The sequence below is a fragment of the Rosa rugosa genome, chromosome 1 (assembly GCF_958449725.1).
Source record: "Rosa rugosa chromosome 1, drRosRugo1.1, whole genome shotgun sequence".
NCBI classification, from domain to species: Eukaryota; Viridiplantae; Streptophyta; class Magnoliopsida; order Rosales; family Rosaceae; genus Rosa; species Rosa rugosa.
Genome location: NC_084820.1, coordinates 28,953,329 through 29,097,507, shown reverse-complemented (window position 1 = coordinate 29,097,507; position 144,179 = coordinate 28,953,329). Strand labels below are relative to the sequence as shown.

General features: G+C 38.1%; 10 protein-coding genes and 2 long non-coding RNA genes across 17 annotated transcripts; 5 read left to right on the top strand and 7 right to left on the bottom strand.

The window, feature by feature from the left end:
* Positions 1–11,798: 11,798 nt before the first annotated feature.
* Positions 11,799–12,628, top strand: LOC133734141 (cell wall / vacuolar inhibitor of fructosidase 2-like). The gene has a single exon (XM_062161777.1). The coding sequence runs from the start codon at positions 11,980–11,982 to the stop codon at positions 12,529–12,531; it is 552 nt and encodes a 183-aa protein (XP_062017761.1). The 5' UTR covers positions 11,799–11,979; the 3' UTR covers positions 12,532–12,628.
* A 17,763-nt stretch (positions 12,629–30,391) lies between these two features.
* LOC133734033 (cell wall / vacuolar inhibitor of fructosidase 2) lies at positions 30,392–31,221 on the top strand. The gene has a single exon (XM_062161697.1). The coding sequence runs from the start codon at positions 30,573–30,575 to the stop codon at positions 31,122–31,124; it is 552 nt and encodes a 183-aa protein (XP_062017681.1). The 5' UTR covers positions 30,392–30,572; the 3' UTR covers positions 31,125–31,221.
* Positions 31,222–61,405: 30,184 nt separating this feature from the next.
* LOC133724543 (chromatin assembly factor 1 subunit FAS2) lies at positions 61,406–66,947 on the top strand. 2 transcript variants are annotated; one of them, XM_062151301.1, is made up of 12 exons: positions 61,406–61,576; positions 61,968–62,070; positions 63,100–63,126; positions 63,264–63,336; positions 64,238–64,341; positions 64,436–64,647; positions 64,737–64,833; positions 65,238–65,310; positions 65,530–65,618; positions 65,719–65,857; positions 66,012–66,112; positions 66,217–66,947. In XM_062151301.1, exons 1-12 carry the CDS (start codon positions 61,463–61,465, stop codon positions 66,747–66,749), a joined length of 1,665 nt encoding a protein of 554 aa, XP_062007285.1. In that variant the 5' UTR covers positions 61,406–61,462; the 3' UTR covers positions 66,750–66,947. The 2 variants fall into 2 exon arrangements, with proteins under 2 accessions (XP_062007285.1, XP_062007284.1); XM_062151300.1 differs by having other exon boundaries at positions 66,214–66,947.
* A 659-nt stretch (positions 66,948–67,606) lies between these two features.
* On the bottom strand, positions 67,607–69,128 carry LOC133724544 (tRNA (guanine(9)-N1)-methyltransferase). The gene is made up of 3 exons (XM_062151302.1): positions 68,643–69,128; positions 68,202–68,561; positions 67,607–68,101 (listed from the first exon to the last, which is right to left on the bottom strand). The coding sequence occupies exons 1-3, from the start codon at positions 69,039–69,041 to the stop codon at positions 67,853–67,855; spliced, it is 1,008 nt and encodes a 335-aa protein (XP_062007286.1). The 5' UTR covers positions 69,042–69,128; the 3' UTR covers positions 67,607–67,852.
* An 8,030-nt stretch (positions 69,129–77,158) lies between these two features.
* On the bottom strand, positions 77,159–77,779 carry LOC133725692 (uncharacterized). Its single transcript, XM_062153047.1, has one exon. It carries the CDS (start codon positions 77,777–77,779, stop codon positions 77,159–77,161), a length of 621 nt encoding a protein of 206 aa, XP_062009031.1.
* Positions 77,780–87,744: 9,965 nt separating this feature from the next.
* Positions 87,745–88,176, top strand: LOC133725663 (serpin-Z1-like). The gene has a single exon (XM_062153003.1). It carries the CDS (start codon positions 87,745–87,747, stop codon positions 88,174–88,176), a length of 432 nt encoding a protein of 143 aa, XP_062008987.1.
* A 576-nt stretch (positions 88,177–88,752) lies between these two features.
* Positions 88,753–92,252, bottom strand: LOC133724542 (protein trichome berefringence-like 7). The gene is made up of 5 exons (XM_062151299.1): positions 92,109–92,252; positions 90,763–91,664; positions 90,320–90,478; positions 89,467–89,772; positions 88,753–89,195 (listed from the first exon to the last, which is right to left on the bottom strand). Exons 2-5 carry the CDS (start codon positions 91,638–91,640, stop codon positions 89,174–89,176), a joined length of 1,365 nt encoding a protein of 454 aa, XP_062007283.1. The 5' UTR covers positions 91,641–91,664; positions 92,109–92,252; the 3' UTR covers positions 88,753–89,173.
* Positions 92,253–95,361: 3,109 nt separating this feature from the next.
* Positions 95,362–96,686, bottom strand: LOC133736242 (uncharacterized). 3 transcript variants are annotated; one of them, XR_009859469.1, is made up of 4 exons: positions 96,566–96,683; positions 96,292–96,488; positions 96,074–96,186; positions 95,362–95,720 (listed from the first exon to the last, which is right to left on the bottom strand). It is a non-coding gene; the product is annotated as an uncharacterized LOC133736242 (long non-coding RNA). The 3 variants fall into 3 exon arrangements; XR_009859471.1 differs by having other exon boundaries at positions 95,362–95,717; XR_009859470.1 differs by lacking the exon at positions 96,292–96,488 and having other exon boundaries at positions 96,566–96,686.
* A 9,198-nt stretch (positions 96,687–105,884) lies between these two features.
* Positions 105,885–107,428, bottom strand: LOC133733775 (transcription factor HEC3-like). Its single transcript, XM_062161417.1, has one exon. It carries the CDS (start codon positions 107,032–107,034, stop codon positions 106,186–106,188), a length of 849 nt encoding a protein of 282 aa, XP_062017401.1. The 5' UTR covers positions 107,035–107,428; the 3' UTR covers positions 105,885–106,185.
* A 10,765-nt stretch (positions 107,429–118,193) lies between these two features.
* On the top strand, positions 118,194–121,242 carry LOC133733757 (uncharacterized). 3 transcript variants are annotated; one of them, XR_009857879.1, is made up of 3 exons: positions 118,194–118,579; positions 118,982–119,096; positions 119,329–121,242. It is a non-coding gene; the product is annotated as an uncharacterized LOC133733757 (long non-coding RNA). The 3 variants fall into 3 exon arrangements; XR_009857883.1 differs by having other exon boundaries at positions 118,942–121,242; XR_009857878.1 differs by having other exon boundaries at positions 118,194–119,096.
* An 869-nt stretch (positions 121,243–122,111) lies between these two features.
* On the bottom strand, positions 122,112–124,660 carry LOC133725652 (formin-like protein 18). Its single transcript, XM_062152994.1, has 4 exons — positions 124,649–124,660; positions 123,696–124,237; positions 123,043–123,204; positions 122,112–122,874 (listed from the first exon to the last, which is right to left on the bottom strand). Exons 1-4 carry the CDS (start codon positions 124,658–124,660, stop codon positions 122,841–122,843), a joined length of 750 nt encoding a protein of 249 aa, XP_062008978.1. The 3' UTR covers positions 122,112–122,840.
* Positions 124,661–132,286: 7,626 nt separating this feature from the next.
* Positions 132,287–141,929, bottom strand: LOC133724540 (zinc finger CCCH domain-containing protein 38-like). The gene is made up of 4 exons (XM_062151296.1): positions 141,696–141,929; positions 137,998–138,484; positions 135,109–137,593; positions 132,287–132,590 (listed from the first exon to the last, which is right to left on the bottom strand). Exons 2-4 carry the CDS (start codon positions 138,423–138,425, stop codon positions 132,561–132,563), a joined length of 2,943 nt encoding a protein of 980 aa, XP_062007280.1. The 5' UTR covers positions 138,426–138,484; positions 141,696–141,929; the 3' UTR covers positions 132,287–132,560.
* Between the last annotated feature and the right edge of the window lie 2,250 nt (positions 141,930–144,179).

The window sequence follows — 144,179 nt, the reverse complement described above, 5'->3', positions numbered from 1 at the left end:
GATGAACCATGCGTCACAAATTTCAACACTTCCAAGTAAATACTTTAAGGTAGTCGAGAGACGAGCAACTCGAACGTAACTGAACCAAATTCTCCGCACCATGCATCCACATGACCCTATGTAGTTAATTGTTCAAGAGCTGGACAATTAGACAAAAAGTGCTCATTTAGCCCAAAAAATTGGGGAGTGAAAATCTATACTCCCCATTTTATAATTTACACTCATTCTTTCTATTTTTATTACAATATTTATAAAAAGACAAAACTAAGTTATCAAAGAGAAAAAAATTGAAGTTACTAGAAAAGAAAACATAGTTAGGGAGTGTGAATTTCACTCCTAAAAAAAAAAAAAAAACAACAAGTACTCAAAAACTTTTTCAGTCACATCAACCTATATTAGGTTAAGAACTTTGAGGAACTTTTTTCATGCTCCTTGGGTTCGACTTATCATGCATTGTGTCCGATCAGTTTCTCTTTCAATCTTGGTTAATGGCAAGCCCTCGGCTTTCTTATTTCCCACTCGGGGTCTGAGGCAAGGGGATCCTCTATCCCCTTACCTATTTCTATTTGTAAGTGATGTTTTATCTTCCTTAGTTCGCAAGGCATGTCTGCTTCAGTGGTTGACTTCAGTCTGCATCTCTCAGAATGGCCCTGCAATTAGTCATCTTCTTTTTACGGATGACTCTCTATTTTTCTTTGAGGCAACTGTTTCTAATGCCTATCTTACTTTCCTTCTGAGAAGCTACAGTGATGCTTCTGGTCAACAGATAAGCTACCCTAAATCCTCTTTATTCTTCAGTCCAAATACTTCTCCTGACTTGAGCATTGTTATCTTGACTCAGTTTGGGATTAGATCAGTTGTTAATCTGGGCAAGTACTTGGGGATTCCTGTTCTCTGGGGGTGCGGCCTTAGCTTATGTTCGTGACTCTGTATCTTGTAAGCTTCAAGGTTGGAAACAACAAATTTTGACTCAGGCTGGAAAAGAGGTTTTGATTAAGTCAGTGGCGACTGCTATTCCGGCTTATCCAATGAATTGTTTCCGTTTTTCTAGATCGCTGTGTTCTCGATCAGATTACCCCTCACCCTTTCCGTTTCTAGTCCTAGTTCAGCCCTCTGGGTCCAGTTTCTCAAGGATTGCTATTTTCCCCAATCTTCTTTCTTGGAGGCTACAATTGGTTCTTCCCCTTCTTGGCTATAGGCTAGTCTTCTTCACGACCGTGATTTACTGAAATCTTAGTTGCTTTGGAGAATTGGAAATGGTATTCATGTTTCGGTCTGGAACTCAAATTGGATACCTCGGCTGTTGAACTCTCCGCTAATTCCATTAGTCAGTTCAGACCTTTCTCTCAAAGTTTCTTCCTTAATTGATTGGTCATCTCTATCATGGAACTTGTTACCTATTCAGCCAGAGTTATCACAGCTTCAGACTCAAGCTATCCGGGCAATCCCATTAATCAACTCACATGTTTCTGATAAGCTTGTTTGGATGATGACTAAATCGGGGATTTATCCAGTTAAATCGGGTTATTTTGCTGCTCATATATCCTCCTCTGCAGGGGTGCCTCATTCTCATAACTCCCATATTCCGAGCTCAGTCGTGTGGAAGCATCTCTGGTCACTACGATCCCTTCCTAAAATTAAAACCTTCATTTGGAGGGCCTTATCCAATGCATTGGCTACGAAAGCAAATCTGTTCTCCCGAAAGTTGGTTGCGGATCTTTTGTGTAACCTCCGTAATGAGTTTCCAGAGACAATTGAGCATATCCTATTTTCTTACCCATGGGCTCAAAGAGTCTGGGGAACCTAACAGATTGGGTATCGTCCTAATCTGCAGCAGCTCTCAAAGTTAGATGTATGGTTCCAACACATCACCTTTCCTCCCTCCACTGGGACACATATTCGGAATGAAGTTATGACACACATCAGTTTTATCCTATGGCATATTTGGAAGCACCGCTGTCGTTGCCTGTTTAATCACTTTGAGCCCAACTCTGTTTTGGTTGCTTCCTTAGCTTCTGATGCTGCTGTGGAGTTTATTATGTTGGGTCTTACAAACACACGGCCTATTGTTCAAACAAATTCTAATGTCAGACCTCCTCCAAAGCGAAAATGGTCCCTGCCCCTCCCTTTCAAATCAAAATGAATTGTGATGCGTCCTGGACCAATTCGACAGTGGAAATTGCTTCGGTTGCTCGAAATAGTAATGGAATTGTGATCAGGGGTTCACATATTTCTATTTTGGCTCCATCCCCTCTCTATGTTGAAGCTTTGGCGGCCAGCTTAAGTGTGTTTGTAACTCACCAATTGACTGCCCAATATCCTACAGGTGTTTTTTTTTTTTTTTTTTTCGAATCTGATTCACTCCAACTTGTCCATCTCATCAATCATTCCACTCAATCATCAGATTGGTTAGTATTGCCTCTGATAGTCATGTTAGAGATTTGACAGTTGCTTTACCCTCTTCAAGCTGGTCTTGGATCAGCAGAGTGGCAAACCAGGCTACACACCATATTGTCTGTTTGTCTCGCAGGGGGATGTGTCTGGATAATTGGATAAATCATCCACCTTCCACCTTATCTCAGTTCCTTGCCTTTGATGCTGTTTCTGCTTTCAGTTAGGTTGTTTTCTGTTTCTGGGCAGTTTCTCTGCTCTGTATTTTCTCTTGTTGTTGTTTGGTTGGTTCTTTAATGAATTTCGAATTTCATCTTGTCAAAAAAAAAAAAGAACTTTGAGGAACTTAAATCCAATAATATAATATCTACAAGAGTGTCTCAAAATCAATGACTTAAAAGGCGTGCCTTAGGCGCTCTTTGAGGCATAAAAGGTGTGAAGCACTGATCAAATTGAGTGTGTTTTGATGCCAAGGCGACTAGGCGATGAAGGCACAAAAGACAGGTCGGAAAGCGTCGAAAGCGAACACCCAGAAATATATATATTTTTTATTATAACACCATAACGATGTTGATTTGTTCTGTTTAAATGGATTTTGCATATTCACTCTGCCTTGAAATGTGTACGTTCCCCTGTTTGTTTATCAAAATGAATTTATGCTTTTGATGGGGAGGGTGCCTTTAATTATCTAGGGTACTGGTTTGGCAAAAATTGACACGCTCAAAGCAAGCGCATAATTTAACCCTGAAAAGATCGTTAGTAGTATAAGCAAATAGGGATCGTTCTATTCCGGGGATTGAGAGTACACCTGTCATTATCAAACAATTAAACAATTAAAATTAAAACAAAGTATAATATTCACACATATATACACTATTTACGAAAAAGGGGGGATAATTTTGATTTTGGTTTTCGAAAAATAAACTAAGTTAAGAAAACAATTAAATTGCAAAAACATAAAAATACGAATGGAATGAGAGAACAAAGATCAAAACCGAAACCATGATTAAAATCGATTTAAACCCTAATATTGTTCATCTAAGTCATGAGAAAGGAGTTGATCATGTGAAACATTCGAAAGCAAATGAATTCCCATTTTTTACTTTTCAATGCTAATTAATCTAAGCGAAAGCACCTAGATTAATCCTATCAAACATGTAATCAAACCCTAGAAAGCTAGTCAATCATGTCATGTTTAATGCATTACACATAAAGAAAGGCTATCAACTCAAGTGTACAACTTAGTATGGAAAAGTCCACCTAATTGCAATCCTCGTTAATTAAATTCGATCTTTGCTCAAAACCTTTACTACTTTGATTCAAGTTTACACAAAACGAAAAGTCGATTTCATGTTCTTAAACCTAGCACCAATTATATCGAAACCCTAAGTGTTTGCAACCACATAAGATTAAAATACAAAAGTTATCTATAACGCAAATTTAATTAAACAAACCCACATAAGCAACTCTCGAATTACAATAATAGAATCTGAAAATTCTCATTTAATCATAAAAATTCCAGAAATAATAACTTTGTTCAATCATGAATGTCAACTAAAGCAAACCAACGAAATTCAAACCAAGGTTACAAAGTAGAGGTCGAATTACACCGTGGATGGAAGATGAGGATGGATGATTTTCGTTGTGATCCTTGAAGCTTGAAAGCAAGTCTTCAATGGTGGATGGTGGATGAATAGTCACGGCTCCTTCTTCTCCCTTCGGCCTTGCTTGAACTCCGTGGCTTGCTTTAGAGGATGGAGAGAAAATGAGAGAAGCTCACGGCAACAATATAATTTTTCTGAATTTTTCTAAGGGATGTGGAACCCTTTTCAACGTCAAAGAGGTGGGTATATATAGGATCACGGCTAGGGTTCACAAAGCAATCAGAAATTTCCACATAGCTTCCACCAATGAGAATTCGCCAAGTAAGCTTTGTGATGTAGTCCAACCAATCATAGAATGCCAAGTAATCCGTGTGATGTGTTCCAACCAATCAAAATTCTCTAAAATACCTCCCTAATATTTAATTGCCAAATTTCCTTGGAATTATTCTGATTTTCTTCATGAATTTCGGCCAATATTCCTTTAGGGAATTTAGGGATGCACCTAGACACGTTTTCAGCTTTTCTTGGTCTCCACATTTTTCTCTTTCCTTTTATTTCTCCCTTGAATCTCTCTTGGCGTCATCTCCTTGATTATTTCTGATTTTCACATTGGCAATCACACCAAATTATTTCTCCAACAATATTTCCTTCCCATAAAAGTCTCCCAAGAAAATCTCTCCTTGAAATCCTCAATCAATCATCTTTAATTCCCATGTTGTCACCTTGTTTTTTCTCCTTAAGTATTACACGGCAAATTTAATCCCCAAGGAAAATATATTTTCCTTTTTAAAAACTCTTCCTTGATTTCCTCTTGCTTTGGACGGCAAAACTCTTAAGTCTTCACATTTTTCTCTTGACGTCACAAAATCCTAGTTTACATGGGCTTTATCCACTTTTGCCGAAAGTCCATCTTGCTTGATAATTCTTGGGCCTTCTTGCGTCCTCTTCAAGCCTTGATGTCTCCAACGTCATGTCCATCATAATTTCGATCACACATCTTAATGGGCTTCAGAGTTTTGCTTCACACAGTTTCCTTTTTCGAACAGGATTTCCTGGTTGGACCAGGAAAGCTTCATTTCTTCATTTCTGCTCAATTGTGTGGTCCTTTGCATCTCATTTTTGCTCCCCTTGGTGTTCGCAAGCTCCTCTTTCCATTTGTGAGTTCATTTCCACTTTTTAGCTCCGAGGTCCTGAAAATAGAAACTAGTAAGAAAAATAGAAACTTTCCTAAAATGAAAAATGGCAACTTTCCTAAACTGAAAATGGAAACTTTCCAAAAATAGGAACTTTCCCAATCAAAGAATGGAAACTTTCCTAAACAGAGTTTTAATAAGGAAATAACGCAAGAAATGTAGGGAAAAACAAGTAAAACGTCGCATTAAAATGCTCCTATCAGATTCAAATACACTTGAGAGAACACCCTTCAGTAACCTTTTTGATGTCACTTGGTTTTAATAAAACTGGATTTTATAATCAGGTTTTTGTCCATTTACCTCAATTCTAGGGATTTTTTTCCCACTTACCCAATGTTTAATTTCCTCTTACCCAAAATACTCTAAGGAGGTCTTCCCTAATACCCCATTAATTTTTTCTTTTGTTTATTTTTGAGACTATTTTACCCTCACTCCTTTGTTACAGAGAGAGAAAGAGAGAAAGAGAGAGAGAGAGAGAGAGAGAGAAAGCTATAGGAAACTTCGCGCGGAGTCCTGTCACCGGTCGCGGTCTACTGAACTTCTCTAAAAACCTTGCTAGAGGTCCCCAAAGAGGTCGTTGGAGATCTCATAGGTCGCTGGAAAGTTTTATTGCCCCCAAATAGACCTGTATTGCCCCCCAATAAAACTTTCGGTAGCCCGAATGGGAACAAATCTACCTAAAATTAGACAAATAAAACTTTGATTAAAAAAAAAGAGAAGATTGCATCAATTCAAGATGTCTATTGGCCCCTAATAGGCCTTCAACAGACCTCTCTTGCCTAAAAAAAAAAAAGAAACAAAGAAATTGATTTGGGCACCCAAAAAAAGCTCTGGGCCCCAAATCATCGTTCTCCTCCGCCATCGGCGCACCAGATCTTTGTTCAAATTGGCAATAGCCATGGAGGAGAGAGAGAGAGGACTGGAAACGAACTCGCCAGCGATGGCGTTGGCCCGGAGAATGGAGCGGGACTCAGCGTCGGAGATAAGGTGGCCGTTAATGGCTTTGAGGGGACGCTGAGGGACTGGAAACGAACTCGACCGATTGGGCCACAAACGGCAAAGGCCAGATTGCCGAAAGTGTAATTGCGCAGAGATGAGAGAGAGAGGAGAGAAAGAGATGGTGCGAAGGGGAGAGAGAGAGACAACAAAAAGGAGAGAGAGACGAGAGACGGCGCCATCGCGGTAGTCAAACTAGTGGCCGGAGAGAAGCAGGCGTTGATGACTTCGAAAGTGGCTGGAGAGAAGCGAGCTGTGAGGTCGAGGGAGGGCGGTATCGTCGTCTTCAGGCATGGATGCCATCACTGCATCAGATATGGAGATCAGAGATCAGAGAGAGAGATCTGCCAGAGGGATGAGAGAGATAGAGTGTGGCATTATGTAATTTCTTAATTAGATTAAGGGCAAAATGGTCATTTGCTGTTAAATTGTGTAGATGGGAACAAAAATCTGTTATTGGGGTATGTGGGATAATTTTAGCTCATTTTGGTGCTTTGGGTCAAAGACCCTTTATAATCAGTTCACTGTCATTAGTAGGGTTGGCATTATGGGTGTTTGAGCCCAAAAGTAATTTTGGCAAGATCCTTTAGTGGATTTAGCGTAGCGGGCCGATACCTGCGGCCCAAAAATAAGTCTACTTGGGTTTGGGTTATAGCTTCATCCATTCCGAAATCCATAAGGAAAACGAGACCTTATCGGAGTCAAGTAGCAGAGATTGAATAGGAAACTTCAATCAATAATCCTTCTACGGCAAGGAACAGTCGAAACCCTAGGTATAAATATCAGGTTTCAAGGACGAATTACAGACAACTCTCAACTCAACTAATCGCACAGATTATTAAGCCTCCCCGGAGCAAACCTTCAACCTCGTTGAAACCCGGCGACCGTACTTCCAATCCTAGTCGCCCCAGGAGCCGACTGCCAGTATCACTGCCACCACAACCCAGCGAAGCAAGGGTAACGCCCTCGCAACCCAGCAAAGCTAAAGATACGCTTTAGCAAACCTCATGCTTTCTCAGAACTTCCCAGTGATTGCTCTGCTCAACCTACAACGTTGAGTATCGATTCGGTGACGCGAAGAGACCACAACCAAAGCCCTTACCCGTAAGGCAAGAAGTCCTTTTCCGGAAGGCATAGAAAAGAACCTTGTGACGAGGTTGGTGCTCTCCTCGTCCACATCGTTTGAGAAGAAGTCAGGTCAAGAGATGCCCCGACGACTGCACCCCACGGTGCTGGCACGCCTGCGTACACGCTCAAAAGAGACAGTTTGCAAGCCGACTGGTTTTTGTGTCATACAATGGGTCAAACTAGCCGAGTTTCAAACTGGCCCAATCCGTGTTAGGCCGAAATCTCAGCTTGCCTACAATTCGGGTCGGCTGAGCCGTACCGATGGTTCGTATTCGGCTCGGCTACTGTTTGATCGAGATATTGCATACCGTTGGTATACTGTACCTACCATATACACGTATACATACCGAATAATATACAAAATCCCCTCACTTCTTACACACCAACCTAGCTCCCAACCACTAGAGCACAAGCTGCCCTCAATATATTATCTACAAACTTTATATTTATTGCTTCTTAGATGATAGATTAAACAAAACAATACTTCGTTCCTTATTTATCTCTCTCTCTCTCTCCAGTCTCTTCTATCTTCTTCTTCGATGTTCTTCATCTTCTTCTTCACAGACAGATGCTCAAGTTATGATTCATCTCTTCATCTTTTTTTCTTTTTTCTTCCTCCACAATCCCCATTAAATCAACATCAAATCATCATCATCCTCATTTAATTAGTAATTACCATATCTTCCATTATCAAATTAGCATCATATGATCATCCTCGTCTCTAACATCATGAATCTCCAGTGGAGGAGGAAGAATAATAGTCTCAAAATCATCAGATTTCAGACATGAATTTTCGGCTGCAAATCCTCAAAACTGAAGTATGCCAACTGAAATCTCAGCTTGCCCACAGTTGCTATACCGATTATTTGGATTGGTAATTGTTTGAGAATCTACTTACTAACAAGAATCGGTTCGGCAGCTGATTGAGGCAAAATTGCCTCGGTTTAGTACCGAATCCAGCCCTAGTCATTAGGGCAACTCCAACAATTAAGTTTCTCTCTTTTTTTTTTAATTAATTTATTTTTTTATTAAAAAAAAATCATTAGCCCACCACACTCTTACATATGCTAGTGAGAATATAACCTATGACCTTTACAATGTTGGAATTATAACTCACTAACAGATCACAGCTCACTGGCCAACAATAATCAAGTTTCATTTGGGGGTCCTATCCTCATTTAGCACCTCCTTATTGCACTATTCATATAGGACTCAATTCTCATCTCCAATCATAAGGTGCTATGGGTTCTATTTTCACTATTCTTGATTAAAATATAATGTGAGTATAATAATTTGTTCACTATTAATTCTTGCTATTTACACTAGTTCCAACGGGTATATTTTCTTTCCTCAATTTTCTGGTAATTTTTTTTTACTTTTTAGATAAAAATGGAATTAACAACCCTCAATTTAATAAGAGCAGTTGATCATTTTTTTTTCCTCAAATCTGAGCCCTTAGATTCAAAATATATCCGTGTAATATAAAAAAAAAGGGCAACATCAGACCCTTCCATATTCAAAATGGACGGATCATAGTCGTCCAAAAAATAACCGTTGTAAACTCATAGCGGTCAGTAGGGAACATGTATGTCAACGGGGCCCATCAAATTCCACCAAATTTTGGGACATCTTCTCCCTCCAGCGCGTGCACGTCAATTCTGCTTCCCACCCCAGCGTGTCCTCTGCACTTTCTCCTCTGGAGCGTTGAACTCCAAGTTGGGCCGACGTAGCCCAATTTAGTGGACCTGAGTCTTGGTTCTGGAAAAGTCTCATATATAGGACTTAATTTGGGTCCAAGTTCTATAATTCCAAGACCAAGTCCCCCTAAAACCTATTATTGGAGAACCCAAAACATGTATGGGTCTCAAATCTGATATGGCACCCCCATTGTTGGGGTTGCCCTTAGAGGCATTCTCCACTCAATATATTGAAATTCCTTTTTCAATACCAAGCGAACAAGTTTGATGGCAGCGTGACCAAGGCCTAATTGCTCTAAGAGTAATTGAATCAAAGAGCTAATGTTCTGCCTTCTGCGAGATGTTGGTTTGGTAATTGAATGTTAATTGAATGATTGAATGTTCTATATAGTTTTAATTGAATGGCAATCGAATCATTGAATGGTAATTGAATTATTGAATGTTATGATATTGAATCATATTAATGTTCTTAAATGGAAATACTGGTGCGGAGTTCTATGTAATGCAATTTAATCGTTTATACGTAAGGCGTAAGAAGGCGTAACGCCTTACGCCTCAAGGGCAAACGCCTTATTGAGACTCTTCCGAAAACGCCTCAGATTTTTAAAACATTGCTCAAAATACAAGTTCTTGAGCTTCAAAGTATTTTTTTTTTTTGGATAAATATTGATTACTACCCTGTAGTTTGGCTCCAAAATCAATTCAATCCTTGAACTTCTAATTTCATCGAAAACACCCATGCACTTTCAATTTTGATCTAATAGGTCCAATCTGTTAGTTTTCCATTAATTGAGTCCGTTAACTTGCTGACGTGGCTCATATGAGGCCTATGTTTTATGATGTGGTGTTGAGGTGGTATGCATAGTCAGTTTAGGAGTGGGTCTCACTATTAGAAATCTATCAAATAAAAAGATTTTAAACAAATAACTCAACTATAACTGGAACCCACAACAAAAAATTAACGAATTGGAGATTGTTAGTGCAATGTTTAATTGATTGGCATTTCCTAAGCGCAACAACCAAGAGTCATGTTTCTTGTAATAGCTTTCTACTCTTGGATCCTTAAAAGAATGGAATGCTTCAAGCTTGATGTACAACTCTCATCAATCAGGTATGTGTTGAATACATGTGCATGCTTGTCAAGTGGTTAAGACTGAACTTGTCTTTAAATCCTATTGTAGGATGCGAAAATCTTTTCAATCCTAATGTACTGATATGCGAATTTTTGGAAGGTTTTATCCAAAGCATTCAAATTTTCTTAAATTGGTTTATGGGCTTTTCCTTTCAAACGTCTGATTTTAATCCATGGATAAAAAACTCTTTTAAAAAGCCTTTTCCGTAGCAGAAACCCTAGGAGACCCTAGTTCATTCATATCTTATATATACGTGTTTTTCACGTTGTTAGGGTGGCGACACTAGAACAGAAAATATCTCACTGCTACGTTTTATAAAGAGCTTTCTGATCTTTCATCCTCAGAAAGTATTGAGCCAAAATTGTTGTTGAGAATTCTTCATGAGCTGTTCCTTGTTTAGCTCTTGAAGGACTATCAAATCCCAAAACTTTTTCTGTCAAAAAGTTTTCTGGTTTTATGCTTCATGTGTGTTGGTGGTTCATGCATGATTTGTGCCTTGAGGTGATTGACAACCGAAGTGAGAGTTGTGCCATCTCAAGATTGACAAAGGAAAACAAGTTCACTGATCTGGAAGTAGCAAAGACGAGGAGACACGCTGCCCACTAGATTGGTTCTAGTAGATGAGTTGTGTAAGATCTTTATGTACTTTCCTATTCATATAGTGGATTGTTCACCGGCATAGTGCCCGCAATTGTTTACTTCTTTGGAGGGTTTTACTGCGTCAACAGATCTTGTGTTATGTGTGATGAGTTTACTTTGAATGGTTTGGCTAATTGAGTAAAACATAACATCGTCAGACTTATTGAGATTGATCTGTAGTTTCAATTAGGATTCAAGTTGTGTTGCTATCCTGTGTTAGGATGCGAACTGGCCTGCACTCCTAAGACTGATTTCTAAGTTGTTGACATATTGATAAGTTCCGTTAGTTGGGGAACACATATCCATTCTGTAATTTCAAAGATTGAGTTGCATTGTTTTCAATTGATTAATTTGAGTGTGCGTGACAATTATGTTGTCCGAAAGCTTTTAAAACAACAGCTATTCTAATCCTTTTTTTTTGAGTAAAAAGGTCATCCCAATATTGTATTTCAGCAAGCAGTACCAACACGACACACCCCTAGGGGCCGTCAGAAAGAGCCGTATTACAGAGTATCCTAAGAACCTATTCTCAATACAGAATAAGAAACCAGTATACCCCCAGTACACCCACCTTTTAAGATTACGCACCTTTATTCTAATCCTTGACTAAGGTGAATTTCAAGCCCATACCCAAGGGATAAACCATCGTTATTTATGTATGAGCCACTTTGATTTTAGTGGATATCTTTTAATTAATCAAATAAATTGGAACCTTATGGGTGGGGGTAAAATTGGAGGGAGAATGTACACTACTCTCTGCTCAATCTAGACTCATGTTCAGATCGATATCAAGGCTTCCTATCCATAAACCAAAAGATTTCAAGAACTGAACGAAGAAGCCTATCCATAGACCAAAAGATTTCAAGAACTGAAAAAGAACCCCATTGGATTGAGTGAACTGCAAAAGAACCCATTGGATTTAGTGTCTAAACTGTTGTTTTGCGCAACCCGTGACCCTCATGTTTTGGCATTCACTTACAATATGCTTTGCTTCCAGCCAAATGCCTTATATACAATAAGGCAAGTGCAACAAGAAAACAGCTCATTTTGTACAGTAAATTAATGTCTTATAAAACCAGAACCATAGAAACTAAATGTCTATGTACACACTCTTTACAATCTCTTTATCTCTCTCTTCCTCCATATAACAATATCTAGAAGCTACAGATCCAAAAGAAATTAAAGAAACTAGAGCAGCATGGGATCTAGTACTACTTCTGCTACATTCTCCTTGGTTATTCTTCTACTACTACTTCTACAACATGATCATTTGGCGAGCGCAGACTCTAGCTTGATCCAGAAAACCTGCAAAGCCACCAAGTACTATGCCCTTTGCATGTCCTCCCTCAAGTCCGATCCCACCAGCCCAACCGCGGACGGCAAGGGCTTGGCGGCTATTATCGTCAGAATTGCGACCACCAATGCCACTGCAACCTCTTCTTACTTGTCCTCCCAAGTGCTCAGCTCTGCAAACGACGCCAACGCCAAGAAGGTGCTGAAGGAGTGTGCTGACAAGTATGGCTACGCTGGCGAGGCCCTGCAGGGTTCGCTGCAGGACCTGGCGGCGGAGTCTTATGACTACGCTTACATGCACATCACTGCAGCTGCCGACTACCCTAATGCTTGCCACAATGCGTTTAGAAGGTATCCGGCGTTGGCTTATCCACCGGAGCTTGCTAGAAGAGAGGATGCGTTGAAGCGGATTTGTGATGTGGTTTTGGGAATTCTTGATAGTCTTGGTTGGGATTAGTGTACTGATTGCATAGCTACCTCGCTTACTCCTACTGCTAGCTATTCAATAATGTAAACTTTCTGAAGAAACATATTAAAATTATTTTCTTGCTCAATTATTTTGTCAATATACTTTTGCTATTGTCCTTTTGACTCTAAAGTAAAAGCAAGTAGATAGGGATAATGAGTTCAGTACTCACGCACTAGTGACAGTTTTATTTTGGTCTCTATTCTTCTTTTCTTTTGGTCTCTATTCTTCTCCATTGCAATGTAACCATATTTAATTGTGTTGGAAATTTACATGAGAAAGTAGGTTTCTTCAAGAAAAAAGAAGAGCTAGATCATCAAAACTGATTACTGGATCGAAGAAAAGATCTAATGCAACGAACACATACCATTTCCAAAACACGTTAAACACACTTTGCACTTTGCAAACATTTGACGAAGAAAAAGGGACTTACTAAGGCAAGTTAGGCAACTGCATACACAAGTCATTGATGTCATCACGTGCTAGTTTACCCTCCACCACCACCCACAAATCGGTCAAGTAACTTCACTGACCAGCTAGCCTGGTCAGGGTAGGCTGACCACAGCTACTAACAAATCGACATCTGTCCCTTTTTTTTTTTTTTTTCATTTTCTCAAAATGGATAACAGCTTCCTCACTTCTAGTTCTAGATCCCTCAATGTGAAGTCCAAGTGAGAGAACTCTGGTACAGATGAACTCAGAGTTTCATGTTTAAACAATTCAGCTCAACTAGCCCAGAAATAATCCACATCCATTCTCAGGACATTCAATTTCATGTTTTTCCTCCCCAGCAACCAAATAAGGGTCCAATGAGAATCAATCAAAAAACAAACCCATTCTGATCGAGACGTAGTATAATCAAAATCCTCACAATTAATACAATCCAGAAGAAACCAATACTTCCAATTTTCAAGATCCACAAAACCCAAATTTTCTCGATTTAAACAAAAAATAAAATAGATCCAAACCGGTCATCTGAAGTTTTTGAAGTTCATCTCTCATGGATTACAATTGAGGAATGCAGAATTCTCTCAAGGTTGGAAGATAAGATGAGGACGACATGGTTTTGGTTAGATTTTCCCAAAAACAGAAAATAGATGGCTTTGGTCTTAGTTAAGAGCAGATGAAGCCATCATTTACTATGGTTTATCTAAACTAACTACAAAAAGTATGAAAAGAAGATATTTAAAATAAGGGAGTTTCTATTCATACCTTAAAAATTAGTATTTGGACCTCTTTCTTTTTCCAAGTTATAGTTGACTTTGTCAACTCATGTCAAATTACCAATAAAGACACAAAAGAGGGGAAATATATATATATATATATATATATATATATATATATATATATATATATATATATATATATATATACAGATCCTATCCAGAGCGATGCCTCGCTCTGAAATTTCAGAGCGAGGTTAGGGTTTAGGGTCACTTTTCGGTCGCATTTCCACATCTCGACTGTTCAGTTTTTAGCTACTAATGTATAGATCATCTCTGCAAAATTTCAACCAAATTGATGGTAGTTAAGGCATTGATAACTGCCTTAAAGTTAGTACGGTTTAGGTTGGACAGATTCAATTCGTCCACTGGTTTAAGTGAGTTAAATACCTTAAAGATCATCAATTTGGCTGAAATTTTGCATAGATGATCTATACATTAGTACCTAAAAACTGAACGGTCGAGATGTGGATATGTGACCAAAAAGTGACCCTAAACCCTAACCTCGCTCTGAAATTTCAAAGCGAGACCTCGCTCTGGATAAAATCTGTATATATATATATATATATATATATATATATATATATATATATATATATATATATATATTTTTTTTTTAACCCCACCCCATCCCTCCCCTTCCATAATGTCAGTGAGGTTTGAAACTGTGACATCCACGATATCGGTTATCCTAGATAACCAACAGGTCACAGCTCACTAACAAAAAAAAAAAAGTCTCTTCTTGCCTTTACAAACAGTATGTTTCGATGAGGCAATTCGCAAAATTCTTAGTTGTGCATTGCCTATTATATTGCTGCTTGCGCTTTTTTTCCAACTCGAACCAATTAATAAATATGTGTCTCTCTCCAAGCTAAGGAGCATTATGTTGGACTAGCTTTGGAACACCATGACCACTTTCAATACGGGCATCTGTACGTAAATCATAATTAAGTGATGAAAATTTTGTATTTAAAAACTCAGTTTAATTAAAAAATTTGAGAATTGGGAGTAATATCTAAACATCTCAGGTAGCAGTATACCAACGTGCTTCTATATTCAATTGATTTAATGAAATATATTGTATTGACTACCAACGGGAGAATTTTTTTTTTTTGTGCAGCTTAATTGTATGAAGGGTAAGATAGGATTGTGAAATCTTCAAAAATTGAATGAGTTTCGACTACTGATTTTGGAGGTATGAATAGAACGTAAAAAAAAGAACTTTTTATTTGTTAAAGAAAAAACGCATTATGTGCCTTCGTCAAAGTGATTGACGGAGAGGGAATCAAGCAATTAGCAATTACCATCAATCAGCATGGATTACGGACCAATCAGTAGTTAATGTCATCATTGTAATTGTTCTTTCCATTGTAATTCTCTCCCTATATAAAGGGGTTATGAAATGAAATGAGTAGACCAATTCCAATTGTCATTTTACTTAGGCCTCATCAAAAAGCCCGCGGATCAAGTGGGCCGATGGAGGCCCGCCGGCCCTGAGGGCTAAAAGCCCGGCCCGGCCCGTTAAAAAGCCCTCAAAGCCCGCCTCGGGTGGGTAGTGGGCCGGCCCGCAAAAGCCCGGCCCGGCCCATAGGCCCGGCCCGCCAAAGGCCCGCTAGGCCCGGCCCGTAAAAGCCCGTAAAATATTTTATATATATATATATATATATGTGTGTGTGTGTGTGTGTGTTTATAAATATATATATACACACATATAGATATATATTTGTGTGTGTTTATATATATATATATATATATATATATATATATATATGTGTGTGTGTGTGTGTGTGTGTGTGTGTGTGTGTGTGTGTGTGTGTGTTATATATAGATATATCTATATATGTGTGTGTGTTTATAAATATATATATATATATATATATATATATATATATATATATATATATTTGTGTGTGTGTTTATATAGATATATATATATATATATATATATATATATATATATATATCAATATATCATGTAGGTGTGTGTGTTTATATATATATAGAGATATATATATATATGTGTGTGTGTGGAAGTTCTTATACTTCTATATAAAATATGTGCATATATATATATATATATATATATATTCTAAATATCGGTTGACCAATTCGATCGGATTCGAAAATATGGTGAAATTGGCTAAATTTTTTACCACACTCATAATTTATTGTAATAAACTCATCCAACGGTCGGTTTTTCCATTGTCTTTGAATTGATAGGGGTTGCTCTTAGGAGTGTATGATATATAAATATAGGTTTATAAGAGTAACTACGTTTGACCTAGTTGATCGAATTCGAAACGATAACCAAATTTGCTAGATTTTTTACAACCACCATAAAATATTACAATCTCTCAATCGAGCGGTTGGTTTCTCCAAATTCATCTTCCACTTCATGGTTGTTTTAGAATGGACCTCAACAATTTAAATGCAATGTATAAGTCATACAACTTTAGGAGACAAATTAGTAGAGGCCAACGTATTTGTAATTAAAAATTGAAATTTTTATCTTATGTCCACACACATCCATCGATGAATTATTTACAAGCGTGATGTAAAAAAATAAACAAGTTTTGTGTTCATCACGCCATCGGTCAACCAAGAAAACATGCAAGTGACTACAGTTGACCAATCCGATCGAGTTCGAAACTATGGTGAAATTGACTAAATTTTTAACCACACTCATAATTTATTGTAATAATCACATCCAATGGTCGGTTTTCCCATTTTCTTTGAATTGATAGGGGTTGCTCTTTGGAGCGTGTGATATATAAATATAGGTTTAGAAGAGTAACTAGGTTTGACCTAGTTGATCGAATTCGAAACGAAAACCAAATTGGCTGTATTTTTTACAACCACCATAAAATATTGCAATCTCTCAATCGAGCGGTTGGTTTCTCCAAATTCATCTTCCACTTCATGGTTGTTTTAGAATGGACCTCAACAATTTAAATGCAATGTATAAGTCATACAACTTTAGGAAGAAAATTGGTATAGGCCAATGTGTTTGTAATTAAAATTATTTTTTTTTTCTTATGTCCATGCACATCCATCGATGGAATATATACAAACGTGATGTGAAAAAATAAGCATGTTTCGCGATTGTCACGCCATCGGTCAACCAAGAAAACATATAAGTGACTACGGTTGACCAATCCGATCGAATTCGAAAATATGGTGAAATTGGCTAAATTTTTTATCACACTCATAATTTATTGTAATAAACTCATCAAACGGTCGGTTTTTTCATTTTCTTTGAATTGATAGGGGTTGCTCTTTGGAGTGTATGATATATAAATATAGGTTTATAAGAGTAACTACGTTTGACCTAGGGGTCATCATTTGGCCCGCGGGCCTAAAAGCCCATGGGCGCCCGCCCGGCCCAGTGGGCAAAAGCCCGGCCCGGCCCGCAGCAAAGCCCATCTCGGCCCGGCCCGCAGCAAAGCCCATCTCGGCCCTGCCCATTGGGCACGAGGCAGGGCTAGGGCGGAGGGTTCAAAGCCCAGGCCCGGCCCATTATATGCCCATTAAAGCCCCCCCGGCCCGGCCTTATAAGCCCACCCGAAAGCCCATTCAATTCTTGTATTAATATCTTTTTATGTAGTTATATTGAACTAATTATTGCATTAGGTCATATGTTTTTTTAATTTTGTATTTTATTTTGGTCAATCATTAACATATCAAATTTTTTCATAGCTTTTTGTATTTTTTTTTAACAAAATAATATGAGATATAAATATAATGGGCTCGGCCCTGCCCACCCAAAAAAGCCGGGCCCGGCCCGACCCTAAAAAGCCCGTAAGGCCCTGGGCCCATGGGCGGCTCTGGGCCTTGATTTTTAGGAGAAGCCCGGCCCGAAAAATAAAAAAAATATGTTTTGGCCCTGCCCGGCCCGGCCCGGCCCATTGACGACCCCTAGTTTGACCTAGTTGATCGAATTCGAAACGATAACCAAATTGGCTAGATTTTTTACAACCACCATAAAATATTACAATCTCTCAATCGAGCGGTTGGTTTCTCCAAATTCATCTTCCACTTCACGGTTGTTTTAGAATGGACCTCAACAATTTAAATGTAATGTATTATGTATAAGTCATACAACTTTAGGAGACAAATTAGTATAGGCCAACGTATTTGTAATTAAAAATTGAAATTTTTATCTTATGTCCACACACATCCATCGATGAAATATTTACAAACGTGATGTAAAAAAATAAGCAAGTTTTGCGTTCATCACGCCATCGGTCAACCAAGAAAACATGCAAGTGACTACAATTGACCAATCCGATCGGGTTTGAAACTATGGTGAAATTGACTAAATTTGTAACCACACTCTTATTTTATTGTAATAATCACATCCTACGGTCAGTTTTCTCATTTTATTTGAATTGCTATATGTTGCTCTTTGGAGTGTATGATGTATAAATATAGATTTATAAAAAATTAGTGCCTTTAAAAATTTATTTATCAATAAATTAGTATCTATATATAAATAAAGATTTTTTTTTGGTACAATATAGAATTATAGATATGTTATCTTTGATTGTATTTGATCATTATCCAATGAATTTCCAAAGCTTGATTAAAAAAAAATATATTTGTGTCTTTAAATATTTATTTATACATAAAGCCCGCAAGGCCCGGCCCAAAAAAGCCCGCAAGGCCAAGCCCGGCCCGGCCCGAAAAAGCCCGCAAAGCCAGCTTTATATGGACGGGCTTGGATCCGTCTATTTTTAATAAAGCCCGGCCCGGCCCGCTATTATTTAAAAATATAACAAGGCCCGGCCCGGCCCGTTGACGACCCCTAATTTTACTTTAACACGTTATCAGCACGCTCAGAGCCAATAGCCAAAGAAAAAAAAAAAACCTAATTTTCTAGTTTTCTTTCTATCGAAAAAAAACCTAGAAGAAATATTTTCTGCCGCCACCACACCGGCCTCACCCAGCCAAGAGCAATCTGCTCTCCGCACCCAACCAATTGATCTGGCCACCCGAGCCTTGCAGCAGCCTCAGCACCGCGCCTGCCCACCCACGTCTTGCAACAGATCTGCACCTGTTCTGCTCATCCCAGCGCGCTGCTGCACTTCAAGATCGACAAGCCCCACGGCGCCTCATCAGACCGGATTACTAAGGGCACCCAAATCATCCAACACAGCCCTTCTCACCGCCCAACGCCGGAATCAGCTCCACTGCCATATCCGTTCAGACCCAACAATTGGATTTGGGCACCAGAGAACAACTCCTCCGGATTGTGTTTCTCCGCCACACCGTCCGGTCATCTGCTCCAGTTTCCGGTTTTGATTCAGTCTCCGATCGTACCTAGACTCAGTCGTCCGGTTCGCGGCGTCGTCCAATTCGTGGCTTTGTCCCGACCCGTCGCGCGCACTCTGTCACCTAGCACTCCTGCTCCGTCGCTCAGCCCTGGTCGATTCATCCATCCAGTTCAGGCCATCAGTTTCTCCGGTCCAAACGTCAGGGCATCTGCACAAGTTTTTTTTTCTTTCTGCAACAGAAGGAAGAAGAACAGGAGGAGGAAGAAAAAAAAATAGAAGAAAGAAGAGAAAAGAAAAGAAAAAAAAAGAGAGAAAAGAGAAAAAAAGAGCAAAGAAAAAAAAGAAGGTGACTTGGCTCACAGTATAGAGCCGGCCCAAAGAATAATAATAAATAAATAAAAACAGAAAAAAAAAAAAAAAGAGGGCCAAAGAAAAGACCCTCGGCCCAGAAAAAAAAAAGGGAATCAGGCCATGTGGCCAAGACAAAGATAAAAAAAAAAAAAAAAACAAGGCTTTGTGGCCTATTGCTGAAAAAAAAAAACAACAAAAAGAGAAAGCGGCCCAGTTTTTCTCAAAGCCTAAAAACATCGCTACGCACGCCTGCATCAACACGCGCGTACGCTAGGATTGTTTTATTTTCTCCAAACCAAGTATGTTTTCTTTTATTTATTTAATTTCACACTATGGTATATTTAATTAGGATTTTTTAGCATGTTTAGTTAAATAATTTTGATTATTTTAAGCATGCCTTATTATTTATGTTTTATATGATTATATTTAAGCATGATTTATAATTATGTTTAAGCATGCTTTATATTTTATTGTTTATGGTTTATTCTGAAATTTTGAGCATGTTTTTATTTTATTTACGCTTATATAAATTATGTCGACGCCTGCTTTGTATCATGCTATTGTTTACATTTTATTTTATGCATGATATATTCTTGCTATTATTATGTGTAGTATATAATTTGTTGTATATTTATGAAATTTGAGCATGTCATGTAGTTTATTTCTTATATATGCTATGTTTAAATGTGCTATGCTTATTTTTAAAATGCAACATATAATCTGTTTTGCCATGATAATGAAAATTCATGCGCATTATACACACACACTTACTGTGATAAAGTATTTTCACATAGCATCGAAAAAATGTGACCATTACGAATCTTGGTCTTGAAATCTAATTCATACGTTTGGAAAATAATTCACATGGATGTATTTATGACTGCGTAATTTATTTCTTCTCTCTTGTTTATGTAGATGGCTGATCCAACTCGACCTGAGTTTGACATTTTGGACTCAGACGGACTTGAGTACCACCGTTGGGTTTCCGATGTAGAAACTGCCTTTGTGGCAAGAGACTACACTGCCACCATCAAAACTCTCACTGACCCCAAAGATGATGGACAGTCTGATAAGGTGAAAGCAAATGCCTTAATGTTTTTTAGGCGACATATTGATCCTGGCCTACGCTGGGAATACCTTTAGTTGAAGACACCCAAAGAACTGTGGGATGCCCTTAAGGGACGTTTTGGGAACATTCATGACACCTTGCTCCCAGAATTGACCGTTCAGTGGAATGAAATCCGCTTGCTTGACTACAAAAGGGTCAATGACTTCAACAAGGACATGTTGCGCCGCGCCTAAAGGCACGTCTAAATTTCTGTGGAAAGGAACTCACAGAAGATGATATGATCCAGAAGACTCTTTCCACTTTTCCTACTTCAGCAATTATACTAGCGAACCAGTATAGGCTAGAGTATGATAACAAAAGAATCACAACCTTCAACAAGCTGATCAACCTACTGCAAGTGAAACAGAGGCATAATGAGGTTCTGTTAAACAACAATGTCAGGCCTGTTGGAACAAAGAAAATTCCTGAGGCTAATTATGGGAAAGTGAAAGGTGGAAAGAACCCCAATGCAAAGGGGGTTGGACGTGTTGATCCCTACCCACGTGGCAACACTGCACCATGTGGCAAGGGACATGGGGGTCGTGATATGGGCCGTGGAGGCCCTCCCAATGTATGGCGCGGAGATGGTGGTGCTGGCCCTAGTGGTCATGGAAACAAGGTGCAAGGGGCACCTAAGCACCCTTTAGTCAAACAGAATAGAGTTGGCAATGAACCATGCTATAGGTGTGGAGTCATTGGGCATTGGTACAAGAACTGCCAAGCAAGCAACAGAGTAGCAGCCAATTACAAGAGGTATAGGGAGTCTAAAGAACAAGATGCTCACTATATGGAAGAATGAGGCCATGACCCAGACGTCAACCTCACAATTGCAGACTTTAATGGCAACAAGGAACTTGCTCAGTCAACCAATGCCCCAGATTTTGACTAATCTGCTTTATTTACTTTATTTTCCAAAAACAGTTGTGAAGGCATAATGCCTCATTTTTAATTAGACTATTACTTGGTCTTAAAGTTTATTTCAATAATGGTTTGATGAATTAGAACAAGACCTCTTAATTATCGTTGGCTTATTAATAAATTTCAAATTTTATTCTGAAGCACTGAATTTATTCAAATTTATTTACTACACATATTTACATGGTTCGAAATAGCACTATAAGGATGTAAAGCAATACATCTACAGAAAAAAAATTATTAGAATGAAAAGATTATCATTCTACTAAATAGAAATACTCTAAAGAATATGAGATATATTTAAAGTCAAAGACGCTCTGTATGCACCAAGAGCTAATCAAACCTTGTTAAGTATCAAAGATATTCGTGCCAACGGTTATCATGTAAAAAAAACATACTGTGAGAATGGAACTGAATACATTTATATTACCTCAAATAAATGTGGAAGGAAACGCATTTTAGAGAAACTTATAAGTTAATCTAGTGGACTGTACCTCACTACGATTCGGATCATTGAATCCTATGTTGTCACCATCAATGAAATGTGGGACACTGACTCATACAGGCTTTGGCATGACCGCCTAGGGCACCCCGGTCGTGACATAATGATCCGTATTTTAAAGAACTCATACAGACATCCCTTCTTTCGAGTGAAAAATAAAATGGGACAAAAATCCGTCACACTGTAGGGTGTCGGTCCTAGTACTGCTCAAATGCAATCATTGCTTTCTGAAGTACCAGAAGCACTACCTCTCATTATGCCTCATTGACTATTTCAAAGGCAAATGAGGCAAATGAGGCAAAAAAAAAAAAACAGGATCGAGACCTTCCTATGCTAAAGATACAAAACAAAACATTCCATTCTTACAAAGGATACAATGACATATCTGTGGACCTATCCATCCAGAATGCGGACCATTCAAGTACTTTATGGTTCTGGTGGATGCTTCGACACACTGGTCACATGTCGCTTTATTGTCCACAAGAAATGCTGCAAAACTCCTAGCACAAATTATACGTTTAAGGGCTCACCACCCTGATCACCCTATCAAGTCTATAAGGCTTGATAACGCTGGAGAGTTTACATCAAAAGCATTTGATGAATATTGCATGTCTATTGGGATCGATGTAGAGCATCCTGTACCCCATGTGCATACACAAAACGGTCTCGCAGAAGCCACCATCAAAAGGCTACATATGGTGGCTAGGGCATTGGTTATGCGCACCAACCTGCCTATATCTGCCTGGGGTTATGCAATATTGCACGCAGCTTTACTTATTCGTTTCAGACCCATAGCTAGACAACCATTTTCTGCGTACCAGTTGGTAACTGGATATGAGCCTGACATTTCACACTTACACATATTTGGTTGCGCAATATATGTGCCTATTGCACCCCCACAACGCACCAAAATGGGTCCTCAGAGACGATTAAGTATTTATGTTGGATACGAATCCCCAACAATCATCTGCTATTTGGAACCCTTGACAGGCGATCTCTTTACCGCTAGATGTGCGGATTGTCACTTTGATGAGACAGTCTTCCCGTCGTTAGGGGGAGATAGGAAAAAGGATTTTCCAAAGGAACGACAGGAATTGTCGTGGTTTGTCCCCACTCTGTCTCATTTTGATCCCCGCACTTCACAAAGTGAAAGTGAAGTGAAAAGAATAATCAATCTTCAGAACGTAGCAGATTCGATGCCTGATGCGTTTACTGATATCGGAAAAGTGACGAGATCACATATACAAGCTGCAAATGTGCCTGCAAGGTTCGAAGTCCCCAACAAGGGGCACGGTGCCACAGATAGAGGCACTGCAACCACACTCAGTGGAGGTGTGGTTGAGGCCGTGGCTCCCCAAGGAAGAGGGGGAGGCCACTTGGTTCGATTGACACTCACTCAAGGAAGAAGAGGGCGAGTAAGGCACAAACCAATCATCAATGTATAGAATCCCTCTCATGAGATTGTCTCTGATTATAGTTATGTCCATGAATCAATACTGGAGGACGCTCCGATGTTTAAAATGATTCCAGAGAACAAAGAAATCTCAAAGGATTATGAGAGTGCGTATGAGTTGATAGAAAGATCTTCCATACACATTGATGATATATACTGTTGCTCAAGGAATCATAGAGCACGATGATATCGAATCACGCTCTGTTGCAAAATGTCAACAAAGAGCAGATTGGCCTAAATGGAAGAAGCAATCCAGGTAGAATTAGATTCTCTAACAAAGAGTCAGGTATTTGGTCCGGTAGTGCTAACCCCACCAAGTGTAAAGCCTGTAGGACATAAATGGGTCTTTTTCAGGAAGCATAATGAGAAGAATGAAGTCCTGAGGTACAACGCTCGCCTTGTGGCGCAAGGTTTCTCATAACGCCCTGGAATTGACTACGAGGAGACATACTCTCCCGTAATGGATGTTATAACGTTCCGGTACTTAGTTAGCTTAATAATTTCTGAAGGACTGGAAATGCAGCTTATGGATGTGGTTACTGCATATCTTTATGGGGATCTAGATTCAGAGATATATATGAAAGTGCCTGATGGCCTTACATTACCCAAGTCAAGTGACTCTAAACCACGGAGTGCGTTTGCAATTAAGTTGAAACGCTCACTTTACGAATTGAAACAATCCGGGCGGATGTGGTATACCCGTCTAAAGTGACTACTTGATTGGGAAGGGATATAAGAACGATGAAGTATGCCCCTGCGTATTCATAAAGAAAACAAGTTCCGGATTTGCAATTGTAGCTGTATATGTCGATGATATGAACATAATAGGTACTCTTGATGAAATAAGAGAAACCGCGAGCTACTTGAAATCCGAATTTGAGATGAAGGATTTTGGGAAAACTCGATTCTGTCTAGGCCTTGAACTAGAACACCGAGTTTGTGGAATACTAATCCACCAGTCTGCATATGTCCAAAAGTCAGGCAATTTAACATGGACAAAGCGCATCCTGCTAGCACTCCCATGATCGGTCGAAGTTTGGATGCAAGGAAAGATCCATTTCGTCCAAAGGAAGATGACGAAGAGGTGTTGGGAGCTGAAATTCCCTATCTAAGTGCAATAGGCGCATTATTGTACTTAGCCCAATGTACTCGACCAGACATTGCATTCTCAGTAAATTTGTTAGCTAGATTTAGCTCAGCGCCAACGCAGCGTCACTGGAATGGTATCAAGAACATTTTCCGATACCTAAAAGGAACCATTGACTTGGGACTGTTCTTTCCCTACAGAGAGACAAAAGGGACCGCAGATGAAACTGCAATCCCTAAAGGAAATGTTGATGGCGAAAGTGCCACTCACTACACCAAAACTCCAAATGACGTTTTGGTTGGTTTTGCTGATGCTGGGTACCTCTCTGACCCACATAAAGATCGTTCCCAAAACTGGTTATGTATTTACCATTGGGAACACGACGATATCTTGGAGATCAACCAAGCAAACCCTTGTGGCTACCTCCTCGAACTACTCAGAGATCATTGGTCTACATGAGGCGGTTCGTGAGTGTGTATGGTTAAGAGCTATCATTACACATATTCGAGGGACTAGTGGTTTGAGTTCTACCACTGAAGAGCCTATTTGCATTTATGAAAATAATGCAGCTTGCATCGAACAGATGAAGCTAGGATATATCAAGGGTGATAATACAAAACACATATCGCCAAAGTTTTCCTACAATCAGCAACAACAAGGTCTCCTCATGATTCAAATGAATCAAGTAAGGTCTGAGGAGAATGTGGCAGATTTGTTCACCAAATCACTGCCTAAGGACACATTTGAGAAACATGTGACAAGCATAGGAATGCGAAGACTTTCCAAGCTCCCTTGATTAATGTAAGTATCAGGGGGAGGTGTAGACGTCAGGGGGGGGTCTAACACACACATGTCATACTCAAATGTAAAAGGTGCGTTGTGCTCTTTTCCTTTGACCAAGGTGTATTTTTTGTCCCACAGGGTTTTTATTGTTACTTGGCAAGGTTTTTAGTGAGGCAACAACTCATGCACCATTTCATCTTTGACTTGGCACAAGGGGGAGTGTTACAGGAAAAACACATTATGTGCCTTCGTCAAAGTGATTGACGGAGAGGGAATCAAGCAATTAGCAATTACCATCAATCAGCATGGATTACGGATCAATCAGTAGTTAATGTCATCATTGTAATTGTTCTTTCCATTGTAATTCTCTCCCTATATAAAGGGGTTATGAAATGAAATGATCGAGTAGACCAATTCCAATTGTCATTTTACTTTAACATTATTGATTTTATTGGACGATGGGCGTTGTGGGAAAATTAGAGAGGTCTAGATAGCAAATTGGTTATCTATAAAAGTAAGTTGGAGGTCTATTAAGTTGGGAGGTCCAAATACCAACTTTGGAGGGCTAGGTATGAATAGAAACTCCCTTAAAATAAATAACCAAACCTCTCGAATTTTTTTTTTTTTCGAGATTTGCCGTTTGGGCCGATCTTGTTCACCGGTGGACCATAGCCGTTTCAATGTTTCACTTATGCTAGATACACACACACACAGACACACACACACACACACACTCAATGCCAGAGAACCTCAATCAAAGGCTAAATTGAAGATGAGAAGATCATGAGAGTAGTCGAATTCTTCGATGAGTGCGTCGAGAGTTGAGAGCATAGCAGACAATGGAGATGGTGAAGAAGGAGGGAGAGAGTAAGTTGGATTCAAATTTGCTCACCACCTTATTAAAGGTGGTGATACCACCACTCCATACACAGTTGACACGTGTTGCATAATCTAATCATAGTTAAGTTTTTAGAATTAGTACTAATAAATTAATAATAATAATAATGTGGTTAATAAAGAGAGAAATAAAAAGAAGCAATAATGTCTCTCTTCCTTCTCCATTCAAACCCAGAAACATACCAGAGATGCAGAGATCTCAGTTTTGACATTTTGGGATTTGATTTTGAGCAATGCAAATTATTTCATTATTTCAAAAGTCTCAATATTATAGTCTTTACCCAGCCTCTTCCAACAAGACTTTCTCCATGAAAAACCAAACCAAAATTGCATTGAAACATTTCAAACAAAGAAAGGGAAAGCAATTTGGAGATTGAGGAGCTGACGTTCGTTTTTGCTTGGTAGCCAGTAACAGCTTACGGTGTCGTATCAACGGAACATAGTCAAGCTCATCCTAATCAGCAGCCAATTTGGGGAGGTCATCTTCCATTTTAATTCAGATAATCAAATGAATCAAGCCTGCAATTCAGATCACCAATTCTAAAAGGAAAAAGTTGTGGGAAATCAAGCTCTTTTGAATTTGAATGGTTGGGTTCGAAAACGTAGCAGAGTGGAAAATGGAGAGAGAGAGAGAGAGAGAGAGAGAGAGAGAGAGAGAGGATTCAAGCAAATTGAGTTTTAGCCTTTTCGGTAAGATGAGGGGGCTATAGTTGCAGACTTCAGTTTTTTGTGGGGGTGCAAGAGAGAGAAAGAGGGGAGAGACAATAATAACAGAAATTAAAAATTAAAAATTGTTTTAGAGAAATGGGAATTGTGAGAGAATTGAGTCGTGCTTTCATTAATAATAAATGCCTCTTTATATAGAGGATTACAAGACATAGAATCAGAGTTGTACAAGGAAAGATAATCGTACGATTAATCGGGATATCTATGAATATCTCCGAGAATATCTCTAATTCAAAACCTCATTACAACTAGGTCAAGTAACCTAGAGTTTGGGCCAGACACATATTCTGGATTTATTTAAACACTCCCCCTTGTGTCGCCCAAACGTGAGTATAATAATTTGTTCACTATTAATTCTTGCTATTTACACTAGTTCCAACGGGTATATTTTCTTTCCTCAATTTTCTGGTAATTTTTTTTTACTTTTTAGATAAAAATGGAATTAACAACCCTCAATTTAATAAGAGCAGTTGATCATTTTTTTTTCCTCAAATCTGAGCCCTTAGATTCAAAATATATCCGTGTAATATAAAAAAAAAGGGCAACATCAGACCCTTCCATATTCAAAATGGACGGATCATAGTCGTCCAAAAAATAACCGTTGTAAACTCATAGCGGTCAGTAGGGAACATGTATGTCAACGGGGCCCATCAAATTCCACCAAATTTTGGGACATCTTCTCCCTCCAGCGCGTGCACGTCAATTCTGCTTCCCACCCCAGCGTGTCCTCTGCACTTTCTCCTCTGGAGCGTTGAACTCCAAGTTGGGCCGACGTAGCCCAATTTAGTGGACCTGAGTCTTGGTTCTGGAAAAGTCTCATACATAGGACTTAATTTGGGTCCAAGTTCTATAATTCCAAGACCAAGTCCCCCTAAAACCTATTATTGGAGAACCCAAAACATGTATGGGTCTCAAATCTGATATGGCACCCCCATTGTTGGGGTTGCCCTTAGAGGCATTCTCCACTCAATATATTGAAATTCCTTTTTCAATACCAAGCGAACAAGTTTGATGGCAGCGTGACCAAGGCCTAATTGCTCTAAGAGTAATTGAATCAAAGAGCTAATGTTCTGCCTTCTGCGAGATGTTGGTTTGGTAATTGAATGTTAATTGAATGATTGAATGTTCTATATAGTTTTAATTGAATGGCAATCGAATCATTGAATGGTAATTGAATTATTGAATGTTATGATATTGAATCATATTAATGTTCTTAAATGGAAATACTGGTGCGGAGTTCTATGTAATGCAATTTAATCGTTTATACGTAAGGCGTAAGAAGGCGTAACGCCTTACGCCTCAAGGGCAAACGCCTTATTGAGACTCTTCCGAAAACGCCTCAGATTTTTAAAACATTGCTCAAAATACAAGTTCTTGAGCTTCAAAGTATTTTTTTTTTTTGGATAAATATTGATTACTACCCTGTAGTTTGGCTCCAAAATCAATTCAATCCTTGAACTTCTAATTTCATCGAAAACACCCATGCACTTTCAATTTTGATCTAATAGGTCCAATCTGTTAGTTTTCCATTAATTGAGTCCGTTAACTTGCTGACGTGGCTCATATGAGGCCTATGTTTTATGATGTGGTGTTGAGGTGGTATGCATAGTCAGTTTAGGAGTGGGTCTCACTATTAGAAATCTATCAAATAAAAAGATTTTAAACAAATAACTCAACTATAACTGGAACCCACAACAAAAAATTAACGAATTGGAGATTGTTAGTGCAATGTTTAATTGATTGGCATTTCCTAAGCGCAACAACCAAGAGTCATGTTTCTTGTAATAGCTTTCTACTCTTGGATCCTTAAAAGAATGGAATGCTTCAAGCTTGATGTACAACTCTCATCAATCAGGTATGTGTTGAATACATGTGCATGCTTGTCAAGTGGTTAAGACTGAACTTGTCTTTAAATCCTATTGTAGGATGCGAAAATCTTTTCAATCCTAATGTACTGATATGCGAATTTTTGGAAGGTTTTATCCAAAGCATTCAAATTTTCTTAAATTGGTTTATGGGCTTTTCCTTTCAAACGTCTGATTTTAATCCATGGATAAAAAACTCTTTTAAAAAGCCTTTTCCGTAGCAGAAACCCTAGGAGACCCTAGTTCATTCATATCTTATATATACGTGTTTTTCACGTTGTTAGGGTGGCGACACTAGAACAGAAAATATCTCACTGCTACGTTTTATAAAGAGCTTTCTGATCTTTCATCCTCAGAAAGTATTGAGCCAAAATTGTTGTTGAGAATTCTTCATGAGCTGTTCCTTGTTTAGCTCTTGAAGGACTATCAAATCCCAAAACTTTTTCTGTCAAAAAGTTTTCTGGTTTTATGCTTCATGTGTGTTGGTGGTTCATGCATGATTTGTGCCTTGAGGTGATTGACAACCGAAGTGAGAGTTGTGCCATCTCAAGATTGACAAAGGAAAACAAGTTCACTGATCTGGAAGTAGCAAAGACGAGGAGACACGCTGCCCACTAGATTGGTTCTAGTAGATGAGTTGTGTAAGATCTTTATGTACTTTCCTATTCATATAGTGGATTGTTCACCGGCATAGTGCCCGCAATTGTTTACTTCTTTGGAGGGTTTTACTGCGTCAACAGATCTTGTGTTATGTGTGATGAGTTTACTTTGAATGGTTTGGCTAATTGAGTAAAACATAACATCGTCAGACTTATTGAGATTGATCTGTAGTTTCAATTAGGATTCAAGTTGTGTTGCTATCCTGTGTTAGGATGCGAACTGGCCTGCACTCCTAAGACTGATTTCTAAGTTGTTGACATATTGATAAGTTCCGTTAGTTGGGGAACACATATCCATTCTGTAATTTCAAAGATTGAGTTGCATTGTTTTCAATTGATTAATTTGAGTGTGCGTGACAATTATGTTGTCCGAAAGCTTTTAAAACAACAGCTATTCTAATCCTTTTTTTTTGAGTAAAAAGGTCATCCCAATATTGTATTTCAGCAAGCAGTACCAACACGACACACCCCTAGGGGCCGTCAGAAAGAGCCGTATTACAGAGTATCCTAAGAACCTATTCTCAATACAGAATAAGAAACCAGTATACCCCCAGTACACCCACCTTTTAAGATTACGCACCTTTATTCTAATCCTTGACTAAGGTGAATTTCAAGCCCATACCCAAGGGATAAACCATCGTTATTTATGTATGAGCCACTTTGATTTTAGTGGATATCTTTTAATTAATCAAATAAATTGGAACCTTATGGGTGGGGGTAAAATTGGAGGGAGAATGTACACTACTCTCTGCTCAATCTAGACTCATGTTCAGATCGATATCAAGGCTTCCTATCCATAAACCAAAAGATTTCAAGAACTGAACGAAGAAGCCTATCCATAGACCAAAAGATTTCAAGAACTGAAAAAGAACCCCATTGGATTGAGTGAACTGCAAAAGAACCCATTGGATTTAGTGTCTAAACTGTTGTTTTGCGCAACCCGTGACCCTCATGTTTTGGCATTCACTTACAATATGCTTTGCTTCCAGCCAAATGCCTTATATACAATAAGGCAAGTGCAACAAGAAAACAGCTCATTTTGTACAGTAAATTAATGTCTTATAAAACCAGAACCATAGAAACTAAATGTCTATGTACACACTCTTTACAATCTCTTTATCTCTCTCTTCCTCCATATAACAATATCTAGAAGCTACAGATCCAAAAGAAATTAAAGAAACTAGAGCAGCATGGGATCTAGTACTACTTCTGCTACATTCTCCTTGGTTATTCTTCTACTACTACTTCTACAACATGATCATTTGGCGAGCGCAGACTCTAGCTTGATCCAGAAAACCTGCAAAGCCACCAAGTACTATGCCCTTTGCATGTCCTCCCTCAAGTCCGATCCCACCAGCCCAACCGCGGACGGCAAGGGCTTGGCGGCTATTATCGTCAGAATTGCGACCACCAATGCCACTGCAACCTCTTCTTACTTGTCCTCCCAAGTGCTCAGCTCTGCAAACGACGCCAACGCCAAGAAGGTGCTGAAGGAGTGTGCTGACAAGTATGGCTACGCTGGCGAGGCCCTGCAGGGTTCGCTGCAGGACCTGGCGGCGGAGTCTTATGACTACGCTTACATGCACATCACTGCAGCTGCCGACTACCCTAATGCTTGCCACAATGCGTTTAGAAGGTATCCGGCGTTGGCTTATCCACCGGAGCTTGCTAGAAGAGAGGATGCGTTGAAGCGGATTTGTGATGTGGTTTTGGGAATTCTTGATAGTCTTGGTTGGGATTAGTGTACTGATTGCATAGCTACCTCGCTTACTCCTACTGCTAGCTATTCAATAATGTAAACTTTCTGAAGAAACATATTAAAATTATTTTCTTGCTCAATTATTTTGTCAATATACTTTTGCTATTGTCCTTTTGACTCTAAAGTAAAAGCAAGTAGATAGGGATAATGAGTTCAGTACTCACGCACTAGTGACAGTTTTATTTTGGTCTCTATTCTTCTTTTCTTTTGGTCTCTATTCTTCTCCATTGCAATGTAACCATATTTAATTGTGTTGGAAATTTACATGAGAAAGTAGGTTTCTTCAAGAAAAAAGAAGAGCTAGATCATCAAAACTGATTACTGGATCGAAGAAAAGATCTAATGCAACGAACACATACCATTTCCAAAACACGTTAAACACACTTTGCACTTTGCAAACATTTGACGAAGAAAAAGGGACTTACTAAGGCAAGTTAGGCAACTGCATACACAAGTCATTGATGTCATCACGTGCTAGTTTACCCTCCACCACCACCCACAAATCGGTCAAGTAACTTCACTGACCAGCTAGCCTGGTCAGGGTAGGCTGACCACAGCTACTAACAAATCGACATCTGTCCCTTTTTTTTTTTTTTTTCATTTTCTCAAAATGGATAACAGCTTCCTCACTTCTAGTTCTAGATCCCTCAATGTGAAGTCCAAGTGAGAGAACTCTGGTACAGATGAACTCAGAGTTTCATGTTTAAACAATTCAGCTCAACTAGCCCAGAAATAATCCACATCCATTCTCAGGACATTCAATTTCATGTTTTTCCTCCCCAGCAACCAAATAAGGGTCCAATGAGAATCAATCAAAAAACAAACCCATTCTGATCGAGACGTAGTATAATCAAAATCCTCACAATTAATACAATCCAGAAGAAACCAATACTTCCAATTTTCAAGATCCACAAAACCCAAATTTTCTCGATTTAAACAAAAAATAAAATAGATCCAAACCGGTCATCTGAAGTTTTTGAAGTTCATCTCTCATGGATTACAATTGAGGAATGCAGAATTCTCTCAAGGTTGGAAGATAAGATGAGGACGACATGGTTTTGGTTAGATTTTCCCAAAAACAGAAAATAGATGGCTTTGGTCTTAGTTAAGAGCAGATGAAGCCATCATTTACTATGGTTTATCTAAACTAACTACAAAAAGTATGAAAAGAAGATATTTAAAATAAGGGAGTTTCTATTCATACCTTAAAAATTAGTATTTGGACCTCTTTCTTTTTCCAAGTTATAGTTGACTTTGTCAACTCATGTCAAATTACCAATAAAGACACAAAAGAGGGGAAATATATATATATATATATATATATATATATATATATATATATATATATATATATATATATATATACAGATCCTATCCAGAGCGATGCCTCGCTCTGAAATTTCAGAGCGAGGTTAGGGTTTAGGGTCACTTTTCGGTCGCATTTCCACATCTCGACTGTTCAGTTTTTAGCTACTAATGTATAGATCATCTCTGCAAAATTTCAACCAAATTGATGGTAGTTAAGGCATTGATAACTGCCTTAAAGTTAGTACGGTTTAGGTTGGACAGATTCAATTCGTCCACTGGTTTAAGTGAGTTAAATACCTTAAAGATCATCAATTTGGCTGAAATTTTGCATAGATGATCTATACATTAGTACCTAAAAACTGAACGGTCGAGATGTGGATATGTGACCAAAAAGTGACCCTAAACCCTAACCTCGCTCTGAAATTTCAAAGCGAGACCTCGCTCTGGATAAAATCTGTATATATATATATATATATATATATATATATATATATATATATATATATATATATATATTTTTTTTTTAACCCCACCCCATCCCTCCCCTTCCATAATGTCAGTGAGGTTTGAAACTGTGACATCCACGATATCGGTTATCCTAGATAACCAACAGGTCACAGCTCACTAACAAAAAAAAAAAAGTCTCTTCTTGCCTTTACAAACAGTATGTTTCGATGAGGCAATTCGCAAAATTCTTAGTTGTGCATTGCCTATTATATTGCTGCTTGCGCTTTTTTTCCAACTCGAACCAATTAATAAATATGTGTCTCTCTCCAAGCTAAGGAGCATTATGTTGGACTAGCTTTGGAACACCATGACCACTTTCAATACGGGCATCTGTACGTAAATCATAATTAAGTGATGAAAATTTTGTATTTAAAAACTCAGTTTAATTAAAAAATTTGAGAATTGGGAGTAATATCTAAACATCTCAGGTAGCAGTATACCAACGTGCTTCTATATTCAATTGATTTAATGAAATATATTGTATTGACTACCAACGGGAGAATTTTTTTTTTTTGTGCAGCTTAATTGTATGAAGGGTAAGATAGGATTGTGAAATCTTCAAAAATTGAATGAGTTTCGACTACTGATTTTGGAGGTATGAATAGAACGTAAAAAAAAGAACTTTTTATTTGTTAAAGAAAAAACGCATTATGTGCCTTCGTCAAAGTGATTGACGGAGAGGGAATCAAGCAATTAGCAATTACCATCAATCAGCATGGATTACGGACCAATCAGTAGTTAATGTCATCATTGTAATTGTTCTTTCCATTGTAATTCTCTCCCTATATAAAGGGGTTATGAAATGAAATGAGTAGACCAATTCCAATTGTCATTTTACTTAGGCCTCATCAAAAAGCCCGCGGATCAAGTGGGCCGATGGAGGCCCGCCGGCCCTGAGGGCTAAAAGCCCGGCCCGGCCCGTTAAAAAGCCCTCAAAGCCCGCCTCGGGTGGGTAGTGGGCCGGCCCGCAAAAGCCCGGCCCGGCCCATAGGCCCGGCCCGCCAAAGGCCCGCTAGGCCCGGCCCGTAAAAGCCCGTAAAATATTTTATATATATATATATATATATGTGTGTGTGTGTGTGTGTGTTTATAAATATATATATACACACATATAGATATATATTTGTGTGTGTTTATATATATATATATATATATATATATATATATATATGTGTGTGTGTGTGTGTGTGTGTGTGTGTGTGTGTGTGTGTGTGTGTGTTATATATAGATATATCTATATATGTGTGTGTGTTTATAAATATATATATATATATATATATATATATATATATATATATATATATTTGTGTGTGTGTTTATATAGATATATATATATATATATATATATATATATATATATATATCAATATATCATGTAGGTGTGTGTGTTTATATATATATAGAGATATATATATATATGTGTGTGTGTGGAAGTTCTTATACTTCTATATAAAATATGTGCATATATATATATATATATATATATATTCTAAATATCGGTTGACCAATTCGATCGGATTCGAAAATATGGTGAAATTGGCTAAATTTTTTACCACACTCATAATTTATTGTAATAAACTCATCCAACGGTCGGTTTTTCCATTGTCTTTGAATTGATAGGGGTTGCTCTTAGGAGTGTATGATATATAAATATAGGTTTATAAGAGTAACTACGTTTGACCTAGTTGATCGAATTCGAAACGATAACCAAATTTGCTAGATTTTTTACAACCACCATAAAATATTACAATCTCTCAATCGAGCGGTTGGTTTCTCCAAATTCATCTTCCACTTCATGGTTGTTTTAGAATGGACCTCAACAATTTAAATGCAATGTATAAGTCATACAACTTTAGGAGACAAATTAGTAGAGGCCAACGTATTTGTAATTAAAAATTGAAATTTTTATCTTATGTCCACACACATCCATCGATGAATTATTTACAAGCGTGATGTAAAAAAATAAACAAGTTTTGTGTTCATCACGCCATCGGTCAACCAAGAAAACATGCAAGTGACTACAGTTGACCAATCCGATCGAGTTCGAAACTATGGTGAAATTGACTAAATTTTTAACCACACTCATAATTTATTGTAATAATCACATCCAATGGTCGGTTTTCCCATTTTCTTTGAATTGATAGGGGTTGCTCTTTGGAGCGTGTGATATATAAATATAGGTTTAGAAGAGTAACTAGGTTTGACCTAGTTGATCGAATTCGAAACGAAAACCAAATTGGCTGTATTTTTTACAACCACCATAAAATATTGCAATCTCTCAATCGAGCGGTTGGTTTCTCCAAATTCATCTTCCACTTCATGGTTGTTTTAGAATGGACCTCAACAATTTAAATGCAATGTATAAGTCATACAACTTTAGGAAGAAAATTGGTATAGGCCAATGTGTTTGTAATTAAAATTATTTTTTTTTTCTTATGTCCATGCACATCCATCGATGGAATATATACAAACGTGATGTGAAAAAATAAGCATGTTTCGCGATTGTCACGCCATCGGTCAACCAAGAAAACATATAAGTGACTACGGTTGACCAATCCGATCGAATTCGAAAATATGGTGAAATTGGCTAAATTTTTTATCACACTCATAATTTATTGTAATAAACTCATCAAACGGTCGGTTTTTTCATTTTCTTTGAATTGATAGGGGTTGCTCTTTGGAGTGTATGATATATAAATATAGGTTTATAAGAGTAACTACGTTTGACCTAGGGGTCATCATTTGGCCCGCGGGCCTAAAAGCCCATGGGCGCCCGCCCGGCCCAGTGGGCAAAAGCCCGGCCCGGCCCGCAGCAAAGCCCATCTCGGCCCGGCCCGCAGCAAAGCCCATCTCGGCCCTGCCCATTGGGCACGAGGCAGGGCTAGGGCGGAGGGTTCAAAGCCCAGGCCCGGCCCATTATATGCCCATTAAAGCCCCCCCGGCCCGGCCTTATAAGCCCACCCGAAAGCCCATTCAATTCTTGTATTAATATCTTTTTATGTAGTTATATTGAACTAATTATTGCATTAGGTCATATGTTTTTTTAATTTTGTATTTTATTTTGGTCAATCATTAACATATCAAATTTTTTCATAGCTTTTTGTATTTTTTTTTAACAAAATAATATGAGATATAAATATAATGGGCTCGGCCCTGCCCACCCAAAAAAGCCGGGCCCGGCCCGACCCTAAAAAGCCCGTAAGGCCCTGGGCCCATGGGCGGCTCTGGGCCTTGATTTTTAGGAGAAGCCCGGCCCGAAAAATAAAAAAAATATGTTTTGGCCCTGCCCGGCCCGGCCCGGCCCATTGACGACCCCTAGTTTGACCTAGTTGATCGAATTCGAAACGATAACCAAATTGGCTAGATTTTTTACAACCACCATAAAATATTACAATCTCTCAATCGAGCGGTTGGTTTCTCCAAATTCATCTTCCACTTCACGGTTGTTTTAGAATGGACCTCAACAATTTAAATGTAATGTATTATGTATAAGTCATACAACTTTAGGAGACAAATTAGTATAGGCCAACGTATTTGTAATTAAAAATTGAAATTTTTATCTTATGTCCACACACATCCATCGATGAAATATTTACAAACGTGATGTAAAAAAATAAGCAAGTTTTGCGTTCATCACGCCATCGGTCAACCAAGAAAACATGCAAGTGACTACAATTGACCAATCCGATCGGGTTTGAAACTATGGTGAAATTGACTAAATTTGTAACCACACTCTTATTTTATTGTAATAATCACATCCTACGGTCAGTTTTCTCATTTTATTTGAATTGCTATATGTTGCTCTTTGGAGTGTATGATGTATAAATATAGATTTATAAAAAATTAGTGCCTTTAAAAATTTATTTATCAATAAATTAGTATCTATATATAAATAAAGATTTTTTTTTGGTACAATATAGAATTATAGATATGTTATCTTTGATTGTATTTGATCATTATCCAATGAATTTCCAAAGCTTGATTAAAAAAAAATATATTTGTGTCTTTAAATATTTATTTATACATAAAGCCCGCAAGGCCCGGCCCAAAAAAGCCCGCAAGGCCAAGCCCGGCCCGGCCCGAAAAAGCCCGCAAAGCCAGCTTTATATGGACGGGCTTGGATCCGTCTATTTTTAATAAAGCCCGGCCCGGCCCGCTATTATTTAAAAATATAACAAGGCCCGGCCCGGCCCGTTGACGACCCCTAATTTTACTTTAACACGTTATCAGCACGCTCAGAGCCAATAGCCAAAGAAAAAAAAAAAACCTAATTTTCTAGTTTTCTTTCTATCGAAAAAAAACCTAGAAGAAATATTTTCTGCCGCCACCACACCGGCCTCACCCAGCCAAGAGCAATCTGCTCTCCGCACCCAACCAATTGATCTGGCCACCCGAGCCTTGCAGCAGCCTCAGCACCGCGCCTGCCCACCCACGTCTTGCAACAGATCTGCACCTGTTCTGCTCATCCCAGCGCGCTGCTGCACTTCAAGATCGACAAGCCCCACGGCGCCTCATCAGACCGGATTACTAAGGGCACCCAAATCATCCAACACAGCCCTTCTCACCGCCCAACGCCGGAATCAGCTCCACTGCCATATCCGTTCAGACCCAACAATTGGATTTGGGCACCAGAGAACAACTCCTCCGGATTGTGTTTCTCCGCCACACCGTCCGGTCATCTGCTCCAGTTTCCGGTTTTGATTCAGTCTCCGATCGTACCTAGACTCAGTCGTCCGGTTCGCGGCGTCGTCCAATTCGTGGCTTTGTCCCGACCCGTCGCGCGCACTCTGTCACCTAGCACTCCTGCTCCGTCGCTCAGCCCTGGTCGATTCATCCATCCAGTTCAGGCCATCAGTTTCTCCGGTCCAAACGTCAGGGCATCTGCACAAGTTTTTTTTTCTTTCTGCAACAGAAGGAAGAAGAACAGGAGGAGGAAGAAAAAAAAATAGAAGAAAGAAGAGAAAAGAAAAGAAAAAAAAAGAGAGAAAAGAGAAAAAAAGAGCAAAGAAAAAAAAGAAGGTGACTTGGCTCACAGTATAGAGCCGGCCCAAAGAATAATAATAAATAAATAAAAACAGAAAAAAAAAAAAAAAGAGGGCCAAAGAAAAGACCCTCGGCCCAGAAAAAAAAAAGGGAATCAGGCCATGTGGCCAAGACAAAGATAAAAAAAAAAAAAAAAACAAGGCTTTGTGGCCTATTGCTGAAAAAAAAAAACAACAAAAAGAGAAAGCGGCCCAGTTTTTCTCAAAGCCTAAAAACATCGCTACGCACGCCTGCATCAACACGCGCGTACGCTAGGATTGTTTTATTTTCTCCAAACCAAGTATGTTTTCTTTTATTTATTTAATTTCACACTATGGTATATTTAATTAGGATTTTTTAGCATGTTTAGTTAAATAATTTTGATTATTTTAAGCATGCCTTATTATTTATGTTTTATATGATTATATTTAAGCATGATTTATAATTATGTTTAAGCATGCTTTATATTTTATTGTTTATGGTTTATTCTGAAATTTTGAGCATGTTTTTATTTTATTTACGCTTATATAAATTATGTCGACGCCTGCTTTGTATCATGCTATTGTTTACATTTTATTTTATGCATGATATATTCTTGCTATTATTATGTGTAGTATATAATTTGTTGTATATTTATGAAATTTGAGCATGTCATGTAGTTTATTTCTTATATATGCTATGTTTAAATGTGCTATGCTTATTTTTAAAATGCAACATATAATCTGTTTTGCCATGATAATGAAAATTCATGCGCATTATACACACACACTTACTGTGATAAAGTATTTTCACATAGCATCGAAAAAATGTGACCATTACGAATCTTGGTCTTGAAATCTAATTCATACGTTTGGAAAATAATTCACATGGATGTATTTATGACTGCGTAATTTATTTCTTCTCTCTTGTTTATGTAGATGGCTGATCCAACTCGACCTGAGTTTGACATTTTGGACTCAGACGGACTTGAGTACCACCGTTGGGTTTCCGATGTAGAAACTGCCTTTGTGGCAAGAGACTACACTGCCACCATCAAAACTCTCACTGACCCCAAAGATGATGGACAGTCTGATAAGGTGAAAGCAAATGCCTTAATGTTTTTTAGGCGACATATTGATCCTGGCCTACGCTGGGAATACCTTTAGTTGAAGACACCCAAAGAACTGTGGGATGCCCTTAAGGGACGTTTTGGGAACATTCATGACACCTTGCTCCCAGAATTGACCGTTCAGTGGAATGAAATCCGCTTGCTTGACTACAAAAGGGTCAATGACTTCAACAAGGACATGTTGCGCCGCGCCTAAAGGCACGTCTAAATTTCTGTGGAAAGGAACTCACAGAAGATGATATGATCCAGAAGACTCTTTCCACTTTTCCTACTTCAGCAATTATACTAGCGAACCAGTATAGGCTAGAGTATGATAACAAAAGAATCACAACCTTCAACAAGCTGATCAACCTACTGCAAGTGAAACAGAGGCATAATGAGGTTCTGTTAAACAACAATGTCAGGCCTGTTGGAACAAAGAAAATTCCTGAGGCTAATTATGGGAAAGTGAAAGGTGGAAAGAACCCCAATGCAAAGGGGGTTGGACGTGTTGATCCCTACCCACGTGGCAACACTGCACCATGTGGCAAGGGACATGGGGGTCGTGATATGGGCCGTGGAGGCCCTCCCAATGTATGGCGCGGAGATGGTGGTGCTGGCCCTAGTGGTCATGGAAACAAGGTGCAAGGGGCACCTAAGCACCCTTTAGTCAAACAGAATAGAGTTGGCAATGAACCATGCTATAGGTGTGGAGTCATTGGGCATTGGTACAAGAACTGCCAAGCAAGCAACAGAGTAGCAGCCAATTACAAGAGGTATAGGGAGTCTAAAGAACAAGATGCTCACTATATGGAAGAATGAGGCCATGACCCAGACGTCAACCTCACAATTGCAGACTTTAATGGCAACAAGGAACTTGCTCAGTCAACCAATGCCCCAGATTTTGACTAATCTGCTTTATTTACTTTATTTTCCAAAAACAGTTGTGAAGGCATAATGCCTCATTTTTAATTAGACTATTACTTGGTCTTAAAGTTTATTTCAATAATGGTTTGATGAATTAGAACAAGACCTCTTAATTATCGTTGGCTTATTAATAAATTTCAAATTTTATTCTGAAGCACTGAATTTATTCAAATTTATTTACTACACATATTTACATGGTTCGAAATAGCACTATAAGGATGTAAAGCAATACATCTACAGAAAAAAAATTATTAGAATGAAAAGATTATCATTCTACTAAATAGAAATACTCTAAAGAATATGAGATATATTTAAAGTCAAAGACGCTCTGTATGCACCAAGAGCTAATCAAACCTTGTTAAGTATCAAAGATATTCGTGCCAACGGTTATCATGTAAAAAAAACATACTGTGAGAATGGAACTGAATACATTTATATTACCTCAAATAAATGTGGAAGGAAACGCATTTTAGAGAAACTTATAAGTTAATCTAGTGGACTGTACCTCACTACGATTCGGATCATTGAATCCTATGTTGTCACCATCAATGAAATGTGGGACACTGACTCATACAGGCTTTGGCATGACCGCCTAGGGCACCCCGGTCGTGACATAATGATCCGTATTTTAAAGAACTCATACAGACATCCCTTCTTTCGAGTGAAAAATAAAATGGGACAAAAATCCGTCACACTGTAGGGTGTCGGTCCTAGTACTGCTCAAATGCAGTCATTGCTTTCTGAAGTACCAGAAGCACTACCTCTCATTATGCCTCATTGACTATTTCAAAGGCAAATGAGGCAAATGAGGCAAAAAAAAAAAACAGGATCGAGACCTTCCTATGCTAAAGATACAAAACAAAACATTCCATTCTTACAAAGGATACAATGACATATCTGTGGACCTATCCATCCAGAATGCGGACCATTCAAGTACTTTATGGTTCTGGTGGATGCTTCGACACACTGGTCACATGTCGCTTTATTGTCCACAAGAAATGCTGCAAAACTCCTAGCACAAATTATACGTTTAAGGGCTCACCACCCTGATCACCCTATCAAGTCTATAAGGCTTGATAACGCTGGAGAGTTTACATCAAAAGCATTTGATGAATATTGCATGTCTATTGGGATCGATGTAGAGCATCCTGTACCCCATGTGCATACACAAAACGGTCTCGCAGAAGCCACCATCAAAAGGCTACATATGGTGGCTAGGGCATTGGTTATGCGCACCAACCTGCCTATATCTGCCTGGGGTTATGCAATATTGCACGCAGCTTTACTTATTCGTTTCAGACCCATAGCTAGACAACCATTTTCTGCGTACCAGTTGGTAACTGGATATGAGCCTGACATTTCACACTTACGCATATTTGGTTGCGCAATATATGTGCCTATTGCACCCCCACAACGCACCAAAATGGGTCCTCAGAGACGATTAAGTATTTATGTTGGATACGAATCCCCAACAATCATCTGCTATTTGGAACCCTTGACAGGCGATCTCTTTACCGCTAGATGTGCGGATTGTCACTTTGATGAGACAGTCTTCCCGTCGTTAGGGGGAGATAGGAAAAAGGATTTTCCAAAGGAACGACAGGAATTGTCGTGGTTTGTCCCCACTCTGTCTCATTTTGATCCCCGCACTTCACAAAGTGAAAGTGAAGTGAAAAGAATAATCAATCTTCAGAACGTAGCAGATTCGATGCCTGATGCGTTTACTGATATCGGAAAAGTGACGAGATCACATATACAAGCTGCAAATGTGCCTGCAAGGTTCGAAGTCCCCAACAAGGGGCACGGTGCCACAGATAGAGGCACTGCAACCACACTCAGTGGAGGTGTGGTTGAGGCCGTGGCTCCCCAAGGAAGAGGGGGAGGCCACTTGGTTCGATTGACACTCACTCAAGGAAGAAGAGGGCGAGTAAGGCACAAACCAATCATCAATGTATAGAATCCCTCTCATGAGATTGTCTCTGATTATAGTTATGTCCATGAATCAATACTGGAGGACGCTCCGATGTTTAAAATGATTCCAGAGAACAAAGAAATCTCAAAGGATTATGAGAGTGCGTATGAGTTGATAGAAAGATCTTCCATACACATTGATGATATATACTGTTGCTCAAGGAATCATAGAGCACGATGATATCGAATCACGCTCTGTTGCAAAATGTCAACAAAGAGCAGATTGGCCTAAATGGAAGAAGCAATCCAGGTAGAATTAGATTCTCTAACAAAGAGTCAGGTATTTGGTCCGGTAGTGCTAACCCCACCAAGTGTAAAGCCTGTAGGACATAAATGGGTCTTTTTCAGGAAGCATAATGAGAAGAATGAAGTCCTGAGGTACAACGCTCGCCTTGTGGCGCAAGGTTTCTCATAACGCCCTGGAATTGACTACGAGGAGACATACTCTCCCGTAATGGATGTTATAACGTTCCGGTACTTAGTTAGCTTAATAATTTCTGAAGGACTGGAAATGCAGCTTATGGATGTGGTTACTGCATATCTTTATGGGGATCTAGATTCAGAGATATATATGAAAGTGCCTGATGGCCTTACATTACCCAAGTCAAGTGACTCTAAACCACGGAGTGCGTTTGCAATTAAGTTGAAACGCTCACTTTACGAATTGAAACAATCCGGGCGGATGTGGTATACCCGTCTAAAGTGACTACTTGATTGGGAAGGGATATAAGAACGATGAAGTATGCCCCTGCGTATTCATAAAGAAAACAAGTTCCGGATTTGCAATTGTAGCTGTATATGTCGATGATATGAACATAATAGGTACTCTTGATGAAATAAGAGAAACCGCGAGCTACTTGAAATCCGAATTTGAGATGAAGGATTTTGGGAAAACTCGATTCTGTCTAGGCCTTGAACTAGAACACCGAGTTTGTGGAATACTAATCCACCAGTCTGCATATGTCCAAAAGTCAGGCAATTTAACATGGACAAAGCGCATCCTGCTAGCACTCCCATGATCGGTCGAAGTTTGGATGCAAGGAAAGATCCATTTCGTCCAAAGGAAGATGACGAAGAGGTGTTGGGAGCTGAAATTCCCTATCTAAGTGCAATAGGCGCATTATTGTACTTAGCCCAATGTACTCGACCAGACATTGCATTCTCAGTAAATTTGTTAGCTAGATTTAGCTCAGCGCCAACGCAGCGTCACTGGAATGGTATCAAGAACATTTTCCGATACCTAAAAGGAACCATTGACTTGGGACTGTTCTTTCCCTACAGAGAGACAAAAGGGACCGCAGATGAAACTGCAATCCCTAAAGGAAATGTTGATGGCGAAAGTGCCACTCACTACACCAAAACTCCAAATGACGTTTTGGTTGGTTTTGCTGATGCTGGGTACCTCTCTGACCCACATAAAGATCGTTCCCAAAACTGGTTATGTATTTACCATTGGGAACACGACGATATCTTGGAGATCAACCAAGCAAACCCTTGTGGCTACCTCCTCGAACTACTCAGAGATCATTGGTCTACATGAGGCGGTTCGTGAGTGTGTATGGTTAAGAGCTATCATTACACATATTCGAGGGACTAGTGGTTTGAGTTCTACCACTGAAGAGCCTATTTGCATTTATGAAAATAATGCAGCTTGCATCGAACAGATGAAGCTAGGATATATCAAGGGTGATAATACAAAACACATATCGCCAAAGTTTTCCTACAATCAGCAACAACAAGGTCTCCTCATGATTCAAATGAATCAAGTAAGGTCTGAGGAGAATGTGGCAGATTTGTTCACCAAATCACTGCCTAAGGACACATTTGAGAAACATGTGACAAGCATAGGAATGCGAAGACTTTCCAAGCTCCCTTGATTAATGTAAGTATCAGGGGGAGGTGTAGACGTCAGGGGGGGGTCTAACACACACATGTCATACTCAAATGTAAAAGGTGCGTTGTGCTCTTTTCCTTTGACCAAGGTGTATTTTTTGTCCCACAGGGTTTTTATTGTTACTTGGCAAGGTTTTTAGTGAGGCAACAACTCATGCACCATTTCATCTTTGACTTGGCACAAGGGGGAGTGTTACAGGAAAAACACATTATGTGCCTTCGTCAAAGTGATTGACGGAGAGGGAATCAAGCAATTAGCAATTACCATCAATCAGCATGGATTACGGATCAATCAGTAGTTAATGTCATCATTGTAATTGTTCTTTCCATTGTAATTCTCTCCCTATATAAAGGGGTTATGAAATGAAATGATCGAGTAGACCAATTCCAATTGTCATTTTACTTTAACATTATTGATTTTATTGGACGATGGGCGTTGTGGGAAAATTAGGGAGGTCTAGATAGCAAATTGGTTATCTATAAAAGTAAGTTGGAGGTCTATTAAGTTGGGAGGTCCAAATACCAACTTTGGAGGGCTAGGTATGAATAGAAACTCCCTTAAAATAAATAACCAAACCTCTCGAATTTTTTTTTTTTTCGAGATTTGCCGTTTGGGCCGATCTTGTTCACCGGTGGACCATAGCCGTTTCAATGTTTCACTTATGCTAGATACACACACACACAGACACACACACACACACACACTCAATGCCAGAGAACCTCAATCAAAGGCTAAATTGAAGATGAGAAGATCATGAGAGTAGTCGAATTCTTCGATGAGTGCGTCGAGAGTTGAGAGCATAGCAGACAATGGAGATGGTGAAGAAGGAGGGAGAGAGTAAGTTGGATTCAAATTTGCTCACCACCTTATTAAAGGTGGTGATACCACCACTCCATACACAGTTGACACGTGTTGCATAATCTAATCATAGTTAAGTTTTTAGAATTAGTACTAATAAATTAATAATAATAATAATGTGGTTAATAAAGAGAGAAATAAAAAGAAGCAATAATGTCTCTCTTCCTTCTCCATTCAAACCCAGAAACATACCAGAGATGCAGAGATCTCAGTTTTGACATTTTGGGATTTGATTTTGAGCAATGCAAATTATTTCATTATTTCAAAAGTCTCAATATTATAGTCTTTACCCAGCCTCTTCCAACAAGACTTTCTCCATGAAAAACCAAACCAAAATTGCATTGAAACATTTCAAACAAAGAAAGGGAAAGCAATTTGGAGATTGAGGAGCTGACGTTCGTTTTTGCTTGGTAGCCAGTAACAGCTTACGGTGTCGTATCAACGGAACATAGTCAAGCTCATCCTAATCAGCAGCCAATTTGGGGAGGTCATCTTCCATTTTAATTCAGATAATCAAATGAATCAAGCCTGCAATTCAGATCACCAATTCTAAAAGGAAAAAGTTGTGGGAAATCAAGCTCTTTTGAATTTGAATGGTTGGGTTCGAAAACGTAGCAGAGTGGAAAATGGAGAGAGAGAGAGAGAGAGAGAGAGAGAGAGAGAGGATTCAAGCAAATTGAGTTTTAGCCTTTTCGGTAAGATGAGGGGGCTATAGTTGCAGACTTCAGTTTTTTGTGGGGGTGCAAGAGAGAGAAAGAGGGGAGAGACAATAATAACAGAAATTAAAAATTAAAAATTGTTTTAGAGAAATGGGAATTGTGAGAGAATTGAGTCGTGCTTTCATTAATAATAAATGCCTCTTTATATAGAGGATTACAAGACATAGAATCAGAGTTGTACAAGGAAAGATAATCGTACGATTAATCGGGATATCTATGAATATCTCCGAGAATATCTCTAATTCAAAACCTCATTACAACTAGGTCAAGTAACCTAGAGTTTGGGCCAGACACATATTCTGGATTTATTTAAACACTCCCCCTTGTGTCGCCCAAACGTGGTGCTCTTCTCGTTGCCTCATTAAAAACCTTGCCGAGTAACAAAAACCCTGTGGGACAAAAATAAGCTCGGTCGAAGGGAAAAAAGAGCACAACACACCCTTCACGTTTCGAGACCATACATGTAGGCATCTCCCCCTGATGACAATGGTCATGGGAGTTCAGATAACTTCCGCAAACGATGCTACCAACATGTTTCTTGAAAGTGGAATTTAGGCAATGACTTAGTGAGCAAGTCTGCCACACTGTCCTCAAATCGAACCTAGTTCACTTTGATCTTGAGGAGAGTCTGTTGTTGCTGATTATCCTTGGTGTTGTCGCTTTTGATGTAGCCTTACTTCACTTATTCAAAATAAGCAGCATTATCCTAAATGCTCGTAGGCTCATCTATGGTAAACTTCAAACCACAATTGTTCGAACATGCGTAGTTATGGATCCAATTTATAAACATTCACGAACTACTTCGTGAAGAGCAATAATCACTGCATGGTTCTAAGATATAGCGACTAGAGTTTGTTCTGTAGACCTCCAAGATATCACGGTCTTTATCCATGGTGAACACTTAACCAGTTTGGGAATGACCTTTGTATGAGTAAGAGAGATACCCAATATTAGCAAAACCTTCTAAAACACATGTCGTTTTGGGATGGGGATAGTGGACGCAGGCCTATGTTGGCGGCGTTCCTGGTGTGTGATGGGTCCGAATCCATCATCTCTCTATAGAGATAGAACAAACCCATATCAATCGTACATCTTAAATACCGAAAGATATTTTTACACCAATCCAATAGCGTCGCGTTGGCGTAAAGCTATGTCTAGCTAACAAGTTCGTGGCAAATGAGATGTCCAGTCTTGTGTATTGAGCTAAGTACAATAATGCGCCTATTATACTTATGTAGGGCACTTCCGCCTCTAGCACATCTTCGCCATCATCCTTCGAACGAAAAGGATCATTTTTAGGATCAAGACTATGGACGATCATGGGGGTGCTTGGAGGCTTGACCTTGTCAAAATACCAAAGTATCTATCAACACGATGCTTGATACGCTCAAAGCAAGCGCATAATTTAACCCTGAAAAGATCGTTAGTAGTATAAGCAAATAGGGATCGTTCTATTCCGGGGATTGAGGGTACACCTGTCATTGTCAAACAATTAAACAATTAAAATTAAAACAAAGTATAATATTCACAAATGTATTCACAAAATATAAACATTTTACACGAAAAGGGGGGATTTTGTTTTTGGTTTTTTCGAAAATGAAACTAAGTTAACAAAAACAATTAAAATGCAAAAACATAAAAATACGAATGGAATGAAGGAACAAAGATCAAAACCGAAACTTATGATTAAAATTGATTCAAACCCTAATATTGTTCATCTAAGTCATGAGAAAGGAGTTGATCATGTGAAACATTCGAAAGCAAATGAATTCCCATTTTTTTACTTTTCAATGCTAATTAACCTAAGCGAAAGCACCTAGATTAATCCTATCAAACATGCAATCAAACCCTAGAAAGCTAGTCAATCATGTCATGTTTAACGCATTACACATAGAGAAAGGCTATCAACTCAAGTGTACAACTTAGTATGGAAAAGTCCACCTAATTGCAATTCTCTTTAATTAAATTTGATCTTTGTACAAAACCTTTACTACTTTGATTCAAGTTTACACAAAACGAAAAGTCGATTTCATGTTCTTAAACCTAGCACCATTCATATCGAAACCCTAAGTGTTTGCAACCACATAAGATTAAAATACAAAAGTTATCTATAACGCAAATTTAATTAAACAAACCCACATAAGCAACTCTCGAATCACAATATATGAATCTGAAAATTCTCAATTAATCATAAAAATTCCAGAAATAATACTTTGTTCAAACATATATGTCAACTAGTTCATAACCAACGAAATTCAAAGCAAAGGTTACAAAGGAGAATCGAATTACACCGTGGATGAAGATGAGATGGATGATTCACGTTGTGGATTCTTGAAACTCGAAAGCAAGCTTCAAGGATGGCTATGGATGGAAGTGCTCACGGCTTCTCTTCTTCTTCTTTGGCCTTGCTTGAACTCGTGGAGATGACTAAACTTGAAACTAGAGGATGGAAAGGAAAATGGAAAGGAAATGGAGAGACAAAGAAGATGGAATGGATGAAGGAATGTTCTTTCTTCTTTGTTGTAGCCTCTATTTATAGGCTACCAAGCAAAACTATTTGGATTTAAACAAATGATGATATGTTAGGTTTGAGCATTTAAACATTAATGGAATTTATTAGGTTTGAATATTTAAACACTAATGGAATTTGTTAGGTTTGAATATTTAAACACTAATGGAATTTGTTAGGTTTGAGTCACTTTCTACTCATTTTTCCTTCAATTAATTCTCCACCAAGACTTCAGATTTTGCCCGTGACTTCTTCATATGAAATGATCCATCATGAGTGTAGATCATTCTGTAAAATTTTCAGAATTTATCTCCATGTGTTTGGGCCGGAATTTCTGCTGGACTCCTTACAGGTCCAGTTTTCCAGTTTTGCTTCTGCAGAAAATTGGGCTGACTGTTTGAAGGCCTTCCACTTCTTTTTGGCTCTTGCACTCTTCATAAGAAATGTTTCTTAGGATGTCTAGAATGGATCTGGAAGGTTTCAGCTCATTTGAAGTTCATTTGGTCAGGTGGTCGCTCCTTCTTCCTTGCTTGGCTTGGTTTCTCCTAGCCGGAGTAGGAAAATGTGTAAAGTTGACCTTTTTAGTGCATTTCCATTTTTCTCCATCATTTTATGGACCTAACACTTATTTCATCATCATCTACTCCAATGTACCTAAAAATAAAAATTGAATTAAAAATCGATTCGTTAAGGAATTAACTAAGCAAAATGTGAGGAATTAACTATTAAAATACCACATTAAAATGCTCCTATCAAATTCCCCCACACTTAGCTTTTGCTAGTCCCTTAGCAAAATCAAAAACTAACAAACCAAAAAGACTATGACACAAAACAAAGAAACCAACGAAAAAATTGACTAAGTATGGAAACAAAAACACAAAGACTCAAAGAAACCAAAAACGTAAAACACAAAGCAAAACACAAAGAAAAAAAAAAAAAAAAAAAAAAAAAAAAAAAAAAAAAAAAAAAAAAAAAAACGTCACACATAAAAGAGTAAATTCAAAGACAAAGACCATGATGTTGACATCACAAAGACCTCTATTGCCCTTTAACATATTGTCTCAGAAATCTCATACTTTCAAGACACCAAGATTAGCACTTAACCAAGAATCACATCATCAAGATATTCAAGAGGTAATTACAAAATATAATCCACATATAAGCATGTAAGACTTGGGAGTAAACAATGGTGGTGAGTGGAGCTCAACATATTTCAAACAAGTCATGATTCAAACCTCACATGGATATATCACTCTTTCTTCTCTAAGATTCAAGGCTCATGCTTAAAAGCTTATAATCACTCAATTATATGTGAGAGAAAATATTTTGAGGCAATCAAATAGCTCACATATATAAGAAACAAAAAGCACTTTGTGAATATAAATTTTTTTTTTTTTTTTTTTTTAAAAGATCTCATGAAAGATATCAACTACTTGCACGAATGGACCCAAGCCATATGTTCAACTCTTGTAACTCATCTCCACATCAAAGGCTGTCCCATCTTAAGGATCAAGAAGGTCTTCTCAAAGGTTGTAATGGGGCTAAGGCTCAAGGTTTTAAGAAATGAAAGGGTAAGGAATTTTAACAAAGTATCCTAAAAACCTAGCAGAGCTCATGTTGATGTAGAGAGACTTCTAGAAATCCACCAAGGCATAACGTCATACTCATGAGGCTTTATAAAAGGGCTTAATGTCTTCATCTTCATTCTAAACTCCCTTTGATTCTAGTGAATTGGACAAAGACCAAATTTTTCGATAGTGGGCCTTCAATTCAAAACAATCTCCAAACTCACCAAGTATGGGGGACTAAAATCCATAAACATTCTTTTTTTTTTTATATTTTTTTATTTTTATTTTTTTTAATTTTTTTATGGACAAGTCTACCCCCACACTTGAATTTTCACCTCTTCTTAATCCTTGTCACCATCATGTAGTAAGTCTCAAAAGATAGCTCCACTAAGTTTTTAGAACAAAGGGTAGGATTATAACTATACTAAGGTTCAGGGGTTAAAGATTTTTAGGGTGATGAAAGAAAAGGCTTAATGTAGGCTCAAAGGGGTTTATCTAAGGGGGTCCCACGACGGGCACAAATAGGGACACAGGCTTATTTGGCAATGGTGGTAGTTCCTAGGTGCCTCTATCCTTTCCAGAATCAGGGCCATGTATTGACAAAACGTCTTAACAAGCACAAGAGCGAATTCTAGCATTCTCTAGTCCATTAAACTTAATCTATGGCATGTAATCAATCAAGATGAAAGAATAATGAGATCAACAGAATCATCGCCAAGAAAATAAGAGTATAATTCATTTTTTTTTCCATTAATCACTCAACAAAGAAAGGGCACATGGCTCAAATTCTCACAAGGGTTATTATGAATCATAACTTATCATCCACATGTTCATATTCTGTACCAAAGTTACGCATGCACCATATCTACTACACATTCATATGCTTTTCATAAATCATAATTAACCAAAGAATATCATCAAATATTATCCCAATCTTGTGATCCTCTTTTAGCCTTAATTTCAGAGATATAAGCTCATCCTAGACAGTTAAAAGGGCATCCTATGACTCAAAAATAAAAACAAAGGACTAAGACTCAATAAATAAAATCAACGAAATTTTTTTAATTTTTTGACATTTTTCGATTTTTTTGTATTTTCCAATATATCTGACTCAAAATAAAAGACTCAAATATAAATCCCTTCCCCCACACTTAAATATTGCATTGTCCTCAATGTAATTAATCATAAGCATGCAATGAAACAAATAAGCATAGATAGAAGACATTTATGAAAATAAATCCTAAAATAAAAACAAAAGAGAAAAAAATAAAAAATAAAAAGAGATAGGGAAAGAGAAAGCAAATCTGTGTAGGTAGACTCCTTCACAGCTACTTCTGAATTGGGTTGCCTCCCAAGCAGCGCTTGAGTTTAACGTCTTTCAGCCAGACAGAATAGAAATTAGAAAGTTAGTAACTATAATTAACTAAGAAATACAAAATATACAATTTGGGAGATATTTTTTTTTTTATTTTTTTTATTATTATTTTTTTATTTATTTATTTTTGTTTTTTTTTTTTTGTAAAAAGCTGAATTTAATAAGACTGAATGAATGCATTTTATTTTTTTATTTTTTTATTTTTTATTTTTTATTTTTTTTTATTTTTTATTTTTTATTATTATTATTATTATTTTTTAAAATATAGGACTCAAAATGAAAGACAAAAATATTTATAGGATTCAAAATGAAAGACAAAAATATAAATCCCTTCCCCCACACTTAAATATTGCATTATCCTCAATGTAATCAATTAAAAGCATGCAATGAAATAAGTAAGCATATAGGGATGGAATTTACGAAAATAACTACTAAAACAAAAAGAAAATGGAGGAGTAAAAGGGGAAGAGAAAGCAAATCTGATTATATTCTGAATTGGGTTGCCTCCCAAGCAGCGCTTGTATTTTACGTCTTGCAGCCAGACGGTACCTACATTAAATAAAGTTAGTAACTTAATATTAACAAAGAAATACAAAAAAAAAAAAAAATAATAATAAACAAGTAACTATGAATTACAAACTACAAGTATAATTAACAAGTATTTTGTACATAAGACACAAGTTAAGTACACAAGTGAGTATAAAACGTAAAAAGTATTTTTACAAGTATAAAGTGTGAAACAACAAAATAATTTACACGTAAAGAGTATGCACAAGTATTTCTTTTGTTATAAACATTATTGATATCAAATCTAATTCCAAGCGGTAAATCAAGTGGACGTGCGGCCCAAGTATAGTCGTCTAGACACAAAGTCCCTCCTACATCCGTTGGGCAACCTTACTGAAATGGCCAGGTAGGGGAGGGTGAACACGAGAGGAAAAATCCATTTTGGCATGAGCTAAGCCCATTTATAAGCACTTCTGGATTCAAAAACCCGTCATGAACGTTGTCCCCTTCCTAGACACCATCTCACATAGGATATTCTTACTAGGATGTAAAAGGTCCTAAGTGTGTTAGACAGTTCAATGAATGTTAATAAAGGCCGCCCTCAACCTTAAGGGACCTGAACTAGGTACCAATAAGGGGTTTAGGCCAATATTAATAAACACGACTTCACCTATTCCTTCTTTAATTTACAACTCACAATTAAACTCGTATTCAACAATAAAAAAAAAAACAACCTAGTTGATTTAAACTAAGTATCAAACAGTTTATATACAACAATTATAAACAAAAACAAGTGATTTTTCAATTCCCCGGCAACGGCGCCAAAAATTGATACGCTCAAAGCAAGCGCATAATTTAACCCTGAAAAGATCGTTAGTAGTATAAGCAAATAGGGATCGTTCTATTCCGGGGATTGAGGGTACACCTGTCATTGTCAAACAATTAAACAATTAAAATTAAAACAAAGTATAATATTCACAAATGTATTCACAAAATATAAACATTTTACACGAAAAGGGGGGATTTTGTTTTTGGTTTTTTCGAAAATGAAACTAAGTTAACAAAAACAATTAAAATGCAAAAACATAAAAATACGAATGGAATGAAGGAACAAAGATCAAAACCGAAACTTATGATTAAAATTGATTCAAACCCTAATATTGTTCATCTAAGTCATGAGAAAGGAGTTGATCATGTGAAACATTCGAAAGCAAATGAATTCCCATTTTTTTACTTTTCAATGCTAATTAACCTAAGCGAAAGCACCTAGATTAATCCTATCAAACATGCAATCAAACCCTAGAAAGCTAGTCAATCATGTCATGTTTAACGCATTACACATAGAGAAAGGCTATCAACTCAAGTGTACAACTTAGTATGGAAAAGTCCACCTAATTGCAATTCTCTTTAATTAAATTCGATCTTTGTACAAAACCTTTACTACTTTGATTCAAGTTTACACAAAACGAAAAGTCGATTTCATGTTCTTAAACCTAGCACCATTCATATCGAAACCCTAAGTGTTTGCAACCACATAAGATTAAAATACAAAAGTTATCTATAACGCAAATTTAATTAAACAAACCCACATAAGCAACTCTCGAATCACAATATATGAATCTGAAAATTCTCAATTAATCATAAAAATTCCAGAAATAATACTTTGTTCAAACATATATGTCAACTAGTTCATAACCAACGAAATTCAAAGCAAAGGTTACAAAGGAGAATCGAATTACACCGTGGATGAAGATGAGATGGATGATTCACGTTGTGGATTCTTGAAACTCGAAAGCAAGCTTCAAGGATGGCTATGGATGGAAGTGCTCACGGCTTCTCTTCTTCTTCTTTGGCCTTGCTTGAACTCGTGGAGATGACTAAACTTGAAACTAGAGGATGGAAAGGAAAATGGAAAGGAAATGGAGAGACAAAGAAGATGGAATGGATGAAGGAATGTTCTTTCTTCTTTGTTGTAGCCTCTATTTATAGGCTACCAAGCAAAACTATTTGGATTTAAACAAATGATGATATGTTAGGTTTGAGCATTTAAACATTAATGGAATTTATTAGGTTTGAATATTTAAACACTAATGGAATTTGTTAGGTTTGAATATTTAAACACTAATGGAATTTGTTAGGTTTGAGTCACTTTCTACTCATTTTTCCTTCAATTAATTCTCCACCAAGACTTCAGATTTTGCCCGTGACTTCTTCATATGAAATGATCCATCATGAGTGTAGATCATTCTGTAAAATTTTCAGAATTTATCTCCATGTGTTTGGGCCGGAATTTCTGCTGGACTCCTTACAGGTCCAGTTTTCCAGTTTTGCTTCTGCAGAAAATTGGGCTGACTGTTTGAAGGCCTTCCACTTCTTTTTGGCTCTTGCACTCTTCATAAGAAATGTTTCTTAGGATGTCTAGAATGGATCTGGAAGGTTTCAGCTCATTTGAAGTTCATTTGGTCAGGTGGTCGCTCCTTCTTCCTTGCTTGGCTTGGTTTCTCCTAGCCGGAGTAGGAAAATGTGTAAAGTTGACCTTTTTAGTGCATTTCCATTTTTCTCCATCATTTTATGGACCTAACACTTATTTCATCATCATCTACTCCAATGTACCTAAAAATAAAAATTGAATTAAAAATCGATTCGTTAAGGAATTAACTAAGCAAAATGTGAGGAATTAACTATTAAAATACCACATTAAAATGCTCCTATCAATGCTCAAGTTCCAAACCGTGACATAATCGTGTTCTCCCAAAATCCTTCATCTCAAACTCGGATTTCAAGTGTTCAGCGGTTTTCCTTAACTCTTTAAGGGCTTTCAATGAAGATCATGTCCAACATGAATCGCAATAGAATTTGAAACTTGTTATGGAAACGCGTGGGCATATCCCTTCCCAATCAAGTAGTCACTTTAGTGAGTGTTTCAACCTCTTTGTAAAACGTGCTTCGTGGTCTAGAGCCACTTGACTTGGGTAAATGAAGTTCACCATGAACCTTCATGTATATTCCGTATCTAGATCCCTACAGAGATACGTAGTGACCACATTTGTAAGCTGCATGTTTATTTATTCGGAAACTACCAAACTGACAAGGTAGTAGAGTGCAATGACATCCATTACGAGAGAATATGTCTCATCGATCGTAGTCAATTCTAGGGGGTTTTGTGAGAAGCCTTGCGCCATAAGGCGAGATTGCCATCTCTTTTTCTCATTACGCTTTCTAACAAAGACTCATTAGTCAACAGGTTTTATGTTAGGAGGTGTTGGCATCACTGGCTCAAAAACCTTCCTCTTCTTTAGAGAATTCAACTTAACCTGGGTCGCATATTTCCATTTAGGCCAAATTTCTCTACGTTGGCATTCATTCATCAATGGAGCGTGGTTCGATATCATCAGACTCAACAAACTCATGCATGACTACATCATCAATTATGATGGAGTTTCTATCCCACGTCTCATGTACACTAGTGTAATTTTCAAAGAGCTCTATATTCTCAGGAATATGTTTTGATGTTGAGGCGTCCCCCAACGATAACCATAACTAGGAAGATTCTCATGAGATGGATTTTGAGTCTTGATGATCAAAGGATTGGAATGTGCCAAAGTATCCTTCGAACCCACGAGCCTCCCACGCATCCTAGCTGGGGCCATGGTCTATAATGCTAGAGTGCCACTCTCTTTGGCGTTGGCGCCATGTCTACCTCCGTGTAGGGTGGCGCTACGTCCTCTTGTAGGGACGTCCTTCATTGCAGACATGTTTGCAACATATTTGTGTGATCTCGTCACTTTAACGGGGATCGAGATGAGACATAGTGGGGACATGTCATGACAATTTCTGTCGTTCCTGCTGAACATCTGTGTTCTTATCTCCTCTTAACGACGGGAAGACTGTCTCATCAAAGTGACAACTAGCAAATCTAGCGGTAAGGAGATCGCCTTGCAAGGGCATGAAGTGGCGGACGATTGTTGGAGTCTCAAATCCAACGTAGTTGCCCATTCGTCTGTAAGGACCCATCATAGAGTGTTGTGGCGGCGCAATTGACACATAAATGGCACACTCAAATATGCGTAAGTACGATATTTGTACCCAGTCACTAGCTGTAACGCAGAGGTAGATTGAGTGGCAGTGGGTCGTAGACGAATTAGCATAACTGCATGCGATATTGCATCACCCCAAGCGGATATAAGGAGATTGGTGCTCATTACCAATGTCCAGACTACCATCGTAGTCGTTTCTGCGAGACCATTTGGGTGTGTTCATGGGAATATGATGTCCAACATCAGTCTCATTGCAATAACCATCGAAAGTCTTCGATGTAAACTCTCTAGCATCGTCAAGTCCAATTGATGGAATAGGAAGATCCGGGGAGTGAGCCCGTTGTCATATGATATTTGCTAGGAGTGTAGCATAAGCAGCATTACAAGTGGACAATGGCATAACATGTGACCAGCGTGTTTGCGTGTCAACCAATCATCATGAGATATTTAAAGGTTCGCAAGTCGGTTGAATCAGTCCACAGAATCCCCATGGATTCTATGTAAGAACAGAATGAGTATTATCATATCCTTTGCTTAGGACGGTCTCAGTCCTAATTTCCCTAAGGAACAGGCTTTGTAAACAAGCGAGAGGCTTTAGAAGCAACTAATAAGGATTGTGGTTGGGCCTGAGCGTCTGAAACGCTACTTGAAGCAAAGTTTGTGATTGTAGCATCACCTAGGGCGCCATCACCATGATGGACGCCATCCATGGCATCATGGATAGGGACTGTGCTAGCCCTAGGCTGGTGGTGGACGGTGGCGGTGCCAGAGGCAGCAGCGGCGGTCACACCTAGTCTAGGAATCAACTTTTGATTCATGCTTCGTTGCGCTCGAAAGAATAGATGTCCGTGTGAAGTCTTTAGTAGACGGATCGTCATACTAGGATGACCTATCCTGTCGTGACAAAGCCATTATGTGTCTAAATCCAAGAGATCTTCTCGCATAACTTTATTGGATTTAATAGCTTAAATAGTGACATAGAGTCCACTAGAGAGACACATAAACTTTTCTAAGATGCGCATTTGTTCGCAATCATTAGAGGTATTCTAAAGGAACTCATTTCCGTTCTTTACATGCGTTTTCGCATGGAATCCATTGGCTATTCATAGGTGTGATTTGCCCTAGGAGCGTAGAGAGTTTCTGTGACAATAATCAAGGTGCCATTTGGCAAGGGGAACTTGGGCTATTCCATGTCCTTGAATTAATATTGATGACCTAGCCATCGTAGTCACAAAAGTAATATGCTCAGAATCAAAATGGAGTCATAATGAAAAGAACTCAAAATTTTATTCATAAGCCAACGGAGTACATCATCGTCTCTTAACCATTAGGAGAATCTAATCCAAATGCTAGCTAATGCAAAGCAAAGGTAGTCTTTGACTTCTTTCAGTAACTCCAAAATAAATATGACTAGCTGAGTAAAGAGATGTCGGTGGAGCAAAGCTCGCTTAAGTACCACTTATCTCAAAACCTTCCTAGACATCATACTCATTTTGGATGAGCCTATGTGAAGAAAAACTAAACCAATGACATTTACTACAAAGTATATGGCAATTGCCTAGACATCTCTTGGAAAAATAAAGACTTAAACAGTATTGACTATCTATTGATCCTAGCCAGATTTGTAGTTTTCAACCCTTCACTCTAGATCATCTTCTTGATCTTCTTGTTCCACATAGTGAGCTTCTCTTGCTTCACAATATGCTTTGGAGGCGGTGACAATTTCTTCATGAGCTCTACAAATGTGTGCCCAATGACTGGATACTCCACATCGAGAACATACATCTCTGTGCTTAGACTCCATTGATTGAGGCGTTTTGAAAACGTCATTTAGATGGCTCTTAGTGTTGGTGGCGCCACCAAAATGGCCAGAGGCGTTGCCTCCCTCTCTCTTTCCACTTTGACCTCTTCGGTTTTGTGTTCGCCTATTTTGGCGGTTACCTTCCTAAGTAAAGCGATTATATGGACCAGAACGTCCAGAAATATCCCTAAGATTAGGGTTTCGCTCTTGGCGCCCTCTTTTAGGGGCGCGACTATAATTGGATTCCGGAATATGCTCTATTTCCACGGATCTCGAATTATAGTTATTCACAAGGATGTTGTCATGCTTTTTAGTGACATTCATAGCTGCAATGAGCTCATGAAACCTTGTGATCCGTCCTGCAGTAACATCGATTCGATAGTTTTTAGCAACCATCAATGCAGAGATGGGGAAGGTAGAGAGAGTCTTCTCAATCAACATCGCTTTTGTGATCTCTTTGCCACAGAATTCCATTAAGGATTTAATGCGAAGTGCTTCCGAGTTGTAGTCAAGAACTGACTTGAAATCACAGAAGCGGAGGCTATGCCATCTCACTTCTAGGTCAGGAAGCATGGAGTCACGGACATTGCCAAATTTTTCTTCGAGTGAGACCCACAACCTTCTGGGGCCTTCTTCATTCATACACTCGTACTTGAGCGAATCATCCATATAATAAGTTATTAGGATGATGGCTTTCGCCTTATTTGCCTCTAGGCTAGAGAATCATATCCAGGATTTCATTGGCCTTGAGATGCTGGGGGACATCACGAACCCACCTATGATATCCAGAGCCAGTTGTTCCCAATGGAGCAAAGTCCAATTTGTTCAGGTTACTCATCCTGAAAGAGAACAAGAAAAAGGGTTAGTTTCGGAGCGAAAAAGCTACCATGAAAACATATAAAATTCCTGAGCGTAATCGCTTCCAAGAGGTATTGGATTAGATCGAAACAATGACGTAAGTGGTTGATAATAAATTCTCCACAAACTCTAAGTTTGGAGATCTCAACAAGCTCCAAGCTTGGAGTGAGCACGAACCCCCATAGTTCGGCTTAATTAGGTCTCCCCTATGATGAAGACAGGGGGGTAGAAGAAGGGAGTTTGCAAGTCCCCGAGAAAAAGAAGAGAAAAGAAATAAAAACTTAAAAAACGGGAACTTTTAGTAAAAAAATACCTCGAAATAGGTCGCCGAAAATTTGACAGGAAAAAGTTGCCGAAAAAGTCACCGGAAAGTTGACCAGAAACGGTCAACCGATGTTGACCGGTGCTGACGTGGCAGTAGGGGTCCGGTGATGACGTGGCAGTGGGCCTGCATATATGGGCCTCTGGGCTACCTTTTTTTCCTTTTTTTTTTCCTTTCTTCTGCCGGTTTTTCTGCAGGCCGATTCAGCAACTTTTAGACTGGTTTTTGGAGTTTTGCTTTCGGTTCCTGGATCCTGGGATCGAGGCGCTGCTGGTGGCAAAATTTGGTAGCAATCGGAGGTTCGGAAGGTGGTGAACCGGTGCAGAGATCCTTTTTTTTTTTTTCTTCTTGGAGGGCTGGTTCGATACTTCCGGTGGCCGGTTTTGGTGGTTCTGCCACCGGTCCTGGAATTCTGAGATTGAGGGCTAGGGTTTAAAGGCTATGAATTTAGGGTTTCAGGGTTAGGGCTTCGTGCTGATAACGTACGTGTTTTAGAGAAACGGGAATTGAGAGAGAATTGAGTCGTGCTTTCATTGATAATAGCGGCCTCTTTATATAGAGAATTACAAGACATAGAATCAGAGTTGTACAAGGAAAGAAATTAATCGGATATCTATGAGTATCTTCGAGAATATCTCTAATTCAAAACTCCATTACAACTAGGTCAAGTAACCTAGAGTTTGGGCCAGACACATATTCTGGATTTACTTAAACAAAAATTTATTTTACTAACTATGATTAAGTTATAATACACGTGGCATGTATTTATTGAGTGGTGAAACCACCACCAATGTGTAGGTGCTTAGCAAATTTGAATCCGAGTAAGTGAGAGCGATCTGGGACTAGCTTTGGTCTCTGTTGTAATTTATTGGAATGAACACGTGTCAAATGATTATAGGTACACGTATGAAGCTGGTCAACACTGGCTAACCAGGGCTGGTCAGCCAAGTAATGTCCTACTTATGGGGGGGGGGGACATGGTCATCACAATTCCAACTCACAGTCCACTCCCAAACCCCGGCTAGCCGGTCACATTTTTCACTTATCCAGTGGAATGTTTTGTTTGTTGTATATATGACCATATATAGAAAGGATCGTGAAACGTAAATAAAGGACAACATGCCACTATTGAAGCGTTTAATTGATAGAAAAGCAAAAATGAGAGTGAATAACTGGTGATGCTACCTTACTTGCTAAAAGCGTCACGAAGATCGAGGAACAAATTTAACTAGTTTGCAATTTTGCACGACCATGCCATTAGCTGAGACTCCACAGAATGGAGAGAGGAAGAGATGATAATGGATTTGATATTAAAAGAGAAAGTGGTTAACTGAAAAACTATGAATCACTTGGGATACCTGAAATATACCAAGCCCGACACTTTTGTTCCTACTGCCAAAATAATAGCCCAAATTATAGACTTCGTTGGACAAAAGTGCTTAGAGTTTAAAAGTTGAAATGCAAAACATTTGTGTATAAGTTAATATGATTCGCCAAGAACGACTCATAAGGTAGGAACAATTTGGGCGTAAGGTTTTGTCTATTGGAACGCGCCTCACGCGCTAGGGTTGGTTTTCACAAAAATTGGATTTTGCTTGTCCGGCGGCCTCCCCGCATCAGCGACGGCGTTATGCCTTGCTGGTGTGTGGCAGGTGCAGCTGGACGGGCATCTAGATTGTCTGTTTTCTGGCTCTCTTGGGGTCATAGGTGCTATGGGCAGGTACCCTTTACCGGCATGCTTCGTCTCTCTTCTCTGAAGGCGGTGTGGGCTTTTCTGATGGCTGGATCGAGCGGGGCTTCTCTGAACTGGGGACCCAGGTTTGCAGTTTGGAGATGGGTTTGCGATCTGGTTGGGTTTGACATTCGATGTAGCGGTATTACATGGTGGAACCTCCGGGATCAGCAAGAAGATGGAGCAATACATCAGGGCAGATGGTGGTTGACTGTTTCGAGCCTATGGAGGCTATGCAAGTGTTTTTGGAAGATGGCGATGGCTGGAGACCTTGTGGGCTCGAGATCTGAAATTGGGTGATGGGGTTGAATTGATGTTTGGGGTCTTTGGATGGGTGATCATCGGTGGCTGGGTTGGCATCAAGTTGCTATGTCGAAGAGGGCGATGGTCGTGTTTCGTTAAACCCCAATGCTCTTGCAGCGGGATGACGGTGGCCATCGGGCAGATGGAGGCGGCGGTCTTGGAGAGGATAGTTGTTCGGGGTAGGTATTATTGGTCTTCTTTTAGGGTCTTATTTTTTGGTTTAGTTCTTTGGCTTAGTCTAATAAGTCCCTACTCTTTTGAGCTAGGGTTTTGGAGTCTTAGTATGGTGGTTGTGTCGTGTCATTCCCAGGAATTCAATTTATTTTTTTGTGGTGAAAGTAATGGGGAGAAGCTCTTGCACGTGGTCTGGCGGTTTTGGGTCATGGTGTTGAAAGGAGTATCTTTCCTCTTGAGGTTGGCTGTGAGAATGTATTTTGTCTCCTGGGTTAGTATGGATGAAGTGTCGTTGATATGGCGTTATGTCCGGGGACTACATGTTTTATTCTCGGTGTTTTCTTGTTGTCAATGTGGTAGTGACTTGCTCTTACACGTGGTCTGGTTGGATTGGGACACGGTGTTGATGAAGGGGAAGTGGCTGTGTGTAATGTTGGCTGCAGGGATTTATCGTGACTCTCGGAAGTTGTCTTATGCTGTAGCCCGAGTTGTTTGATAAAACATTTTTGATTTCAACAAAGAGGTGCCAAATTTTGTGACAATGCACATGCATGTGAGGTACTATTTTGGTCTAGTGGTGAAACAAAATTTGGTAAAAATTTCGAGTTCGATTGTTTTTTCACTAAACAAGATAGCTTGTCAATATTATTATGTATTGCATTCTTATAGGTAATGATTAATGAATTTCATGAGTAAAGAGGTAAATATCATCATGTAAAAAGTTGAGGAACTATTTTTATTTCCCGCCAAAAATCCAAGTGAACATATATACCTACCTCTCTTTCCCGATTAATAAACCCTAAATTGTCTTCTCGTCTCCCCCAAATCAAGAAACAAGAAAAATGAAAGGCGGGACGGTCCAGATCAACTGGCACGACACCAAGCCCGTCCTAACCCTAGATTTCCACCCTCATTCCGGCATTCTCGCCACCGGCGGCGCCGATTACGACATCAAGGTGCTCTCTTTTCCTCTCCTCCCTTCTCTTCTGGCTATTCAAGAATCTAAAGGGTTGGGCTTTTTTTTAAGGCTTCTTGGTTTCTTTCCCTTCAATTTCGTCTGGGCTCACCTCAACTCCGCATTATACCTTTTCTTTTTTTCGAAAAACGATTGCTTGGTTTTGGTTCTTGATCTCGTCTTCTTTAATTGCCTCTGTAAAAATTGATTGCCCAGAAAGCCCTCAAATTGAGGGCATTTTTCGTTATCTGTAATTGAGATTTGAGACTATTTCTTGTAAAGTAATGGATATGAAAAGAAGGGAAAATTGGAAAGGGGCGTATAGAGATTGGAGGTGTTTTTAAGCCTAGATTGAACTAACTGTTTCTTTCTTGTGTGTTTGATTTGACCAGCTTTGGTTGATAAATTCCGGCGAGAAGCTCCCTTCAGTGTCGTATCATAATAGCCTTTCTTACCATAGTTCTGCTATAAATGTCCTTCGCTTCTCCCCATCTGGTAAGTGTTTATTTATATTCCGATGATTTCTGTTCTGTTTGACGATTGTAATCGAACTACACAACTAGTTGCTATAGAAAGCTTACATTGTTACAAATTGCTGCAGTTTCAGTGATATTTGTATTAGCAATGCTTAGTCCTGGTTTTGCTAAATAGGGTTCGTATATGTAAGTGCTGAATTTTCTATTTATATGTAGATTAAGGTGGATAGGCGTTGTTACATGCAACACATGGAGTAAAGGTTTAATTGTTTATCTTACAATGTCCTTTCCGTCCATGCAAGAATTTGGAAATATATGAATTTGGTTTAAACATAAATGTAGTCTATGATTTACTATTAAAAATGCATTGTGAGATTCGATTAATTGTGTAATTGGATGAAGTTTTGAAATAAAGGATGTCTTTGTACCCGACTGATAGGCATTTTCTCTCTTGAGTTTACATTTTCAAGAAGAGAATTAAGTCAGTGACTAGATTTTACTTTTGTTTTCATGGTGGTTGTAGTCCTGATTTCTTGACACAAATGCTAAATTTGTTGAGAACAATGCTTACTGATCTTGATAACTAATATGACCATGAATATTCTTTTTCCTTTTGCGGATCTTGTGTTGTTGTGCATATTGTAATTACCATAGTTGCTCCCGAAATGCCATTGGATGGGGAGTTAGTAGTCGATGTTAAAAATATAGAAAAGTGTGGTCTCTTCTACAAAGATGATTATAAATTATAGAAAACTAGAAGAACCTTGATGTTGTAGTAGTTTAAATTTAATGTCTACTAGAGTCAACCACTTATGAAGTCCTCTCAATGAGGCTTTGTTAGTTTCCCAGTCCCTTCCACCATCTGAATTTGTCTTCACATGGAAAAAATTTCTTTGATGTGAGTGTACTGATGAGTAGCCTTATGGTTGCTTGTTTATAAAGATTGGTAGTTCTGTTTGATGGTTGGAAGTTCTATTATGCTAAGCTCTTCCCTACATCAATTTTCTATTTGATGGTTGGAAGTAATATTGGTCTATCATTGATGCAGGAGAACAAATTGCCTCCGGTGCAGATGGTATGATGAATCACTCACATAAGCTCAGTCAGTTTTATATGTTATTTAAACAATTATTATTATTCCTTTGATCACTGATTTAGCCAAGTAATGATGCGTTAAACTCCATTTTCCTATTTGTGTTTTCTGTTAATCAGGAGGCGAGCTGATTATATGGAAGTTGCATGCCACAGAAAATAATCAAACGTGGAAGGTTCTTAAGACATTGTCGTAAGAATTTTAATTTTAATTTTAATTGTTAACCTGCTGTATGCATTTCAGATTGGTTCAAAGTGCAGCTTGCAACACATTAGGTTTCGGCAGATTTAGGATCTCTGTTAGTGACCCAGGTTTAGATGTTCAAGTAGAATTTCGGGCATTCCAAACGTAAATATGGATTCAAAGGATTCAAAGATGCACGTATAGAAAAAACATGTATCCAAAAGATTTATTCATTATTACTATATTATACAAACAACCACATATGCTTTACTAGAGCTTTAAAAGCATTATGCTAACTACATTAATTATTAAAAAAAAAAAAACATAAAGAAGTCAAAAGATAGGCCTTAACAAGTAGACAGAAGATTGATCCGAATCAAGGATAGGCCTGTGATCTGATCCTCTTCATGTGTTCCCTGCAGTTTGAAGCCACTAAACAATCTTTTATTCTAAAAAGCTTGCAAATCACATGTCTGTAATGTCTACATGTATGAGTGTGTGTGTGTGTGTGTGTGTGTGTGTGTGTGAGAGAGAGAGAGAGAGAGAGAGAGGGTGCATGCATCTATGTGTGTGGACTGTGGACTGGCCTGTACTTGATCCTATTTTCACTTTTTGTAGCCAGCTTTAAAACCAGTATAAATCTTTTATGGAAATTTTAAATATCAGTAGTATTGTATAGATGTATGAAGAATTAAAATTCCAAGTGGTAGTACAGTTTATTATATTCAAGAGCTTGCTTAATTGAATTATATTCATCTATAGTTGTTCTCAACCTAGCATGCTGAATGTTATTTTATCGATCAAAATATCAGAATATATAGGACATGAGAGTTCTTTTTCGCTATTTGGAGTTTGTAAGAAATATTTTCTGGCATGAATCTCATGTGCTTACTCACTTTTTCTGCTATAGATTTCACCGGAAAGACGTGCTGGACCTTGAGTGGTCTGCTGATGGTTCATTTCTCATCTCCGGTTCAGTCGATAATTCATGCATCATATGGGATGCTAACAAAGGTAGATAAGACAATGCCTAAGCAGCATAACCATATAATGAGTATCTGAGAAATGTTTAAGAGATTCAACTCTGATTTTTCTTTTTTGTTCCCAGGTTCTGTCCATCAGATTTTGGATTCCCATTTCCATTATGTTCAAGGTGTGGCATGGGACCCATTGGCCAAGTATGTTGCCTCCCTTAGTTCAGATAGAACTTGTCGCATTTATCTTAAAAAAGCTCAAACAAAAACCAAGGGTGCCGATAAGACAAATTATGTTTGTCAACATGTTATTTCAAAGGCTGAAAACCCTTCAGATGAGTCTAAGGTTAGAAGATAATAGATTATCTACATATATCATATACCATCTTCATAGATGGACTTTTGACATGCTCTAGGTTTCATGTATGAATGCAGTCTGCGAAAAACCATCTCTTTCACGATGAGACACTACCATCTTTTTTCCGGAGGTTAGCGTGGTCACCTGATGGATCATTTCTACTTGTTCCAGCAGGTATTAGCTTAACAGAAGTATTATCTAATTGAAGTTGCATAAATATATTTGTGGTTCTATTAAACATTATGATTGTAGATAAGCAAAGTCCCTTTAATAGGATGCCAATAACTTTAATATTATGCTTTCACTGAATAACAAACACCAAGCAGAGGGAGGTCTCTGGTAATGAACTTCTGATTTTTATTTTAATGAGTTTGTTAATATATGTTACTATCTTTGGGTATATATTTGAAAGTTGTTGAAGGATAGTCTGATCATGTTCTCTCTCTCTCTCTCTCTCTCTTTTTTCTGTTTTTTTTTTTGCGTGAATCACATTTCCCTGAAGCCCGACTCCCTGCCATTGATTTACCACTAATGTTTTGTTTCATTGTCTTTGTTGACATAACAATCTTTCATTTCAGGTTCCTACAAAGTATCACCTGCAACAGAAACAATAAATACTGCTTATGTATTTTCAAGAAAGGACCTTTCAAGGCAAGGCACTTTCTAGTTCTATATATTTGTTGTCTTAATTTCTAAAACCGTTCCATCTGGTATATTTTCTATTAATTGTACAGCTTGACATTTCTCATTTTCTAGTTGTTTATCACATTGTGCTTCTCAATGTATCATAACAGTAGTGCCTACATAAATGAGCTAAGTTCAAAGGAATTTATCGTCTGTTTGGTATTTATATTCCCACATATATTGCAGGCCTGCTCTACATCTCCCTTGCGCCAGCAAACCAATAGTAGCAGTTCGATTCTGCCCTTTGGCTTTTAGACTGCGGGGAACCAATCCATGTAATCATGCTCGTTCTATTGTTATTTTGGAATAAAATGTGTTTACTTATCTGGTAAATGATAGTAATCACTAGTCTTTGCCTCTTTGATGAATCTGCAGCGGGGTTCTTTAAGCTTCCCCATCGTATAGTTTTTGCGGTGGCCACTTTAGATTCTCTGAACATTTATGACACAGAGAGTGTTACTCCAATTGCAGTTTTGGCTGGTCTTCATTATGCAGCCATAACAGACATCACATGGTAAAATTATAGTTTCCTATAATAAACTAATTATTTCTTTTGAGAGGCTGCAATAACAATTTGTTTGATGCCTTAGTTTTACTAATTTTGACTTTTGAAATTTTTTTCTCGCTCTCTGGGGTTTAATTTGCTACTATTATATGTTGCTCAACAGGTCACCTGATGCCCATTATCTAGCATTATCTTCCCAAGATGGTTACTGCACTTTAGTAGAATTTGAAAATGATGAACTGGGATCACCCATCCATTTGTCAGGTTTGTTGTCCTTTATTTTCTATTTTTTTCAATCACATTTTGTATATGGATCGTTTCTTCAACTGTTTGGTTCCTAATGTCTCTTGAATAATGTTCTCTAGAAGAGAAGAAAATCATTGGTGAAGAGGACGAAAGCTTGGTAAAGAAACCAGAGGGCATGTTAATCAAAGCTACTACAAAAAATAGTCTTGTTGCAACTGAAGCCATTAATGAAGAGAACAAAATCTCAGTTAAGAAGCCAGATGACATGGTAATTGACACTGCTCCAAATACAAGTCTTGTTGCAGCCAAAAATGAAATATCAGAAGCAGAAAGGACCAAGCAAACAGAAGCAGAAAAGAAAGTCATAGGTGATGACAGAAGCAGAGTTGAAAAGCCAGAGGACATGATAATTGACGCTGCCACAAATGATAGTCTTGCAGCCGATATTGAAATATCAGAAGCAGAAAGGAAAGAAAAGAAAGTCATGGGTGATGACAGTAGCACAGTTCAGAAGCCAGAGGACATGGTAACTGAAGCGTCAGCAAATTATAGTCTTGCAAACGATGGCAAAAAAGAATCACCGAGCACAGTGATGATTCCTACTGTAAATAAGCCTACTAAAAGGCGCATTACACCCATGGCAATTGACCCTTGATAGCTGCCATTCTCACCTCTGTAAATTTTGTTGTAGTCAATTTTGTACTGTTTCATTTACTGTATGCTGATTTCTCGGCTATTTTTTCTAGTGTATGATGCACAGTGGATTCAGTTGTGTGTTAGTTAGTGAAGCCAGAAGATTTCCGTGGAAATATTAAAGCAATCAATTGAGAATCAAACTTGGTGCTGCAGGCTATATTAGAGCTCCCCAAGAACATTACTCAACATAATCCCCTTGTTTAAGATCAACTGATTAAGATCATTCATGTTGCTTTGTCCTTGGTTCGGTGGTATGCACATTTACATTTCCACTGATTTGCCGATGATGAACATTGACACTTCACTTTGCGTTGCGCTTCCACATTCACAATTCCTTCACTAGTCTGCAGCTGCAATATGTGTGCGCGATATATCTGTAGATTATCACAAATCCTACAAGTCATTTCCCATAGCATCCCTGTCAGAACTAATAAGTACGGAACCCTTGACAGGAGAGAAGCTGCAACAAGATGAGGCTGAAAATTCTAAACCTGCTATTGATACATCAGTATTCAAATTTAAGGTATATTCCACAGCTGACAAGCCTGAAAAGTATTTGGAATAGATTTGCAGTATGCTCGGAGATAGAAGCGAGTCAGTTTGGTGTTTGATCAGTGTTGGGAAATAACTTGCAAGGTTTTTAAGCTCAGCAGCAGAAAGCTCACCCCAAATTTCCATTAAATAACCAAGATTACACTATAAAGACTAAATCAGTCTTCCACTCCAAAAGTCCCAAATCCCAAATTTCTAATGGTTAAACAACTTTCCTGCCCTGGTAAAAAGAACCTATCATTTGATTGATGTAGACAACAGATATAAGACAGTATTGCAAAAAGTATTGCAGATATGAATCAAGTTTCAACAGCAAAATCAAATTGGTCATTGTATTCATTATCTAGTTTTCCGATCAACAACTACATTGGGGATGGATCATTGAAGCAATGTGGATGTGACTGCTAATGGCCCTTCTTCCATCTTGATGCTAATGGCTCCTCCAGACTCCAGTCCATCTTGATGATTGATGAATCAAAATTAACAAGATAACTTTTTCGGTTCATTCTTTCAGGCAGCAGTCACATCTTCCAAAGAAGAAGGGCCATTAGCACACTGCTTTTTGCTTTCATATTGATCATCATCTTTCTCTTCACTTTTTTCACTTCCTTCTACTTTCTGTTGTTGAGGTTCCTCTGATGAATCATCAGCTGCTTGCAACCGTTTTCGCTGTGGAATCACTTGGAAGAAGGAAGCCTTCCAATCTTTGGTTTCCAAGTACTTGAGGAGAATCTCAACCACTTGATTCACAGTCAGGACCTGCAATCATCAACAGACAAAAGCGCACTGGAATGTTCACTCTAACAAAATCGGGCACATTTCAATCCGAAAAATGATCATCACGAAACCGAGTGAGTACCTGGGAACTGCACATGTTCAAGTACTTCCCGATGGGGAGCTTTGCAGTTTGGATTCCCTGCTCCTCTGCTTTCTTCATTGTGATTCCTTTCCACCTATTCCGATCCACCAATCCCCCAATAATATATATCTTGCTCCGATCAAGATCATCCACCACATTTTCCGAATCAGCCGTCAGATACACCAGATTCTGCTTCTCACTCTCCAAAGCCTCAATGTAGGACCCATCTTCCCTCTCAACACTCCACTTATCAAACCCCGGCAGCCTGCGCAACTGCGTACCCATCTCTCCTTTGCACCCAGTCAGCCACAGATGACACGGCTCACTACTCCTCCCATTCACCGCATAACAATACATAATCTGCAATTCCATTCACATTCACACCTCACAAAATTGGAGAAATTGAAACAAAACCAAAGCAAACCCACCTGAATCACTGACCTGTTGAACGAGGCTGTGGGTCTCAGAGGGCGTCATGAGGTGAGAGAACTCGAGATCAATCACAATCTTCTGTCCACACTCCTTGGCTCTGTTGAGCCGCTCCGTCTTTCGGTCTCGCTCCTCTGACCTCTTGTCCATTCTCTCCTTCCTCAAGCTCTTCCTGGACTCTATCATCTTCAACCTCTCGTCTTCGCTCAAGCTCGCCAGAGTCTCCTCCCATTCCTTCCGCTTCCGCTCTCCCTCTCTCTTCTTGTGCTCTTTTTCCTGGGCCTTCTTCTCCGCCTTCTTCGCCTCCCACCTCTGCTGCTTCAACACCTTCTTCTGGGCACTCTTCGAGAGCACCACTGCCGAGCAGTTTGGACATTGCGTGGCTTTTTCCCCATTTTCTACGCCTTCCATTAGAGAATCTGAGGGTTCTTCCCAAGCTTTGCTAGGGTTTTACAGTCTTGTTGTTTTTCCTTTGGGCCTTTCCTTTACTTCTCGCCTCTTTCAATTTGGGCTTTCAAGTGTTATCTCCCACAGTTTTGCCTAGGGGTGTGCAAAACACGGTACAAACCGGCCAAACCGACTGGTAAATATGATTTGGTTTTAACTTTAAAAATTGAAAGCCGGTTCAATACCGAACCAAACCATTTATGAATTAGGTTGGTTTGATTTCTCTTTTGCTTAAACCGCAGAACACGAACCGACCAGTATTTGAAATATAATAAGAAAAAGTGTTAAATATATATATATATATATATATATATATATATATATATATATATATATATATATATATATATATATTCATTTGTCCAGTCGTTCTAAGTAAGTTCTAAATATTCAATTATAACTTTATTCTCAAATGATATACTATCATATCGCTACGATTTATTTGATCCTCTCATATCACATATCTCAATCTCTCATTCTCTAACCTTTAATACTACCATATTAAGCTAGTATTTATAGCTAAGCCATCAAATAATTCAATCATTTTGAATCTATTCTAGATTTTGGTTTTTGAATATTATTTTTGGATTTGATTATTGTATTTTAAATTTAGATTATGTTTATTTAATATAATTTTTATTCTTTAGATTGAATTTTACTAGAATTTTTTTTTTCATAAATAGTATGTTAATATAATATATGTTAAAACCGCCTAACCGACCAAACCAAATCATCTTTAATTGGATTGGATTGGATCGGGTTAAGCTTATTCTTTTTAAGGGTCCTTGACCAAAAGCACCAAAATGAACAAAAATTATCCCACATACCCCAGCAACAGATTTTTAATCCCACTTACCCAATTTAAAATGAAAAGACAAAATTGCCCTCAGCCTAATTAATAAATTACTGACATGCCACACTGTCTCTCCTCTCAGGCACGATATTCTCTCTCTCTCTCTCGGCTTTCTCTCTCTCCCCCGGTCGCCCTTCATCGACGACGTTGTCACCGGCGGTCTCTGCAGGCACGATATTCTCTCTCTCTCTCTCTCGGCGTTCTCTCTCTCCCCCCGTCGCCCTTCATCGACGACGTTGTCACCGGCACGGCTTCCCGGAGATCTGGCATGGAGGCACCAAAACCAAACTGTGGCCTCGCTCGGCTACGGACCGTCACACCGGATCTTCAAGGCTTCGGCGACATCGACCTGTCCAGATGCACTTGCCTTCATGTGGTGGGAGATCTCATCGCCGGCGACCAGGAGAAGGTGTTCGTGGCCAGCTTCCACCTCCGCCGGACTATCTGCCGGACCCGGACCAGACTCGAGTGATTTGGTTCAGCTGCTGTGTGGGTGCCCAGAACATTTCTCTGGGTGCCGAAATCAACTTCTTCTTTTTTCTTTTTTTTTTCTTTTTGTAAACTTTGGGCATAAATCCGAGAAGGAAATAGAGAGAGACGTCTATTGGGGGCAGAATTCCGGCGATCGAAAGTTATATTGGGGAGCAATACAGGTTTATTCAGAGGGCAATAAACCTCTCCGACCCCATATGAGATCTACAACAACCTCTTTGGAGACTTCCGGCGAGGTTTCATAAACCTCTATTGCCCCTTAATAGATGTCTATTGGGGGGAAATACATGGTTGATAGTCGTCTATTGGGGGGCAATACATGGCTGATAGTCGTCTATTGGAGGGCAATAGATGTCTATTGGGGGCAAAAAAACATTTCCGGTGAGATTTTCAGCAAAATCCGGTGGGCGGCGGTAGGTGACCGGGCTCCGGCGAAGTCTCCTATGGTTTCTCTCTCTCTCTAAGTTTCAAAGGGGTGAGGGTAAAATGGTATTAAAATAAATTAAAAAAAAAAAAAAAATCTTAATGGGGTATTAGGGAAGACCTCCTTAGAGTGTTTTGGGTAAGAGAGAATTAAAAAAACTTAATGGGGTAAGTGGGAAAAAAATCTCTAAAAATGGGGTAAAGGGACAAAAACCCTAAATAATGACCGGTTGTCCAAAATGCTTAAACCGCTCACTTTAGTGTAGAGACGGTTTAGAGTCAAAACCGATCCAACCCAATCCGTGTGCAGCCCTAGTTTTGCCCAATTCACAAATGGAGTTGAGACAGTGGTGTTCACCTACTCAATAAGTAATTGAAAAAACCACGATCAGTCTTGGATTTAGATCCAACATTGTAAAATAAAACAACTCAAACTTAAAAATAATTGAATTTGCTGTCCCTCCTTCTCATGCTTTGTAGGTTTACTTGGAATATTTGGATTAAAACTGTGCATGATTCTGGTGCTTGCTAGTTGCGCTTGCTAGTTAATTTTTTTCTTTTTCCTTTTGCTGGCCTTTCAAGCCCCTTGTTTACCAAATAAAATAAAAAATAATTGTTTTACGGTGACTGAGCATAATTTTCTTGCTTAATTAGTTACCAAACAACACACTACTCAGAACCGAGAAGGAGTTGGAGATAGAAGAGATAAGCTGCGGTTTCAGTATGAATCATGTATATGGTTTGTTTTCCTGGTCAACTTTAATAAACACGCGATCGGAGATGAATATCGAACAACAATGTATGGGTAGGTTGCTTCAGTTCTAAGTATACCCTTGATAGCAGAGAAACTGCAACAAGATGAGGCTGAACATTCTAAACCTGTTGTTTATACATCAGGATATAGAGTTAAACTATATACCGTAACTGATGAGCCTGAAAAGTGTTTGGAAGAGATTTGTAGTATGCTCGGAAATAGAAGCGAGTCAGTCGGGTGTTTAATCAGTGTTGTGATTTCTGAATATTTTTTCCAAACGCAAGCATTGGTCTAAATTCATGGTAAAACCATGCAGTGAGCTAGAAGATGTGCAGCTCATCAAAATGACTGATTTTGTGACCAATGCTGGCTGATTAGACCAATATTTGTGAACTCCAATAATCATCTCATCTCATTGAAGTGGCTGATTTGACCGTCATCCTTCGCCTTTCTTACTGCTGTAGAACTCGCAGATTTGGTGACTTTGCTTTTGATGCTTCCCTTGGACACCTATATCATCATGATGCAACAACCCATCGATTAATATTGCAGCAATAAAAATATAATTCCAGTAGTATATAATCAAGCTTGCAATTTCCTTACTTCTGGGGGCAGAATGGATGCTCAAAATTTGGAACTGGCCTTGCATTGGGTACCAATGTCCTTTTCAGTTGTTCAATGCTTTCTAAAGAGATTTGGTAGTGTGAATAATATGTAATAACTTTAATACATTTAGAATGGTTTACAATGTTTTATATAACAAAGATGCTAATCCTATCCATAATTATAGGACTAACTATAGTAATACAAATCTCTTAATTAAGATCGCAATAACGAAGACTCCAGATCATATGAGATTCCTTTCCTCAATACTCCCCCTCAAGTTGGAGTGTATGTTAATTACACCCAACTTGCTCAATAGTGCTGAAAATTGCTTCGAACCCAGCGGCTTGGTGAACAAGTCAGCTGGTTGTTCCTTTGTTCGAATATGCATGGTTTTGACTAGCCCCCTCTGTACTTTTTCCCGCACAACATGGCAATCTATCTCAATATGCTTTGTGCGTTCGTGGAAGACGGGATTTGATGCTATATGAATGGCAGCCTGATTATCACAGAACAATTTAATTGCATGTGCATGTTCAACATTCAAATCTCTTAATAAACTTCGAAGCCACGTAATCTCACAGCATGTTGTTGCCATAGATCTGTACTCCGCTTCTGCACTAGAACGAGACACTGTTCCTTGCTTTTTTGTTTTCCATGAGATGGGTGTGTTGCCTAAGAAAATACAGTAGCCAGTAGTTGATCTTCTTGTGTCCTTGCAACGTGCCCAATCTGCATCACAATACGCCTTGATCTCCAATTGTCTGGTGGAAGGCAAAAGTATTCCTTGTCCTGGTGTCTGCTTAACATATCTCAACACCTTGTAAGCTGCATCTAGATGAGGTTGTCTAGGGTTATCCATAAATTGACTTAGGATATGTACAGCATACACGAGGTCTGGTCTCGTGACTGTGAGGTATATGAGCCTTCCAACTAATCTGCGATACTAAGAGGCATCCTTTAAAACGACCCCTTCACCTTGCGTTAGCACCAAGTTCTGATCAATTGGGAATCGAGATGGTTTAGCGCCTAGGAAGCCTGCATCTTCAAGGACCTCTAATGCATACTTTCGTTGGCATAAAACAATGCCTTGCTTGGACCTTGCCACCTCTATTCCAAGGAAGTACCTTAACTGACCCATATCTTTGAGCTTGAAATGACTTTCAAGGAAGTGCTTTGTCTCCATGATGTCTTGTAAGTTGTTTCCTACCAGTATAACATCGTCAACATAGACTAGCAAGGCTGTGAATCTACCTTGAGTGTGTCGGACGAAGAGTGAGTAATCAGACCAAGACTGATTGAATCCGGCAGCCTTGAGAGCACCAGAAAGTTTCAAAAACCACTGCCTCGATGCTTGCTTGAGGCCATACAATGATTTGTGTAACTTGCAAACTTTATTCTCCCCCTTTCGTCCGAAACCAGGAGGCAACTTCATGTACACATCTTCATAGAGGTCACCGTTAAGGAAAGCATTGTTAACATCTAGTTGATGAAGATGCCAACCTTGAAGAGCTGCAAGGCTGAGTAACACTCGAACTGTGGTTAGTTTGGCCACCGGAGCAAAAGTCTCGCGGTAATCAATCCCTGCAACTTGACTATAACCTTTTGCAACCAAACGAGCTTTATACCTCTCTACTGTGCCATCTGGGTTGTGTTTGATCTTGTAAACCCACTTGCAGCCGATTGGTGTCTTGTTAGGGGGGAGAGGCACCAAACTCCATGTCTTGTTTTCTTGAAGAGCTTGAATCTCTTTGTCCATAGCTTCTCTCCATCGTGGTTCAAGGACAGCCTGAGAGAAAGATCTAGGTTCCTTTTCAAGTGTAATGTTAACAGTGAAAGCTTTATGTGTAGGAGAGAGTCTATCATAGGATAAAACATGAGCAATAGAATGAGGGGTACCTGGATGAGTAACCTCGCTCGTGGAAGATGATGGTGCAGTACGTGAAGGAAGGGCTGCCTCAATATGAAAGTCTTGCAATGTGGTTGGAGTTCTAGTTGGCCGTGATGATCTTCGTGGTTGTGGCAATGAAGAATGAGGTATTGCATCTTGGGATACGGATAAGTCTGGTGGTGACGTATTTGGAAAATGAGATGGTAGAATATTTGAATCCGAGTGATTTGTGGGATTGATATCAGCGGAAGTTGTGGGATTAGAATCAATATTTGATTCCGAGTGATTTGTGGGATTAATATCAGCGGAAGTTGTGGGATTAGAATCAATATTTGATTCAGAGTGATTTGTGGGATTGATATCAGCGGAAGTTGTGGGATTAGAATCAAGATTTGATTCCGAGGGATTTGATGAGAAGATTTGATCGTCATCAATGTGAGGTGAGGTAGATAAAGAAGGAAAGAGTTGAGGAGGTGTTGGAGAACTGACAGAAGGCGAAGATGTGGAGAGTTTGGATTGATAAGGAAACTCAGTTTCAAAGAAGATGACATCTCGTGAGACTAACATTTTCTTATCTTTCAGGCTATAGACTTTATATCCCTTTTGACCATGAGGGTAACCAAGGAAGATACACTCAGTAGAGCGTGGATCAAACTTGCTGGGCCGAAGTGGATGAGTAGACACAAAACAACAACAACCAAAAACACGCAAATGAGAGTAGTTTGGTGATTTGTGAAATAACGTTTCAAAAGGTGTTTTACCTTGCAAAATTGGTGTCGGTGTCCTATTTATTAGATAGGCAGCGGTGAGTATGGCATCCCCCCAAAATGGTTTAGGCAAGTTTGATTGAAAGAGAAGTGCACGAGCAATGTTCAACAAGTGCCTGTGTTTGCGCTCAGCGACGCCATTCTGTTGGGGCGTGTTGATGCAACTGGTCTGATGTAAAATACCCTTGGAAGAGTAAAATTGTGTGCATTTAAATTCTGGACCATTGTCACTCCTAACAATTTTTACTCTTTTGCCAAATTGATTCTCAACTAAATTGACAAAGTGAATGAGTAGGGCTCGTGTTTCTGACTTGTGATGCATGAGATAAACCCAAGTGCTTCTAGAGTGATCATCAACTATGGTTAAGAAATATTATGCCCCAGAAAGAGATGGGACGTGGTAGCCACCCCATATGTCCACATGAATCAAATCAAAACAAGAATTACTAGAAGAAACACTCAACGGAAAAGGTCTTCTAGTTTGTTTAGCTAAAGGGCAAATGGAACAAGGACTTGCATTGCAAGATTTATTTTGCAAAAAGGGAAATAATAAAGACACTTTGCTAGATGGATGTCCGAGCCTTTGATGCCATAGGTCATGTGTTTTAGTGTTCACCACATTGCACGTTCCTTTCTTTGGCAGATTGAGACAGTAGAGTCCCTCACTTTCAGTTCCCGTCCCAATCATCCTCCCCGATTGAAGGTCCTGTATGAAACAAACTTGTTTAAGAAATATGGTGATATAAAAGGAATCAAATGCAAGTTTGCTGATGGAGATGAGATTTAGGTAAAACAATGGGACACATAGAACATTGTGAAGGACAAAGTGTGAAGAAAATGACACTGTCCCAATGTGAGAAACATGTAATGTGGTACCATCGGGCAACTTCACTGTACGATTGTGCACAGGTTGAAAAGATGTGAGGAAAGCAGAATTACAAACTATGTGGTCACTAGCTCCACTGTCAAGGATCCATGTGACATCTTTATTATCTTGTGAGAGGGCAAATGCTTTACCCGAGAGCTCCTCATAGTTAGGAATGTTACCAACAAGATTGGCTGAAGGCTGTTTGATCGAATTCAACTGCTCTAGTAGCAGGTGGCCATCATTGGAATTCTCCCATGGTTTTGAGGTCTTGGAAGAGCTCTTGTCTTTCTTGTGTTTAATGACCTGTTGTTCTTCGTCACCAGCCATGAGGTATTTTGTTTGTGTAGATTTCTAGGTTCTCAAGAGCGATTGCTCTGATACCATAAAGAGATTTGGTAGTGTGAATAATATGTAATAACTTTAATACATTCAGAATGGTTTACAACGTTTTATATAACAAAGATGCTAATCCTATCCATAATTATAGGACTAACTATAGTAATACAAATCTCTTAATTAAGATCGCAATAACGAAGACTCCAGATCATATGAGATTCCTTTCCTCAATATTTTCCTCTGACCGCAAACATTAGGAGTCAGTTTGTATATGCAAGCAAGGAACAAATAGACAAAATTTTGAAAAAGCATGCATACCATCCTTGTTGCTTCACTCTCTTCTCTAAATCTCTTATACATTATCTCTGTCCTTAACATGCAACATTTCACTTTGTTAGTAATTGGAAATAGAAAATCATATATGCTTTTGACAAAGAAGTAATGGATAATGACTTCCCTATTATGTGGATCACTTACCTTGTGATGATCAAATTCGGCTCTGTGCACTGCCCGAATATTAACATTCAGATTGAATTCTTGAACTTGTGGTAGAGGATTGCGAACTTTCTGTGGAACTGAAATTGGGTCCTTGCATTATTATGATATGAGTTGTTCACCTCCTTTTAACTTGGAAAACATTAAACGTATACTAAACCAGTTTGCTCACTCTTTCAAGATTGGTTATGCCTTGAAAACCCTTATCTGGCTTCTTCCATCTTTATCCTCCGTCTTTCTTCCAATTCCCTTTGCATTTCCACCTCATGTCTCAGTAAGCTCTCTTTTTTCTTTTTCTTTTTTTGGTTAATGAAAATCTTTCATTAGGGGACAAACCCCGTAAGCCCAGTAAAAACACTAGGGCCCCAAACATACAAATAACAGGAAAGAAAACCAGAGAAACCAAAATACAAAAGAAGGCTCCACCGCCTGCAGTTATAGCTCCGTTGAGGGGGGGGGGGGGGGGGGGGGAGGGCAAGGCAAACCATCGTTCCTCAAGACATGTGTCATGGATGGTGGTGGCTGGCTAGCCCATCGCAAAGGACCCACCGTCCGGATGGCAAGCGAATTAACCTGCAGCATGTGCAGCTTTGTTCGCTTCACGGGGAACCCAGTCCCAACCCCCAAGTGCAGTAATCAAACATCGAGCAACGTTTCCGGATTTGATCGATGATCAGAAACAATCTCCAGCTCCGAGCCCTTGGATTCTTCAGGTTAGTGATGACCTCCCTTGCATCTGATTCAAATTTTACCTTTTTCAAATTCAATGATGCTGCAAGATTTACCCCAGATAGTAATGCTTCAGATTCTGCAATTTCCACTGAAGAGCATATGGCCTGGGTAGCAGAACCCCCAAGGAAAGAGTCAGTATGATCCCTGATGACTACTCCGAGTCCGGCTGAATTTGGGGCTAGCCAAGACGCATCACAATTGACTTTGACATGCTCAACCGGGGGAGCACTCCAAGCTGGATGAGGTTCCGATTCATAAGTGTCATGGATCAGATTGACCAGGGAGTGGTTAGTTGCATCAAGAAACTCAGTTACTAGCTTGATGGTGGTACTGATGGTATAGCTTGGAGAGAGGGGCTTATGCTCATAAACAAAAGCACACCTCGCCTTCCAGATGTTCCAAACCAAGAAGCTAATAAAGGTAAGAATCCTTTCTTTCTCACTCTTACTGGGAAGATGTCTTGTTTGCCTAAGAAGCCATTGATCCATAGTGGTAACCTGCTGTTTGTTTATTTTAAAACCCAAAGGGGAGCCAAACCATACCAACTCCACCCAGGGACATAATAAAAGGATGTGCTCCATTGTTTCAATTTCACTTCCACAGATAGGACACATAGGAGTCTTGGCAGTTTTTCTTCGTAACAGGTTATACATAGTAGGTATGGCACTATTTAGGGCTCTCCAAAGAAAGAGTCTCAGTAAGCTCTCTAGTTGGAAAGGTTCCGGTTGTGTGCATTCCTTGGGCTTTAGCTTTGGTGGGATCTGCATCTAACAAATAAATCATAGTACCATCTCCATGGCAATTTCCAGTATTTAAAATGAGACAGAAATAAATAAAGATATGTACCACACGGTAGTCAGTTGTGTAAGGATATAGATTAGCTTTGGGAAACCTAGCGCTTTGTTCTTCCAATTGCTTCTACATAATTTAGGTAAAAAACTTGTGTGCTTTCTTAGCCCCTCTTTCTAGAGGACACAAAATTAAAAAAAGATGCTATGAATAAATTGTGTCCTGTATTCCAAACTTCTTTTGTACTACAGAAGGGATTTCATACCTCTGTATGGAGATTGAATGGATTTGGCATTGTGTTCTTGGAATTGGCCGGATTCTGTTGGGGCTCTGAGTTCAAAGACAATTGGAAAGACAACAAATTAGAAACCAAAGCCAGTCATGAGGATTCTTTTCTGTTTTACAAATTCAGAATGATCAAAAACCCTAATTCTAGAAAAAGTCAATCTATTGTAGAAGACTAGAATCCTTTATTTGTTTCTTGTATAAATAGAACCTAAAGTATTAATTTTCAATTATGCTCAACCACATTCTCTCGTGATTTTTTTGTGTCTATTTTTACTTAAGCCGCTATATTAGTAGAAAATGTCAAAAGTATTGATAATATAGAATGTGCATGGTTTACTCTTATATATCCATAACATGTAAGACATTAACTAGTTTTGTACCTATATATGTTTGCGTAAATTTATGTTTCTCAACCGAAAGGACCACGAATTATATATCTTGTTTCTTTTTCTCATTCAACCTTCTTTTTTTGTTATTTCAGCATTGAATTTTTCATTATTCTCTTGACAATACGATATATTTCCTTATATATTTATTTACAAATTAGCCCAAGGTACAAAGAACCTAGTACTTTGGCATAAGATCCACACAATAAACCTTAATTTCAAATAGAGAAAGTCAATTCATTTTAGAAGACTAGAACCCTCCTTTTTCTTGTATAAATAGGACCAAAACATGTGTTGATTATTTGTACTACTCAAATTACTGATCAGGTTTTTGATTTCATAGTTCTGGAGAATCATCAATGTTTCTTTGGCCTCAGAAGACCAAGAAGAGGTACATGGTGCTGGCATTGTAATGCCTGGCATAGGGGTCAGTAACATCGAATCAATGATCTACCAGACAAACGATGAGGTATTAATTTATAAAACCACTTCGTAGTTGTATTCAAGTTCACTTCTTAAACTAGAGTCTTACATATTCCTTCAGAGGTTATAGGTCCAGACCATGGATATGGTGAACATAGTCAGAATTGCTGGAGTTGGAGGAGATGTGAAGCCAACATTATCTCAATCTTCTGCCTTCCGTCTAATATGGTGAAGTTATTTTGAATCAACGTTATTCCTTCTATTGGGTGACTTCGCTAATAGTAATTAGGGTCCCCCCCCCCCCCCCCTCCTCTCCTTTGCTATCCTTATGTATTGATATTATCATATCATATTAGGTAACAAATTTATTGCCTTAAAGAAAATGCTCTGTACTAATGAAGAATAGAATTATTTCTTCTACTAATTTTAGTAATACTTAGAGGTCATGTAAGGATGCAAAACTCAGAGCCAATGAGAATAAGACATGCATGAACTTTAACTGTCATGTTAGAGAAATGGAGTCAGATGTTCAGAGGTCATGCCACTATGCCAAAAAGTTAATCAGACAACAGATAATCTATGTCGTCTGAAGCCTTCATTATTTGTCGTCTGATCCACTGTCGTCTGTTGTGCAATCAAACAACGCAAAACCTGTGTCGTCTGAAAAATCAAACGACATAAAGTTTTGGGTTCGCCTGTTGTCTATTTACATCATCACAAGTACATGTCTGTGTTATCATGAACTCAAACGACATAAATGTGTTAGCAAACTTGAAGACCGACAACAACATTTTTTAATTAAGGTCACCTTAGAGATACAGATAATAGAAAATTTTTGATGTGCTCAAGCTTTTTCCAATTAACCCAATCATGAGTCTTGGCCTTCAAAGTCACAGGGTTCTGGTAAATCTTAGAGAAAAGTGGGAAGTTCTCCCTTGGCATAAAAAATTTTCTTCACATAATCTCTCATAAACATACTACAGTTCAGGTTGTTCATTGGATTAATCGATCCAATTCCAAACACATAAAAAAGGCTAGAGCTGAAGCAGCCAAATACATAATACCACTCAACGCAAATACATACATGGTTGCTGCATTTCCTTACTCCCCACATTTCTTGGTAAGTATTAACACTTGCTCTATATCATTTTTGGTAAGAAGAAAAAAGCTCATGCCTGTAATACATGGATTCCACTTATGGTAATATACTACCTTCATCTCATACCCTAGCTCGCTTTATAATTCTGTAGTAGCATTAAATCAATTCCAAGTAGTTCTGGTGTTTAATATCAACTTCCAGAAATCGAAGAAGACAATGTTGTAGCTCTTGCTATAATTCAATATCAGATTGAGAAAATTTGTCAAATATGCATTGTGGAATTTAATGATCAACCATTTTACCTCGCAGCGACTGAGATTAGTAGAACTTCAAAATGGCAATGGTGCATTGAACCTCAGGAGAGATGCAAGATTTTGGTCAATTTTTGAAGAAAGCTTTAGCTTTTTTTCAGCAGAAGTGGCTGCTAAAATTCAGTTATATAAAATTCTGCTCTTGAGTGTCATTTTTCTTTCTAAATTTTGTGTAATAGTATATTAATATCTGAACGAAAATAATTTGGCCTTAAGTTTCTATTTGAATGGAGATCAAACTAATGATGTCCCTTGATACTAAGATCTACTTTAGCTCAATCAAGGCTTCAAATTCAGAAAACTAAATCCCGCAGCAAAGCGCGGACATAATTTCTAGTATTTATGAACTCCAACAATCATCTCATCTCATTGAAGTGGTTGATTTGACCATCATTCTTCGCCTTTCTTTCCGCTGTAAAACTCGCAGATTTGGTGACTTTGCTTTTGTTGCTTCCCTTGGACACTATATTATCATGATGCAACACCAATCGCTTAATACTGCAGCAATGAAAATATATTCCAGTGGTATATAATCAAACTTGCAATTTCATTGCTTCTGGCGGCAGAATGGATGCTCAAAATTAGAAATTGGCCTTGCATGGGGTACCAGCGTCCTTCTCAGTTGTTTCAATGCTTTCTTTTCCTCTGACTGCAAACATTAGCAGTCAGTTTGTATATGCAAGCAACAAAATAGACAAAATTTTGAAAAAGCATGCATACCATCCTTGCTGCTTCACTCTCTTCTCTATATCTCTTATACATTATCTCTTTCTCCTTAACCTTCAAAATTTAACTTTTTTTAGTAATTGGAAAACAAAAATCATGCTTTTGATGAAGAAGTAAAGTAATGGATAATGACTTCCCTATTATGTGGATCACTTACCTTGTGATCAAATTCTGCTCTGTGCACAACTACTTTAATTCCCCAAACTACTTTAATTCCCTTTCCTATTTGGTATATGAGCCATATGAAACTAAACCGATTAAAACCCTAGCAGATTCATTATATATACCGACCTTTACGCTTTTCTCCTTTCACCTTTATCCACAACGAAGTTGATCTCTAAATAAAGATCGAACAAGCAACCAACAATGGATTACAAAGATCTCGAAGCTGTCCGAAAACCCATCAGCAACTAAACCGATTTGGCACTGAAGATAACAAAGCAACTCCTTGAATCTGAATTCAAGGACAAGAACATAATCTAGCTACTCCCCTCTATCCATCCACGTTGTCCTGAGCTTAATTAATAGCCGCCCCGGACAAACAATCTCCAGTTTCTCTCTTTTCTCAAGTCCAAGTCTATCGACGACCTCAACTCCCTCGCCTTCAATCTCATCACTTCCGTTTTGGCCGACTCACCGAGCAGAGGCGGGCCACGTTTGAACTCCACAAACGGTCTCTGGGTCGACGGGTCTATTCCTCTGGAGGACTCCTACAAACAAGTCGTGTTGGATTCTTACGCCATGTCTCTAAATCAAGTCGATTTCAAAACCATTCCGGAACAAGTCAGAGTCCAAGTGAACTCATAGGTTGAGAAATTGACGAAAGGCCTTATCGCTGAGATTCTTCCTCCAGGCTCAGTCGATAGGGGCGTGTCTCATATTTGCAAATGCCTTGTACTTCAAAGCTACTTGGGACGACGATTACTTCTATGAACCACCAAACCCAAACGACCATAAGTTTCATCTTCTGAATGGGGACTCAGTTAAGGGAGTGCCTTTCATGACTAGTCGTCACTACCACTCAATCGCTGCCTTTAATTGACAGCTTTAAAGTCTTGAGTCTTCCTTACAGAGATTGTGCTATAGAGGATTTTGACAATGGCACATATGAAGACGACCCCCGATCTTGTTAAATATCCAGACCAAATTCAAAGAATGTTCATGAATGATCTATTGGTTCTAGAATAATGTATTCTAGTTTCCCACAAGGAATTTATGAGGGGTCAAACATCTCTGGGTTCTAGAGTTTGAAGTGCTTGGACCAAGATGAATGTGGAAGATTCATGAAGGAGCATTAATTGAAGGTGGTTGAATGGAGCATTAATGAAGTCATCTAGAGGGTTCCTCCTTGGTGTATATAAGGAGAGGTCATTTGCCCATTCCAATTAAGTCTCATCCGATCCAATCCAATCTCATCTTCATCCAAGTTGAGAGTGAAGAGTGTCCACTCCAAGTTGAGAGTGTTGTAGTTGTTAGGTAGCAAAACAAGTGTGAGAGAGAGAGAGTTTCCTTCAAGTAGTATTCTTGAAGTTGTGTATCTCTTGTACCCACCTTATCATAGTGGAAGTTCTTGTTGTTGCTGCCCCATAGACGTAGGCACCTTGCCGAACCACGTTATATCCGGTGTTCTCTTTCTTTTACCCCTTTATTTCTTTGCATATTATCCTTTTGTGGTTAGGGTTATTATTTCCATTCTATTAATTTTCCCAACAGTGGTATCAGAGCCCTTGGTTCGTGGGGGGCGTTAGAATGGAAGGTTCAAGGAGTACCATGATCCGACTCAACCACTCTAATTGGATTACATGGAAGCCGAGAATGGAGGATATTCTCTATTGCAAAGATTTACATGAGCCAATCGAAGGAGAGGAGGCCAAGCCGGAAGAGACCTCGGATGCGAATTGGACGAAGATGAACCGCAAAGCCATTGGTCATATTCGCGAATGGGTGGATGATAGTGTATTCCACCATGTGTCCAATGAAACCAACGCACATGAATTATGGTTGAAGTTGGAGTCCTTGTTTGAGAAGAAGACCGCTGCCAAGAAAGCATTTTTAATCAAGGAGCTTGTAAACATGAAGTACAAAGATGGTGTTAGAGTAACCGAGCATCTCAACAACTTCCAAAGTACAATCAATCAATTGGCCACGATGGACATGAAGATTGATGACGAGTTGCAAGCCTTATTGCTATTGGGATTGTTGCCGGACAATTGGGAAACCTTCGTTGTAACTATAAGTAATTCCGCTTCAAATGGTGTATTGTCTATGGATAATGTTAAGAGTAACATGTTGAATGAAGAAACTAGAAGAAAATCTTCAAGCTCCGACAATACCCAAGTCTTTGTGGCGGAGAATAGAGGAAGGAGCAAAAGTAGAGGTCCCAAAGGCCATGGAAGGAGTGTAAGCAGATCGAGGACAAGATTCAATGGAAAGTGTCATCATTGTGGTATTTTTGGCCACATGAAGAAGAATTGCAACAAGTTGAAGAAGGATCCAAAGGAGGGTCGAGATGGCAATACTCATCAACCCAAGGATGACACGAAAAACACTGCAGCTTCCGTGTATCATGATGAGTGTGAGTTCCTTTGTCTTGAAGGTGAATGTCTACATGTTGATGATTGTCCCGGTGTTGCATGGGTCGTTGATTCCGGAGCCTCTTTCCATGCCACTCCACACTTGGAGTACTTCACTACATACAAAGGTGGTGACTTTGGGATTGTGAAGATGGGCAACGATGGCTACTCCAAGATTTCAGGAATTGGAGATATTCGTTTTGAGACCGATTTGGGCAACAAGCTTATGTTGAAAGATGTTAGACATGTTCCAGGTCTACGTCTCAATTTGATGTCAACCGGTGTGCTTGATCGAGAAGGGTTTCATCATCATAGAGGTGATCAAAAATGGAGGCTTACCAAGGGATCACTAGTGGTTACTAGAGGGAAGATGTGTTGCACCCTCTACAAGACATATGGCAAGATATGCAAAGGAGAGCTGAATGTTGTGGATGATTCTTCTCCAAATCTATGGCACAAGCGGCTAGGCCATATGAGTGAGAAGGGATTGCAAGTTTTGGCAAAGAAGTCTCTAATTCCCTTTGCCAAAGGTACCTCACTTGACCCTTGTGATTATTGTTTATTTGGTAAGCAACATAAAGTTAGTTTCACAAGAACATTTACAAGGAAAGAAAATGTATTAGACCTAGTACACTCAGATGTATGTGGCCCCATGGAAGTTGAATCACTAGGTCATAATAAATATTTTGTCACTTATATTGATGATGCTTCACGAAAGGTTTGGGTTTATTTGTTGAAATCAAAAGACCAGGTGTTCCAAACTTTTAAGGAGTTCCATGCCATGGTGGAGAGGGAGACAGGAAGAACCCTCAAAAGTATCCGTAGTGACAATGGCGGAGAGTACACTTCGAACGAGTTCAGAGATTATTGTTCGAAGCATGGCATCAAACTCAAGAAGACAATTCCTGGCACCCCACAACATAATGGTGTAGCAGAGAGGGTGAACCGCACCATTCTAGAAAAAGTGAGAAGCATGCTGAAGACGGCCAACCTGGCAAAAGAGTTTTGGGGTGAAGCAGTGACAACCGCATGTTACCTTATCAACCGAACACCATGTGTACCGTTGGGCTTGGAGACTCCCGAAGGCGTGTGGACCGGTAAAAGTGCTTCATATTCCCACTTGAGGGTGTTTGGGTGCAAAGCATTTGTACATGTACCAAAGGAGCAAAGATCAAAGCTAGATGACAAGTCCATGCCATGCATTTTTCTTGGGTATGGCAATGAAGAGATGGGCTACCGGTTGTGGAATCCAAAGACCAAGAAGTTATTCAGAAGCAGAGATGTGGTGTTCCATAAAGGTCAAACCATTGCGGATTTTGACAAAAATGAAGTAGAACATGCAGACCGCCTCACCTACGATTCATCACCGCTTCTACAAGAACCTAGTGACAAAACTCAAGATATGGTAAATGAAGATGTTCCTGATATGGCGGAAGCAGAAGCAGAAGCAGAAGCAGCAGAACCTGAAGATAATGATCAGGAGGATCATGATCATGGGGAGACTAATCAGGGGGAGCAGCTAGAAAATGCCCAAGTACCAGTTCGAAGATCCAACAGAGTGCCAAAGCCAAGTATCAAGTATCCTTCTTCGCAATATATTTTGGTCACTAGTGATGGAGATGATCCATATTCCAAATACATTCTATTGACCAATGATGGGGAGCCTGAATGCTTTGAGGAGGCAAAAACTCATGCAGACAGTGATAAGTGGATGTTGGCGATGAAGTCTGAAATGGAGTCCTTATTGAAGAATGGCACCTATGAGTTGGTGGAGCTTCCTAAAGGAAGAAAAGCACTAAAAAATAAATGGGTGTTTAAGTTGAAGAGATATGAGAATGAACAGTTAACAAAGTTCAAGGCTCACTTGGTTGTGAAAGGTTTTGGGCAGAAGGAAGGAGTAGATTTTGACGAGATCTTCTCACCAGTTGTCAAGATGACTTCTATCAGAGTTATTTTGGGCATGGCTGCTAGCATGGATCTTATGGTGGAGCAATTAGATGTGAAAACGGCATTTCTTCATGGTGATTTGGAAGAAGAAATATACATGGAGCAACCGAAAGGTTTTGAGGTTGAGGGAAAAGAGCACATGGTTTGCAAGTTGAAGAAAAGTTTATATGGGCTTAAGCAAGCGCCGAGGCAATGGTACAAGAAATTTGACTCATTCATGGTGGGTCATGGGTTCAAGAGAACTGATGCAGATCCATGTGTTTATATCCAGCGGTTTACTGGAGGTTTCATAATTTTGTTGCTCTTTGTTGATGATATGTTGATTGTGGGCCAAGATGTTTCTATGATTCGCAAGTTGAAAGCAAATTTATCAAAGTCATTTGACATGAAAGACTTAGGGCCAGCTAAGCAGATTTTGGGCATGGAGATTGCTCGTGACAGGAAAGCGAAGAAATTATGGTTGTCACAAGAGAGGTATGTTGAACGGGTGCTTGAAAGGTTCAACATGAAAGAAGCTAAACCAGTAAGCTCACCTCTAGGAAATCATTTCAAGTTAAGCAGAAGTTTATGCCCAACTACACAATTGGAGAAAGACAAGATGGCAGGTATCCCTTATTCATCAGCTCTTGGTAGTCTTATGTATGCCATGGTATGCACCCGCCCTGATATTGCACATGCAGTTGGTGTTGTTAGTAGATATCTTTCTAATCCTGGCAGAGAGCATTGGGAAGCTGTCAAATGGATACTCAAATACTTGAGGGGCACCTCAAAGTTGTGTTTGTGTTTTGGTGGTTCAGGACCAGTCTTGGAAGGTTTCACATATGCAGATTTGGCAGGAGACCTTGATAATAGAAAGTCCACTTCTGGATACTTATTTACATTTTCTGGGGGAGCTGTGTCATGGCAGTCCAAGTTACAGAAGTGTGTTGCCTTATCCACCACAGAATCTGAGTATATAGCAGCAAATGAAGCTGGCAAGGAAATGATATGGCTGCAAAGGTTTGTTCAAGAATTGGGTGTGAAGCAAGAAAATTATGTGGTACATTGTGATAGTCAGTGTGCTATTCACTTGAGCAAAAATTCAATGTATCACCCTCGCACTAAGCACATTGATCATCGTTATCATTGGATTCGAGATGTAGTGTCAAAGAAGTTTTTCCAATTGAGGAAAATTCACACCAACAAAAATATTTCTGATATGTTGACTAAAGTGGTTCCACAAGCAGAAGTTGGAGTATTGCAGCAAGTCCGCTGGGATGGACTTCAAGTAGAAGTCTCACTTCGCATTTCCCCGGATTGGTCTGGAGGGGGAGATTGTTAAATATCCCGACCAAATTCAAAGAATGTTCATGAATGATCTATTGGTTCTAGAATAATGTATTCTAGTTTCCCACAAGGAATTTATGAGGGGTCAAACATCTCTTGGTTCTAGAGTTTGAAGTGCTTGGACCAAGATGAATGTGGAAGATTCATGAAGGAGCATTAATTGAAGGTGGTTGAATGGAGCATTAATGAAGTCATCTAGAGGGTTCCTCCTTGGTGTATATAAGGAGAGGTCATTTGCCCATTCCAATTAAGTCTCATCCGATCCAATCCAATCTCATCTTCATCCAAGTTGAGAGTGAAGAGTGTCCATTCCAAGTTGAGAGTGTTGTAGTTGTTAGGTAGCAAAACAAGTGTGAGAGAGAGAGAGTTTCCTTCAAGTAGTATTCTTGAAGTTGTGTATCTCTTGTACCTACCTTATCATAGTGGAAGTTCTTGTTGTTGCTGCCCCGTGGACGTAGGCACCTTGCCGAACCACGTTATATCCGGTGTTCTCTTTCTTTTACCCCTTTATTTCTTTGCATATTATCCTTTTGTGGTTGGGGTTATTATTTCCATTCTATTAATTTTCCCAACAGATCTTTCTCTATGTTGTGGTTACTTCCGGATGCAAGAGATGGGTTGCCGGCTCTGACTGAGAGAGTTTGTTCCGAGTCCGGGTTTCTAGACCTCCATCTTAATAGTTTTACGACTGTTAGAGTGAAGAAATTCTTGATTCCAAAGTTTAAGATTTCATCCGGGTTTGAAGCTTCGGGTGTTCTGAAGAAAATAGGGCTGGGGGATGGTTGTGATTTTATAGCGATATTTCACGAATCTGTAATAGACGTTGATGAAAATGGCACAACAGCTGCAGCTGCAGCTGCTACTTGTGCTCAAATATGGCTTAGCGATGGTAACTTCTCCAAACCTAAAGAGATAGAAGAATTTGTGGCTGACCACCCCTTCATGTTTCTCATAACAGAAAACAGAACCAGAACGGTGCTGTTCATGGGGCAGGTGTTCAATCCTCTTGCAGGCTGATTATTAGTGTAGGAAGAGATGCATATTCTTTACCAGCAAATCTGTAATCAGAAGTTTGAACATCTGATAGACATCAGTGCAATATATTAAATCTTTAATCATAGAAAGTCATTTCGAGCTGTTAAACTATTTTTGTTGATTCGTTACGCAAAAGTGAAAAAACCTCGAACTTACCATTTTATCATAATCATCTTGTGCAATTTTTTTCCAGACAATTGCTGCTCTATGTTTTTTCCTAGGAATTGCTCTTACTGCTATGGCCTCAATAAACTCAATGAAGTGGATGTTTCCAAGAGTTGAACAATTTGTTTCTACACGATCTAGTTGAACCATACGAACAACAAAACAGAATTCTCGAGTGTTTCAATAGCACTGATCAGCAACATCAAATTCAAATGCTGCAAGTACTTGATCATCTCTACCATCAACAATGCTTATAGGTCTTACATGTGATCTGAGGTTACAATGGTGTTAAACCCTACTGTAATGCTAGTGTTGAGCCGCCTCTGATATTCGTTTCTGGCTTACAACTGGAATCAAGGTAAGGAAAGCAAATAAGATGTAATCACATTGACATCTTCAAATGACGAAATCTTTGATTTCATTGCATATTTCCCCTACACTTCTGTGGAGAACAGATCGTATTTGAATCACAACAAACAAAACTGTTACATCTCAGAGACCCAGTTTAGTCCCTCAAAAAATACAAAAGAACCCAGAAAGAATGCAATTCATATAAAATAAAATAAAAATAAAACAAAAAATAGAAAAACACTAGTGTGAGATCTTGCTACAAAACTGTTGAGTAGGTGTAATTCTCTCCATATTGTTTAGAGAACCCAGTGACACTGTCTTTAGAGGATGAGACGAATGTAGAAGTATTGTAAGTCCTGTACGTTCAGATGAATAAAACTAAAAGTTTCAGCTTCAGAAAGACTCCATTTTTTCATCATCTTTGTTATTAAGCTGTGAACCTAGGTTTTATTCCAACCTCACCCTATCCACCAGAATGCCAAGGCCTGAAAATGGAACAAGTGTAATTAGAACAAGCAATGACTGAATTAGAACAATTCATGCTGAAGGTGCAAGACGCTGTAAGGAAGGCCAGAAATAATGTTGATTGAGATTGTTGGGGGAAAATAGCCGAGCTAGAACACAAGTGGTGAATACAGGGTAAAAAAGGTTCTGTACCATTTCAGTGCTTAAACATCATTTCGTGGATATGTATCACTAGAATAATAATCGAAGCAAATTGAACAAAAAAAACTTAAAAAGGTTACAAACACTTACTCGAATCCCTCTAGAAAAGGAAGCCCTTTGTCATTAAACAGGTAAAAGAGGATGATTTCATTCCATACATCAGGTAATCCTGGAAGACACCAGTGGCTACAATCAGGAACAGATGGTTTATCGCTCCAGTTACCGACATGTGCATCACTTCGGAAAGATGACATGGAAGTCACATGAAGAACGGCTACAGGAACTGTCATATTCTTGACCACCTCATGTACAGTGTCTGAAAATATGCTTCTGTCCCTACCTCTGGTGTCTAACATGGGGTGATCGGTCACATTGCAAAATCTACGAGTTGGATCACTGATGCAGAGGAAACACTATCATTAGTCATGCTGATTACTCCCACTTGTACCGGAAAAAGGAACAAAATATCGAAGGTAGATGTCATGGGAGAATACAAATTATTGTTCAAACTTCAAAACATGACTGGTTGCCACTGGTGATCAGTAGAAGGAAACATGTTCCGGAAACCTTTTCGGAGATGATTAGAATCAAAAACCTTCAAATGTGAATAAGAGAACTGGAAGCACATTGAGATGGACTTAAAAAGGTCTAATCTAGGTTTTTGAATTTAGTAATGTCTGTTTGTGCATCCAATTAGTGCAAGACTTCCACTGCTTCTTAGTCAGATCATAAAAGTCTTTAAATACTTCATGGGGAAATTTTCAATGTTTTGGTGAAAAGCCATTTTTGTTTTGCTTATCAAACCATCTTCCACATTAGCAACAACACCAGGAAGTGGTATAATGTTACAGAATAGAAAATAGTTTCAGAAGTCATATTGAGTTTAAAACCGAAAGAGATTAAGATTAGAAAACAGCATCATGTTACCATATCTAAGGAATACCTCCAGTGAGAGGGCTCAAAAGTCCGAAAAAAGACATGAGTTCTGTTAGTGGTGATCTTTTCCTCAACCCAAGCTGCCCAAGTATCCAGTGCTGTTCTAAATGCAGTAGGAATTGACAATCCAAGCTTTAGTGAGTTTCCAACCTGGAAATAGCAACCCCTGTCCAAAATCCATATAAGTAAATCCATGCAGGTATAAATATAAGAACATGTCTGTTTGATGCGAATTATTTAAAACAGAGATTCACTGGTTCCCTGATTCGATCCATACTGAACTTCAGATGGGCAAACAAAAATAAGTTTTGAATTTGTTGCACTTGAGTTCAGTGGAACCACACAATCAGAACACAGACAAAATAAGTCATGAGTCCATGTTCAAGTAGTAAAATCATTAGATAAACCAGCTATCATGATCAAATAGATATACAGATGAAGGAGACTTACGTGTCAAAGAGTTTTCCTGGAACCCACCACTGTCCCGTGTTGAATATCAGAATATCTGAATTAATCCACTGATTGCTAATGTCATCTAACTTGTCCAACTTTAGTATAGACTTGACCCTCTTTGGAGCATGTCTAGGCATCCAACCCTGTTGAACCAGGAAAACTGATCGAAAGAACTCGACAGTAAAATTGAAGGAACTGAAGCGAACACCCAAATATCTGATCTGTTTCGTAATCTTATTCCCGTTGACTTCATAGACACTCTTCTTATCCTCCACCCCAGTCATGAGCAAGCAAATTAGTGACTCCCACTGTGTTCTACTCATAGAATCCCCCACAAAAACAACTCTTTTTCCTCTAAGCTTGTCCAATATACCCTGCACATTAAATCTTGGTATATCACAATTATTGGGTTTCCACCTATATTTCAGATAATCCTCATCTCTTCGACCATTAGCCAAACAATTGAACCCCTGCTCCACAAAGGGACACTCTGTAGCATTGTACAATGGGTAATTATCATCAACAACCCAACTTCCATCAAACATATTGCAACTGCTTATCGACTGAGCAGGTTCCAAAACACCATAACCATGAAAAGTCAGGTTGAGACTTGGCATCACATATAGATAACCCCCATAAACGGCAATGAGAAACGAAATGAATGTGAAAATCACTATGAGTGTGTGAAACCAACGCGAGACCCAGCTAAATGGACTAACCCGCGACACCCAGCTAGGTTGACTGACGGTTGGGCTTGCTACAGTCGGGGTTCTTGATTTGAATGATGTACTTCTATTGAATGATGTGCTCCTATTGAATGATGTAGTCGGGCTGAACGACGTAGTCCTACTTGAATTGCTCATTGTCTCCATCATCCATACCACCAATGTTCATAATATCTGATCCCCATATCCAGATAATTATTGAATCAAGATCCACAGTAACAATACATTTATACTCAAAATAAGCTTCATAACTACCATGTCACTTGCTATCACATTAAAATCATTACAGTCAATTCCAAGATCTCACATAGCAAACCGGATCAGTATGAATCCCAAACACAACAATGTCCGGTAAAAGCATCTTGTCCAATCAAAATAGCAAAGCTAATATGAACTTATCAATGGTGGCTCAGAACCATCTTCTGATCAGAACCCATTGGAGCAATGATGAAAAAAAACCAAATGGGCATAACTCAAATCTCAAGAAAAACATATCCAGATGCTAAAACCAAAGAAAAGCAATAATCTTGGATGTACTGGCCATCAATATATATATATATATCGGCTACGTTCACAGAGAGAACCTATTTGGGTGGTAAAGAAATTGAGAAAACCTACCGGGAAAAGTTTCAAGAGTCTGAAGATAACCGGAGCTTGAGAGTTTGGTGTAGAGCAGTCGCAGGTGAAGAGAGATTTGGTTTACGTAGTGGGTTTTTGGACATAAAAGAGATCGGAGTTGGTTGAAGAGAATGAAAGAAAGAAACATTCTACCGATATTATTTCCACATCCCATTTCTAATAGGAAAATTACCGATATGTCTAAAATTTTTTTCTGTAAGAAATTTCCAGTAAAAATCTTCTTTATTATTGGTTGATCATAATATTAATAATATTAATATTGGACCCACTACCTAAGATCCTGGATTCGAGTCATCATAGGGTTAGGAGTGAAATCCTTTGATCATCTTAAATAAAAGAAAAAAAAAATATTGGACCCCTCTCAGTATGGAGAAATGATTAAGGGAAATAACTCATATATGACTAGCTAAATGTTAAATTTTGGCCACATCTAGTTTAATAGCTTTTGATACTCTGAATTGGGATTTCTTACGGCGGGTTTTGATTGCTTTTGGCGGGGTTTGATTGCTTTTGGCTTTCATGCTACTTTCGTTCAATGGGTGGCAGAATCCTTGCTTTAGCTAAGCTCTCTATTCTATTTAATGGCTTGCCGGTGGCTTTCTTCAGTTGTAGTTGAGGGGTTTGCCAGGGAGACCCATTATCTCCTCTTTTATTCTGTCTAGCGGAGGAAGCGCTCAGTAGAGGTATTGCTAATCTTGTCTCATCGGATAAGTTTTAGACTATTTCTTCTCTGTGAGGTATGAAAGCTCCTAGTCACATCTTATTTGCTGATGACATAATGATTTTTTGCAAGAGTGATAAGAAAGGCCTCCCGAATTTGCTAAATTTTATTGATGAATATGGCTTAAATTCGGGGCAGTTGGTAAACAAGGGGAAATCCCAGGTTTTTTTGGGTAAATCAGCTACTTCTCGGCGATCATTGATTTCTAAATGGTTAGATATTCCAATTGGTAAGCTTCCCTTTACTTATTTGGGCGTTCCCATTTTCACCGGTCGCCCAAAGAGGCTTTACTTTCAAGGGCTTGCTAATAGGGTAAAAAGTTGTTTCTCCCAATGGCGTGGAAGCTCTCTTTCTATGGCTGGTCGAGTAGTTCTTGTTAATTCAATGATTAACAGCATGCTCTCTCAAAGTTTTTTTATGGACTAAATACTGTTTAGTCCTTGAGCTTTTGACCATAAAACACTTCAGTCCCTGACCTTCTAATTTCACACGTTTAGTCCCTGTACTTCAAAATTTCAGACCAATAGGTCATTGCCGTCTAAAAGTCGCGGCGAAATGTCTATTATGCCCTCAGTTCTTTTTTTTAAAATAAATTTATTCCTTTCTCTGAGGGCATAATAGACATTTCGCCGCGACTTTTAGAAGGCAATGACCTATTGGTCTGAAATTTTGAAGTACAGGGACTAAACGTGTGAAATTAGAAGGTCAGGGACTAAAGTGTTTTGGTCAAAAGCTCAAGGACTAAACAGTATTTACTCCTTTTTTTATTTATGCTTGGCCTCAGATAGTGTTGTCAGATTTACGGAGGTGGGTAAAGAACCATGTTTGGACAGGGAATGTGCTTACTACTGGCTATTCTACTATTGCATGGGTGAAATGTTGTTCTCCGGTCAATGAAGGGCTTGGTCTCAAGAACTTCCCAGTTCTTAATAAAGCTTTTCTCTTGAAGAAATTTTGAGATGTTTTAACCTCTTCTTCCATGGCTTCGATATTTTTACACCATTGTTTTTTCAATAGATTGGGGCAATCATGCACTTACTATAAGCGTTCTTCCATCTGGCCTGGTTTTCTCCTCTATTTCATGATATTTTGAATGGTCCGCAGTGGATTATTGGTTCTTATACTAAGCTTGACTTCTGGCGTCATAATTGGTTGGGTTCTTTTATCATTGAACATTTGAACATTCCAACTACAGTAGCTAAAGCACTTCAAAAGAATTTTTTGGAGTTCATTGACAATGGTAGTTGGGTTTGTCCCACTAATTTACAATTATTTTGTGCACCTATTTGGGACGAAATTGTCAAGGTTGTTCTCCCCTGTAAGGATGGTATGGAGAGGTTGGTTTGGAAATCTACAAAGGATGGTAAAACTTACGGTTGCTCTTGCCTATGATTTGAAGAGCACACATCTGCATCGTGTTCCATGGGCTCGTTTGATTTGCCATTCTAGTTTTCTTCCAAGGAACTCAGTAATTTTATGGAAATACTTACATGGAAAGCTTCTTACTGATGATATTTGACAACGTCGTGGTCACGATTTGTCGTCAGTCTGCTCCCTCTGTCATAGTAGTGTTGAATGCTCTCCGTTTTCAGGATTCAATTCTCTTGCCGAGTTCCTTTCTTCATCCTTTGGAGATCAATTTGTTAAGTATGGGTACTATGAAGAATACGGTTACTAAGCTTTGCATCTTGCATCAGATTGGTATTAGTGGAAGACCTTCTAAAGCACCAAGAGTTGTTGAAATTATGTGGCATGTTCCCTTTATTCATCAAATCAAGATCAACACAGATGGTGCAGCTCGGGGCTCTCCTGATTTGGCAGGTTTTGGTGGCATTTTCCGAGATCATTTGGGTTGGGTTCTTGGCTGTTTTGCGGGTAATCTTGGTGTCAGTATTGCTTTGGAAGTTGAGCTGCTTGCAGTCATTCATGCCATTCAATTGGCCTCACAAAGAGTTTGGCATTCAATTTGGATTGAAAGTGATTCTACTTTAGTGATTCATTTTCTTTCATCACTTAAAGTGGATGTGCCATGGCGTTTAACCATTGACTGGTTTAATTGTCGAGCTACTCTTGCTTCTTTGAATGTAAAAGTTACACATTTTTCGGGAAGGTAATAGTGTTACTGACTGCTTGTGTATATCTTGGAAGGTAATATACTATTGTGTATATCAATGTTGAAGCTATTGTGTATATCTTCTGTCATAGTAGAGTAATTTGGTTTTTGGTTTTGTCATGTTTGTCTATTGTGTATATCTTTTTTCCTTTAGCTAAAATGAGACAATTGTAACAGCTGTACTGTTGTAGCTGCAGATCAATGATCAAAGTTTTATCCATCCCTTGTAAGTTTCTATCAGAAAGAAAAGAAAAGAAAAAGAGGCAAAAGTTCACTTTGCAATGCATTTGCTGATGTCGTTATTTGTACATTATTACAATGTACTGCATAGTGCTGACATTCATCGCACACCTGTTATATATCCCTGCATATGCTAGATATGCTTGGCTGCTTGCAAATGTTTGTAACTACATTCTCATAAGTTTCATAAATGCAATACGTACAATTGACAAATAGAAACGATCACATATACATTTCTCATAAGTTTTTAAAAATACACACACTTGTTCAGAACATTACTTTCCAATATCAACTACAGAGTATCATTTGATAATGAGCATTAACAGCCATCTTGAGACCAACAAGAGACTAGAATTGCATAATAAAGAAACATGAATTGTATTGATACAACAAATAGGAAAACTGATAGTGACAACATCAATGGTAAGGGGTGTTTGGCTGGCTTCTTCATCCTCTTGAGCACACATCCAACGGATCATAAGGCAATAATGAAAAGGATTTGCTAAAGTTTCACCTGCTTTAAGAATTCAATACAAAGTACCCAATTATTCCAAGGTATTGTAATTTTGGACTGCACTAAGAAAGCACAAACTTTACAATACCTTTCTCAAATTGTGGGCTGCAATTGAATGTAAATAGCTTTTATCTAAGGATTTCTGCTGCCCCACATAAACTTGCAGTTTAAAAAAAAAAAAAAAACACCAAATTCCCACCCACGAAACAATACTACAATTCCTGCAGCTTACTAATGTGTAGTAAAGAATACTAACTTCCAGTTCAGTAAATCAATAGCTAAAAATTCATGAAACAAAATACCAAGTACAAATTCAATGACGGAAATAGACAAGGGTGAAGAATCAAGAGCCTTACATTGCTTGGTTGGGCACCATTGGAGCTGGAAACTTTAGCAGCTTCTCAATCAAAGTACATAAACCCTTTTGTGAAAGTTTCAATCTGTACGCATTTTCTTTCTCCTGATCAAGCTGTTACAAGTAAACACTCAGATTAGACTAAACCAGAATGCAAGTATGTGAACTTCAATTTTCTATTCAATCATTAAGAAATAGATTGTAGCTATTGTTTTTTACCTTCAATTTGCATATATACTTTAGGAACAAACATCCACTAGGGGACAAACATAGGCTATGTTTATATGACAACTCGATAGCTAGTACTAGAAAAGCAAGAGTCTTCACGGAACCTATCCTTGCGGCTCCGAGAACATCTCTTCCAATCAATGGCGGTGGGATTGCTCTGGATTGATGGGCTATTTCAATGTAAAAAGCTGCAATTGAATTGAAATCTGAGGCAAGAGCTATTTCCCTCAACAAATCATATACTCACTACAAATAGAAAACCCACCTGATTTCTAGAGAAGTTGATGCAAGAGATGTGCTTGACATGCAAATCGAGTGAATTCTATGAGCGAGAGCGAGAGATAGAGAGAGAGAGGAAGAGAAATTGGGAATTTGAGAACGGCGGTACATCACGAATTGGGGTTGGAAAGGGTTAAATCACTCAACTTGATCTAGCCGTCGAGCCTCATTAAAACAGATCCAAGGGCTGGGAGCCTATCCCTCAAGTTGGCAAAAAATAGGGTTCCCTCATTGGAAGGGGGCTATATATATATATATATATATATATATATATATATATATATATATATATGGGATCACTTTTTTGGTAATTTTAAGGGATCCTTTATGGGTCCCACCTTTTGATCGCATTTCGGCATCTCGACCGTTCAGTTTTTAGGTTCTAATGTATAGATTATTTCTGCAAATTTTCAGCCAAATTGATAATCGTTAAGATATCAAACTAGATTAAATCAATAGACGAACCGAATCTGTCCAACCTGAACCATTCGTGTTCATAATTGTATATCGTACTTATGAATGCCTTAATGATTATCAGCTTGGCTAAAAATTTGCAGAGATGATCTACTCATATATACCTAAAAACTGAATGGTTAAGATGTGAATATGTGATCGAAAAGTGGGTTAATAAGCGATCCCCTAAAATGGCAAAAAAGAGGGATCCCTTACTAGAAGGGTCTTGTGTGTGTGTGTGTCTATATATATATATATATTTTTTTTTTTTCATTTGTCTATTGTTGGCAGATGTATATGTTTTTTTTTTATGGAAGGTATTTTCCAACTATACATTGCCCATATTTGTCTCCTATTTCTATCTTTTACCAATAATTAAGTCGTTAGCCAAAGTGTGTCTCTTTTATTTTACGTTTGAAGGAAGACTTTCATCAATATGAATGTTAGATCGACAAATGTGTTTCCCTTTCTATATATGTAAAATTCTTTGTAACTCATTGATTTGAGGGAATACGTTAGGCCCCGACTTAGTGATCAGCCTAGGCCTAGGATTGGCCCTAAGCTTATGTTGCATGGATACATGTAAGATGAATAAAATAAAATACTAAATAATAATAACTAAATAAAAATGGATTAAATTCTGTTTAGTCCCTATACTATGACCATTTTTTCGTTTCAGTCTCTAACATTCTCAGTTAATCTGAAAAGTCCCTAACGTCAAAATTTCAGTCTGATTGGTCCCTCCCGCGTCAAATTAGGAGTTGGCCTTAGGTGAAATGTCCAATATACCCCTCTATTATTTCTTTTTCCTTTTTAATTTCTTTTTCTCCTTTTTTTTTCTTTTTCCTTTTTAATTTCTTTTTTTTCTTTTTGTCTTTTTCCTTTTTAATTTCTTTTTTGGTTTTTTATTTTTTATTTTTCCTTTTTAATTTCTTTTTTTTTTTCCTTTTTTCTTTTTTCTTTTTCCTTTTTAATGACCATCGTATCCTGCTGCATCGGTAGCGCCACGTCGGCGAACCAATCCAGATCGACCCGAAACCCCAATTCTTGTTCTCCATGCCGGCGGCCCTTTTTTTTTTTTTCTTTTTTCTTTTTCCTTTTTAATTTCTTTTTTCCTTTTCCTTTTTTTGTTTTTCTTTTTTCCTTTTTAATTTCTTTTTTCCTTTTTCTTTTCATTTTTCTTTTTTCTTTTTCCTTTTTAATGACCATTGTATCATGCTGCATCGGTAGCGCCACGTCGGCGAACCAATCCAAATCGACCTGAAACCCCAATTATTATTCTCCACGTCGGCGGCCATTTTCCTTTTCCATCACTATTCTTCTCCTTCACTTCTGGTTTTGGTCAACTTGGCCATCAAAAACCATCATTTCAACCAGACCCAAAATCCAAATCACCATTTTGAGCAAGACCCAAAAACCTCAGGGTCTGAAAAAATGGTAGTTTTCAGTGAAAAGTTTCCAGATTGAGGCTTGATGTGGAGAGAGAAAGTGAGATTTGAGTGGGAGAGAGAGAAGTAGGTTGTGAAAACAAGAGGGGAGTGGTTTAGCGGCGAATTTCCGAGCTGATTGGGATCTGCTTGTGTTTGGGAAATGGCGTCGGCGATGATGGAGGCGAGGGCGGATCCCAACAGAGGGAGATGGCTTCAAAGAAGGTGAAGAAGTGATCGATCAGCTCCTAGCCTCTTGCTTTTGCTCGATGTCCATCTCTGCACCGCCAAGCTAGGTCTTTGCTGGGTTTGGTTTCAATTTGGGGAGAGAAACAGATGGGTTGTGGAGTTTGATCGGAATGGGATTGGTGGGTTGAAGAAGGAGAAAGTAGGCAAAACGAAAAGAAAAAAAAAAGGAAAAAAAGAAATTAAAAAGGAACAAGAAAAAAAGAAGAAAAAGCAAAAAAGAAATTAAAAAGGAAAAAAAGATTAAAAAGGAACAAGAAAAAAAGAAGAAAAAGCAAAAAAGATATTAAAAAGAAAAAAGGAAAAAAGGAAAAAAAGAAATTAAAAAGAAAAAAGAAAAAAAAAGGAGAAAAAGAAATTAAAAAGAAAAAATAAAAATAAAAGTAGAAAAAGAAATTTAAAAGGAAAAAGAAATAACAGAGGGGTATATTGGACATTTTACCTAAGGCCAACTCCTAATTTGTCGCGGGAGGGACCAATCAGACGGAAATTTTGACGTTAAGGACTTTTCAGATTAATTGAGAATGTCAGGGACTGAAACGAAAAAAGGGTCATAGTACAGTGACTAAACATAATTTAATCCAATAAAAATTTACTTTACAACGCACCTGGGCGCTCTAGGTTTTTAGAGAAAAATCTTCCCTCACTGACCGGCAATGCGTTTGCGGGACATTGAATGTCGTCAAATGGGCTATCTCCTTATGCGTTGTCCGAGGAAGTGGTGTCCTCAATCGGTGAGGGTTCGATCTGGACTATTGCGATTTGAGGGAGGTGGTGGAGGGAAACGCAATCACTGTCAGGTGGTGGCTCGATTCTTATTGGCAGGGTTGGAGGTTGAGAGTGCGATCGTCGGTTTTAGGTGATCTTCTAAATCTGATATGGGTTGTTGCCAATCTTCTGGATCCGATCTGGGTTGTTGTGAGTTTTCATAGATCTGCTCTGGGTAAGGTGGGTTTATGAGTTGGTGGGGAGCGGCTTGTGGAGCAAGGGCGATGGAGCGATCCGGCTGGTGGAACGCCGACGGTAGAGAGATTGTCTGGGGGTAACTGGCTTGGGGTCATGCATGCTCATGGAGATAACCTGTTGCAGGTGGTGGCGCGGTAGGGATCGTAGGAAGATGGTGGAAGTTGTGCAAGAGTTGGGCTAGGCCCTGCATATGGGCTACGTTTCCCTTGCTACATGGGCTAGGGTTTGGGCTCAATTCTTGGGTCGTGCCTTAGTTGTTTTTTTATTTGAAGTTGTTATTATTTATGTTATTTAGCTTGTTTGCACTTTTTGAGAGTAATAAGTACCTACACTTGTCGTGTAGGACAGTCGGGCTACATGTCTGTGAGTGCACTCCAAGTGCCTTGTTTAATCTAGGTAGGTAGCAAGTTCGTTGCTTTGTCAAATGGTTGCTACCACCTAGTGGCAGGGTGTAGATAAGTGTCGTCAGATTTATCCTCCGGCGGCAACATGGTAGGATAGCTGTGCTTATGGTAATTATGCTACGTTATAATCGAGTTACATATCGAGTTATCTTTCTATTATGTCACTGCTATGTCAAAGCAACTAGAGTAGCCAGTAGATCACTCTTTGCTAGTTGGTGCCTGGTTGGATTTTTTTTTTTTTTTTTTTTTTGGTAGAGACTTCTGATATCATTTTAGAACATTCTCCAGATGGTTATTGTAATTAGGGGTTTAAGCTCAATATCTCCCTCTGTATTCATCAACAGTTTCATTAATTAAGACTTGAGGACAGCCCCACCAGCCAGTGGTTAGAGTGGCCACTACCTAGGATCCAGGTCCTGGGTTCGAGTCACCATGGAGATAGGAGTGAAATCCTTTATTATCTTTAATAAAATAGAAAGAAAGAAAAGAAGAAAAAAAACTTGGGAGCAGCCGCACCAGCCTTTAAAAAAAAAACTAAATAAAATTTAGAAAAATAAAAAAGAGCAAATAATACTTTGAGAATATATAGAAAAACTTTATTTGCGGCTGCCCTCAAGCCTTGAAAATTTAACCACTTATAGGTGTTGAGTTTTAACTCAAAATGCCTCAATACTGTTGAGAATCATAAGCCATCCACTTATAAGTTATATTTTATTTTGTCGTTTTTCCATGATGTGTGATCTTCACTTTTCAACAACCCAACCACCAAGTTCTGAAAAAGGATGATTTGTGATTGATCAAAGAAGTCCAAGCTGATGACTTGATTGATCTTCTTTTTTTTTTAATTAAATACAAACTAAATATCAAAGCCTCTACAACAAGCTGGCCCAACTTGGTTGAAGAGAATAGCATTTCTAACTATTATGTTCCTCTCCATCTCCCAAAACTCTTATTGAATGTCCAATGTCCGCCACACATCAGCTGTGAAATTTGCTTCTCTAAAGCCATGTCCAAGTTTGGAGTCTCCCTCAACAATCATATATATTCTTGATGTTTTTATGTTTAAATTTGAAAAGTCTCTTTCTTAATGCAAAACCAATTGACAATGGATGGAGTGGCCCAAACCATTATAAACTCATAAGCAAGGTTCTTTTTTTTCCATGTGGGATCTATACTCTCAACACGTCCCCGCACGTATAGCAAATTTTCAAGCCATACACGTAGACAACTTATATTGAGTGACGTGGAGCCTATGTGGCCGCGAGGCATTCACATGTGGGATAACCTGACTAATCTGGGTTTCACATCCAAAACCAATTGGCAATGGATGAAGTAACTCAAACCCTTATAACTCATAAGCAAAGTCCCCATTTTCTCATGAGGGATCTATATACTCTCAACAAAAACAACATAAAATGGTAATTTTGGCAAACAAAAATTGTCACAGGGTTGTGATTTGATGGAGCTATAGTCAGATTGGACATATAAATAAGGACACTAAGCCTATCACTAGCTAGCAGATTGATGCATGGGGCGATACACATATGGGCTTTTTGCTCCAAGAGTTTGCATTCCTAGCAAGAACGATTTGTTCTTTGAGAAACCGGTCCTCCAGCGCTGCTGGATTTAATTAATGCTATTTGCCAACTACTGATATGTACTTTAATTGATTCTAACGTTTCACTGATGTAGTACTCTTCCTTAGATTGAAAGCATTTCCCACTGTTTAGTGCCCAAGCTTCTGTAATTATTTCTTTACAATTGCATAATGCATGTAATTATCCTTTTCAGCTAGCGAAACAAAAAGAAGAGATCAGTTAACTATTTTTGCCTTCGTAATTCTTTTGCATAATTCTGTGACACAAGAGTGTTAAACAGCGACAAGCGTGGCCCGTGGCCCACCATTGTACCGATACTATCCCAACTTAACCACCCATTAGGTGTTGGGTTTTAATCACAAAAGGACTCGGTACAATTGGGTAAGAGTCACCCACTTATAAGTTATATTTTATTTGTCACTTTTCCAATGTGAGATTTTTCCTCTCCAACACGCCCCCTCACGTGCAACCTAGCTCTAGGTCTGCACGTGAAATTAATTAATCCAATTCCCACATTGGAAATTGGGACACAAGCCTCATATCGGAGACTTGGTCAATACAATCCAAGGCCCACATCGGACACTTGGTAACAATCCAATCAGAATTTTCCGATGGCAATATAAGGAACCTAAATTTGGGCTCATAGAAATTGGAGACTCAATTGGAGAGAGACCCGCTCTAATACCATGTTAAACAGCGACAAGCGTAGCCCGTGGCCCACCATTGTACCGATACTGTCCTAACTTAACCACCCGATAGGTGTTGGGTTTAATTACAAAAGGTCTCGGTACAATTGGGTGTGATCCACTCACTTATAAGTTATATTTTATTCGTCACTTTTCCAATGTGAGATCTTTCCTCTCCAACAAAGAGGGCTCAGATCAATGGATTTAACGAATCACACTCGACTACAGAATAGCATTTGCTTTCGACACATGTTATAAAATCATATATAGCCATATAGGTTACCCATTATATGCCTCCATACTGATTCCATTTGTACGTTATCATGCCATTTGTTAGTCGTTGGAAATTTTGGATTCTGCAGATTGTTTTCGTTCCAAAACTCAGGCCAAACATGAAATTAAGAACTGAGCAATCTTAATGAATTAATTTGTAATTTTCAACACACAAACCATCAAACTACAAAATACCACCAAAGATTTGATGAGGCATATGGCTAGCTTTCAATTTCCTTCAATTAATCAATCAGCTTAGGCGCGCTCATGCTTTGTTACCCTCCTACTGAGCATTAGTTTATTCGACCAAAAGAAAAAGAAATACGATATATATATATATATATATATATTTTGTTGAGAGTCGGTCAATATGTGAAGTCGAAACCACAAATAAGCACAGCACACCAAGAGAAACAACCACAGAGATACGAGCACAAGAACACAGATTTAAGGTGGTTCAGCAAAACTTTTGCCTACGTCCACCAGGCAGAAAAATAGTCTTCCACTATATTTATAATGGGTACAACAAGAAAGAATAAGAAAACAATGACTCTCTCTTCTCTTCTTATCTCTCTCTTCTTTGCCCTCTCACTCTCTAACTTCGAGAATGGAATACACTTTGCTCTCTGTCTGACTGTCTCTGTGACGCAAAATCAAGAGCAAAACCCCTCCTTATATAGCCATAAGGATATAAGCTTTTCTTCACCGAATTAGGAAACCTATTAATCCTATTGGTGGTAGGCAATTATGTCTTTTCCTTCTCTGTAATCAACTAGGATTACAGGTAAATCCTACATCAATAAGGATCTTCCTTCCTTATTGGAACTCCATTAATTCATCAATAGGAATCCAAAACGTATTGGGTAAATAATTCTCACACTCTAAAAGACAGTTGTCTTAGGAAAGACTCATGGGCTGGAAACCCAATATATATATATATATATAGCGAGAGAGAGAGCATGCATAGACGTCCAAATACACCGTCAAAATGAGTTTTTCTTAGGGTTAACAGTGTATTAATCTATAAAAGATGCCTAGTTCGAATTATTTAGGTTTAATTATCTGTTGGGCTAAATATATCAGAAGATCATAACAATACATGAATAGTCATAAGACGTATTTAGGGTTTCTCCCTCTCTAACCAGCGGCAGCTAGGCAGGGAAAATATAATTTCATGCCACTATGAGCCTCTTCAAATTAAACAAAAAAAGAAACCCTCTAATCTGGTGAGAATTATAACTATATATGATCTTGCTTCAAGAATTATAACTAAGGGATTTTGTCCATTTAACCCAATTCTAGGGATTTTTTTCCCACTTACCCCATTAAGTTTTTTTAATTCCTCTTTACCCAAAACATTCTAAGGAGACCTTCCTTAATACCCCATAAAGTCTTCTTCTTTTTTTCTTTTTTTTTAGACTATTTTACCCTCACCCATTTCTAACATAGAGAGAAAGAGATAGAGAATGGAAGAGAGAGAAACCATAGGAGACTTCACCGGAGCCCGGTCACCTATCACCAGATTTCGGCCGTCTGTCGCCGGATTCCGATCACCGGCCGCCGCCCACCAGACTTTTCTGAAAACCTCGCCAGAGATCCTCAAAGAGGTCGTTGGAGATCTCATAAGTCGCCGGAAATGTTTATTGCACTCCAAATAGACGTCTATTGCCCCCAAATAGACCTCTATTACCCCAATAGAGGGATCTATTGAGGGGCAATAGAGGTTTATGAAACCTCGCCGGAAGTCCCTAAAGAGGTTGTCAAAGATCTCATATGGGGCTTGAGAGGTTTATTGCCCCCCTAAACAAACCTGTATTGCCCCCCAATAGACATTTCGGTCGTCAGAATGGGAACAAATCTCCATAAAATTAGACAAATAAAACTTTGATTAAGGAAAAAAATGAGGAAATTACATCAATTCAAAACATTTATTGCCCCCAATAGACATATATTGCCTCCCAATAGACCTTTAACAGACCATTATTGCCCCCCAATATAACCTTTTTTTTTTCCTTTTTCTTTCTTTCTGGACCTTCTGCCCCCGTTTTACCAACAACAACAAAAAATACCACAAATGATCTTTCCAACAAGAAAAACATCACAACCACCTTTATTTTTATTTATTTTTGTTGATCTCAAAACATTTTCAGAAGTAGTGTTTCAAGTAAATGAGCATAGTTTCCTAACCATTGTTTCAACAGTCAAGAAAAGAGAAAAACAGAGACATTGAACAATCTGAAAACATTTAAAGCCAAGCAAATGCTAGCAGCCTCGTTTTCTATACATTAAATCCCAAACTATAACCAATTCTATGCTTATACATTATTACTTGTCTCTGCTTTCATTTCAATTCCAAACCAAACACAGATTTACCATTTTTGGCCGTGAAAGTCACCTTGAAAACTCTCTTTTGGCAGTAATACTTTCATACATCATTACTGAAAGAGGCTGCCATGACACTGTTTGGTTTCCCGGAATTGGTGGCGAAATGCAAGAAATCTCCCTAGAAGATGTTCCGGACTCTCGATTTGTACCGGGCCATATCCGATTTGTGGCCGGAAATCGAGTCCATATTCTCGTTCGAATCAACCTCGGCAGTCCGATCTTTAGGCATTAACTCTCTCATTAAACTCGGCGAGGCCGTCCGGACGATGCTCGAGGATTTCGAAGACGCGGTTGCCGGAAGCCTACTTCGGCTGCTACGACGTCGACGAGTCGCCGATTTCAGTACGGATCGCTTGGCTGGTTCTTGTGCTACTCTGCAAACTAGACGGCAAGGCCGAGCTGTACAAGGATGGGGTCGGCGCTTTCTGGAGGAGAGAGAGAGAGAGAGAGGGTGCAGGTCGGCACTGGAGCAGAGAGAGTGAGAGAGAAGATCGAAGGGATAAGAGGGTGGCATGAAAGTAGTTGTTTAATTAGACTGAGGGTAAAAGTGTCATTTTACTCTAAACTGGATTAGTGGGAATAAAAATCTATTGCCGGGATAAGTGAGATAATTTTGGCTCATTTTGGTGCTTTGGGTCAAGAACCCTATAACTAAATTAATCATCATCACGTACACACAGGTCTTGCAAGTAATTAAATAAACTCATGGCCGTGATATACTCACTTATATATGCTCAAATGCATACATGATGTATCAATACCCGTATGTGTTAATTTATGTAGGTATACACATGCATGAGAGAGAGAGAGAGAGAGAGAGATCATATATTTAATAGCTATATACGTCACTGTTTTATTAATTCCCGGAACAGAGTCGGCCAAACAAACTCTCCGGCCAAGTTCCAGAGTACTAGGCAAGCTGATTAATTATATATTCTTTTATAATATGATAGTACGTAACCCAATTGAAAACAGTTATGATTATTCTCACCACCACAGTCAACAATATCGTAACAACCTTTTCAACAATCCACATGACTGACCTTCCATCAAAATATAATATCTCTTACACTTTTTAGTTTTTAGTTACACTCATACTCATGATCAATACATATTTCAATTCCTTATTAATAATAATTAATCAGCTTAGCTTCCACAGCCTAACTAATTAATCACTAAGTACCTCATGATTGAATCTCAAAGCTGCAATATCTCCCCGGCTACCTTCAAAGGCTGTGAATCCAAGAGCTGGTCTGGTTGTCGGAGTGTCCGTGGAAGAGGAGGTGGCAGAACCAGGAATAGGCGGTGGGAGCCAATCCAATGCCCCTCCACCACCAGCTAAGGCTGCAGCGGTACTTGCACTAGGTGTACCAAGTACTCCAGCGTTAACATTAATGCATTGCTGGTGAGGATGATGGTGACTCGATTGTTGTAGCAAGCGGATTTGCCTCTTCAAGAACTTGACATAGCGAATGGCTTCGTCTAACATGGAAGCAGTGTCCATTTTCGTTCCCCCGGGAACAAGTCTTTGCAGGATCCGGATCTTCTCGCTTATCCTCTCGCGCCGGTGACGCGCAGCCACGCTCTGCGGGTCGTCACTGATTCGGACGTTCCTCCTTTTCGGCTTTTGGATTGTGGCAGGATCAATGTCCACTGGTTGCATCGCGGCGATCTTGTACATCATTTCCTTCATAGCTCCCAGCTCCTCTTCCTCTTCCGGCTCCTCTTCATGTTGAATATCTTCTTGATCCATAAAGTTACTATAGTTCCCAGGTAGAACTAGTTGATCATGATGACCAAATTGATCATAATGAAGGTGAGTACTGGATGACGATGGCACTTGATGATGTAGTTGGAGAGGGAAGTTCGGCCAAACTGAATCGTACGAAATTTGGTGATGATGATGGTGGTGGAGCTGGATGGGATCTTCCATTCCCACATGATCGTCGTGATGATCTCCAGCGGCCGAGACGAGGTTGTTTCCCAGCTGATTGTTTAAGTAATTGGTGTGATCCATGCTGATGTATATACTATATCTGAGTTTTCCACTACTTCTTTTGATCAAGAAAGATTCCGATCTAACTAGCTAAAGTACTCCAACTACTGGATTCTTAATATGAACAGAAATAATTGTACCATCTATGTTGATTGATAGCTTTTTGCAAGAGCAAGCAAGCACATCGGTCGATCAGAGGTTATGAATTTTGGTGGTTGAAAAGAGAAGAAAGACAAAAAAACCCTCGAAAAGCTAGGGGCCGTTCCAGAGCAAGAGAAAGAGAGAAATGATTTGGGAGCAGATTTTTAATGGGGCATGATCGATGATGCAACCAAGTACTAAAGGAGAAGATGAATGTGTTGAAAATATAACAGTAGAGAGAGAAACAGAGATATTGGGTGGGACCCATGACGATGATCAAGTAAGGGTTTGAAATTAATTTTATATTTCTTTTTCTGGTAAAGCTCTCTCTCTCTCGGGTCAAGGATTGCACCCACTGATCAGATTTCAGGCTTTTACTAATTAGCTTTGCTAGCTAGCTAGGGTTCTCCATTCCATTTCTTTCTCTCTCTTTTTCTCTTAAATTAATTGATTATGGCTGACCCTGATCATGGTAGTACAAAGCAGCTAGCACTGAAATCCTAGCACTGCTGCCGCTGCAATTGCTTGCTTGCTTCTTTATGCTTTATGATTCTCTCTTCTGTTGTGATGTTGTTGTTGAGGTCGATAATGACTTTCCCTGCTCTTTTGGTCAATATCTGGTTTCTTTTGCTGCTTTCGTATTGGAGTGAGGTCGATCGGGTGGCTATAGGTTTTAGTCTTCCCACACACACGCACGCAAAGCTTTAACTTCTTATCATCTTATTCATATGAACGTACACAAGCTTAAAATTTTCGCTTTTGGTTTTACTTAACATTGGTTTCTAGGAAAAGATGATCAAATATATAACTACATATTTTGTGGAATGTGAATATTAACTGCAGATTAATTCTAAGATTCATTTTAATAGATAAACTTTCTATAAACCTATGACTATTATGTTCTCCTACTAATTGAATAAGAATTAATGTTGGATGTTTTAGAGTGTTGAAATGCTTTCTCAAAGTGAGAGAAAACCCTAACCGTCATTTTTTTTAAGCCAAAATTTTAAATTTTAATTCCTAAAAACCCAAATTCAAAAAAAAAAAATATATATATATATATATAACTGTTTCATTTTACAAGTTGCAACAGTCGTGTTACTACACAAATGAACTCTTTTACAACGCAACCCTACATTACCGTACAAACTACATCCAAATAATCTCTTTTGGTATTTAGAAGGTCGAGATGTGCAATTCTTCTTTTTCTTCTAATCATGTATTCGTGGTGAAACATGAGATGTTTGATCTTAATCACAACTTGCAATTGGCGTCGGAGCTAATTGCAAAAGGAAAACCCTACTGAACGACCTGCCCTAATGAACCCTATAGGTACAAAAATTTCGAGGGTTTGGGGCATCATTAGTTAATTGAAAATTTGAAAAACTAAGTACATCCTTCTCTCATGTTTTGAAATAGTTTACAAAATCTTATGAGATAATAGAAACTTATAGTGTAGAAGAATTAATAGGGATACACACTTTTAAATTTTTACCGAGGTCTTAAGTTTGTATCTCACAACCAATAACATTAATTATCAAAATTGTTTTAAAAAAAATCTTTTATATATATATTGCATATAGCAATCATAAATTTACCTGATATCAAAAACAATATACACAATATATATGCATATGTTTGAATTGCATCACCCTCTAATGTGCTGGATCAGACGGTGGGACAAGTGTCTTATGTCAGGTTTTTTGTTTTCAAGTGCAATACTTACACACGCAGGGTCACTTTCTTTGCATCTATGTTATAATTCTTGCTTCTCTACACTTGCGCATGCAAAACGCAATCATTCTAGGGTTTCAGTTGTGTTCCCAGAAACCCATGATGTAACGTTTCAATTTGCATGGATTTACATTAAATTTATCAGTGTAAAAACCAACAACATGTATATCCACCTATCCACATATACATGTATTCCAATATATTCATCAACCATCATGTCTATTTATGGATATACATACACATGCATACATCTTACATGGAGTAATCAGAGACTTCGATCATGAACTACTGAACTAGATAGTAGAATTGGCAAAATTTACCCCATTAATCAACAAAATTAGCTAACTTTTTCTCTACATATATTCCATTAAGTGATTCGTAAAGTATACGAAAATTGTAAAAGAGTAGAGAAAAAGTTGGATATATGTTATAAGCACACATTAATTGATTCGTAAAGTATACGAAAGTTGTTAGAAGTAGAGAAGAGTTAAATTTGGTTATTTGTTTTAATAGGTGCTCATGGGTAACCTATAAACTTTGTGTAGTAGTCCATTTTGTCATCATCCACCCGTTTGCTGGGTACTTATTATTATGGTAAGTTACTATTCACATGAGGAAATAATTCATAGAGGTAATCTCCTTTCCCCTAAAGATCTTTTGAAACCAAAGTAAGGATATCGGTTTGGTGTTCAAGGGGGTGAGGGAAAGTTATAAAAGACTTGTTGGTCACTCTAGATCACAAGTGCGACTACGGATTTCCTTAAGGTACATGCTGAACCTAACGCGCGCGCGCACAGTGGGAGATCGTGAGTTCGACTTACAATAGACTAGCTATTGTATATAAATTATTTATTATTTATTTGATCAAAACAAAAATGTTCCATAAGAGTTACTTAGCCTCAATTATCAAATTCATCTAATCGAAGAATAATATATGAGATAATTTTGTTCTTCTTGAGATTTTTTCTTTTAGTATTGAAATTTCAAAGCAAACCGGAGGAAAGGTACCCGTGCATGCTTTTTTTTTTTTTTATAATTCCGTGGACATGATTCTCTTTTTTAGTAGAAACGTGCAAAAATAACTGATTATATAATAATTTTAGAATATTCAACAATTAGTCTGTAAGTCGAATTGAGGACCTTGTACTCACTAAGTAAAAACTAATATGGAAGCGAGGTAAGAGCTAACTCATCGCCACTAACATTTGAATATGGTATAGTCTTTATTTTTATTTTTATATAGACATACGAGACACTTTCAAATGTGTCTTGATCTTCAATAGGATTGTTCTCCAACAGTTACATATACTACACTCAATAAGTTGAAGTTACTAATCATAACTTTTTAATGTATAATGCATGACTGTGGGAAAGAAGAAATTTTATTATATATATTAGAAAAGTATATATATATAAAAAAAAAAAGATGTTGTAATCTGAGTCGGATGTCGAACAATAGAAAGAACACAAATTTTGCTTTAAAAAATATATATATGATAATTCCTACAGCATTATGTCATGCGAAAGGAAAACCATAATCAGCACGTACTGTGTCAGGATTCTAGCTTAGGTAGTTCTGTACATAGGAAACCTAGCTATGCTAGTCAAGCTAGGAATTCAACTCAAAGAAAATGGTGATCGATAAATTGCATGCATCGATCTATTCTTCTCTTTTCGTAAAGTGGTCATTCCAATGGTGTTTAACCAGTTCGATTCAAACAAAGCAGTATTGTCAAGAAAACAAGACAACCCTAGATAGCTAGCCATCGATTCCCATAAGATGGTCCGGTCTCTATAGTAGAGTTGCAGCAGAAAAAATGATTAGGGAAGAACATTTTTAAGGATTGGGATATCGCAATTGGATGAGATCTGACCAGAAAACGACTGCATTTATTTAATTTCCATTAATTTTGGTTCCTTATAAAATGCCATACAAAAGAGAAAAGGGGACAGAAAAAGCAGCTATGGATTAAAGAAAAGGGTTGGGGGAGTGGACGTGAAATTCAAAGCTCTGCTTGGGAGTCTGCACTATTCTGCAGGATTCATAGTGACTGGCTTAGAGTGAAGAATTTCAAGTTTCCATTTTGGAAGAAAGGTCTCAAAAGCGATGTGTTCCATTGTTGGGTCTTTTTCCAGGCCTCAGAAAAGAAAGTAATTAAAAGCTATACTTCATTGGAATTGCATGTATCACGGTACTCTCTGTATTTTTAGCTCTGAAAAAGTGCCCAACCAAAGTGCACCTCCTATTAGTCATCATCATCATCTTCTTCTTCTTAATTAAGTCTAAGTCAGGACTTGATCGATCGAGCATATTGTTTATACATAACACATGCACAAACGAAGCTTTATCCTTTTATCATTGTAATCAATTGATCAACTAGCGCAGCCACGAAATGCAGATTATTATTAGCTAGCTGACTTAATTGTCATTTGGTACTGGGAAAAGCTAAACATGCTCATAGTTAGGTATCATGATAATGATAATGAACTATAACTTCAATAAGGCAGTGTAATTAGCTAGAGCTTAATTATATATGATTACACTAATTCAAACTGTATGTATAATGGCAATGGCTTCCTTAAGTTTAAAATAATTAAAGAAACATTTATTTTTTAATAGATTGACACCCACTATTGATCAAAAAAATGTTCTATAAAAAGAAGTTGAAAAGTATATGTTATAATTAGGACAATATAATTGACGTTGAAAAAGTATTGGTATATATTTTTAGCTCTAAATTGAATTTTGAAATTGTGCATGAATCCCATTAGAGCTACGTACACTTGAGAAAAGTTAACATGTACATGGTGGGAAATTTAATCCTCCCTTGTGTTAACTTTAGCTGGTGATGGAGAACTAAGATTTGAATTAAGATTACAACAAGTTAGTAGTTTCGATTATATCTAACATAGCAATCAAAAACAAATCAGGACACATGTCAAATACACACTACATGAAATTAAAGCACATGTGATTTGTTTAATTTATTCAATTTAACTAGTAGGGCATTTGAATTATTGTGCGTTTGATAATCTTTTCAGATAATTTGATCGTAGTGCACTTTTTATTTCTGATTCAAAACTTTGACAGTAGGCGTTTCTGAAGCTTGCGGCACCAGGCGATCGACTCATTTGGCTCCCCTTAAATCTAAGTACATATATACCACTAATCCTCTTTAGGGTTATAATTTGCTCCAAGTCGCCAAGGAAATGGCCAAAAGGTTGAAATCGACTTTTGTGAAGTATCTCATCAAGTGAGCATGCTGAACTTTCGTAGGATTTATATGATCTCTAGTTTGCTCGGATTGACCTTTTTCACCTAGTCTCCAAGTAGCTTATTTTTCTAATATCGGTTTTGTGGATCTTGAAAGTTTTGTACCCATATAAAATGGTGAGGTATTATTGGCAGTCTAAAGCTATGAGTGAACTCATAATTTGTATTCAAAAATAATTCTTTCAATCTTCCTTCACATCGATTGTCATATATGCATGAAACTGATGAAAGACCTTTTACTTTTCTTGCTTGCCAATATTTGTACCATTTTGAATTTTTTTTTTTTTTTTTTTTGTTATCACAACAACCGGTCGTCTATGAATTTTCTCACTTACTTACCAAGAGGTGACCCAAAGCACTAGATCAAATGGTCATCTACCATTTTGCCTATTTGAAATTTTGAAAAAGAAAAAAAAAATCACTACACGTGTATACAATGACATTTTACAGGGATTTTTTTTTTTCAATTGATTATTTTAGATTGTCCTTTCAAAAAAGCATACTAGCGAGGCTCTTAACGAAACTCACAGCCTTAGCTGTCCAAGCCTCTCCTTGATCACGAATTTGTCAAAACCATTAGAAGATAGCTAGGGCTTGGAAAGTTTCCACTCTAGCTAGATTTCAAGTTCGAACTCGATCGATCCACCTTAGCATCTAATATACCAATCGAAGTCGATAGAGATCTTAGCATAGACAACCCAAAAGCGTTCTTCTTCCTAGTTCCTACCTCATGTTATGTTAAGGTAAAGAGGTTAACGACCTAAACCCTAAATCGTTACAGGTCCTGGTGAGTAGTCAGAGTGTCCCATGACCCTTATGCTACTGTGCTATAGCATAGTTGTCAACAGCCACAAGATCAATAAACCCCTAAAATAGGAAGCTTTAGCTAGCCTATAACCTTACACGTGCGATTTATGGTGCCCTAAAAGCATTGAAGTGGACCCATTCCCCTACTCCTTGCTGCACGTGAGATCCGTACACGTACGTTTTGCCCCCATCTTGTTGTGTTTTTTTTTTTTTTTTTAGAAAATACTTGCATCCAAACTCTCTTTTATTTATATACAGTCGGCAATCTAAATTCATGATTGTATTATTTAAAAGTTTCATCAATCATTAAAGATCATATGTGCAAAAATTCATTGTAAACAAAAATCGTTTACTCATTCGATTGCTTCAAACCAATGGACGGTTATCATTAAACTGTTAACTTTCACCGTAGATTTGTTTGATGCAAACGAATGAGTAAACGATTATTGTTTATAATGAACTTTTGCAGAGATGATATTTAAATATTTAACTTTTGAATGGTTAAATTATGATATAGATGGGACAGCATGTAAATAAGAGAGTTTGGATGCTCACATACATACTGGTTTGGATACAAGTATTTTCCTTTTCTTTTTCGTTTTCGTTTCATTTAACATTACATCTAGAGTTTGCTGGAAAAAAAAAATTAAATAAACTTACATTCAAATTTTTGTACTTAATTAGCGATAAAAAAATTGTAATTCGCTCATGTTTTCCTTCAAAATCAGTGAAATGTTGGAGCAATGGCCCATATTAGAGACTCGAAGTATTTATAGAACTTCATTAACTCAAGTAAAAGGTTTACTAAGTACAGTAAAGACAATTTATCAATGATAAGTTGTATATCTATAACATAGGTAGATTGCGATCACGATACTTGTCCTTAAACTTAACGGAGCTTGACACTGTTAAGTCTATTTTTATCAGTTTTATCTTTTAATAAAAAAATATAAAACTTATTGATTACGAAGAACAAAAATACCTGTTGGACTCTACTTTTTCCTCTTCCCTATCTATCCGTATTCTTCTTCTCTTCTTCTTTCTCTAAACCTCTGCAAAAAAACCAGCATCCTCTGTTCCATTACTCCAACAACCTTGCTGCAGACTTTTAAGTTTTAATCTTGTTCGTCGCAGGGGCGTAACTAAGTCAAGGGCCCAAGTTTCGGTCGAAAATCTCCCAAGTATACCTATAGCCTAGTCCCATACCTAGCCAAATCAGGTTACTTCGAGAAAGGAAAAATTTCTGCGTGAATCATCCTTTGTCTTCCGTCTTTATCCTTCAGCCTTAGTCTTCCATTTTGGTCCTTCAGCCTTCAGTCGTCAGCCTTCAAATTTTCAATCGCTATAACACGGGACAGTGAGAATTGGAGGCTTCCCAAAGTGCCAAGTACCTACTTTTGCTACTTTCTGGATTTGGTTAGTATTCTTGGGTTTTCTTAGTTCTTTTATTTGGGTTTGTTTAGATAGAGCAAAAATGAGTAATTTGGTATGAAGTTTTAACGTATTGGTGGAAATGAATTATGGTTGAGAAGACAAAGTAACCCTATTCTTCTATCATTTCCACAATACACGCACAATAATCAACCCTACTCTTTCTACACCAGTTGTTGGGATTGTGGTTGCTATGCCCATTTCAATGATACACACTCAACTCCTACACTTGTGTATAGTTATACTGAAAAAAAAAAAAAAAAAAAAATTGGGCTTCGCCAAAAGAAAGAGATCTAAAAATGTAGCCCACCCCATTTTCGGATCCTAGATCCGCCACTGGTTCGTCGTCTTTGAGGATGATTCTGGTCACCATTTGAGTGATCGACTGACAGAAGTAGTGAAGACAATCCAAAGTAGCGGCAAGCATGGAGAAGGCCATTTGGTCGAGGCAAATGTCACTAATTTTCATCCATTTTGTACAACTTAAATTTATTTTCAATGGGTTATATTCTTATGGGATTAAAAATTATGAGATGAATTTTTCAAGACTGAGAATTCGATTGCATTGAAAGTATATAAATTCATGATTTTGATTTGCCTAATAAAAAGACCAAATGACCACCAGCTGGTTTCTCAAATGATTTTGTAGAGATCGACGATGAGTTCTCAGTATTTAGTATTTACTTCTCTTTGTAATGAGAAATTGAGAAGAGTTAGAGAAAAGAACAGTTTGCATGTTATCAATTGTAGCCAAGGAACTAATTGAAATAATAAGAATGAACCAAAGCCAAGGTACACCCAACTTATATCACATAGATATCGTCTCCAGCATTCTTTTCTCGAAATCGTAATGTGCACTTCAGTATCCCAACAATATATTCCAATCATAACATGTCAAAATCATGATTCTTAACACATAAACAACATGCCCCGTAGCTCACAACGCAATTGAACACAACAATTTCAATCCAATATGTAATAATTCATCTATATCAATACTCCTGACATTTGAACGAATGCCTCTATTGCAACGACTAGCCAGCCAATTCTATATTCTTTTGTTTGCCACAACACATCTCTGTAGTGCATCCACCTCTTCATCACATTAAATTACCTTTTCAGTTTGCTCCCATCGCAATCATATCCCTCCTTTAGTGAGGTCAAAAGAGACGACGAACACAAATTGGGATGGATTTTCCAAACTTGATTAAAACTTAATAGAACCACAACAAGATTGTTGGACTGATGGAACAAAGTGTGCTGGGTTTGGCGCAAACCCAGTCCTAAAATGATGGAACCAACCTAAATTGGGCTGCTGATCTTTTTTATTTTTAAGTTTGTTGCTTATTTTGATTTAGATTGGTTTTCTAGTTCAATAACATCCAATTTAACTGTGGAATCTCTTGTGGATATGTAATCGAAAAATGAGTCTAATAAGTGATTCATGTTGTAAATATTATTATCTATGTGGATGTCCATGTAAATACTCATTAGTTATGTACTTTGATGTAAACCCTACCTCTATATAAAGGAGGCTAATGAGACTGAATGATAACACTTCTACTTCCTCCCAACTATTCTCTCCTCATATTTTCTCTACTTTATAACACGTTATCAGCACGATGAGCTCCTCTATTTTTACTCAATGATGATCCTGATGTTTTATGGTGCAACGTCGTTGCCTTGGACTATAAAACGTGATCTATGAGTTCATTCTCTTTAGAATTCCCGTTTGTTTACTTTATTGGTGAACCAAGTTTTGCCAATATCTTTCACGTCATCGCCATACTGATGCCATGCAATCTTGATTCAATTGATCAACATATCTTCTGATAACCTATGTATCCTTGTATTCATTGATATATATGTTTGCTGTGATACATGTGCATGATTATCTCTATTGCATGCTTGTCTCAATGTTGTCACTATATATTTATAGTTTAATACAATCTCTGTTCTTCATTGATGGTGATATAAGGCACTGATGTTGGTCTGCCAATACGATATCAACACAGAACTTCTTATTTGTTTTTATTCTTAAGCTTTTGGTGAGCATTATATCACCATCAGTGCCAATTAAATAGGAATAGTTTCATAAAAGGATTTCTGGCACTACAAAAAAAAATTGCAACAGCCACGGCGGCCTGCCGTCGCAAAAAGCTGTTTTGCCGTCGCAAAAAAGCATTTGCGACGGCTCTGCTACGGCAAAGCTTCTGACGCCGTTGGTGGCGTCGCCAATATTTTTAGCCACGGCAAAATGCCGTCGCAGATTTGCCGTCGCAAGAATATTGCGACGGCACAATTGCCGTCGCCAATGCTATTAGCGACGCCACCAACGGCTACGGAAGCTTTTTGCCGTCGCCAAAAGTCACTTGCGACGGCAAAAATGCCGTCGCAAAAGTGTTGATTATAAATAAAAAAAAAATTTGGCATGCATATTTGCATGCCAATTTTTATTTATTTTTGGATAAAAGTTTTACAGAAAGAGAATGTTACACTAATTTCATACATCTCAGCAATGTTCAAAATTCACAAAATTAAAATACAAAAAGCTCATGTCTGATAGGCAAAATTTATATACTGAAGTGCAAACTATGAAATACTTGGTGATTGGAAAGCGTCTTTTCTCCATCTTCACTAGATTCTGGAAACTTCAGCAAACCTTTCAAACTCCAGCAAACAGAACCAAAACCAAAAATAGTTTCAGACACCTACCAATATCTTAGAGGATCCTACAGTCAAAACATCATTTAAAGTAAACATGACTTGCATTCGAAAAGAGCAAATGAAACTCTAATGAAATAGAACCTACTACTGAGAATTCAATGTCCTCATAGTTTATTCATAGTTTGAAGTAAGTTTCAAGAAAAAGGTCATGTCTAGTGTAGTACCTTTAATACATAATACCCTGGTAACAAGTGATTTGCGAAGCCAAAATCAGCTGCAAAGACAAGTCTTTTCACACCTGCAAGATCAAGACCAATTAATGAACAAAAGTAACAAAATACCATAATAACAATAATCAAATTCAATTATAGGTGAGAAGTAGAGCATAAAAAAATTTCTCATTTTCAACAATGGAACTTATCCAATTGTTGAAACGCAGTTCCAGTGATTATGCTCCCAAGAAATATGTTAATAAATCTGAGTTTTGTGATAATTAGTAGCAGATCTCCTCTCTAAGGCTAATATACTAGTAAATCCTTCAAATTTGGACATTATCACCAATATAGAAGGAAGAAATATCAGAAAAAAAAGCTTCAAAGAAATTCCAGGGAGGAAGCCTTGAATAAATGACTTTATGAATTTCCGAAAAATGGGATGCTGTTAGTATAGTCAAAACTTCCATCATTCTCTTTTCACAACTTCCATTCTTCTGCAGAAAACTTCCATCATAGTACACATGCATCGCATGAGTGGTGTTTCTAGTTGAATATAACAGCTAGTATAGATCCTACACTACTAAAAAAAACCTCAATTGCTTCGCCTTTTTACTTCGGCATCAATTGCCGTAGCAATTGAGACCCTATTGCTACGGAAAATATTCCGTCGCGATTAAGCTTTATCATTTGCGACGGCAAATGTTTACCGTAGTAAGTTTTTTATCAATTGCCACTCAATCTCGTCTTGCCGTAGTAAGAATTCTTTTTCCCTCGATTTTTTCTTTTGGTTTCTCTGCCTTATTTCCCACTAACATCGATCTGCAGCCCTAATAGCCCCGATTCTCTCTCTCTCTCTCTCTCTCTCGCCCAAGATCTGCAGCGCCTCGAATCTACCCCCCCCCCCCCCCATCGATCTGCAGCCCTAATCTACCCCCAACATCGAAGAGGTCTACACCGAAACTTACCGCCGAGATCGACAGCTCCTCCTTACCGCCAAGACTGACAGCTCCTCCTTCACCAAACTGTAACAACAGCTCTCTCACACCCAACCCAACCCCAGATACACAACAAACCTGATCGAGAAGATCGTACGGACGAAGATATACAACAGCACCTAATGGAAGGAGCAGTGCTTCGGTTTGCGGCGGAGACTCTGGTGGACAAGGCCATGGAGCTCGACCACATCGGCGGGACCTTTGGAGGTAATCGAAAACACACACCGTTCATTGATGAAGATGCTTCAGATGCAACAGAAGAAGGAAATTGTCATCGAATTCATTAAGAACGACGACTACGAGTGAGTTTTTATGTCTAATTTATTGGTTGACTATTGTAATTTGTGTATTTACTTGCTTATATGGTTTGCCAATTTGTTGGGTAGAAATTGAGTTGAGGAAAAGGATTGGAAATTTGGGATTATGTGGTTTTGCTGATAATAGTGTGGTCTAGAGGTCAGTATCTTGTATAGATAAAGCTCAGTGATTTAAGTAGAACATTACAGAAACAAGTTGAAATGAGAGGATTGGAAATGTTTGGATATAGTGGAGTACAAAAGCACTGGTCTTGCTTACTAATGTATAGCTTCTTATGCATTAGAAAGAGGAATTGGTGTGATTTTAGTTTAGGAAAGTTTTAATTAGGCTCTTACTTGCATTTCAGATATGTCCATGTGCTTGGTGCATTTACTTGTGTATTACAGGTAACGATACTGATGTTTACCAGTACCTAGAGCCTTTGTACAATGAGAAGTAAATTGGCTGATGGACCTGGAAAGTATTGCTTTCTTTGCTGTCCAAGAACACAACAAGCGACAGGTTCATACTCGTCCCTATTATAGTTGTTTGTTTGTGTTTTACCTGATTTTTGGTGATTTTTACTTTTACCTTTTGATGCAAAATGGTGTGCTTGAGTTTGTGAGGTTGTTGAATTCAAGGGAACAAGTGGTTGTTTAAATTTGAATTTAACTGCGCAAACCTTTGTTTTGGTTCTAATAGTTGGTTCTAATAGTTCAAAGCTATATTCTTTTAAATGTTGTGCTATGTTCAGCAAGATGGGTCGGAGTGCCAATTCATAGTCCCTGTAGAAGCTTTGCTGCTGTGAAGTTATCAAAGGATCAAGCACCAAAGAAGTGAGCTTTTATGCCCCTCATCAGAACCAATTGATTTACCCATTTCCGGCTAATGTTTAGTGTCTGTCTTAGAACTCTATTTATACATATTCAGTATTGTATTTAGCTAATGACATGTTTAGGAAGAAGAGGCTGGATGAAGTGTGCCTTGAAAGGTATGAACAATATAGCCAAACCTACGTACAGTCATGGTTCTTACAAGGATCGTATATACAATTGAATTACAGAACCCTCCTTCAAATGTGATACTCCCATACATTGTCTTGTACAAAAGCTATTATACAATGTAGACCGGTGATAGGAGTTAACTTAGTTATTCATGTTTGGTGGTGTAGGTGAAGTAGTAGTGGATGCAAAGGCGGTCAACAAAGCTGATACTCCAAATTTGATAAATCTTTTGTAAAGATTATGGCTGAAATCCCCAAATCTTACTAACATAATGGAGACAGATTTTATGCTTGCAGGGATCGTCAGATGGACCTGACCAGTATATTCTTTCCAATCTCTTGCATTGCTCATTTTCATTCCCATCAAAACTCTTACATCAGAGGTTTCTTTTAATGCCCCTTTCAGATATGTTGCAATTATGAATGCAATATTTTCTGCACAGCGTTCAATGGTATGCATTTGATCCCTTTATTATTACTTAGTAATCCTATTTAAAAAGTTTATTAGGTTGCAAAGCATATATAATTTTTATTGTTTTTTACCATATACCTTTTTTAGTGTTTTACAACTGACTTGGCTCTGACAGCCATTCTTATGAATTTTCTGAAAATGAAGCAAGTAATAACTTCTTTTTTATCCACTGATGTAAAGTAGTGACTTACTATAATGGATGATCTTTGAATTTACTTTTATATCAGTGAAATGAATTTAAACCCAAAGATGGTCATAATCGTCTGACCTTCCATCCCATGTGCCCGCCCCCATCTCTCTATCTCTGTCCCTCTCTGTGTGTTATCATTAGGTGTCTCACTTTGACGAAATGAAAATGTCAATTTTGTTCTACTTTTTCAGAAATCTAAACTTTGCCCTAAAGTTGTAATATGTTATTGCCTATATTTAACTACTTTATCTGTTACTAGCAACATTCGATTCTTGAATTTGCAGCTCCGGAGCAGTCTAATGTATCAGTCATTTGCTTCATTTGCAGGTTCCTGTAGACTCTTGCTATATAGGCTCTCATAACTCTGCCTTCCTACAGCAGGTAGAGAGGGTTTTTGTCTCTGTGATAGATTGTTGCAGATTTTGATATGCGGTTATGTCTATTCTTATGCTGGTTTTACTGAATGCTTCTGATTGATGAGTAACAGGCTTCATACATTACTGGTGGTGTATATCTGAAGCCCCAACAACCAGATGGACTGCTTCAATATCTTACGGTAGTTTAAGAACTTAATTGGGTGATGTGCAATATGTTATTTTAACATACTTTGCTTCATACCTTCTGTTGAGTGAGGCCAAACAAAATTTGCCGAAGCTGAGTAAGAATTTTAACAAGTTTGATTAACGAGGTTCATCTGCTCAGTTAAGCCTCCAAATAGTAAGCTTTAGGTTCTTATAACATCCTCTCGTTATTGTTTTACAGAGATCTCAGCTTCAACAAATTGGAAGGAAGTATTCCTGATCTTAAAGATCTTAAATGTGCAACTAATTTAGAAGATATACATAAGTTGATGCTTATATATCATGTAATAGAGGACTCAGTTCTAGTGTCCTTAAATCCATTTTTTCTAGTAGTGAACCTTGGCTGGTCTTAGAATTGTGATTTTTGGTTGGTTATAGATGATGAGTTTCATAATATTTTTCAATTTATGATATTTGCTGCAGATGGTACTAGCTTTGGTGTGAAATTCACACCATTTTTTTTTTTTTTATAAATGAAATACTCTTTTGCGACGGCAAAGTATCCGTCGCAACCAATTCACCCCAGTTTTTTTTTAAAATAAAATATCTTTTTGCGACGGCAAAGTACCCGTCGCAAATAGTTTAGCCATGCGACGGCAATAGTTTTCCGTTGCAAATACTTTTTGCAACGGAAATTTACCGTCGCAATTGGATCTTGTGACGCCACCTATTGCAACGCTGACATTTCCGTCGCAAATGCTCAATTTGCCGTCGCGAAAAGTATTTGCTACGGCAAAATTGCTATTTGCCGTCGCAAACCGCCGTCGCAACTGAAGTTTTTTTTAGTAGTGCTACCAAGATCAATGTGAGTGTGAATATGCAGAGTACAACTTACTTGAGAAAAGCACATTTTCAATACATGGCCTAAAGAGTCTTGATTACTAATCATTATAAAATGAGATAACATCCAATCAATAGTTTAGGCTTGCAAAATTAATTGAATGGACCGTATAACCATAATCTCTATGATGCTATGCACAAGTTCTTTTGTCACTCCTTCACATGATTTATACGTCCAAGTGCTATATTTGTGTAACCAATTTCAGCCAAGTGACATTCAAAAGTCAAAACCAAAGAAGAAACAAACATCTAGACTACACTTGAACTTACTTATACAACCTATTAGGTGTGATTCTATATCTTAAAAAAGTATGACAGCTGCAATATTAAAAGTAACATGTAGAACTTACATTATTTTGAACCTTGACCTGATCGAGCGACAGGAAAAACTGATGGTATGCATCCTTGTCAGACAAAAGCTTTCGTAGTTCATCAACACTAAATGTATTAGCAGGAGAAACATAATGATTAGTTTCTGCAGAAAGGCAAGAACAGTATATCATTTAAAACACTATATATGACATGAGATATGTATGACATGAGACGGTTTATCCCTGCACTACTGGACACATTAGACATTAATATTCAATACAATGTATTCAAAGCGTGCAAAGAAAAATAAAAAATAAATAAAAAAAGTTAACAGTCACAACATCATAATTATATTGTGCAAATATCCGTGCACAATTTAATTATGATTCTCAATTATAGGGATGATACAGATGAAATTCATTGTGTCAACAACTTCTATTCTTGACATATATATATGTATATATTAAAAATCATGGATCACAGCTGATGCAGGAAACTAGGAAAAGAAAAAAATCTAGAATCGTCGTTTCTTTGTAGATTCCTATTGCTGAACTGATCATGACTGTTTTCTAACAGAAACAGAAAACATTTAAGAAGACTATAATAAAACTAATAGCAGGGGTCCTAGGGGTCATACTTAGGGCCAGGCTGCATCACACTAAGAAAAAACACAAACCACTGGATACAAAACAAAAACAAAACAAACACCAGAACGTAGAAGCAATCTACATGCATGAACAATGACTCTGGAATCGGATGTTTCAGGCCACAACTCAAATACCAGAAGCTGCAACTCTCCTGCTTTTCTCAACGCACCTCCACCTCAAGATTGAGCCAATAACCCAAGGCTGATATACACGTAAATCCTTCAAATTTGGGCATTATCATCAATAGGAATCGTCCTGAAACCAAAAGAAACAACCAAAATACAGCAAAATGAGCACTAATTACAGCAAAATGAACCTCATAACCTCAACATTGCTTCCAATCTTTTTTCCCAAAAATTCACAGAAACAAACTAGCTCACATATTTGATAAAGAAGAAACCAAAGTCTAAGAGAGAGTCAAACTCATAGCGAAAGAAAAGGAACCGCAAACGCAACCGTCCAAACAAGAAAAGGAACCCCAAAAGCAGTAAAACCAGCGGAAAACGCCCAGGCCCAGACCACCATGCTTCACCAAACCTATAAGGACAGCACCACCAACAGCAATCCCCGGCATCATATCGCCTCCTTGAAGGAATTTCACTCAATCAAGACTAAATCACACTATCACACATTCACAGCAAACTTAGAAGTAAAAGCATAATTAGTAATTAATTCATTAACAATCAACAGTTACTTCTTCTCTTCAAACAGAAGAACAATGCGAAGAACTGAAGAATAATCAACATCAACACCAACACCAATAATCAATGTTTCAACAATCAACACCAATTCATGTATCGAAAATAGATCAGCAGATTCAGTAGTCAGTACCCAACTACCCACTAACCAAAATAATGAAATACAAATTCAAACTTCCAATCGTATCTCTCACTCCATCGATTTGAATGGAATTTGTAAGAAAATGAATTAAAGGTAGAATCTTTACAATGAAATTAGTTTCCTTTGTACAGAAGATCATCATGGTTTCAAAGGGTATCAAGCAATGACATGGTTTTGGGATTGATTTTAGCAGACTGAAGATTCATTGCGGTTGAAGTTTAGAAATTAGAACTTACCGTTTCGAGGCAAAGGCACGGAGCAGAGGGAGTCTGAGGCAGAGACGCGGTGGAGCTGCGGTGGCTTGGGGGAGGGCGGAGAGCGAAGAGCTGCGGTGGAGCTGTGGTGGCTTGGGGGAAGGCGAAGGCCGAAGAGCTGCGGTGGCTTGGGGGAGGACGAAGAGCGAAGAGCTGCGGTGGAGCTGCGGTGGCTTGGGGGAGGGCGAAGAGCTGCAGTGGCTTGGGTCTGTTTTGCTGGTTTTGGGGATCGAATGAATCGATCTGTTCTGCGGTGGCTTGGGGGAGGGCGAAGAGCGAAGAGCTGCGGTGGAGCTGCGATGGCTTGGAGGATGGCGAAGAGCGAAGAGCTGCGGTCGCTTGGGTCTGTTTTGCTGGTTTTGGGGATCGAATGAATCGATCTGTTCTGCTGTGGCTTGGGGGAGGGCGAAGAGCGAAGAGTTGCGGTGGAGCTTGGGTCTGTTTTGCTGGTTTTGGGGATCGAATGAATCGATCTGTTTTGCGATCAAAAGAAAAGAGCTTAAAAAAAAAAGGCCTAAATCCGCCTACCCAGAAAGAAAAGAAGAGAATAGAAGGCGTTGAATGTTTCAGGAAGAAGAAGAGAGTTTGTGTTTAGGTTTCAGATCTCAGGGGAGTTTGTGTTTAGTTCACAGGGAACTAAAATCTAGACGAGCCTAATTTTCGTCTCTTGGCGCCTTGGAGCTAGGTTAAGTTTGTAAATAAAGGCTACGGCAATTGCAGCGAAGCAAGTATTAGGAAAAATTTTGCTACGGCATTTTTAATGCCGTTGCCATTTAAGCATTTTTATGCTACGGCTCTCATTTGCCGTCGCAAAATTTTTTATTTTTATGCTACGGCTCCCCTTTGCCGTCGCAGTTTTTTTTTTTTTTGCGACGCCTTGTTTCCCGTAGCAAATTTAGGACCAATAGCTACGGCATTTTTGCGCCGACGCTAACTGGGGTGGCCATTGCAATTATTTTTTGTAGTGTGGGTTCATAACTTAATAACATGTTTCCTATATTGTTTTCACAAAGATCGGAACAATAAGTATGCTTTAACACGTTCCTTATATATATATATATATATATATATATATCTAAGATATATGTTGTTAACATAACGGATATGTGTCTGCTATTTCATTATTCATCATATATTTAATATTTATTTAATTAAATTTACCTTATATGTTTTATCAAGCATACTTAATATTCATAATACAAGTGAACCTGAAGTTTCACTACTGTTACTCGAGCCAAAAGTTTTGAGTACATATCCATTTGAACCCGAAGTTCAAAAATACGGAATTTTAGAACCTGAAGTTCTAATCATAACATATGTGCCATCGATTCCTGCTTCATATATTGATATACATATGTTTATTTATTATAGATATATGTTTATCTATAGCACAATGACATTCGTTTCTTCTGTTTTTGTTTTCAAGTCTGATACTTCTTCTATGAGTATTATCATGTTTATCTTTACATAATATATAACTTGATAATCGTGCAAAACAGACTTGCATGTTCTTTCTCTATCACATATATATCTTTCAATACTACAGCATATCAATCTGAATTTATGCTATATATGTTATTGATGATCTTTTACATCTGCAAGGTTCAGTTGAACACGATGGAGTTATTAACCAAATTGGTTGATAGAACATAGTGCTTCATCCGTCATGTGAGGATAGGAATCTAATTTTGGGGATATAAAAACAATAAATAAAAAAGTAAATGAGCATTCAAAGATAATATGGAGAACGGTTTTTCTTCGGCCTGCAATCCAGGTATACGTTATATTGATCGGTTGCTTTATTTTTTATTTTTTTTTATCTGACCATCTTATTTTATAATTGCATAAAGTTTCTCAGAGCCTATACAATTAACGAGGGCCAGAAGTTCCTCAGAGTTATACAATGATCGAAACCACATGTTGTGATCCCTGGTCATATGGGGACCTGAAGTTCCTCAAGGGTCATAAAATGTAAACCTCTTCAGAACTTATGCAATAACGAGGGCCAGAAGATCCTCGACGTAATATATGAAATCACATATTTTTTTATCCCCAATAATTATAAGAGGCCGGAAGTTCCTCATATTTTTTGGTATTGGGGTTCCCTCCTCTGTATGATAATGTGAATTTGAAGTTCAATTTTGAACACTTGGCCAAAGCTAGAGGCTACGTTCTCCACAAGATAAAATTATGTCCTTGTGTGATTAGAGGAGCGAAGAAAGATTATCATTTTGTGAAGTTGGGCAGACCAGAAGTTCTGTGTATTTTCTTCATTAATGGAACCAGAAGTTTCCATAGTTAATTTTATTGCATAATTTATCTATTTATTTTTCTTCCCTGCAATATTCCTATTATGTTATGTACTTTCATTATAGTACTTATCTTTTAAATTTTTTTTTGTTATTCACATGGGCCAGCAGCCCTATATCTCAAACATATGACTATTGAATGTAATATTTTTGAACCAGAAGTTCAAAATTTCATAATAGAACCTGAAGTTCTAACAGTAAAACTCAAACCCGAAGCTTTGAGTATAAAATATAAATTAGTTAAAAGTGAACTTGAAGATTCACTTTAGTCACCTCGAGCCTGAAGTTTCGAGCACCAAATTTATTTGAACCCGAAGTTCAAATTACGAAATATTAGAACTTGCAGTTCATAGAAAAAAATTTGAACCTGAAGCTTCGATTACACATATATTTCATTCATAGTTTATTTGACTTTATGTCAACTCGAACTAGCAGTTTTGAGTAAATTTTCATATGTCGATTGATACATTCTTCTTTATGCCTGCTTAAAGCATTCCACCTTAGAACCTGAAGTTCTAATTGTGCAGACTCGAGCCATAAGTCTCGAGTGAATATATAGACAATTTATCATAAAGTTTTAATCTGGTTCAACCTCAAACCTGAAGCTTTGAGGGGATTATTTTGACACCAATTTAAAAGTAAGCAAGCCGATTGACATGGCTATACCATGAAATGTCACCAGAAGTGGATCATGGCAAGAGAGAAATCAGGAGTCAATGTAAATATTGCCCTACCATCCACATATGTGAGGAAATTTTAAATTGGGCGTGTGTCACCTATGGTACACTATATGATAGATGTTATCACACCATTTTCAAAATGGCATTAGTCAAATTAAAGCATTGACTAATAAGAACATTGAGATTATCACACATCCCTGATGTATTTTGCTTACAATAAGCAAAGTTGAAAGCACTATTAAGTTATTCCTCAGATTTATTGTAACCTCTTGAGTTCCCATTGAAACTAAATGTTTCTTAATCCGATTATATATCGAGGAACCTGATGTTCTTTAAGAGGTTGTTATAAATGAAAAAAAAATCGAAATCTCAAGTTTCTTGGATCTCCAATTATATGAGGGCCTGAAGTCCCTCCTCTTTATGACTACACATTTATATGTGACACAGAACTTGAGGTTCTCCATGTGATAAAATTACTTTTTATGGATTGTAGTCTTTAACTCGAAATTTCGAGTACATCATTTTGGCCAGCAGTTCAAAATGAATTTGGTCCATTGCAATTATCAATATTTCACAATTGATGTTTACTAAAGGTAAGGTAACATTTATATCAAGAGTTGTAGATCTTGATTCTTGATTTATCGCTCCGAATGAGCTACTATCATGGTACCAAATTTGAAATATTGACGTATTAAGTACCTTCTATATAGTTGGAGAAGACTTTTTACTATCTCATATATACTGTGTCAAATTTCTACAGTAAATTGAGGCATCTAATGTTATGAACCAGAAGTTCCTTGAACCAAATACACTATTTGGCATGATTGATTATGTCATCTTTTGTCTACCATGTTGCGTAGAATCACTTACAAGTTTTGATGACTACTAATCTTACTCACATGCAAATTGTTTATTTACCGCATATTTGTGAGTTGTCACTTTAATGAGACTATCCTCCTGCCATGAGGGGGAAAAAGATTGTTCCTGAAGAACGACATGAATTAGTGTGAAATATTTATCCACTGTCTCATTTTTATTTTGAGAAATATCTAAGCTAGTGATTTGATAAAACAAAGTGACAAATTTATATGCTAAATGCAAAGTCATCCGCTTGGGTTAAAGTCCTTGAGACCAACCATATTAATACAAACAATGTAGACTCCATTGATTTGTGGGATGCAAGTGTATCCAATCGACATGGTTCTCCTGAAGAGAATGTCATTAAACAATATCACAGCTCCTAATATGGCTACACATACAAAGGGTGTAGGTACGCCATTAGGAAATGATATCTTGGAGATACAATAATAAATCAACATGGTTGATGCTAATAAACAAAGCATGTTTTGACCTAAATCTTGGTTTGGGTTCGCCACCAACCAATGAGCATCTTCACTCCAAAGAAAGTGATAGATTTCTGAACACATCTCTTGAGCATGGTCAAAATAAGACAGTCTTCCCGCCGTTAGGGGGAGGAAAGACTACTGTCATTTAAATAACGGCGTGAATTTGTGTGGAATGTATCCACCAGGTCTAAAGTTATAAGCTTCCAAAGAGGAAAGTTCATACAAGCCCTATAATGCTCTACAGGAGATTATAAGTAAAATGATCCACATTCTCTACATGATTCATCTATGAGAGATGATTGTCCTAGAAGCGACAATGTATGCCCCAGAAGTGGCATGGGTACCCAATATCAATAAGCTTATTATAGCATGCATGCATATAAGAATGTGTGGGATCTATGATTAATGATCATCGATGATAATTTATATTTGATAGCTACCAAAAATCATTAAGGGCTGTACTGATGCTATACCACGTTTCACCATGAATGTCGACAAAGTATATTATTGGCCAAATTGGAAAGAGGCAATTCCAATGAAATTGAATATTTGAAACGTGATGAAATACTTGGACCTTTAACCCTGCATGGCACAAAAGGGTATTTATCAAAAGTGAAGATAAATCACTATGACACAATGTCTATTTATCGAGACATGAGATTATGAATATCTTCCCTCATACGAATGACAATTTTCTATAAGTACAGTGTTACCTATAGCTGTTATATTGACGAGAGATTTATGGCATGTTGTCACCGTATATTATGAAGATCTTAAAGACACATTGCTAAAAGCAAAATCTCAAAAGTAAAGTGTCATTATAAGCGTTTTGCTTATCAAATCCTTGAAGGATTCAAAATGCAAGACCATGAATGGTTGAAAGAGCCTGAAGCTCACTCATGGAATCAAAGAGTCTAAAGCTAGCTCATATGTACTCATTTCGTTCTAGTCAACGAGATCTAAATTGCCTTAATGAGTACTATGACAAGACTACTATCGAATTCGAATTATGATTATAATGTTGCAACATATTCTAACTTTCGCAAAGTTATGAATTATTTAGAGCTCTTGAAGAGCTTAGATGAGACGTATCAATACACAAAGATATTGATGTGTATGGCTAGGTATGCCATGATGATTTTTCAATGTTTTAAACTATACGAAGTTAAATGTGTCAATTTCTTTATATTGTTTAGCTATTACTTTGTGTATGATTTTGAGCATATGAGATTGTTTTCTAACCTTATCATATGAGGTAAGGCTTATTGAAAATCATCTAGCTTTGTTAGTATTGCTTTAACTTTGCAGGTATGAAATTTTGTGATGAGCCCCTATATGCAAAGCACACATGGTCTCACTTCAGTGATAGACACATCAAACTACTATACATGGTACATGTAGCTTATCGCATACATGAATGAGGCTTGCAACAATCAGGGGGAGATTCTCATCAGGGGGAGCATCCAGAAGCATGCTACCTAGGACATATGCGCGTTGTGCTCTTTTTGTCCTTCGACCAGGGTTATTTTTGTCCCACTGGGTTTTTGTTACCTGGCAAGGTTTTTAACGAGGCAACAATAAGCGCGTCCAATACCATCATTCATTGGTGGACATCCAAGGGGGAGTGTTGTAAATATTATTATCTATGTGGATGTCCATGTAAATACTCATTAGTTATGTACTTTGATGTAAACCCTACCTCTATATAAAGGAGGCTAATGAGACTGAATGATAACACTTCTACTTCCTCCCAACTATTCTCTCCTCATATTTTCTCTACTTTATAACAATTCATTAAAATAGCCATTATATACATAAGCAATATGTACTTTTTGTTAGAAGACAATGCCTTATGTGACAAACTGACAGCTGATGTGGTATTACCACATCATTTAATGAAATGTTCTGATGTGTTGGGCCTTAGAGCATCTTTAGCAATGCTAGCAATTTTTGAGTCAACTTTTAGTCAAAGTAGCTAAAAAGTCATTTTAGCTAGCCACTTTAGAAATACGTCTGCATTAATGCTCTCTATTTTAACTAGTTTTGAATTTATATTATTTTTTAAATGAAGATTCGATAGTTTAAATGTATTTATAAATTACATAAAATAGCTTAAAAGGAATGTTTTAAATTATAGAGAGCCTCATCTTGCTCTCTATGATGAGGCTCTCTATATTTAGAAGTGAGATAGCTAAAAGCCTAAAAGTTATAATGGAGAGTCACTTACGAGTCTTGTGCAGCTGCTAAAATAGATAAAAAGCTAAACATGCTCTCCAAAATAGCTAAGGAGCCAAAATAGAGAGTCTGCTAAAGATGCTCTCAAACCCTAAAGCTTTAATGCAAATGATACTTTAAAATGTGGTTTACCTAGCATTATCCATTAGAAAATGAGTAAAAAAAATGAAGATTTTAACTTTTATTCTCTTCAGTTACTTCAAAGGGCATAATGGCCATGAAAAAAGAGCGATATATATCAGAGAACATAAAAGAGAAATTTTAAAATATTCACACATTGCAAAATACTAGATACACATCTCCTACTTAATACATCACCTATTAACTTTTTTATTTTGACATTTTACTAAAAACACAACCCCAAACTTCCTAAACTATCCTCATTCACGATACACCCTACACATCCTTTTATATATACACACACACACACACACATATACATATACCATCTTAATTTGAAGAGGGCAAAAAACCCATAATATTTCGAATTAAGATCACTATATCCAGTTTCATTTTTATCTCCATTGACCTAAAGTTGCCCAACTATTCTCTTTGCTCTCGAATTCTTTTTGAAGTAAAACTCCTAGTTTGTCAAATTGATTGGCAAAGCTATTTTCCAATACAAATGTTAGCTTATTAGTCCTTCCTAGAAATCTAGAATTATTGTATGCATGCCAAATAAGATGCTAACAGACAAAGACATGCTGAAATCTTCAAAATTGTGAATATAACAATTATGGGGTAGAGATTAAATTATAAAGACGTCTGATATCGTCATACACCCCTATAAAATCGATATATGGAGAACCGTGGACCTCGTTTATCAAACAAGTTTCAGTACTAGTTTATCAAACAACAATTGAAATTCAAAACCTAAATTTTATAGTAGCTAAAGTTTAGTCGAAGATGGAGAAGTCATACCTCAATTGAGGGTTGAGAAACACCAATATCATAATCCATTACGTTGTTGCCGATTTTCTTTGGAACTATGGATGTTCATCAATCAGTCTCGTTAACTGTTTCTGACTAGGGTTTCAAGTTTGCATCTTCATTCACATCATCCATGTACATGAGAAGAAAACTCTAAAGCGGGATGGTATATTCCAACTATGTGTTCTTTATTTTTTATATAAATGTCTTTTTTGGTAATTTAATATACCCATAAATTCTTATGTTGGGTGTATGAAAAAATGGATTGTATTCAGTATTTTGCAACGTGTGAATAAAATTTCTCGACATAAAATTTTGAAAAAAAAATAAAGAGGAGACGATTTTTTTTTTTTTATTCAAAAGAGAAGATGAATTAAATCTAGTATCAACCAGCTATTTTGCTTATGGTTACTTTCCACCTTTCCTTCTCCCCTAATTAAAAAACTAAAATTTGGAGACTCTGAACCAAAAAGAATTAAGAAAGGGACGCTCACAAGTCCAAGTCCAAGTCCAAACCCTAAGAACTCAGCATCCGTGTGGCAGTGAACCAGGCCGTGCTGGAAAAGAATAAATTTTGCTGTTTTTTGAAGAAAAAATGGTTTAGATTTCATTAAAGGAGAATTGTAATTTAGTAAAATGATACTTCATTAGACTGATTAGAGGTAGTTTGGACTTAACAGTCAAATAAGTCCATTTTAAACAGATTTGTAAAATTATCAATTTCTGCACATGAAAATCTATGAGCATGCATAAAAGTTTCTTCCCTAGAACATACTGTTAAGAAAGCATTTTCAAATGTGTCCAAATTTAGTCACAAGTATCAAACAGCACACGTTCCCTCTTACCAAATGCCACTGCCCGGCTTAACTCTCTGCTACTTAACTTGTGCTCTCAATGTTTGCACATTGGAATAATTGCACCCGTAGCAAAATTTAAGTCAAAACTTGCAAAAACGACCGACTTCAATTAACCAAAAGGTCTGCTATAAAGTTATAAGCATGTACAAGAATGAACCCTATGGGAAAAGCTTGGAGGTAAATGAAAATGACAAGAACTAAGGTGAAGGTGAAAAGCAGAGTAACGGAAGCCACCAACAATTCCTGAACATTGCGCAGGATGAAAACAAACTAAGAAACAAATGAAGCCACAAACATTTCAAGAAATAAAAGAAAGAAATCAAATGCTAGCATTCTCTATTATTCAGTCTTAAGTTTCACTATCCTCGAGCCAATTAGTATACATTACAGGATGGAAAACTAATATGTCCAAAGGCTGCGAGACCGGGGATGTTATGACGGCCAGCAATGTTGTACGACACAAAATAAATCAACACCATTTCCTCCACTTTTAGCCTTTTTGCATTTTTTCCACATATGCCTGCAACAAATGTAAATACCAAAACAGTTGAAATATTAAAAAAATTAATAAAAGATAACCAACTGCTTGACATGTATAAAGATAAAAGTACATTATTTGCATTCCACTCTAAGCACCCACAGAGACTACCAACTACTGTGACAGATGCACTAAATGATGATAAACAAGCTACTATTACAGTATAAAAGAAAGACAACAGAGGAGAGTGATGACAAGCAAGATATTAGAATACAGACGGCAAAACTTGCTGGCTATAATACATAAAAGTTAAATTTAAAACACTAAGAAAAGAGAAAATAAATTATGACATTTTCCTATTTGTTTGCCGTTACAAAATTTAAAATTCCTAAACAGAATTTTAAAATTTCCCAACATGCTTTCTCAAAATTCCTGAATTCTAAATAAAACGCAGCCTACAGAGCTGACCAAAATTAAATTCTATCCTGAAGTTCTTCTGTCCAAGCCTGTCCGTCCTACTTGCTCCATCCATATGATGCGAAAACACAAACTCTACAAAGTTTTGACCTGTCTTACTAATTGTTCTTTTTCTCCCTTTGCTTCAGCCCTCCCACAGAACCCTCATAAGCTTCTCAAATCTTTTGACTCACTTCTCTTGGGATTCCATAAAGAGAAAAGTAGGTAAGCTCTTCAAAATAAACCCCATTCTCTTTATAAAGAACAAATAGACAATTATAAACTCTGCCAACCAACATTTTTCTACCTTCAGAAAACCCAGTGCCCAAAATCAGAAATACATTTTCTGCACAATCCTTTCCTATTTAACAAAGAATGGATGTAACAAAAGCAGACACAAGGCATTCTTAAGAATCAAACTTTCCCATGTTGCTAAAATGCTCTTTCCTCCTTCACTTCAGCCAACCCACAAAAGATCGCCATACGCTTGTCGATTCTTTTGATTCACTTCCTTTGGGATTCCAAAAAGAGAAAGCAAGTAGGTAAGCTTTAATCAATTGCAGTTCCCTTGGGAATCCAATCTATCAACATCCTTATACCATGCTTTAGCTTCCCACACTATAGCTTTCAATTCTTCTCCTCTCCCCACCCATGGAAACAGTCAGTGGATTATACTTTAATGATCAGATACAACCCTTGTTAATGCTACTTGTCCAACTGAAGGGAACAACTATAGTTCCAAACCAAAATATTAATTACAAAAACAGAACAAAACTCTTTCTGCCGCTTTCCCGCCAACTATAGCCACACAATCCAGCCAATCAAACCCCACATTATGTAATAGAAAGGCTTTACTTGTAAATCACAGATACTAATGAAAGCAAACATGGTGGAGTAGTGATTATATGTGTCACTTGGTCTCAGTTTGGGCAGAATATACCCAGTATGAGCTTTAATATTTGAATGGTGATTAATGGCCCATAGGAAAGTACATCCAGAATGAGCCATCTTTCAAATGGTCGATTCCTCGCACAAAGGCTACCCTTGAAATAGATTCTCCTTTGCCATACCTTTGCTGAAAATGTCCATCCCTCATTCTTTGAATGCTCTTTCAATGGTGGCATCTAGCGATTATTCCATCAAAGGTGTACCGGTTGTTTGCGTTGGGTCCTCTTCCTTGGTCTCAACTGGTAGACCGGGCTGCAGCTTCATGCAAGGGAGAGTCCCTTGGTACAACACTACCACCACCATTAAGACTTGGTTGTTGCGGGTGGGTGGCCCTGGGGCGAGGCGCGGGGTTGAGCTTGAAAATGGCACCACCCCCGCCCAAAAAAAAAAAAAAAACAGAAAGGAAGTGATTTTGATCATCATTAATATGATTTGGTGCAGGATTAGCTATCTGGGAAATATGCTACCAACTATTGCTAATGAGTGAGACATTCATGCAGGTTGGCTTGTCCTCTTCGTCCTGCCTGTCGCTCGTCCATCATACTCTCTAGTCTAATGTTTCCTGTGTGGTTTGTTCCTATAGGCTACTTTGCCTTAATGTTGTTATCCATTGTTGGTCTCATTTGTTTCCTTTGCTTGTATGGCTTTGTCCTTGTTCCAAGTTCTCACCATTCTACATTTGGTGGGCATCGGAAGGAAGGATAGAAGGAAAAAAAAAACAAAGAAAAAAAAAAGTGAAGAGAAAGAAAAAACAACTGAACAGAGTGCGACTCCAAAGTGGGGTTTTTGCTTTATAAGCTAGGATATATTCTTATTCCTATCATTCTTCGAAACTATGACCATGCAATTTTTATATTTATTCACTATAGGAGCACTCTGCATACCAAACAAAACAATCCAGATGATAAAATATGAATAATGTACACAATAATAGTAACAATAATGCTGACGATGGTAACTATTAGTAAATTAATTTAATTTTCTCAACATAGAGGATAAACAAGACAAAACAAAAAAGAAACGGCATCTATCACTGAGAAGAACAATAAAACTAATAAAGCACATCATATTTATGGGAAAAGGAGAATAATTCATAAAAAAAGGACAGCAAATTAAATTTATAATTAATAGATGCTCCAGTCTAAAAGTAACTCACCTGTACAAGTTTTGTCAGCTTCGGTTTTGAAAATGACAAATAACTGTCAATCTTTTCTTGTGTCTGTGGAATATTAGCCCCCGGTATGGTACCAGTCACTTTGTCAACCACCTTTTTCACTATGGTTTTGTATGCATCTTTGCTGACTTGACCATCTTTCCATGAGGGTTTTAAAAGATCCTTAACGAACTCCGCAAGAGCAAATTTAAATGCACGTATCCCCTTCACTTCCTTGAGTTTCTTGCCCTCATCAGCCCCATCTTTATCTGCGACCTCCAAGGGACCATTTTCGGGGGAGTTATTCTCTTCTTCTACTTTCTTACTTTCCTCAACCCCAAGTTCATTATTTCCATCAGGCTGATTCAACTGGTGGCTCTTACGCCTAGGTTCTTCTACTGAATTACGAATCTGATGGTAATCATCTGACGGCTTTTCTAATTTTCCATCAACACCTGTCTTCCCTGTGCTATTTGGCAGAAGGCACGCTTTGTTGTTATTGTGTTCTTGCTTCTTAAGTTCCATGCTATCAGATGTAGGATCATATGGCTTCTGAGACAACATGGCTGGTTCTGGCTGAATAGCTGAAAGCTGCTCAGAAGATCCTTCAGATTTGGGAAATGGAGAAGCATTCAATGCATTATGAGAATTTAAAGCAGCATAAAGCTGTGGAAGCTGATGTCCATTTTCCAATAACTGAGCCAGCGAGACTGAAAGACTGGTAAGTTGTGTGAGATCTTTACCACCTACCACATTAGGCACTGGAGGAAGGCCAGTAACTAGTGATGTTTTTGAATCCCCTATATCTAACTTGATGACAGATTTCCTCTGTCCAGATAGTGTATCTTGTGGATTTACAAGTCCTCCTTGGGTGTGAGCTGGGATAAGCGCTTGACTTTGCCCGATTGTGTTCATGCCAGGAAAGGGAGAAGCAGTTGAACTCTGCACATTATGGTCAAAGCTTTGGTGTGACATGATATTTGCAGAAACATTGAGGTCAGTGCGAGAACTAGCAGTTCTATCAATTGCATTCTTGCCATCATGTGGCAATCCAATAGAACCACCTTCCCTTATATCCTGGTTCTGTAGATAATTAGGTCTTTCAGCTATCATTGGTTGCATAACTGAAGCACCACCATGTACCTGGACTGAAGCCTCTCGAATTATATCTTGATTGCTAGCTTTTAGAGAAGTATCATTAAGTCTTGAAGATTCTGAACCCCGTGCACTGTGACCATGCTCTTCTCTGCTAATATTGTTGGACGTTTGCAATGTATAATTCCAATCCGGAGACATATCTTGTTTGCAAGCATTTAAAGAAGTATCATTAATTCTTGAAATTTCTGAACCCCGTCTAATGTGACCATGCTCTTCTTTCCCAATATTGGAGGATTGCAATGTATAATTCCAATCCGGAGACATATCTCCGAGCCATTTTTCAGTATCTTTTGACTTAGCACCTACTTTATCCTCCTTCCACAGTTGTGCTTCCTTCTCATTCCTCTTGGCTGCTTCATGACTAACACTTGGGTCACCACGCATTTGGTTCTCGTTGTTCAGACCACGCCCCCAACTATTATCATTCATAGACCAAGCACCAGACCTCAGCTCCGGAACACCAATATTTCCGTTATTATCTGCACCCAACTTTGCCGACTCTGGCAGAGTCACAGTATCACTCCATTTTTGACCATCCCATGCCTGGTCTGCATCATTTATTTTGTGGCCCAGGGCCCATCTGCCATCCCGTGGCCTTCCAGTATTATCTGGACTCAACTTTGCAGAATCTGACGGAGTGTCATTCCATTTTCGACCATTCCATGCCTGGTCTGTATCATTTAAACTGTGGCCCAATCCCCACCTGTCATCCCGTGACCTTCTTTCAGAACTCGCATGTGACTGAATATGATGGGAAAACCGACAAAACTTTTTGTTCCGACAATTTCCTGCGGCAAAAAATTTGCAAGGAATATCACCACTCCTGCGGGGTTCACGCTCAACACCTCGCTCTGTAGAAGCATCTCTTCTCCTTGTATCACTGTCCCTTTCTCTATCATTGTCCCTTTCTCTAATAATCTCATTTGCAGAACCTTTACTGAACCCATCAGAAACTCGGTGATTATCAAACTTGCTAGATGCCTCCCTCCTAGACTTCCCATTAATGAAATCATTACCATACACCGAAGACCTTCCACTCTTTAATGGATTGTCCCCTGAAACAGGGGGTGTAGAATATTTTGAGGCGCTGCCATTCCTGTGCCTACCTTCCCAGCTATCATCATAACTTGAATTACCCTCATGTAGTAACTGACAATCACTTCCTCTCCTGCATCTTCCACCAGCAAAATCTTTGCACACTTGAGCTGAAACTCCCGATCTGCTTCTATTTCTATCAAGGAAAACTGATTCTCGCCTATAGCCACGATCTGGACTCCTGCTCCAGCTCTGGCTTCTACTCCTGGTCCAGCTTCTACTTCTACTCCTACCCCTACACATGACATCCAATAAAAGAAGAATACAAATAAGTGCCAATGGGGAGTTCCCAGCTAGGAGAACATAAACTATCCATTCAGATGACTCAATGATACATATTATAACTCCAAACACATGAGATTCAAGTCAATGAACAATTGAAGGGATCTCCAGCAATAAAACTCATAATACATAAATTTGTACTACCCAAGAGTTGTTCAAACACTGTTATAGAAAAACAAAAAGGATTCATGCGAAGAGCAGATAGTTCCTCGTTGTGCAAAGAGAAGAAAAGCTTATTTTATGCCATCGTATTCATGACATGGTACAGTTTCGAAAATACGAATCAATGCCATCTAGGTTACATACGCACGCCTGCAACTGTGAGTCAGAATTTACAGTATGAGTGGAAAATCTAACCTCAGTGACCTGCTCCAACCACTTTTGGGGGACCGACTACGAAGTTGTCTCCACTCATCAAGACCAGGAGACATCCTTGTGCTGCAATTTCCATCTTCATCCCAGACCATGGAGTCTTCTGTGTATCTGCTGCCGCCCTTACTGATACTTTCATTCCTATGTGAGCTTCTGCTTCCAGGCAAAGCTTCCCTGGATGGCAATCCTAAACCACGCTTAGATCTCTGCATATCATTCGTCTCTAAACCTGACCATTTTGAAGCATTACTACCACCAAGCTCTGGAGAGTGCCACTCACGTCCAGATTCTTTATGATGAAATGGCCTACCCGCTTTTCCCATCCAACCATCATCTGGTATATTTGCATCTTCAAATTGAGGCTCTTCAGGCAAATCCCATTTAGAAGAGCGTTTCCTGCTGCTTCTACTCATTTCTCTGCGCCTTAGAGCAGCAGCGGTTTAATTTATTGTCACTCGGTATAATCGCGAGACTGAAAAGGAAAAAAAAAAAAAAAAATCAATCTCAATGACATACAACAGTATGACAATCACTATTTGCTTTTTTACCATCTCTCTCAAAGACTTCACCAAAAAAGCCTTTCCACTAAATATAGTGAAATTCACACTATGTTAAGGAACAAGAATAAAATAAATGATTTAACATAAATGAGGACTTACAAGATAGCCGATCAGTTTTTTTCAATTCATTTCAGTTAACAGCAGAATTAAAATCTCAATCACACAATTAGATTCAAATTCCAACAAGCATAAGGATGCAGAAGACATAGATAACTTATCAGAGTTAATATATATATATATATATATATGAACATATAAACATATAAACATATATATATTTATGTATTTTTGTACTTAACAAAAACAAAAATAAGACTTTGGGTGGGGGCCCTTACTAACCCATGAATCAGGGGCATGCCTGGAGCAAATTCATGCTAGTGAACAGACCAATACTACCACAAGCCACCTGACTAGTTTTTCAAATACTTGGCACCACAAATTTTCATGGAAATCCAAAACCATAAAATAACATACACGAATGCATTCTAACAGACCAATATAACCACAATCCACCTGGATAGTTTTCAAATACTTGGCACTGCAAAGATTCATGGAAATCCAAAACCATAGAATAAGCATGCAAGAATGCATTCTAACATTAGTTGAATTTCTATAACGGTGTTGCATAGGATATAGTTATCAGGAAGGGAAGGTGAATAATTTTATGTAATAGGAACATGTTTCTATCCGTTATCAAGGAGGCAATACCGAGCTGTGTCAAAGTCATGCAAACTTTATGCCAGTAACCATTCAATGTTTTCCCAACTGCAAATCAAATACGATATCCAGTTTTTAGAACTATTCATTATCACAAAGCCTTAACTGTTCCCCTCTGCCTTTCCAAAACTTAAACAGGAATTACCTGTATTATTAAGTCCTTCAGGTGTATTTAGGATGAAAAAAAATATTTCCAGAATTTGAAAATAGGGGTCAGTAAAAATAAGTTTAGACATGAACCTCACACAACTGTCATGGGATCTAATTTAAGTACTAGCAGAGTTGATTTATCAACAATAATTGGATTGTGCTTTCCGTTCCAATCTGTTGTATTTGGGATGCTAGCAGAATATATCAATTCCCTATACACAAGGTAAATATGCCACATGTCAAGATAATCCTCTTCATTTTATAAAGAGCCCATTTGGAGTAACAAAGCCAAACAAATCATTTGATTTGTCTCAAGTGGCATTTAACAAGGTAAACATCATGTGATTTATGAATAGAATAGACACCCAATAAAAGATGTCCATTCAATCATTATTAACATCCAAGTAGGGGAAGATGGGATTTCAGTATAAAAGAAAGCCCACAAAATTCTTGAAACAAGAGTATTCAGAAGTCCAATGGCCATAACAATTGGCTCAAAAATCCCACATTCACAAGTATTGAAGAATATATGCTCAAGTACAGTGAGGAGAATCCTCGTATTAAAATGATTTTATCAGCCATAACATTGACCTTAATATCTTTCCCCCTTCAATATAACACACTTGGAACAAAACCTTTCACATATGTTGTCAGAATCCTAATGAATTTCCAAATAATCCAAATCTTCCTTAGCAACTTCAGTTCCCAAGTTGCAATATCCAGATACAGAAAACACCTAGATGATTAGCTGTGAAGGCTATTCAGTATTTTCTAAACCACCGATGTAACTGATTCCAACCACCAGGGAATGAAGATATTATCGTCCGTCTCCAAACAAGAACCAATTTCAACCACCAGCCACCTGCTCAACTTCCAACACTCAACACTCTTGCCTTTGCAAATCTTTTGAATCCTGCAGACAGATACTTAATATCTTTCTGTGCTCCAGACAGTTTGATCAACCAAAGAGAAAAGAAACTTGTTTGATGAAAAACTATTTCTATCCACTTATTCGAAAGATGAATGCTGCAACCTTTAAAAACTTATGCTTTTTAGGCTCGTCCGCAATTCATCAACCACTGACCAAAATTGAGCATTGATGCCCTTTAAAGTGAAGGTTGAAGCATTCTCTTCCAACTCCTTGGATTATTAAGTATTTATACATCGCAATTCTCAAAAGCTTTCAGAGAAACCTCCAGTCTAAAGATTTATCCAACAATATGTGCTACTATATCCAATGTAGCACCTGTGGAAGGATGCTATTGTATCAGTTACTTTGAATGAAATTGGCAATCCCTCCATGCAGTGACCTCATGAAAGTACTGCAGAAAATTATACTAGATATCAGCACCCAGGTAAATGTACTCTTATAGAGTAACATAGATCTAAAACACACACTAGGCTTAACTATCAAGGTACCTAGGCTACCGAAGAAAGAGAAAGTACTGAGAAAGAGCAAGGAAAAAATTCAGAAAAAAAAAATTCATAAACGATGATACACTTATACCAAAAGCTTCCAAAAAAGAAAAAACTCATCCTCCCCGCACTACTATCTGCTCCTTTTTGGGCTGTCCACCCATTCATAATATCCTCCACTTCTCTCAACAGCTTCCATTGAGATCACATCTCCACTTCCCATATATCAGTCGACCCTTACTAAGATAGCATACAAACATCTCGTCTTTTCTATTTTATGTTCTTTTTCTCTTGAAGAGTATTTGTTCTAAGAACATAATAAGCACCCATACAATACTAGTATGATTCAACTAGTTAAAACCCCGCATCAGCAGTAAGAGTTTAATACTAGTATAAGCAATGCAATCAACAGAATTAACCACCACAGTGGTTCAAACCACATTCAGTTATAATCATCACAATTCCAAGAGACTAAATTTTTCTCGAAAACTATACAAAGAACATATATTTACATAAACCAGAGACCCAATTGGCACATAACAAGAACTAAACACAAATTAAAGTAGCAGAATTAACTCTAGGGCATCAAATCTCAAATTTCACTAGGGATTCGATAAACCCACTTCAAAGACCACAGCTTTCAAGTGGTTCCGCCAAGAAATACCTAAAACCCCCCACCACAATGCAAAGTGTGAATCACACTCGCAGCAATAGAATACAATTAGTGGAGACAAAACCCTAACTCATTTGAGATCCAATTAAAGAAATATACAGAAAGAGAAGCAATGGAAAGTGCATGAGTAGCAAAACCCTAAAGTAAAGAAGGATTGGCGAACTTACATGGAATAACCAGAGAAACCCTAGACTGCGGTGGGAGAGCTCCGTCTGGGAGAGTCGGGCATGTTTGAACTGAGCGAACAAAGAGAGGAGGAGACAGAGTGTGTCTTATGAGAGAGGAACCAAAGAAGATTTTTTTGGTGTGCTAATTACTCGAGATGGTGCTATACTCAGCCATCTGCCTACACTCAAATCGCTCTTCGCCTAAATTGGGGGTTCTAAAGGGCAATTTTTCCACTGGTCCTACTTGTTTTTTTTTCCTCTGTTCTTTTTAATGAAGTCTTGTGGACTTTTTTTTTTTTTTTTTGTGATGACTTTTTGAAGTCTCAAATTTTATTTTTTATCAAAGCTAAAATTTATCACTAATCACAACACTTATATGAAGATTACGATCATAATAAAATACAACAATTTGAGTGAGAATAGCTCAATGAGGAAAGATTGACACATCAACGATTCCACAGGCTGAGATAAGATTAATATTAGGCAGCTTTTTTAGCTTGATTAACCAAATTCAACAATAAATGAATTGTGTGCGCACAACAGTAAATTATTGGTTAACCATGTGGTACGACTGGTTAACCAAATTCCTCACACAGACGTAGGAGGCTTCGATACCTGGTAATAGGGTCGGAGGTTCGAAACCTATCTTGGATAAAAATATCCATGAGGAGCGGGGCGAACTTATCCGAAGTGGTAGAACTCATTATGGACCACCATTTTGCTCACCAAAAAAAGAGAGTAAATTATTAATTGGGCTGGTCCAGGATCTCTCAATCTCGTTAGAATATGCTAGTATTGAAATGCACAACAGTGAGCGGGTAAGGAACTAGGTCTTAGAGCAAGTTCACCCGTTGGGTCACCGGGTCACCTACTATTCACTGCTTTTTAGTGTATATTTTCATTCTCTGGGTCACGAAATACACTGTGCTCGTGACCCAGGGCACAAAATTAACATTAAAAAGTAGTGAATAGTGGGTGACCTGGTGACCCAACGGGTGAACTTGCCCTTAGAGACATCGGTTCAGCCGTCAATATTTAAATATATACCTGGATATGACGATAGTGCTGACTCGCAAGAGTAAAAAGTGGTTATGTAGTCGAAAAAAAATATTGCTCCAACCCTGCTTGAAATTTTTGAAAGCTATAAATTATTATGTTCTTTAAAAGTAATATTTATTTGCAAAAAGAAAAAAATGTAAACTTAAAATAGATTATTGGATTATTTACTTAAAGTGCACTTTTCGTTAATTAGTGCGTTTTAGAATACATATCCTTAGTTGAGATGTCTGTTATTATCTCGGGTAATTCTCTTAATGCTTATTGTAATTTGGGGTTTAGGCTGTATGCCCCCCCCCCCCCCCCCCCTGAATTCTATGGTTTCATTAATGACTAAGACTTAAGGGCAGCCGTTCTAGCCCTTCCTCAAAAAAAACAAAAACAGCCACATTCCCTATCCTAAGGTTTATGAGCTTTTAGTGATTTTTAAATCTTATGAGCCTAATAAGAATGATGGTTGGAGCAATTATTTTTATAAGAGATCTCTTAAAAGTTAATTTAGGAGCTCGTTTGAGGAATACATTGGAGATGTTCTTAGTTTGGACAAAAACAAAGTCTTCTAGCTTTCAAGTCAAACAATGTTTTAGAGTTGTCTGCATAATGAACAAAGCACTCCAAGCTTTGAAGTATGACCAACGCATAGACAATAACTTATTAAAAGGGCAAAGACAGGAGACCTCCTAAATTCTATACTAGAAATTTGAATAGATGAGCCAGATTAAAGCATAGCTTAATTAAAATTAAAGTCCGCATCTGCATCCACAGCCAGAACCAATCAGATAGTGAAGAGAATCTCAAAACCGATCAGGTCTGGTAAAAGACACATTCGGTATCAATCATGTCTACTGAAGGAACCCAAAGAAGTCGAGCAAGAATCCGATTTAGGTAGGAACTCACAACAAAAGTGAATTATAAACACTTGATGCCACTAATTGAATCTAGAAAGCAAATTGGATTTGCACGGCTACACAAAACTTTATGCAAGATGGCATCCAAAGCGAGAAATAAGAAGGTCATCTATCATGCAAGCATATATATTGTTGACCGAAAACAAACTGGCCAATTGTTTTGCGATAAGAAATAAGAGACGATGTAATAAACGAAACTCAGAGCTTCAAATAAGATCCATCATTTGCTCAATAAGACGAACCCATGCATGATGAGAATCATCGCCCCCATGCTTGCTACCCCAAATTGATACGAAGATTAAAGCAACAAAAACAATTATATTCTCTAAAATTTATATGTATATAAGAATCAATCTAAATGCAATAAAGGTGCTGAAACATCAAATAGATTAGTTCGATATATAGTGTACTTGATGCATGTAGCCCATTGTATTAAACTAGGGTATATTAATGTGACATATAAATTTTCTGAATGGAAATATCATAGACTTTTTTTTTTGTTGGTTATAAGAGCTTTTTG

What these genes read in the sequence shown, in the direction of transcription:
- LOC133724543 (XM_062151300.1), top strand. Translation starts at nt 61,463, where the DNA reads ATGAAAGGCGGGACGGTCCAGATCAACTGGCACGACACCAAGCCCGTC. An exon ending in CATATGGGATGCTAACAAAG is followed by an intron (nt 64,342 to 64,435) that starts GTAGATAAGACA and finishes TTTTGTTCCCAG; the next exon opens with GTTCTGTCCATCAGATTTTG. An exon ending in GCCATAACAGACATCACATG is followed by an intron (nt 65,858 to 66,011) that starts GTAAAATTATAG and finishes GTTGCTCAACAG; the next exon opens with GTCACCTGATGCCCATTATC.
- LOC133725692 (XM_062153047.1), bottom strand. Translation starts at nt 77,779, where the DNA reads ATGGATCAATGGCTTCTTAGGCAAACAAGACATCTTCCCAGTAAGAGT.
- LOC133724540 (XM_062151296.1), bottom strand. Translation starts at nt 138,425, where the DNA reads ATGAGTAGAAGCAGCAGGAAACGCTCTTCTAAATGGGATTTGCCTGAA. An exon ending in GGTTGGAGCAGGTCACTGAG is followed by an intron (nt 137,594 to 137,997) that starts GTTAGATTTTCC and finishes TGTCATGTGTAG; the next exon opens with GGGTAGGAGTAGAAGTAGAA. An exon ending in AGCTGACAAAACTTGTACAG is followed by an intron (nt 132,591 to 135,108) that starts GTGAGTTACTTT and finishes CATTTGTTGCAG; the next exon opens with GCATATGTGGAAAAAATGCA.
- LOC133724544 (XM_062151302.1), bottom strand. Translation starts at nt 69,041, where the DNA reads ATGGAAGGCGTAGAAAATGGGGAAAAAGCCACGCAATGTCCAAACTGC. An exon ending in CCCACAGCCTCGTTCAACAG is followed by an intron (nt 68,562 to 68,642) that starts GTCAGTGATTCA and finishes ATGGAATTGCAG; the next exon opens with ATTATGTATTGTTATGCGGT. An exon ending in TGAACATGTGCAGTTCCCAG is followed by an intron (nt 68,102 to 68,201) that starts GTACTCACTCGG and finishes TGATGATTGCAG; the next exon opens with GTCCTGACTGTGAATCAAGT.
- LOC133733775 (XM_062161417.1), bottom strand. Translation starts at nt 107,034, where the DNA reads ATGGATCACACCAATTACTTAAACAATCAGCTGGGAAACAACCTCGTC.
- LOC133725663 (XM_062153003.1), top strand. Translation starts at nt 87,745, where the DNA reads ATGTTGTGGTTACTTCCGGATGCAAGAGATGGGTTGCCGGCTCTGACT.
- LOC133734141 (XM_062161777.1), top strand. Translation starts at nt 11,980, where the DNA reads ATGGGATCTAGTACTACTTCTGCTACATTCTCCTTGGTTATTCTTCTA.
- LOC133734033 (XM_062161697.1), top strand. Translation starts at nt 30,573, where the DNA reads ATGGGATCTAGTACTACTTCTGCTACATTCTCCTTGGTTATTCTTCTA.
- LOC133724542 (XM_062151299.1), bottom strand. Translation starts at nt 91,640, where the DNA reads ATGATGGAGACAATGAGCAATTCAAGTAGGACTACGTCGTTCAGCCCG. An exon ending in CCAGGAAAACTCTTTGACAC is followed by an intron (nt 90,479 to 90,762) that starts GTAAGTCTCCTT and finishes GATTTTGGACAG; the next exon opens with GGGTTGCTATTTCCAGGTTG. An exon ending in TTTGAGCCCTCTCACTGGAG is followed by an intron (nt 89,773 to 90,319) that starts GTATTCCTTAGA and finishes CCTCTGCATCAG; the next exon opens with TGATCCAACTCGTAGATTTT.
- LOC133725652 (XM_062152994.1), bottom strand. An exon ending in CGTGCCTTTGCCTCGAAACG is followed by an intron (nt 123,205 to 123,695) that starts GTAAGTTCTAAT and finishes AATTCCTTCAAG; the next exon opens with GAGGCGATATGATGCCGGGG. An exon ending in TTCCTTTTCTTTCGCTATGA is followed by an intron (nt 122,875 to 123,042) that starts GTTTGACTCTCT and finishes TTTTGGTTTCAG; the next exon opens with GACGATTCCTATTGATGATA.